The 105,109-nt window shown below is 45.5% G+C and overlaps 1 protein-coding gene across 1 annotated transcript; it reads left to right on the plus strand.

Moving 5' to 3' along the window:
• Positions 1–2,346: 2,346 nt before the first annotated feature.
• Positions 2,347–102,542, plus strand: KIAA2012 (the record flags this gene model as incomplete). The annotated part of the gene is given in 22 exon segments (XM_080671130.1): positions 2,347–2,451; positions 3,862–4,146; positions 16,346–16,472; positions 17,290–17,365; positions 17,367–17,397; positions 17,401–17,421; positions 19,530–19,713; positions 20,670–20,812; positions 23,534–23,702; positions 24,552–24,686; positions 27,161–27,331; positions 50,337–50,413; positions 66,166–66,303; positions 73,519–73,591; positions 85,371–85,461; positions 91,436–91,601; positions 93,384–93,498; positions 95,946–96,286; positions 98,565–98,767; positions 99,524–99,696; positions 100,520–100,739; positions 102,404–102,542. Coding segments are annotated over 22 exon segments (3,162 nt in total). The 5' UTR covers positions 2,347–2,367.
• Positions 102,543–105,109: the final 2,567 nt, after the last annotated feature.

Genomic DNA, 105,109 nt, shown 5'->3' on the forward strand with positions numbered 1-105,109 from the left:
CTTAGACTCAGAAAGGTCACTTCCTAGGGCTGGGTTCACCATGTATGGGTGAATTCACATTTCCAAATCAGGTGGTCTCAGAGAATGAATTTCCCCTGGAGATACTGGGAGAAATTCTTTTCCAGACTAAATAATATCCCATTAGCCCTAGCCAGTTTGGCTCAGTGGATAGAGCATTGGTCTGAGCACTGAAGGGTCCTAGGTTCAATTCTGGTCCAAGGCATATGCCCAGGTTGCAGGCTTGATCCTCAGTGTGGGGCATGCAAGAGGCACTGGATCAATAATTCTCTCTCATCATTGATGTTTCTATCTCTCTCGCTCCCTCTCTGAAATTAATAAAAAATATAAAATAATAATAATATTCAATTGTTTGTGTACATTGCATTTCATTCATGCATTCATCTGTTGTTGGACACCTGGATTGTTTTCACATGTGGGCTATTGTGAAGAATGCTGCTCTAAACATAGGTGTTCAAATATCTCTTTGAATCCCTGATTTCACTGCTTTTGGATTATATACCTAGAAGTGGAATTGTGAAGTGAAATTGCTGGATCATATAATAATTCTACGTTTGATTTTTTAAATGTGTTTTTATTGATTTTTCAGGGTGAGAGGGAGAGCGAGAGAGAAACATTGATGTGAGAAGCATTGATCAGTTGCCTCCCATCCGAGACCAAACCCCCAACCTGACTGGGAATGGAACGGCGACCTTTGAGTGCACAGGATGATGCTCAACCAACTGAGCCACCCCAGCCAGGCCTGTTTAACTTTTTGAGGACTTCCATACTATTTGTTTTTCATAGCAGTTACACCATTTTACATTCCCACCAACAGTGCACAAGGGTCCCAATTTCTCCCTGTCCTCACCAACACTTGTTCTTTTCTGTTGTTGGTTTTTTGGGTGTTTTCCTTTTGTGGGGGGGGGGGGGAGGGGTGTTTTTTTCCATAATAGCCATCCTAATGGATATTGAAATTGTATTTATTGTGGTTTTGACTAAATTCCACAATAAAGTTTTGAGCCTCTACATCCACTGTCTTGATTCCCGATGAGAAACCCAACCTAATTATACAGCATGACCTCCATTTCTTCCTCAGGAGGCTTGAGCCTGCGTCCTGGGAAAAGCTGAGCCACAGAGGGAGATCTAAAAGGTAACGGGGCCTGCGGCCTCTTAGACGTTTTCGTGCAGGTCAGCGGGGAACACTCCCACAGGCTGCCACGGAGGTTCAGCTGACAGATGACAGGCCAGAGCAGGGCCATAGATCACAGCAAAGGCATCTTTTTGTTCCCTGCCACTCCCGCCCCCGCCTCCTGTCCTCACAGTGTCAGCATCAAGGAGAGCTAAGCAGCCTAGGCCATAGCAGTGTCTCTCACAACGGATGCTACTGGCATTCAGAGTGGGACGATTCTCCGTTACGTGGGGCAGTCTCACACACCACAGAGCCTCAGCATCCCAGGCCCCTGCCTGCTCAATGCCAATATTGGCCTCCAGCCATTGTGGCCACCCAATGCCCCCCAGCTGTACCTCCCACGCAGCCCCTCTCTGGAGATGGCCTTCACCTAGGCGGTAAGCAGGTATGCAAAGCTCTCTGGAGAGTCCCAGTACCTCACACTCACTCGTGCAAAGCAGCCGCTACAGAAGGGGCCTCGTGTCCAGTGGGAGAGGTGCTGCAGCTCAGCCAAGGAAAACTTCACAGGCCGCTTTAGGCGACTCCTGTGAACGTTCATGGTGGGATGGCAGTGAAAGGCTCTCGCATCGGGAGAAGGAAGAAGACACTCAAAAACAAGAGGATTGCTGTGATAACAGGAAAAAGATCTCAGCATGCCCTCCCCGCTCCCCCAGTCAGGACTGGAAATCTGAGCCTGGCCCCTTCAATGCCCGTTTGACCCTCCCTCTCCCGGTGTGTGAACACTGCCCTGGGCAGTCTCCGCCTTGCCTGGGCTGGCTTAAGGGACTGCCTTTCCCTGTGCTGCCATAGCAACCGGGAAACAACCTCCACTGCCGTGAGAAGGATGGTGGTGTGGCCGGATCTGTAGGTGCGCCGGTAACAGAGCAACCGGACCAGGAACAACGAGGGCACAGGCAAAGGGGAGAGAGAGGTTGCCCGGAGAGTAGACAATCCGGGGCTTGAGGAGTTTGGGTTTGCAATTTATTTTTTCTCCCGACAAAGACACACACTGTCTAAACTGTGTGGCCGGTTGTTCCTAAGAAGCTGCTGTATGAGGGGGAAATGCACTTAATAAAAGGCCCAGTGTTTGTGGTCTTCTCGGGCGCCCTGCTGCGCTCAGGAAATCTTGAGGTGTGACCAGTTTTCAGCCTTCAAACCCAAGATGAACTGCCCTTGAGAAGGGTGGTCAGAGGGAAAACATGCTCCCGCTCTCTCCCCTGAGCCGGGGACATGGCAAGTGGGTCCAGAACAAACAGAAGGTAGAAGTCTATTTTGAACCAGAGGTGAGTTTTACAGCGGAATCAGGGCATATTTGGGGCGGGGGGGCGGGGGGAGCTGCGGGAGGAATGCTCTCTTTTTCCATCTGGAGCTGAGCCGTGCATATTTGCGTTTGTTTGGTTGGTGAGGTGGTGGGGGTCAGTGGCAGATCTTCCCTGCTTGGTGAAACTCAAGAAAATAAGGTGGTTTTCCTGACACCCCGAGGTTGCCCCGGGGACCCCCTTGCTTCCTCCTGCACACCGACCTACAGCTTCGTTTGCTTTAGGCTGATGGAGATTCCAGATTGTCTAGAATTCAGATGGTTTGGTTCAAGACCAGAATCTCCACCTGGGTTCTAGGCAAGCTGATGGCTCTCTGGTCTTTAGAGTTGTGCTCTGTGGCCGGAAGGCTGTGTGTGTTCTTGTCCTTTCAATGGCTTCCTTGAACTTTCTGGAATTCAACCCACAGGACTCATATTTAATACAGGCCAAAAAATTTTTTTTCATTTTAAAGTGGTGGCAAAATTCCCTTGTTGTACTGCAATTTTACTTCGTTGAATTCTGCCAAGAATAAAAAATCCATTGGAGGTATTTTGAAAAAGTTTGGCTCATACAGAGATTTCCATTGTCACGATATCTGACCTTTGCTGTATTAAAAGACAAATAGAGTTTCCAAGGACCTCTGTTGACAATGGCATTTACTTTCTTACAAGATATGTAACTACTTTACAGGCTCCAAAATAGCCAAATTAGATAGTTACAACACATCTGGAATGCATAGAAATTCTCCCTGTGTCCACCGGGAGTGATGGGTTGGAATGGCGTTCTCCTCTTTAAACTGCCAGATAGTCCAGGTCTAATTTCAAAGTTATCTGCTGCCCTTGATAATTCTGACAACTTACTTGCATACCAGGAAATTAACTGGCCTGTAACCTACACTCTACCCTATTTAAGCATCTAGGCACGAGTGGTTCTCCTGAACATTATGTGGAGTAAAAAAGGACCGTGCCCTGGGCCCTACTAATTCTGAGATGTGAAATCAGTTGCTCAGAAGAGTGACTGTGTTTTGTGCACCATGTGAGCAACTCAGAGAAAACCAGTCACCTAAAAAAATGTCCCACACCTTGCACAAGCAGTGTTTGCTATAAAAGTGCTGTCCAGCCCAGCCGGCGTGGCTCAGTGGTTGAACATCAACCTATGAACCAGGAGGTCATGGTTCGATTCTCGGTCGGGGCATGTGTCCGGGTTGCAGGCTCCATCCCGAGCAGGGGGCGTGCAGGAGGCAGCCGATCAATGATTCTCTGTCATTATTGCTGTTTCGATCTCCCTCTCCCTCTCCCTTCCTCTCCGGAAGCAATAAAAATATAAAAATTAAAAGCAATTTTTTTAATGTGCTGTCCACAGTGAATCGATCAAGGTGGTTTCTTTTTGTTGCAGGATTACTTGAACTGGAAGTCTCCAGAAGATTATGTCCTGGTCTGCAAACCGCAGGATAAGGGCGACCCCACCCAGCACACATGGAGCCTCTTACTCCCTAAAACTTTCAGCACCAGAAAGGGTGTCCTGATCCTCTACTCAGAGGGTCTAGCCCTATCAGCATGGATGCCCGGAGAGAGGCGAAGAGGCCCCTGCCGCCCCAAAGGCTACCGGAAAAGGCTGGGTCCTGCACGGCTCCCGCTTCGGGACCTCAGAGAAGCCGTCCTGGCTCACGAAAGGAGACAGGTAGGCAGAGCGCTGTCGCGGGGTCGGGGAAGGCACTGGCCTGCGTGGCTAGAAATCCATTGGTGGCTGTGGGTCCAAGTCCTCAGATCCCAGGGAAGGCAGGCAACCCTCAGCCTCCACTTCTTCACCTCTGTACCGGGACCGCATCCCGGCACTCTCTGCCACGCACAACTGTTCCGAGGCCTACACGAGGTGATGTAAGTGAAAGGGCTCTGAAAAGCATAAAGGATGACATTTTTCATCCTTTTGTGTTTTCCTTTCCGTCAGAGTAACACAAGTCCTTTTCAGCGTTCAGACAGGTCCAGGCCGGCCAACGTTCCCCCCAAATCCTTGAGGTCCTGCCTCAGAACCACAAGCAGCAGCATCGCCCCTCTGATGTGCTCGGCTTTGTAGAAATGGGAGAGAGAACATTGGGAATATTTACCTTGAGCCCTCCAGCGTCTGCAGGATAAGTTAAGGACGTTTTTCCACTCTGGGTTTAATATTAAGGAAAAGCCCCTGTGCTCATTCTCCTGATTCATACTTTCTCATGTCTTACGAGATGGACACATGGCCCCCTGCTCTATGTAGCTGCTGCATGCATGAGAGAGGCTGGGAACAGGTGTCACACTAAGAAATTCTAAGTTACAGATGATGCGTTACTCCGCCGTTTCAAAGCCTCTGCTGGCTTCTTGTTCCCCACAGAATTAAGTCATTGCTTAGCTTCTGACACCAGGCCCTTCACACGCTGACTTTTTCCTCCATTTTAGCCACATCTGCCACTTGTTCTTACCTCCACCTTGTCTATGGACCCCTCAAGGCCCCACCATGTGACTAGCTCACCATTCCCCAAACAAGTCACACGTGTTCGTGACTTTCCCCTGGTACCTTGCTTTTACAGCTGGACGACTGCTCATCCTTCAAAACACAACTCAGAGGTCATCTCCTCACTGAAGCCTTCTCCTCCCGCCTTAGGCAAAGCTATCCCAGTGCTCCCTCCTCAGTACACATCCCCGCACCGTCACGCACTTCCATTTATCTCTTTGCCCACCTGTGGCCATCTCCTTGAATGTGAGGACCATGTCTAAATCACTTCCAGAAAATAGTGAGGACCCACAAATGTTTGTGGAATGAAGGAAATGATCATGGGTGATACTTTCAATGGTCTTAGATCATCTCTCAGTGTCACTATTGGGCAATATATCACCTACCTGACCCTCGGCAGAACTTCCGGAAGGAAAAAGTCCTCTGTCCCTTTTCTTTCTCTCAATATATAGAGAACCTTAATGACCTTGACCAAATGCCCAATTGTCCTTTCTCTTAAAATTCTTCTTTTTTTTTCTTTTCTAAAAATGTTTTTTTTTTTCATTTTTAAATGCAGTTGATGTACAATATTATATTAGTTTCAGGTGGACAAGGCATTTATATAACTTCCTAAGTGATCACCCCAATAGTACCCATCTGACACCATGTGTAGTTACTACAATCATAAGTTCTTGAATGACAGGAAGTGAATTGTTGTTGAATGCTTACTATTATTTTTTAGCAATTATTTTATTTAATCTTTACAAAGGCCTCGTGAGATACAGTTTTTCTTGTCCCCGCTCCATCCCCCCGCTTTTGTAAATGAGGCTCTCAGACCTCCCTTAACTTAACTTCAACTTAATTAAGTTGGCCAAGGTTTCAGAGCTAGTAAATGACAAAGCCACTATTCAAACTCAGGACTGCCTAACCTCTCCAGGGCAAGCATGCTTTGCACTTGGCCCTATTATTTGTGGACTTGGAAGGGCCTCCAACAATCACCGTGGCTGGCCTCGGCCTCTTTGCGCTCACATCCAACCTTCACCCTTCCAGTACTCTGCTCTGCAGCACAGTTGGGTTGACTACAGACTACATATAATTCTACAGACAGCTGGGTCAACTGGCTTTTAACTGAATTTGCCAATGGAAGACATTGGCAGGAGATTGGAGAAGGAGAAGAGAAAAGCCAGGGTATTTCTCCCCTCCCGTTCTACCTGTGGTGGTGAGAAGCACCTGCATCACCTCTGTGGTCCAGCTCCCAACAGATAGGCCCACTGTGGCTCCAGGTGACCCCACCCGCTCTCCCTCTGTCCTTCAGTCTAAGGGTGGTGCTGGCTTCCTAATGTTACTAATCTCGGTGTTACCTCATCATCGTTTTGGCTTTTAATCATCTGGGTAACCAATTCCCAGAATTAAATTTCTTCTACATTTAAAGATTTACAGGGGTTTCTGTTTTCCTAGTTGGACACTAATATGTAGGTCAACTTACTGCCAGAGAAGAATCCCTTCCACAGCTTTCAGACGCTTGTCTATTTGGCTTAAATATTTTGGGCAACAAGTATCTTATTACTATCAAGGAGATGAGTCTTTTGGGGGACTGATTCATTTTTGGTTAGACTGGGCTCAATGAAAAAAAGAAAGTTCCTGTCTTCCTCTAGTATTTATCTACTAGATTTATAACACATACCTGACCCAAACAGAACACTATAGTCTAACTCCCAACGGGTAGGAGAGAAATGGTGTGAAGAAATCAGAAAGGAAAGGTTAGGAATAGTAACAGGGCAGGAGTTTATGATAAACTTCATAGATTAAAATTACAGAAGTAACTCAAAAGGGGCTTGAGATTTTTTAAAAATGAAAACCTCAGAAGAGAGCTTTGGAAACTATGGAGCACCATCTGACTATAAAAACTACAGACTAGCAAGAAAGTTTTGAAACCATAATATCCGGTGCTGGAAAGGTTGTGAGGAAATGAACCGTCTAATGCTTTGGGAACACAAATTCACATGACATATCTGGAAGGCATTTAGGCAAAAGCCTGAAAAAGGGCTGATATTCTTTGATTCATCATTCTGCTTTTAGTAATATGCCTTAGGAAATAACCAGAGATGCGCCCAGAAATTTATGCACAAGAATGTTTACTACAGGGTTACTTATTATTGTACAAAATATTGAAAATAATAAATGTCTGACAATGGGACATTGATTAAATAAATTAGGATACAGTCATAGAATGGCAATAAAGTCATGTATTAGTCATGAATAGCATGAGAAAATATTCACAGTGTGTTTTTTAAAAGCAGGTTATGAAATAATATTCACAAATAAAAATACCAAAGTTCATTAACATATTTGAGTATTTACTATGCTTCTGCCACTGTTCTAAGTCCTTTCCATGTATAATTCATGTATGCTTTCTATGAATACTGGGGGTACATACTATTATTATACCATTTTAGAGATGAGGATATTGAAGCACAGAAAATTTGAGTAATTCATTCAAGATTATGCATCTAGGTAGGTAATCACACCAGAACTCGAGAGTAGGTAAGTCAGGGAATTTTTAAAATAAAATAAAAATCTGTGACTTTGAAGGAGGCAGACAGTGAACGAGAGAGCAAGGTTGCCGCCGCAGAGCCAGGTGGGATCAGGAAGGGAAATGGACTAGAAACCACTGTAAACTGAGCCCTCCAATGACCACACCATCTGCTCTGTAGGGTTAGTATTTCTTTGTCCAAATAGCATAGCTCAAGAGTTAAAAACACCATGCTCAGAGTAAAAGAGCCAAAATGGGGAGAGGGAGAAGTGGGGGAGGGGGTAATGGATAAAGTAGTGCTGCTTACAGAAGAATCTATACTGGCTGAACCGTGAATCGGGAAACCTACAAAATGTAGGCTTCATTCAGAACTGTGAGAATCGAGGCTGTCACAGGGAGGTGCAATTAAATTTTTAAGGCTTCTTACATCACCTCCAGTTCTATATATGAATCTAATGAGATGTATGTGGCAATATGTCTGGGTTTTATAGCTCAACATACACCTACTCTTCAACTCTCTTGATGACCTAACTTCCTAATGAGCAAAGATAAATGCTAAGTCAAGAGATTAGATGTCAGAGTTCTCACACTTCTAAATACCAGGTACACACAGATACATTGCTTGGTTTTTTGTTGTTTTGTTTTCTTTTTTAACCGAAGGACATTGTTCAAACATTCCCAAAGTTAAAACCACTCTTCTTTTTATATATATATATAATTTTTATTGATTTCAGAGAGGAAGGAAGAGGGAGAGAGAGAGAAACATCAATGATAAGAGAGAATCATTGATCAGCTGCCTCCTGCACGCCCCCTACTGGGGATCCAGCCTACAACCTGGGCATGTGGCCCGATGGGAATTGAACTGTGACTTCCTGGTTCATAGGTCAACACACAACCACTGAGCCACACCTGCTGGGCTAGACTATATTTATTAATATGCTGGCAAAGTATAAAGAAAGTAGAGATTGTGATTGCTTCTTACTAGGAAAATCTAGAGTGGTGTCTTGGAGGAGGGAGAATTTGAGCTGAATCTGGTGGTAAAAATAGGTGGAAAGGGACCTTGTAGGCATAGGTGAGTGAAAGCTTAGAGGGGAAAGCAGGCAGAGGAGAGAAGGGTGATTAGAGAGGTGTAGTCTTAGCTGAAATTGTACCAGAAGTGGGTGGGGTCAAATGGTGGAGGGCTTTGCCTGCCAGCCCTGGGGTTTCTGGGGCTCTCTCTTCACCCCTCTGTCAACTAGTGCACACAAAGGCTGGCCACCCTCTGCGGTAAGATGCCAGCTGGCTGTCTGGGCCTTTCTTGGCTTCCTGGGGACTCTGGCACCTGCCACCCCATAGCTGCTGGGTGGGAGCGCAGCCTGCACCAGGTGCTTCCATCCTCTGGACACCTTGCCTGCCAGCACCAGGGTGGGTGACATGACAACCAGTTCAGGGGTGGGGACAGGTGCAGGGGGTCCTCTCTACCCCTCTACCTACGGAGGCCTGGTGGGCACCAGGAAGGTGACCAGCAGGAGCGAGTCCCTCATTAAAGGAAGCACTCCCCGTAGAGTAGGGATAAGAGGCCACGCCATGCCCACTAATTATTCACTTTAGAAGAAACCAGGAGCTGGGGTTGGTTGGCAAAGCCAAGGCAGGCCTGAGCGCTCTGAAGCCATCACAGCCAGCCTCCTGCTGTTGTTTATTTCTACATCCCAGGACCTCCCTTCCCGGCTCCCTTCTGTCTCCTTTTATGTTTTAGAGTAACTTTTGGATGGGTGGTTCGTGGTCCAAGCTGATGTTGGGGAAGGAATAGAAAAATATGTATGAGAAGATGGTGGGTGTAATGGAATAATTTTTAACATATTTTCCGCTTATAAATATAATCTAACCATATTACCGAAATGTTTTGTGTTATACAAAAAAGAAGAAAACTATCTATAATCTTATGTCCAACATCCTGATACCAATGTTCTTAGAATTTTAATGTATTCTCTTCCAATCTTTCCACCACAATTACTCATCTATAAAATAAACTTTTATGAGATTGTAATTGTACTATACGTTCTCTCTTCTATCTTGCTTTTTCTACTTGACATATTATTCTACACATTGGAAATGAGTGAATAGATTTAACCTGACTGGTCTTCTTGGTAGCCCTAAGCAGGCCTTGGTCTGCTCTCAGTGCTTGAGGTATCCAATGAGATTTGAAATTTATCAACCAACCTCACAGGCGTAATTTGAAAAACTACTAAGAGAAACCAGAAAAATAGAAAAAAATGTAAAGAAGCTGTGGTGGGCAGAATAATGCCCCTCAAAGATGTCTATGTCCTAATCTCTGGAACCTTTGGATATGTTAGGTTAAATGGCAAAGGGGAATTAAGGTTGCTAATCGGATGCTTAAAACAGGGAGATTTTCCCGGGTTATCTGGGAAGGCCCAGTGCAATCACAAGGCTCCTTAGAAATAGAAGAAGGACTCAAACGGGAGAGCCAGAGAGATGGCAGCATAAGGAGGACTCTGCCCAAAGTTGCTGACTGGAGGTGGAGGAAGGGGTTGCAGCCAAGGAATGCAGGCAGCCTCTGGAAACTGGAAAAAGCAGAGGGACAGAAATAACACAGCCCTGTCAACACCCTGATTTTAGCTCAGTGAGACCCATTTCAAACTCTGACCTCCAGAACTATAAGATAGCAAATGTGTATCGCATTGTGTGGTGATTTGTCTTAGCAGCAATAGGAAACTAATACAGAAGCCAAGATTCGCTTTCAAAGTCTAAGCAAAAATGACACCCAGATTCCAGGACAAAGGATTCTCTAACTCTTTGGGGCAGCTCCCAGCACCATTGAGCACACTACCCAGGAAAGCTCCAGAACCAAGCTGGGGCTTCAGAAATACCCACTAATGAGAAAAACAAGGGACTGTTGTCCAGATGGAACAGTGCGTCATGCCCTCCACACAGGGGCCACAGCATCGTAGAGGAGACTTGGGCTTGCTGCATTCACAGAAAAGTCATTTGAAGCAAAGATTTAGGAGGAAAGGAAGTTCCAGTTCACCCAGAAATGGCCTTGGGTCTAATGGTGCCATGATTCCAGGGCTCAGCACAGTGCCGGCCACATAGGAGATGCTCAACAAATAGTCATTGCATGACCAAAGGAGAAAACGGAGTGAGTGAAAGAACTTAAGTCATTTTGCTTGCACTGCTCTCCCTACAATCCCTTCTTTCTTATCCTCTGGAAAACGCCTCAAAATTTATGTGGGGCTGAATTTTTCAGGCTCTTATTGCACTTGAAGTACCTGCCACATAAACTGTCCAGACATCAAGGGCCAGTTGATGCTCTGTGTTTGGATTCCAAGAATTCATTTAATTTAAAAATTCCTAGAGTATAAAGCCAATTGGATAAGCCATGCTTTCTTTCATGTGTTACTTAATTTATTTATGAATCATCCATCTGTCTTATTCATCCATTTTTCCTCCAGTGCTTGGCACAGTGTTTGGTGCATTGCAGATCTTTGAGGAATGAATGAATGAACGAATGAACGAATGAATGAATGTCCTGGATACCTGTTTCTCTCTCCTCAGCAGAGGTATCTCCTCATCTTATGGACTTGGCTTCCCAGCCTTCTCTTGATCTGAAGAGTCTCTCTGGTGGTCCTGAATCCACAGCTACAGATGTGGGCTGACCTTCTGTGGCATTTCCATGTCCTAAACACTTCAAAATGGGAGCAAACCACAGCTTTGCTCAGCAGAACAAAGTCCCAAACCTCCTCTCCCCCACCAAGCAGGTTTTATATTTTCTTTAAACCATAAACCTTCCTTGGTGAATTCTGGCAGGATACGGCAAGGAAATTCAGGCCAGTGGCTTCTTGGCCTGAGTAATGACGATCTGGTGGGTGGGGCGACACTGACCAGAACATGGCATGAGATGATGAAAATGTTTTCTATTTCTGGGATGATGAAAACGTTTTATATTTTGTTTTGTGTGGTGGTGACAAAGGTGTATACAATCGTCAGGTTTTATTAAACGGAACATTTAAACTCTGTGCATGTTACTATATATAAATTACGCTTCCACTTTTGAAAAATGTTTAAAGAGAAGGATTCTGAGATCACAATCAGTTCATCAGTCAAGAATGCCATAATTAATCGGTGATGTCTGCCATGGACCAGGGGGTGGGGAGAGATGTCAACATAGCTATCACAAGTTTGCTATTCCTGTGCTTAACTGATCATCCTTAGAGAGTTGCTGCATCATTTAAGTGGTTATAATATTAACTCATCCACCTTACAGGATTATAATGAGGTAAAAGTTCTTGTGTCATAAAAATCCCTGGCCAAGTGTAAGATGTTACTATTCGTGCTGTCTTGCACGGGGGGACTGAATTTGGCAGAAAGTTCTCCCTGGCTGACATGGAAGTCAGCAGAGCCAGGTATGTTTTAAATGCCAGGCTCCCCGTGAACACGGACGTAGTTTGTCTCTCCCGTTATTCACGTTACAAACATTAAATGACAACGCTGATTTGTCAAGCTGGCTTTCCCATTGCTGCGCAGGGCCACTAAAATGATTTCCACAGGCTGACCTAAGTAATGTGTTTTCTTTTAAGGCTCTTTATCCTTTTCTGATGCTCAAGCTCAAGATGGGGTCTGGCATTTCTCATTTTTCCTTCTCCTTCCAACTGCAAGCCCGTAGGGGCCTTTTAGAGCTTTCCTCTGTGGGCTCTCGGTTTATGTCTGTTGGCAGAGGCATCTGTTTCTGGTGTCGCCGCCCCTTCAGGAGTCCCTGGATTACTGATGGGGGTTGTGCTAACCAGCCTGTGTCACTAGGAGGTTTGGGGCTCAGCAGCCATGCCATTTTCTGACTGGTGTCCCCACAGAGGGAGTAGGTCAGACCCGTGGCAACTGTACCTCTGCTTTCGAAGCCTCAAGGTCTCTTGCAGACATGGCCCCCTGGCACCATGTGCAGGCTCCAAAGTGCAGGTCAGTGGGTAAATGGGAGGAGGTGCACCTGAGCTGCCCCACCTCACACTCTGGTGTGAGAGAGAACTTTCCATCAAGGCTTCACACACCAGCATTTCAGGCCCAGTTTGTGTCAAAGCAAAGGTGCACAAGCTCAGTAGCATGCAAGCCTCTCCCATACCTGTCGCCCTTTATTCTTCCCCACATTTGCAGAGCGACATACGTGTGGGGAAGAAGGGAAGTCTCTCCTTCACTCTGCCTCCTCTCGGCAGCCCCATACTCCACGTCCCCAGTAGAACTTTCTTCCCAGCCTTCTCCACGCAGAGACTTCAGACCCCTCCGTTCAACCCCTCTCTTTTACAAGGTAAGGAAAATGAGGCCCCAGGGGCAAAGTAATTTGTCCAGGATTATTTAGCCAAAAGCAGAGCTGGGACCAGAAGCCAGATGCTCCCCACACCCCTGGCTCCACATTCTTCCCAACATTCCTTAGTTCCCCTTCCAAGGTGATCCCAGATCTTCCAGAAAGGGGAACTGTTAGGCCTCTTCCTCTGAAAGATGGCGGCTCTCCAGCACAATCCACTCAGGAGTGAGGCGGCCACCCTTCTGCTGAACAGAGATCCCTAAAGCACTCTGTAAATAAAGGCTTACAAGTGAAAACAGGAAACGGTTGGGGTTTAGAGAGAGCTGTCAGATTTAGTACACAGAGAGAGGGGGAATTAAACTTGCAATATTTGGTACATATTTCTACTAAAAAGTATTCATTGTTCATCGGAAATTCAAGTTTAACTGGACATCTCACATTTTATTTGGCAAATCTATTGGGATGAGAGGGATGGGCTGCAGGGTTTGCCAGTGCCCACGTGGCGGTTTGCCATTTCTTCTGCACCAACAAATAGACGGGACTAGAGGAAAACTGAACCTTCTTCATGCCTGATTGTGACGGTCTTTTCTCACAAACTCTGGTACTAGCCAAGGCCCTATTCTTTGTCCTTTAGTGCTACCCAGTTATCTTTTCCCATCTCCCTTAGCAACGGCAACTCCTGGATCAGGTATATGGCATCCGTTAGGGAAATCACTTGATCTCTTAGGTGTACAATGGTGATCCACCCCCAAAATGGAAATATTTCAGTCCATTGTTCAATGTTTTTACATCCTAGGTCATCAAAGTCTAAGAATATTAACTGAAGATAGTAGGGTTTTTTAAGAAAGAGGGCTTAAGGCAGTGGCAAAGTGGGGTGCCATCTGGGGAAGGGAAGAAGATCCAACACAGGAGCATTACCTGGGTGAGTTCGCCATTCCCAAGGCATGGATGGCCCAGAAACTCGATCTGTTCAGTGTCGTCGGTTGTGCCCCTGAATCAACCAGTCTCAGAGATGTTGACTCATAGTAACACAGTGCATAGAGACTGACGTATAGGCTAGAGTATTAGTTTACAAAGAGAAGTACAATTGCCTGACCAGCATATTTCCTGGAGATGAATTACATGGGGATCAGGTTATGACCAAATTCCCTGGTGCTGGAATCAAAACTCAAGGGAGATGTGCGGCAGGGATAGTTAATGGCACAGGCTCTGAGAACATGCCATTTTCTTCTCCACTCATTTGCTAGACTAGATTCTCAGCGTATCCAGAGCAGATCCTTTCCAAGGACAGGGATTGGTTAGGCACTACCATTGTGTGTGGACATTTTCTTTTTAGTTTCAGAAGCGTTAACTTTATGGTAGGCTTTTCTTCTTGCCTTGTCTTTTCTCACAAACGCTAGTACTAGCCAAGGCCTTATTCTTTGTCCATTAGTGCTACCCAGTTATCTTTTCCCATCTCCCTTAGCAAAGGCAACTTCTGGCTCTTTTAATACTTCAAGTTCTCAAGAATAATATTGACAAGTAAAATCTCTATAGTACTGACAGCTTACGGACAGCTCACAATAATTTTCAGTCCAGTCATGAGGTAAGTCTTATTATGTTCATTACCAAGATGAGCAAACAGAAGCTCAAAGAGGTTAAGTGACTTGCTCAAGATATACACCTAGCAAGAGGAAGAACAGTAATTGCAATAGAGGATTCTGCCTCCCAAGTCTGTACTTTTCCTTAGGATATTGCCACAAAACCACCAGATTAAGGAATGTTAGATGGAACAGACTTAAGAAATCATCTAAAATCTAGAGTCTAGACCTGCACTGTCCAATACAATAGCCATTAGCTAGCTGTGGCTATTTATATGTAAATTAGTTAAAATAAAATTTTAAAACTCAGTTTCACAGTTGCACTACCTACATTTCAAGTGCTCACTAGCCACATGCAACCAATGGTGACTATATTGGACAACACATATAGAATATTCTATCATTGCAGAAAGTATGGACAGTGCTGGTCTAGACTAACTAACACCCTCATTTTACAGATGAGGACAATGAAACCCAGAATCCCTAGACCTTATTCTGGGAAACTCCATTTCAAAATCCAAATATTTGAGACCATATAAAAAACATGTACCTTGCAGAATCCAAAATGGAGGGAAGACAGGCAGGAGATGGTACTTGGGGGTACACCTGAAAGGTCCTGTTGTGGCCTCAGATTCTTTGGTACGTTAAGGTGACTGTCTTTGAGCAGCACAGAATGCCTGACGTATCCTGAAGAGTAGTTATTGGTAGAAATAATGGTCACTCACTTAGAGGTCTTAGAGATAACAACACTAGTCTTGGGTTTGAACATTGCCCATTAAGAAGACACAATCATGCAGAAAACGAGACAACATAGAATGAGTGATTAAATACGTTGGCTATTAGAGCCAGATTCCAAGCCATGTGACCCCTCTGGGCCTCAGTTGTCCTCATGTATTAAATGGAGATGACCATTTCTGCCTTTACCTCACAGGATTAGATGTGGGCGTTAAAGGGGATAATGCATTATCTGGCACATGGTAAGTGCTCAAGAAATGTTATAGACCTCCCTAGCTTGTATTTTTAAAACATAGTTACTCATTAATTGCAATGCCCACTTGCCCATGATCACAGGACCAAAAGTCAATTTGTTGAGAAATAAGAACAGCTCAGTCTGTAACTTGAACCCTGACTGATGGTTTTATTGATTTTAACGTCATCTCCCCCTTGGCCTCCCTCTCTTTGCCAGATACTCTATTTGGAAAAGTAGCAAAAGTCCTGGCTACAAATCTCAGACCCCCCAACAATGTGATGTTGACTAAGTCATTTATGCTCCCTGCATTCTTAGTTTGCTCATCTGCAAAATGGGAACAACAGTATGTGCATTCCACCCTCTCTGGGTTGTTGTGAAAAATCCCAGGAGAGAATGGAGGTAAAAAAAGCTTTCTCAGAGCTCTAAATTGCTACCACAATTCACATTATTCGTGTAATCTGAATCCATATCTGAAATATAGAGAGACCAAGTTTTGTGGTCTCCTTTCAAAACTGAACCTTCTGATACTTTCCTTACAAACCTGTTTCTACTAAGCATAAACAAATGAGCCAGAGCTGATGTTTACTGAGAAGAATCTTGGTTTCCCTCACATAGATTGAGTCATATAATCAAAATCACCGGGGAGACAGCCAAAGGGAAGAATGCCTCTTTATATCCCCTGATCCACAATGTCCCCTCCCCCAACTTAGAGAGTCTGTCATAGGGGTGTAGCCATTTGGCCCAAGTTTTACTTCCTCTACCCTCAGAAATGTAGTTCTAGGTTAATCTGACCAGGAAGGATGGACTTGAGGAAATAAGTCCTTTGGGTTTAACCCCAAAGGATCATTGTGGAACACATAAAAAGGTCTTTAATGCCACACCCTGTAAGGAATTGAGGTCTTCTTGGGGGCAGGACTAATGTGGCCTTGGGCTTCCTCAGATTGAGGGGTCCCCAGGGCTCCTCAGGCTTCGCTGGGCCACAAAAACCTGAGTAGCCCCCTCTGACCCTGAGCCTGAGTCTGCATCTGTTCCACCAACACTCTCAGCATCAGCTCAGCCCCAACGTAGCCTTAGGAGTCAATGGGCAGAGGCAGGAGAGCTGTAGAGAGGGAGTAGCCCCACAAGTGGGCATGGGCTCTGGACCCAACAACAGCAAGGATGGGAATGACGAAAGTTGGAGAGGATAGAAGGAAGGTGAAGCTGGCTGGGAGCCTTCAGAAGTCCAGTGCTCCAACACACACAGAGATTCTGAAGGCTTCCAGAGTCCCCGGTTGAAAGACAACCCCACATTGTTCCACCCAGCTGCATGCGGAGAGTGGAGGTGTTACGAAAGCAGCTCCATACAAAGCTTTGCCAGACTGTTTCAGCAATAAATCTACTTTGAGTAAGTGATGAAAATAGCTGCAGGACCCTTTAAACCATCGATGAAAGATTCGTTAACCATACCGGAGTCATCTGTTGACTCAGATTCTTCCTGAGGGGTGTGCAGACAGGGTAAGTTCGGAGAGCTAAACAGCCAACCCACCACAGTGCTCTTGGCAGAGGTTTTTCCACAAGTAAACAACCAGCAGACAGCCAGGAAACCAAGGGCTTCAGACCCAGTGTCTCAACGACAACAGAGCAGGGCTGCAGGTCCCTCTACCATAATCACACCACTGTCATTCACTAGCCCCTCGCAGTTTACAGAGGGCGTGGTCACATTCATGATCTGATTTGAGCTCCATACAACTCTGCAAAGAAGTGAGGGCAAGAAATCAGTATCCTCATTATACAGAGGAGGAAACTGAGTCCAAGAAAGGAAGACTCAACCCTTGAGGAAGGGCAATTCTGTTCCTCAAACCTGGCTGGCACTAGCAGAAATGAGGCAGGAGCAACAAGGGCCTTGATCAACGCTTTTGCTCAGAAAAGCAAGAAGACAGGCAGCTAACAAGACTATGTCAATCCCCAGTGTTACAAAACTGACCTACAGTTCACCTTTGTAGGTCTGTAGGGCTCAATGAATGGGAAGCTGGGGCTGGTGGACCCAGGGACCAGGGCTCTGTTGCCAAGAACCACAGCCATCAGGGGACACTTGCCACCACTCAGGAAGCAGCCCTGGTAGGAAGATGAAACCCAGGCAGAGGTACCATTTCTGATGGACTCCCCTCTGTCATTGTTCTTCTTGACTTCAGAAGAATGGACCCTCCCTTCACCATTTTTGGGGGTCCTCCAGAGAAGAGTACTTTGAACCTATTGAACACTGTTTCCCAAAGTGCCACCTGTAGAGCCCTAGCATTGCCAGAAACTCCATGAAAAATAAAAAGGGTTTCATGGCCAAATACATTTGGGAAATGCTGCATACCATCTTCTCCTCGTGGAGAGGCACAGTGCACACTCAACTATGGACCATTTTTGAGAAGTTCTATAGGTAAAGCAGCCAGTTTACCTTTAACTCATGGGTTTCCAAACTTATTTAATCACGGATCTTCCCGAGACTTTCATCTCATCTAGCTGTAGTCTCTAGAAAAAACAAAAAAGAAAAAAAACAAAACTCTTGGACATAGAATTGGAAAAGTCTTGGTTCAAGTCCTATATCTTCCTAGTTGTGGTGAGCCTGTCCAGGAAATTTAATTAATTTTGAGCCTGAATGACCTATTCTGGGAAATGGAGCTGTCATCATACATATCTCACAAGGTTACTGAGAATTAAATGGGTTAAAATGTAAAAATGCTTTCTGAACTCTAAGGCGTGTGTGTGTGTGTGTGTGTGTGTGTGTGTGTGTGTGTGTGTACAAAATGACTGGTTCAGAGCAACATAGACAACACATGCACCTATCTTAAATAAATGTATTTGACTTAAATAAATGTGTCAGATGCCAATGAGAACAGGAAAGGGGGAGAATGCCACAAATGGAAGTGGAGAGGAAAGAGGAATTTCATGGTGGATAAAGTCAATGACACTACTGTTTCATTTTTATTTTTATTTACTTCTTTTTGCCCTGTTGGCATGCCCAACTTGTCCCCCCCACAAACATGGAGTCTTGTAGTCCAGGAGGATGCAGGTGGGGCTATTGGCCGTTCCCCTGCTGTGGCTTGCCCACACATCCTGCCCACACCAAGCTTTCCCCTGGTCTCACTCATGGAAATCGCCAGGCAAATTTTTTACATACAAGAGACTGTGCATCTTCTACCAAGACCCTGTGGGTATAGATGGAAATCCGAAGGTAGTTGTGCTTTTACATGGCTTCCCAACATGCTGTCACCCATCCTCACATGATTGATGAACTTCTTTGTATTTTCTCGAGGTCTCACTCCAGTCTTTGGGCCTCACACCAGCCCTCTGAGAGTGAGCTAGCTATGGGACATGTGGGCAGGGATACGCAACAATGATGGGATCTTAGTTAAACAGTCTCTTATAGTATATCAACCAGCAGAAGAAGTTTAGAAGATCCTGGGTGGGAGCTCTTGCCTCTATAACTGTTTCCATTCATTTTATCTGGATCCTTTGGATCTGGTGAATCCCTATCCCGAGTTTTTGGAGTTGTAACAGGAAAACGCTGCCATGGTCCAGTGTTTATTCTGGATGACCACATTAGCTGCTACCCACAGCTAGAGGATAACATGGGCTTCTTGAATGCATACATGGGCTTCCTTCTGAGCTGTGAAGAGTAGCTTCTCTGTATTTCCTCCCCTGCTCCCTTATCTGTTGTGTATTCCATTCAGGAAGAAATGCTCCAAAGAGGTCCTCACCACCAAATACTATCCTCTCACAAAAGTCCACCTGGCTCATATTGGTGAACAGCATACAGAAAAAGCCAGCAAATGCTACCACGAAGGGTCACCTAATAATCCACCTCCCATTCCTTTGACATCTCATCAAATATATAGACTTGCCTTTGTCTTTATGTTATTAGGAAATTCTGATGAGCACCACTACTCAGTGATGAAAAAAGACAGACATTATTATGCATAGAAAAGAAGAAGAAGGAGGAGACGAAGAAGAAGAAGAACGCTACATATATGTCAAATGTCAAGCATAGTTAAATGTCATTCTCTTATCCATAATAAAATGTCTTATTGTAATAAACAGCATTAGAGATCTTGCTTTTATAACCATGTTTTTCTTCCCCAGCTACAGGGGAGATTTCTTCCTTGGAACCACAAGTCTAGCCACAAGTTCTGACTGTTAAAGGAGCCTGCTCTGTTCCTTTACAAAGCCTGTTGACAGAAATGTGTGTCTGTCTTTCCCTAGGACACGTGGATAGAGAACCACCATTGTCTGCAGGTCTCAAAGGAAAACCACAATGAAAAAACACAGCAAACCTCCAGGAGGGCCTTTGGGCATGCCCACATTGATCACCCTTGGCTCATGAGTGACAAACTCCACATTACATTCTATGGCAACTCCTTCCCCAATAGGAAGGCAGATCTCAGCGGTAAGAAGCCAACTGTCTTGCTTGTAAACTGAGTGACCTAATCATGCAGAGTTCATCTGAGAACACTGAGGCCAGCTGAGTGTCACTTCCTCATGCCACTCACCTTAGAAAATAACAGTCAAAGGTCAGGGTAAAAGGGGTCAATGGGGGAAAAAGGGATAAATGTAATACTTTCAATAATAAAAAAATTAAAAAAAAAAATAACAGTCAAGCCCAGTCGATGTGGCTCAGTGGTTGAGCATCGACCTATGCACCAGGAGGTCACCAGTTCAATTCCTGGTCAGGGTACATGCCTGGGTTGCAGGCTTGATCCCCAGTGGGGGACATGCAGGAGCAGCCAATCAATGCTGATGATTCTCTCATTGATGTTTCTCTCTCTCTCTCCTTCTCCTTTCCTCTTTCTCTAAAATCAATAAAAACATATTTAATAATAATAATAACAGCCAAAGTTCCATTGGAGGTGGGAATGAGACTGACAGGCTCTTTGTCTAGAACTCAATGGCAAACATTCTGCAATCAGACTGCCTGAGTTCAAATTCCACCCCCCCCCCCTCTTTTCTAGCTATGATCTTGGGCATGTTATTTAATCCTGCTGAGGCTCAGTTTCCTCATCTGTAGATTGGGGATAATGATAATACCTCCATAAGTCTACTGTGGGGATTGAGTTAATGCATGTAAAATACTTTGCGCAATTCTTATTCCATATTTAGCACTCGATGTATATCAACTATTATTATTACTATTCTCTCTATCACCTCACTCAGCCAGCAAGACCCCAACCAGATTACGAGAGGAGGGCTCCCTGAACCCACCCCATCCAAAGCCATGGCTGTCTCAGTGCTCCAGCATTCTCTTTGCCTCTTCCCATTAACCCCAAAATGATAACAGTTGAAAGCCAACGTGTCCCTCCCCTTACCTGCAACTAATAAATTCTCGTTCCCATCCTGTTTCTACAGACAAACAAGGGAACATGAAACTCCACACGGGCAGCAGCAGCCACTTGTCACAGGAGCCTCCTGCTGAAAGATGTGTTTTCCCTCCTGTGGTCTCTGCCACTGACTCAGAAAAACACACACCTGGGGAAGTGAAGAAGAAAAAGGTTGTGTGTGTGCATGTGTGCATGTGTGCATGTGTGAGTGTGTGTGTGTGTGTGTGTGTGTGTGTGTACCCATGCAAGCATGCACTTAAAAGATTCATCTCCATTTAGGAACGAGGTGACTCAAAGGGATGTCTCAAACAGAGAACTGGTCTTACCCACTCTGACCTCACCATGTGGAGCTGGAAAAAAGCGGTAGTGATAAATGTTGAAAATAGGGAAGTCCAAGGAATTTCAGCTGCCCCTAATTCTACCTTAACGCATTTGATGTTACTGCACGCTCTAGTGGCAACAGAATCCTTTGTTCTACTAAGGGGCAGGAGGTTCCCTGTAAACGAGTAAGGGCAGAATTTGAGCCCAGCCAGCGTGGCTCAGTGGTTAAGCATCGACCTATGAACCAAGAGGTCACGGTTCAATTCCCGATCAGGGCACATATCTGGGTTGCAGGCTCGATCCCCAGTGTGGGGCATGCAGGAGGCAACCGATCAATGATTCTCTCTCATCATTGATGTTTCAATCTCTCTCTCTCCCTCTCCTTTCCTCTCTGAAATCAATAAAAATATTTTTTTTTTTTAAAAAGGACAGAATTTGAGTGTGTCAGCAATTGATCCACTTCAAACAGAAAATGCTACTAGAGATCTCGAATCCAGCAATGGTTTTGCCTAATGGAGGGTCTGTCACCTTTGAAAATGTAGAGTAAATTTACAGATTTATTAATCCCTTCAGGGGTCAAGGACACCTTCTTCCTTAGCAACGTTCTTCGCTGTCTCTGGCCTGATCCTGCCTTGCAATTCTATCTGGGTTTGGGGTAGTTTGGAGGCACCTATGCTGAGTGGGAACCCACAGGGGACCCAGAATGCTCTGCCCCAAAGCAGCTGTGTGAACTTAGCAGGTCGCTCCCCCTCTGAGCGAAAGTGACCTCGTCTGCATGATGGATAATATTGCCAACCTCATATGCCTGATGCAAGGAAGAAAGGACGTGATGTGTTTTGGTGCAAGTATCTTGTGTCCGACTGGGAAGGGCAGTTAATTGTGGAGACTCGTGTCATCTGAAGTGGCCCTGGAGGAACTATGGGCACTCCAGGTGGTTCTGGTGCCAATGAGGGAGGCTGTTTTCAGTCTATGCAGGATTTTCTCTGAGTTCCTGTGTCCTGACCTTAAGCTTTCCAACCACCCGAGCAGGGCTTCTGTCTTCCCAGGAGAAAGCAGCAGGCATGACCTGCAAGAGTCCCCGCAGGCCTGAGGCACGTCCCCAATCTCACACCAGGTCAGCCCAGAACTGAACCAGCCCCGCAGACAGGAGTCCCTTCCCTCAACCCACGCGCATGGTTTACAGAGGGGAGCAGTATTTTCCACTACATTAAAACTGTAAATTTTTAATTAGAATAAAGAAATTAAGGCTTGGCTTGTCAGCCCTACCTCACACAAATCATTTGAGTTTCCACGTAGATTTCTCAATGCAAACCTTGTCACACAGAATGCACAAGGTCAGTATTCAGAAAAGGGCAGTTGGTGGGCAGCTGGCACCGGGGCAGTGAAGTCTCCAGGAACATAAAGATCCTATGTGCGTGCGTGCGTGCATTCAGTCAATCATTTTCTTACTGTCTCCAAATTATAAATATTAACTCTGCATATATTGGGTTGAATTTCCTTCCTTATTCAACTCTAAACATGTAGGATCCTACGTGTGTTTCTGATCGTTTTTCTCTTTTTGAGCATTAAAAAGAGAGGAACGTTTTTATTTTTTCCTCCTGTGAAACTGAACTCCCTGAAACCCAGCACGCATATACATTTCACAGAGCCAAGTTCTCCTGTTAAAAGCTGCAACTAAAAGGAGAAATTTTCGGCAACTTCTGAATAATTGGAAACAGGAGACTCTAAGGACCACTCCTAGAGTTTCTATCTCTGGACACACACACACACACACACACACACACACACACACGCACACACACACACTATTTGGGGGGTTTTTTGGCCACAAAAACTGGGCTAAAGTTGTGGTGATTCTGACAGACAGTGATTCTTTTTAGCTATGCTCATATTACAGAAGAATAGAGATACATAGATTTTCTGCTAGTGGCGAGATGGAGTGTTAAACCCTAATGAGAGACAAGTCTACTCTCAAAGAAATATAGAAATGAACCCAGTTCCAAACACTGTTGTAACTACACATCACTAGCTCATTTAATCCTCGTGGCAATTTTTTGAGGTCGATAGTATGATTGCTTCCGTTTTACAGAGGAAGAAATTGAGGCTTAGAGAGGTTGTGTAAGGTAAGCAAACACAAATGTGTATTCCTCTTTTCTGCTCTTTCTTACCTAAATGGCTGCATAATTAATGTTCTGCTCCTTGATTTTCTCCCATCCTTGAGCTTTCTCCCTCTCCAAACACAGAAATCTCGGCTCTATCGTTTCAATCTGGCCCAGTTTCCCCAGCTGCAAGAGAAGGGAAGACTATCTTTCCTCTAAAGGCTCTTGAATTGATCACGTTTACACTTCTGAGAAGAGTCAGAGGCTGGATTAACGAGGGCAGAGCTGAGTTCCCGCTCTAGTCAGATACCCGGGTCCCAGGTTGGTTAGCTTTACTTCTCAGCCATGGGGACCCCCCCAGCAGCTCTTGGTGCTAGAGACCCAGTGAGATCAATGCCATTTGTCCCCTGCAGGCAGCCGGGTTTGAATGCCTGCCATATTGGTGTTTGTTTTGTTTCTTAATTTTCTCCAGGCTTCAAAGACCTTGAAATTACCTCCTATCTCCCAAGAGCCACCCGGAGTCCTGGACCCCCTGCGGAGTCGATTTAAAGCCAGAGAGCCCCCAGCAGAGCTCCTCATCTTCCCAGCGGAGATTCATTTCCACACCCAGCGCCCCTCAAAGGCGAAAGTGCACAGAAGAGGTAGGTCCCCTGTGGGTGGGTGCCCCTGAGGGAGCGCAGGCCGGTCGGGAACAAGTTTCAGAAACCTAACTCAAACTGTCTTAAGCAAAAAAGACATGTATTCGCTCATGGAGTTGGGTAGTGCCCGGATGAGCAAACTCCAGGCTCCGTTGGATCCAGGCCTCAGAAAGCGTCATCTGGGCGCTATTTGTCTAACTCTCATCTCTGTTAGCCTTCCCTCTGATGCAGGCTGTCCCCAGGTGGAGGTAAAGACGGCCTCCCCAATGCTATGCCAACCTCCTGCCTGTTATCCCCACTCCAAAGGAAGCTGATGTAGGACCATAGGTAGATCCAGACTGTACGATGTTGTCTTAGGGGATCTAGAGGAGAAACTGAAAGTGTTTTAGTCTTTCTCTAAAGTGTTGAGGCCTTTCTAATGTAGCTATTTTTCTTGTCTCTTTTCTACTTCAGTACATTTGGTGTGCTGGGTCAGTGGCTAGTACTGTACTGGCTCTGTGAAAACACTTTTACATCCCATTTCTTTCCTGATCTTACCAGATGCTACTATACTTGAATGGTTACTAAAACTGCACCGTGCCGTTTCAAATAAAAAAAAAAGTCTGTGCCTTAGCTCTTGCAAAAGTACTAGAATGGCCTCTGATTGCGTTCCGTGCCCACCCTGGACCCAGTCACTATGGCTAAGGCTGTGAGGTGCTCTCCTGACCAGGCTTCAGCCCCGTGCCCAGCCATGGACACAGCTCCACCCAAACCGCATGGTGCGAGCGGGGAAGAGATGGGTCCCTCCAGAAAGAGGCAGCTGGCAAAAACCACAGGCATTCACCACAACTTGGCTCTCTCCTCGTCTCCCAGGTGCTGCGCAGGCTGAGTCAGGACCAGAAACAGAAGAGCCCAGGCCTCCCCTGAAGCACGCGTCCTCGGAAAGGCTGGCCGAGTTGACAGCGCGTCTCCCAGGGGACGTGGGCACGGCCACACTCTCGCCTCAAGGTAGCTACTCCCACTGTCCAGCATCCCCAGGAATCTCAGCCCGGAGGGAAGGCAGGCAACACGTACCAGGGTCCCCAGCCATGGAGAAGGAGGCTGGATGGGAGGTGGCCACTTGACGATGGCTTGTGTTCGGCCAGCAGCTGCCTTAACCAACACGCAGCGGTAAAACCAGCCTGGTGCCTCGCTCATCACTCACACGTTAGATCATCCCCCTGCTGATACTTAATCATCTCTGGTCGCAGATGTACAACAGCGCCAAACTGACTAAAACTTTGCTGCATGCTCTATAGTTTATCCTATGATTTCACCAATACAATTTCATTTCTAATCTGTTTAGGAATATGTAGTTACTCATTAAAAAGTCCACGATATCAATAATAAAAACCTTCACTCCGATCTTTCAATACATCATATGAACATTTGGAATTACACACATGGGTGTGTATTTGCATGTGTTGGATAGGTGGGAAGTAACGGGCCATATTTAGAACGCCGCCCCCCCCCCCCCCGCCACCCCCATTCTCAGAAAACTGAGCCCCTTTCCAAAGAGCAAGTGCCTGATGACAGTACCACACAAGTGTCAGGTGATCTCCGACTAGTGGCCATCAGAAGTAGAGGGTGGGCATTAATATTTAAGGCATTCTGAATTCCTCTGTGCCAGGCGCTGTCCTTAATTTTTAACACGCAGTGTCTCATTTCCTCCTTACAGCAACCCTACCCTCCTTTCACAGATTAGAACCCTGGGGCCCTGAGAGATAAGCCATTTGTTTGGGGCCACACAACTCTAAGTGGCCCAGCTGGGATTGGAGCCTGGCCTTCTGGTGCCAGAACCTCCGTTCCTCTTACTCGTTCCACTGCACTCACTGCTTTCCAGAATAAATAAAACGACGGACCCGGGCCGGGGCCTCCTTGAGACATTTTGGTTTTGAGAACTTCCTTTCATTATTGGGGCAGGGGCTTGTTTATTCTATCTGTTAAGTGCGAGTTCATCATCCTAAAGACTATAAAGTTTTCTTTAAAAATAAAATCAAATATGGGCAAGGGCTGCTGTCTGCAAGCCGGTGTGAAAGGAGCTTTCCAGCGGCGGTGACTTGTGTCCTGGGGATGGCGCACCTCGCACCGCCCTCCGCTTGTTTTGAGCTGCCATGGCCAGCAGGACCGAGCGTCTCGAGCTTGTCCCTCCTCTGCCACCCTGCCAGGGGGGAGCTAGCCTAAGACGTCCCGAATACCTTGTTGCGTTTTCACCCAGAGCTTGGGGTTGTCTTCCAAGCCCACTGACATTGACATTTTTGAAGAGGATAGGCTGGTTGCTTTACAGAGTGGCCCTCAATTTAGATGTGTCTGTCTCCTGTGATTAGATTCTGATCCAACGTTTTTGGCAAGAATAGCAGGTGATGTGTCCTTCTCCGTGTATCACACCCAGGTACACAAAATATCCCTTTACATTTAATTCATTTGTATAGCTTGTCCCATTACAGGTGATGTTAAATTTCATTATTTGGTCGAAGGAGGCTAGATTTCTCCATTGCAAAGATGCCCTTTTTCCCTTTGTAATAAACAAGTAGCTTTTGATACTTGGAGACTGTGTGGGAAGCCAGCTTTTACCCACAAACAGCAGCAGCATGTTGAATATGAAATAAAGACCGCGCTCGCTGAATGAGATTAAGACAAGGTCCCGATAACTTAGGTTAGCTGGGCCCGGACCGGTGTGGCTCAGTTGTTGAGCATTATCCCATGCACTGGGAGGTTGCCGGTTTGATTCCTGGTCAGGGTACAAGCCCAGGTTGCAGGCTAGGGGACATGCAGAAGGCAGCCGATCGATGTTTCTCTCTCCCTCTCCCTCCCCTTCTCTAAAATCAGTAAAAATATTTTTAAAGACTTAGATTACTGCTCCCTAGAGCAGTCCCTGCTAGTTTTAAGAAAGAGTTAGAGAAAGAACAGAAGTGGGCCATTGTCATCAACCCCTTTGGCCTCTACCTACCCTCGGGAGGTCCTACTTTATACCCTAGGACCTGAGGAGCCATGTGAGCATTGGTTCTGCTCAGGGAAATTGCTTTGTGGTTGGACCTCGTAGCCAATGACCCCATGAGTTCCAAAGTGGGGCTTTCTCCAGGAAGAACCTGTGGACTCGGGGCTGGGAGGACCCTGCAGCCTCTCTGGTCTTTCCTGGGTACCAGGAGCCCATCAATAGAGCGAGAATAACAACCACCAGAGCTCAGATCCCCCCCGTTCCTGGAGGCTCCCCCAACTGAAGAAAGGCCGCTCTTCGAGCCAAGAGGAACTTCATCTTGGCCAGGAGAGTTACCTGGCCTCTTCGCCTTAGCAGGGCCGGAAGAGGGACAAACTCGAGAACAAGGGGAATAAACCAACCTGCACACTAGGGGCCACCAACCAAGTTAGAAAAGAGGTTGCCTCTCCTTCTTGCTGACTCAAAAGTTCTCTCGCTCATGCTTTTTCTCCTTTTGCTTTTGAAGATGGAGGTGCCACAGCACAGAAGGTAACCCCACCACTGTCCCTGATCGAGGGAAGAAAAAGTCCAGAGGGCCAGCGGGGCCCGGATGGCCTGAGGACGTCAGGCCACAGCAGCCCCGCAGGCCCCCCGAATGTGAGCCATACCAGGGGAGCACTCCCAGCAGAAGGACAAGGTAATCACCCCGGGGGTGCCTGGATGCCCCCAGCTTGGCTTGTCTGTGGCTTCAGGCTCATTTTAACCATCTTGCAGGACCACCAGGCAACCGTGATGTAAGCCGTCTGAACGCCACCCCATGGAAAGGGGGAATCGGACGTGTTTCCAAAATGTCAGTGGGATTCAGGTTCACCATGCATTTTCCTAAAGAGTCAGTTCGTGTTTAAGGGTTTGCTGCACCAGCACGAACTGCCAAACTGCCCTACACTCTCCTCATGCCTGGCGGCAGTGTGTGATGTCACAGCTCCCTGCACCCCTCAGGGAGACGCGCTACTGGGTCTACCAGACGGACTCAGCCCCAAGCCATAACCCCCCCGGGGGCCAGGGAGCCTGGTGATGCTGGCGAGGTGGGGGGGGCGCGGGGGAGGGGGGAGAGCCCCCGGGAGGAGGCAGCCTCCGCCCAGGGCAGAGCCGAGGCCTGTGCACACACAGAGGACTCCAATTTCTATTGAAGGGTGAGGCAGGCCAAGGCCACACCCTCTGTGACTTAGTTCTCACTCTTAAGAGCTGACAGTCTCAGAGACTAAGATGCTTATACAAGAGCAACAATGCAAAGACAGTACCAGCTTCCACAGGGCTTTGATCTAAAAGCGGCTCATAAAGCTAAAATTGCTTCGAGTCCAAATTGCCCCTGAAAATCCCGTTGGGAGGTGCCAGGCTGGAGACAGACAAGCCATTTTCTAGAAATTGCAGCCCAGCCAGCTCTCCCTCCCTCTTCGCAGCCTTGGGCTGCTTTCCCCGGTGGAGCACCAGACGAAGGAGGTGGTGTGCGCTTGGGCGGCAGACAATGTGAAAAAAGCATCTGTTAATCACACTCAGAGCTGCCGGAGACACTCTGGGGCACGTGGGGACTGAGAGCCACCAAGGAAACAACAGTCACCGCGTCTTGCATTCTCACCATTGTCAGCTCATGCTCGCCCAGAGACAGTGCCTCTATTTAACTCTCTCTCTCTCTCCCTCCCTCTCTCTCTCTCCCTCGCCCTGGCCCTCGTCCTCTCCCTCACCCTCTTCCTCTCTCTGTCTCCACACCCCTCCGAGCATGTATATTGACATCTTACAATCATGCATTAAGTACATAGGTCCATAATTAAACACATAACTCCACTGTGTTTACAGCTTCTCTGTTTAAGGCTGAAATGGGCAGAATTAAATCCCATTCTTCCCTGCAACTCTCTCCCGTTTCCCCCAAGACATGGTTGTCACTTACAAACCATTTCAGAGACAGAGCCCTTCTGTTGCAATCTCCTCCCTTTACACTCGCAGGCATTGGTGCTTTCTTAGTTTTGATACAAACGAGCCAAACACTGGCTACCACATGACAGCAGCAAGGGCACCCCTGGGAGGCTGTATAGCCCAGGACAAATCACACCACACACACACACACACACACACACACACACACACACACACAGGCACACACATGCACACACATGTACACACAGCACACACTCTCTCGTACCCGGCCATCCTTATAAAGGGCGAATCTCTAGAATGAATGCCAGAGCCATGACTATGACAAGAGTGCAGCCTGAAACCTCAGGTGTATAGGTTGGGTGTATATAAGTGAAGGTGTGTATGAGGGCACATGTATGAAGGCACATGGTAGGCATGCATGTCTGCAAACAAGGGGTATGCATTGAGGTGTATATCCTTTCCATGTGTGGTATACATATGTACGTGCATGCATACCTGCATGTGTGGGGTGTGCATGGTTGCTTTGTGGGTATGCCTATATACATGTATGTAAGTATGTGTGCACATCTCTGTATAAATATGTGTTTGTGTCTTCATTCATGCACGCGATGCCTCTGTGTATATATGTGTGTGCTTGTGTACTTGTAAATGTCTCCTTCGCTGGTGGCCAGCTCTACTCCTGACCCTTTGCCTTGGGGATGGGGAAGGTGAGGGTAAACAAGCACCTTCCATCTTTCTAAGCAACTGAGGGAATCCAGCTTCCTTCTCCCCTTGGCCTGAGCCCCTGGAGTCGCTGAGCGGCCCCAGCATTGGTCTGAGGCATAGCTGTACATGCTGGAGGAGAGGGAGCAGAAGCTGGAGTCACCAGCCCTGTGCCCAGGGCTGAGCTACACACGCAAGGTGCCCCTCGCCAGCCTCGCCTGGCCCCTGTGGGCTGCTTGAGCCCCAAGGGGTTGCCTTTTCCAGACTCACAAAATCATGGTATAAGCTAGTGGCAGCCCCGCTCTGGTCATCCCACCTTCACCTCCAGAGGACAGAACCAAACAAGGGTCCTGCCCTCCGAATCCCAGGCACAGGGCTGAGCTTGGACTCCGGCGGGCCCTGAGCACAGCAGCCTTTCCCACCAGATCCCGGCAGCACAGGCCAGGCTCAGCCGCCCTCCCTGCCCTGGGGCTGACGCTGCTCCTGCGTGGGCTTATTTTCAAGAGGAGTCCAGAGAGCCCTCGCTGGGACCCTTGTTGCCGGGTCCACGGAGGAGACGTCTGCCTGTCCCTCCCAGGGCCGACCCAAAGCGAGAGGCTCCTGTCGGGTGAAGGTAAGATGATAAATCCCAGGTCAGCCTCCTCTTCGCAGGGAAACGCTTTACCTGCAGCTTCCAAAACTTCCCGGCAGCAGAGACATCATTAAACACAGACGCGAGTCAGCCAGTTTCTCCCTCTCGCTGACACAGAGGCGCTTCTGTAGCTCAGACATAATAACCCAATGTTTGCACAACAAGTTTCCTCTTGCTGAGCATCTGGAGAGAGAAGGCCCGTGGAATGGCTCGGAGGAGGGCTAATGGGCCGTGCTGATGCCTTGATGAGAAAGATAAAGCCCTTTTGGTATTTGCCCAAACTAAACACCACCTTTTCTCTTCTTTCCAAGCACCTTCCAGAGGTGGAGGTGGCTAATTGGTAATCGGATCAGGCATCCTTGTGATGTGTGTTGGTTCATTGCTGTGAATCATCTGGCTCCTGACAGATAGCAAGGCCGTTTCCAGAATCCCTTCTGGCACGTTCCCTGTTTGGAAAAGAGATGCTGGCTCTGGGCAGCAGCCACTCGGCAAAGGGGGAGAAAAGTGAAGTCAGAGGGTGGTGAGTGTCGACCACCAGGAACCATCAGGGTGTACGTGCAGGAGTCGCGCAGCCAGCGGGCCTCTGGCTGGGGAGAGTGCAGTGTGCCCTCGTTTGGTGGGTTATGTCATGGCTGGCTTAGTCAGAAGAGCATGGATTCAGAGCCAAGAGATTTGAGCAGCCCTAGCTTGTCCCCTATGTCATCAGATGACTTTGGGTCGGTCCCTCGCTGTGTCCAAGTTCCTCATCCCCTCTGGAGCGAGAGGCCTGCCTCCTCCGCGGACAGCAGCTGGAACGTTCCCTGACGACGGCTGCATTTTTCACGTTGTGCCTGTTGTTGTTGTTGAACTGGCCACCTAGGACATGGTTTCCAGAAACTGGACTGCATTTGGGTCCAAGTTCAGTGCTCAAGAACTTCCATCACCGTGATAGGAGTCTAAAAATAACTTGGTTCTGACGTGGCGGGAGGCGGGAGTCAGACAGGTGGAGGCCGCTGTCATTGTGACACAGCTGGTGCAACAGCTGGAAAGCAAATGTGAGTCTGCTCACCTGCTGCACTTCTGTACTCTCGGTTCCAGGAGAAATCGCTCCCCTTTTGGCAAAGCAGAAGTCAGGAGCATGAGAGGAACTATTTAAGTTTGTTGTCACATTGTCCATAGGATGTTTCAGTCATTCCGGTATCCCTGGCCCCTACCTAGCACAGTGCCTGACACATACAGAGCAGGATCACAGTACGTGCTGGTGGAAAGCCTTTCAATAACTTTTCTACACAGAGCAAGGGAGAGAGAGGAATGGAACTTATGCTGAATAAATGGACACCTGCCTGCCATCTTGTCCCACCCCGTGAATATTAATCCAACTTGCCTTTCCAACCTTAAGGCGTTCACTGTGAGCTTGTTGAATGAACGAATCAGTCAGTCAGTCACTGAGTCAGTCACCGGCCTCTCTCTGGCCTTTCCTCCATATACAGTTGGTGAGTCTTTAGTCTTTTTTTAACGTTTATTTTTTTAAATATGTTTTTATTGATTTCAGAGAAAGGAAGGGAGAGGGAGAGAGAGATAGAAACATCAATGATGAGAGACAATCATTGATCGGCTGCCTCCTGCACACCCCACCCCTGGGGATCGAGCCTGCAACCCAGGCATGTGCCCTGATGGGAATTGAACCGTGACCTCTTGGTTCATAGGTCGACACTCAACCACTGAGCCACACAGGCTGGGCTTTTATTTTTTATTTAGGGGACGGGGGACTTTTAATCTTAATGGTGCTTGGATGGTGCCCTGGAAGGTGAAGTAGGACCTTAAACTCACATCTCCCTACAAGGTCCATAGAACAGATCTAGCTTTCTAAGAGTCTATTAATAGGAAAAGTTTGTTGTTTTCTCTTGTTTTGAGAAGCAGTTTACTGGAAAAAAATTTTATTTCTTGCAAAGGATTGGCTCCAACCACACCAAACTCTTTTCAGCTGGTTTGTTCAAATCCACCTTGATCACTATCCTCTCCCTACCCGTCCAATCTCAGCTCCAACTATACTCAGGCCTACCCTGGCAATCGAGCCCCAGACATTCAGTCTTTCTTCTCTTATCTCCCAGCCTCTGCCCAAATCCCCCCAAATAGAATATAATTTAAGTTCCAGGGGAAGTCTTATCTTTTCTGGGACATTTTCCTTCATAAATCCATCTCATCGCATAGAACTGCCTGGATGTAGCCTCACATCATTCCTCTCTCTCAATCCCACTTTTGTGACTATTGTATTTATCCTCATCTGTTTTCTGTTTAGCTCCCAAATGTATGAGTCCTAGAGAACCTCTTATTTTTATCATATGTTCAAGACATGCTTGCTGATCGACTGAATACCCCAGGTGCCACAAAGGAAAGTTCTTTGGGGATCATAGTTTGTTGTTTCATGATTATTGTTTTTTAATTAAAAAAAAAAACTTCAGTAAAAGAAATGAATATGATGTCTTGTCTTTCTGAGACTTTCAGACTTCGTCAACATCTATTTGGAAATAAATTCTTAGGCAATTAGGTCATGATATCTTGCTTTCAGACAGAATAGAGGGATGAATATAAACCTTCAGAAAAAGAAAAAAAAAATGTGAAGACTGGAGATGGAATTTGACCCTCTTGGTCATGTTGGGGTATTGCAACACTCAGAAAATTTCAGAGATTTAAAAAAAGAAAAGTTAACTTGGAAGGATACAAGTTAAAACATTGGATATGACCTCTAAATTGCTTAGTCTTGATTCAAATATATTTGAATCTATTCTCCTATTTGCAGCAGCAGCAATAGAAATTTTCTTTCAAAAGTTCTTTTGTTCAGAAGTTTTTTACTGCAGGAAGTTCAAGGATAGCTATGTTAATGATTTAGGACTTCAGGTCCCATGTAAATTTAAATTCCTGATCTCTTTCAGAATTTCCAATGAACACTTGTTCTTGTCCTAAATTGATTTTCACCTCCAAAACATGTCCTGTTTTCAGTAATTTAATTAGCATCCTTGTCTCTTGCAATTCTTGTTGGTGTGGTGGTTTTAAAATACCGGGGGTGGGCAAAAGTAGTTGTGAGTACACTAAACAGTCTATTCTCTGTATTATTATGTATTCATTAGTTATTGTGCTATTTGTTATTATTCTTAACCTGCTTTTGCCCATCCCCGTATGTCTATAAATCCTCTGACAGTTGTTTCTTGAAAGGGAGAGCCTAGCCCAGCTGATGTGGCTCAATGGTTGAGGGTCAATCTATAAACCAAGAGGTCACAGTTCAATGCCCGGTCAGGACACATGGCCGGTGTGGGGCATGCAGGAGGCAGCCAATCAATGATTCTCTCTCATCTTTGATGTTTCTCTCTCTCCCCCTCTCCCTTCCTCTCTGAAATCAATAAACACACATTTTTTAATAAAGCGAGAGAGCTTAATTCTCCCCCTCTTGAGAGTGGGCTGGACATAGCGGCCACTCCGGGTAAACATAGAACATAGCAGCTGTGATCGTGTGTGACTGCGCAGACTGCATCATAAAAGGCACTTCCGATTCCAAAATGGCAGCGGAGTAAGTGGAAGCTACGTTGACACGCTCGCAGAACCAAACTGGAATTATAACTGAAATACAGAAAAACCATCCTGAATAATCAACTGAGGTCTAGCTGGCGAGAACCCTGATACCTGAGGACGAGAAGCGGGGACTGCATAGAAACTGGTAGGAGGGGCAGAGGCCTGGCTGGGCCCCCACAGGCAGCAACTGAAGTCCCAGAGAGAAATATCTCAGCTCTGGGGGGTTGCCACTGAGAACTCTGGAGTCTAATCCCCAAGCTGGGCTCCCCAGCAGAGAGCACCAGAACTGAGACAGGTGCCCACATAACATCTGGCTGTGAAAAGCAGGGGGTTGCTATCTGCCAGGGAGAGACAGCGCGCACCCTCTTAAGGGGCCAACACATAAAATTTCATGTGCAGCCACTCAGCTTGGGCTCAGGCAGAGGGAGGGCAGAGTGGACTGGAGCTGTGTGAGCAGAAGCCAGGGTTGGGGGGTCTGGGGTTAGAGCTCAGAAGGCAGACACCCCAAGTTTCCTGTGCTGAGTCTTCCCTCGGGCAGTCAGTGGAGGACATCTTTTTCTTGCAGATCTTTACCATTGAGGCAGCTTCTGCCTTGGGGGAAGCAATTGCCCCACCCTGTTGGAAAACCTCTTGCCCCACCCTGTGGGAGAACATATTCAGCAATGATACATCTGATAAAGGGTTAATATCCAAAATATATAAGGAGCCCTAGCTGGTTTGGCTCAGTGGATAGAGAGTCAGCTTGCTGACTGAAGGATCCCAGGTTCCATTCTGGTCAAGGGTACATGCCCAGGTTGCAGGCTCAATCCCCAGTAGGGGGCATGCAGGAGACATCCAATTAATGATTCTCTCTCATCATTGATGTTTCTATAGCTCTCTCTCTCCCTTCCTCTCTGAAATCAATATATATATATATATATATATATATATATATATATATATATATATCAACTTAGCAAGTGGAAGACAAACAATCTAGTTTAAAAATGGGCAAAGGACTTAAATAGACACTTTTCCAAAGTGGACATAAAGATGGCTAAGAGACATATGAAAAAAATCTCAAAGTCACTGATCATCTGAGAGATGCATATTAAAAGGACAATGAGATATCACCTCAAACGTGTCAGAATGGCTACCATTAACAAATCATCAAATGACAAGTGCTGGTGAGGATGTGGAGAAAAGGAAACCCTAGCACAGTGGTCGGCAACTCATTAGTCAACAGAGTGGCAAACCGTGGCTCGCGAGCCACATGTGGCTCGCGAGCCGCAGTTTGCCGACCACTGCCCTAGCACATTGCTGGTGGGAATGCAGACTGGTGCAGACATTATGGAAAACAGTATGAAGTTTCCTCAAAATGGAACTGCTATTTGACCCAATGATCCCACTTCTAGAAATATATTCTATGAAACCTGAAACACCAATCAAAAAGAATGTGTACACTCCTATTTTCATAGCAGCACGATTTACAATAGCTAAGATCTGAAAACAGCCCAAGTGCCCATCAGTAGATGAGGGGATAAAAAAGCTGTGGTACATCTGTACCATGGAATACTATGCAGCAATAAAAAAGAAGGATCTCTTACCCTTTGAGACAGCATGGAAGGACCTGGAGAGTATCATGCTAAGTGAAGTAAGCCAGTCAGAGGAAGATAAATATCACATGATCTCACTCATATGTGGAATCTTATGAACGAAATAAACCAACAAAATAGATCCAGAGACATAGAAGCATGCAACAGATGATCAAATCTCATAGGGAAGGCGGGGGAGGGTGGGTGGGAGGTGATCAACCAAAGAACTTGTATGCATATATGCATAACCCATGGACATCGACAATAGGGTGGTGAAGGCCTGGGGTGGGGACATGGATGGGCTGGAAGGGGTCAATGAGGGGAAAAGGGGACATGTGTAATACTTTCAATAATAAAGATTTTAAAATATATAAAAAAGAAAAGGCACTTCCTCCTTGCTTTCCCTTTTGGAGTACTCATTCTGGGGAAAGCCAACCACCATGTCTGTCATGAGGCAGTGAAAGTGAGAGGTCCACATGGCAACAGCCAGAGTGAGCTCTGCAGGCTTGTGCGTGAGCCACTGTAGAAGGGATGCTCCCGCACCAGAAACCTCCAGATGAACGCATCCCGAGCTGACCGTGGGACTGCGGCCTCCTGGGAGACTTTATCCCAGAATCACACACCTAATCCGCTCCCAGATTCCCACAGGAACTGTGTGAGATATAATAAAAGTTTGTTGTTTTAAATCACTAGATTTAGGTAATGTGTTTTCAGTAATAGATAATATACGTGGTGTCATTTCCTGATGGTCTGCAATTTGGTAAACAAAAAGATAAAGGATCCAAGAATATCCCAGCTGGTCTCAAAACACTGATAATTTGGGGGCAAACATATGCTCACTGGTTGACTTCCTCTTTGTTCTCCCCATTTGTCATGTGTGGTAATGTTGGTGGTGGGGACCCATGGGTAAAAGGATCCTTCAGTGTTGGTGGGACAGTTGACAAAGTATGATTTTCCTGGGGTAGTTTTTCTCTTAGCAGTGACTGCCTTTGTGAAGATGCTTGACATTTAAAGGACAAGTCCTTTAGATGAGGCAGCATGAGGAAGAGGAAAGAACTCTAGACTAAAATTTCAAAGTCTTGACTCTACCACCATGATTTCTGTGATCATGGGCAAACAATTTCACTGCTTTGAAACTCCACTGCCCTCAAGAACCCCACAGTCCGTCTGAGGACAGATTCTCAAGCAACTAACGACTATGAGGCGGAATAAGATGAGTGCTGTAATAGACACCTAAATAACACAAGTCGGGGGTGTTCAAGGAAGGAGCGGTTCATTCTAATCTAGGGGACGAAGACGGATTTTTCCAGAGAACCTCCATTTGCACGGACTTTTGAGAAATAGTCGAAGTGCATAAAGAGAAGATGGAAAGGCATAACCAGCGGAGGCAACAGCATGAACAAAGGCAAAGAGATAGGAAAGCAGGGTATTCGTTCGTATGGGATGATGTGGGAGAAGGACGATGGGCAGAATGGACTGCGGAGGGGCTTCATGGTGGGGTCGAAGCTAAAAGACAGGCCAGGGCCAGACCAAAAAAGGCCTCCTATGCAATGATAGCGCTGAAATGCTGCTTCTTAGGCAACAAGGAATCATAGATGTTTGAGGAGGGATGTCATACAAGCCAACGTGTGTGCCAGCATGAAGAACAGGCAAGAGAAAAGGTTGTGAGCTTGAGCTACTGCAGAATCCTCCAGACAATAGCGGATGAGGACCGTGGACAGACACAGAAGGAAGGTCCCCAGGCCACCCACAGGATGTGGGACCTCCCCCAGCACCCTGCATCGGAGCAGCAGTGACAAGCCTGTTTGTGGAGCATCTTGACAAAATCAGCTACAATCCTTATCTCTTATTTTCTGCTCAAGTCACCTTTTTTTCTGTTTCCACTTTCAGTTGAGAGGATTAGTTTGGGGAGAGGGTGTGTGTGTGTGTGTGTGTGTGTGTGTGTGTGTGTCATGTATTTTAATTAAGATAAAGCAGCAATTAAGTCCCTGGAGCCTGAGTCACTCCCATGGGGCACAACCCTCTCCCGAGTGCCACTCAGCTCCGGCCGCCTCCCTCATTTTAAGTCAAACTCCCACCGGCACATAAAAAACAGATCCCAGTGTCACATGCCTCAAAGCCTGTCAGCAATGCAATGTGGCTGTTTTCTGGCTTGTGTGCTCTCGGGGAAGAGGCTGAGCTTCCTAGCAGAACACTGTGGTGAATAATGAGTGCTCAGGAAGACCCTGATGGCACATTTCTCGGGAGCTATGAGTGAGGCAAAGGGCAAGGCGGAAGCAGTGATGGAAAGTGTTTGTATAACCCGCCTGTCCCCTCTCCCCCGACACACACCGAGGTTTCTCTTTCATGATGGTCTTAGCCTCTTTTTCCCTCCCAACCACCGAGCACTCAATTCTTTGAGGGAAAATTAACATTCATTATGCAATTTATCTCTCTCCTTTTAATCCAGAGTGTCTGTCTCCAAGGTCCCTTCCTCAATAATTAATGTTTGTTCTCATTTCCCATTCTCCAGAGCATCTATTCTGGAACTGGAGGGTCAACAGTTAACACTAATTATGGCTTCTCCCTCTCTCCAGTGTTGGTTCTCAGAATCCCAAGCCGCCGCACTGAGCCTAAGTGTGTGTGTGCGTGGCTGTGTGTGTTTGTGTGTGCACACCAAGGTGGGAAAGCAACAAAGAGCAGCTTTTCCAAGCCCCACCTCACTGTAGCAAACCAATAACCCAGACATTCATTTCTGGCAACCTCTCTAGTATGGTTATCACCAGTAATGAGACAACGAAGCATAAATACATACGTACGTGTGTTTGGAAATTCATTTTAGTAGGTATTAGATAGATGATGTAGAAATCTTTTGCAGTTTGAATTTTCTATGATTTCCTGGACCTTTTCCTCCCTATTGCTATCTCCTTAATATCTCACCTCTCTCTCTCTCTCTCTCTCTCACACACACACACACACACACACAATTTCCTACTAAAAACCATTCTTTCATTTCCAATCCACTCATCTGATCTCTTTGCTATCTATCCTCCCCGCCCCCCCGCCCCCGCCACACACACACACACACACACACACACACACACACACAACTGTCTTTCTCTGGTCTGACATCCCAGTCCACCAGGGCCATTGATATGGCATTGTTTTAATTAATTTTCATGTGATTGACAAGGACAGCTAGGAGAATAATTCTCACCCATGGTGACTCTAAGAGATCACACACACAAAAATTCATCAGGCCTGTGCAACAGCCTGTCTCTTTGGCTGTAATCAGATGGGCTAGAATCCCTCATGTCTCCCCTGGCCCAACCCTTGTATTCACACTACAGCTGGAGACTGGGCGCCTCACGTGCGCCTGCGTCTGTCATCCCACCATTGCTATGTGCACAGGGCTCTGCGGCACATCTGCTGTGCAAATCTGGGCACCTCCGCGTAGCCTGTGTCAGGCGGTAACTGTTTCATGCTCTTGCTCTGTCAAGAGTTCCCCGCTCAGAAATTTGGCATCATGGTCCCTGCAGGGTTTCTCCCTTAAACATCCTAAATTAAAATATTACTTTCTTCAATGCTTTTAAGCCCTAAGTCCACCCTCGCTCCATGACAGCATCTAGGAATTTTCAAAGCCACCCCATTCACGGCGAGGCTTAAGCATCAAGGCATCCACTTTGTGTTTTCCCCTGTCTTGGGGTAAGGAAAATAGCTTTTTTCAAGACTTTTTCACACTCTTTAGGTAAAACTCTTATTGCGTTTCAGCCTACTGGTATGAATCTGTCAGTTCAAATTTCAGCCATGAAAATGAGGGGTCTAGTATTCAACATCTCCTATAAGTTTAGATTTTCCTCGAAAAGTCACCTGTACTTCTCGTCTGTGTCATTTGACTCACGTACATATTATTTCATACCTAGACCTCCAGAAATACGTGATTTCTTCCCCAATATAGCAATAAGCGGGAAAGAGGGCTCGCTTCATGAGTTACTCAGGGGCAGACCTGTGTATGCTGGTCTGAGTGTAAATATTGGGGGAGGAGAAGTCAGGTTGAACCAGTGCTTGTGCTCAGCTGGCCCAGGAAGGAGACTTTTCAGGGATGTCCTGAGGGTTCTGCAGGTCCGATGCTGCACAATTCTCATTATAATGAGATGCAATTGGCTCCTAGAATTGTGCACAGCTCAGCTTGCACAACCACAAACTGGGAAACTGTCGGAGAGAAAGACTCTCAGGCTTGTATTTTAAATGGAGGACTGAGCCCTGGCTGATTTGCTCGGTGGATAGACCATCGGCCTGCAGACTGAAGGGTCCCGGGTTCCATTCCAGTCAGGGGCACATGCTTGGGTTGCGGGCTCAATCCCCAGTGGGGGGCGTGCAAGAGGCAGCCGATCAATGATTCTCAATCATCATTGAGTTTCTATCTCTCTCTCCCTTCCCTTCCTCTCTGAAATCAATTTTTTTAAAAAATGGAGGATGGAGGCCAGTTCTGCCTCTTCCAGGCTTCCTTTCGTGTTTTGCTTCCCCCCTAGAGGACTAAGCAAAAACTAGGAGTATAGGTTCACTTTGTAGCTCAACCTCCACCCACAGCCACTGCTGCTTCTGCTGCAGACCAGCGGGAAAGGATGATTATGGAGAGACTTTCTCTCCTAAAAATAGTTTTTGATTAATAGCAAAGTGTGTGTGGTCTTCCTTTCTGCTTATTTGGGGATGAGCAGCAATGAATCCTGAGTGAGGGACCTGCTGAAGGAACAGGAAGCCAGGCCGTAGATGGAGGGCCGGAGCCAGAGCTCAGTGAAGGAAACTGTTTTTGCCAGAGGCTGCAAAACTAGAAGAAAAGAAAGGCACAGTCATAGGCTTGCCAATCTCAAAATCCGTCAGCAGAGAAATGCTCGGATGCCTGGTATTCTATATTAGCCTTCCTGCCCTCTCCTTGGGTGGAGAGGCTGGCCATGGTGGGAGGAGTTTCCGTGTCAGTTCAGCCCATTCTCGCTCATTGGTTGGAAATGGGTCAAAGTAGCTCTTAAATACTAGAAGCCTTCAGTAAAGGAGGGGCAGGAGGAGGAGAAGGAGGGGGATCATGATGATAACTACCATTGTTGTCTATCTTTGATATGCCAATCATTGCGCTGAGTGCTTTACACTCATTATTTCACTTCATCCTCACAGCCATGATGTAAGATAAATTCTATTATCTTTATTTTTCTTCTAGGACCATGTAGCTCAGAGAGGTTAAGTAACTTGCCCAAGGTCACACAGCTAATTGGTGAAGCTGAGATTTGAACCTTAAGAGCCTGCATTTTTTACCACTCCTCAGGGTTACTGGTGCTGTCAGTCTACATAGCACGTTTCCATCAGACAATATGTGAGACGTTAGGAAGTTCCTGACTTTAAAATGACCCGCACAAACAAATGACCTCTGTTGTTCTTTTCTGCTGCCAATTTCCCTTAACCAGCATCAGACCCCTTTGTGCGGATAACACTGAAAACGATTTGCAACTTTGAAAGATATGGGAGAAGGAAAGAAGCTGAAAAAAAAAGAATAAATTGTTCAGGAGAACCAAACTCTTGAGACAGATTTTCCAGCAAGATAGGCCTGTTTACAGGGTAGCTCTCCAGACCAAAAATATTCTTCCTAATATGACCAAAATGTTATAACGTCACTTCTACTGTTCTACTATTTAAATCTCACTAGTAATAGACTTATTTTGGATTCAGAAGTATTCTCTTAAAGTACTGATACTGAGAAGCTAATAGTCATTTACACTTTAGTGAAATTTTATTTATTTGCAACCTAGATGAGAACAGCTGTGACGAGGGACTACCATTTCTGATAGGGGTGGAAACAGAAGTGGGTAATTTTAGGGTAAGTAGGGTTTTAAGGGTTGAAACATGTCTGACTGGTATAGTGCCCCAGAGGGCTTAGATTAATAGAGAATATTAGCTATACAGGGAAGGAGGCAGAAGAAGGAGAAAAGTACAGAAAGGGAAATGGTAGAATGCCAACAACAAACTATTTCAGAATTGCCCCATAACAAGCTCTATGTCCAGGGAAAGGAAAGAAAACTTACTCCTGAGGAAGATGGCTGCCGACGGGAAGGCAGACTGCAAGATAGTGTGTGAGTGAGAAAAAAAAGGGAGAGTGTGTGGTCGCACGGGGAGTGTTTGTTGGTGAGGTGAGGGACAGCTATACTCCAGGAGACTGTGGGGGACTGCTGACTGGGCTCCCCTGACTGGGCAACCCCCACTGCTGTTGGGTTACCTCCCAGAGCGACTGGCTCGGACGTGGAGACTGCACCATCTTGAAGGGGAAAGTGGATGTTATTGGGAGCCTGAAAAGCCTGGGGAATCTACAACTACGGCACCCACCAAACAGCTGCGAACCCGAGAACACCACATCGGTCCCCAAGTGGCACAAGCACGCGGATTCAGAGGAGCTCTACACTCGCTCACGGGAAGGTCAGATTTCCCCTGGGTGAGGTCTGTGGTCCCAGCAGGAGAGAGAAACGTGCGCACGGCAGGAGCTGGAGGACCGGGGGAAGTCTGCGCCTAGAGAAATCAGTGGCTGTTGGGGCTGGCGTGAGCTGTGAATGTGGAAGGGGGTCTGCAGAGCTGCTAACAGAAGGGAACTCTAAAAAGCAACCCATTTTGATCTGGGCACAAAAGGACAGCCTAAAAATTTTAAAAGTGGGCCGACTGCTTAAACCCAAGGGGAAAAAAGACTGCACAGACGTGCGCGCAGCCCCGGAGTTCGCACACTTACTCTGATTCTTTTTTTTTTCCCCCTCTTTAAATCCTTGCTTCTGATTACTAAGCCCAATACATAGGATCACCCAATTGGGGACACCCTAAGAGACTACAGGGGAAAGTTGTTTTTCTGGAACCTGGGGATCAGAGCAGGGAATAACCATCAGAGAACCAGCTCTGGGGCAACCCACTCCCCGAAACCGGTATTAAGTGCCACAGGGAAAACAAAACCTAAACACTAGCTAGAGAGGACTTATAGACCCAGAGGTCAATCCAGAAACACTGCCACCCGGGTTGAATCACAAATTGACTCTTGTGTAAACACAAATAAAGGAATAGAAGAAATAAGGACGTACTGCCTGCTTAAAAATCAGGACTGGCTTACAACACTGAGGAGCAGTGGAACGCAGGGAACTTCAATAATGTCCTGACTAGGAAACAGGTGTGCCAAACGGAACAGTAGAGGAAGTGAATGACCTTCACTACTGCACATTTTTATTTTTATTTTTTTCATCTTTTACTTAAGAAACTAAATTTTTTTTCTTTTTTTCTCACTTGATTTTCTTTTTAATTATTACATTTTTATTTTCAATCAGTATTATTACTACTACTATTTTACCTTTTTTTTTAAAGTGTCATTTTATTTTCTCTTTATTTTATTTTGGGATTAGTGTTTTACATTCTATTTTCATCTTTCCTTTAGCATCATTTTACTCTATCGCAACTTTACCTCTATGCCATCACTCTCTTTCTCACTTTTCCCTTTTGTTGTCCTGTTTCTCTTACCCTATTCCTGCTTTAGATTTTCCCTATTCCTTCTTTTTACCCTCTGTTAAAATTTCACCCTACTTATATCTAATTTCCAATCCCCTGCTCCAAGTCCATACACACCTTTTCTTCTCTTTATTCACTATTCAAAATTCTTTTTTCTCTCTCTCCTTTTCTTGTTGTTTCCTTGATTGTTGATTATATCAATTTTTTATGCTTGTTTGTGAGATTGTTTTGCTTTTCTTTTTGTTTTTTTTGTTTTGTTTTTGTTTTTTGCTTCTGTTTTCCCTCACCTCACTCGATATTAGTTGTTGTTTGTAGTTTGTATTCATCTCCAGGTACTTGTTTCTGGCATGTGTTGGGATTAGGGCTGTTCTATTGGAGTTTTCTCCCCATATATATAGTTTGGGGAGACTTCTTCTTTCTTACTCTCTCTTTTCTCTCTTACTTTTTTTTCCTTTACCCAATTTCATTTTTGCACTCCTTTTTTATTTTTTTCTCTTCTCCTTTCTCTCCTATCCTCTAATTCGCCTTTCTCTGGTAGTCACCTTTATTTGGTGTTATTAATATCGTGAATACATTTGTGTTCAGTGCCTTGTGTGTTGTACCTTGTTGTGTTGTATTTTGTGCCTTTAAATCAACGCAGGAGAGAGAGAACTACATAACCAGACACCCGGAGAAGAGAGATCATGGGGAGACAAAGAAACAGCCCCCATATGAAAGAAAAGCAGGCATCACCAGAAAAGGAAGTAAACGAAATGGAGGCAAGTAACCTGTCAGAGAAAGAATTCAGAGAAATGGTCATAACTTGAATGAAAAGAATGGAAGACAAATTCGACAATATGTGTAAGAACCAAGAGGAAATGAAGAACCAAGAAGAAATGAAAAATGACATCGCCACTATAAAGAACTCAATAGAAAGCATCAAGAGTAGACTAGAAGAAGCAGAGGACCGCATCAGTGAGCTAGAAGACAAGATGGGAAAAATACCCAAGCAGAGCAGCTTCTAGAAAAAAAAAAATTAAAAAGCAGGAGGAGAGCATAAGGGAACTTTGGGACAACACGAAACAAAACAACATCCGCATTATAGGGGTTCCAGAAGAAGAGGAAACTGAGCAAGGAATAGAAAACCTGTTTGAAGAAATAATGACAGAAAACTTCCCGATATAGGAAAGAAAAAACCCACACAAATCCAAGAAGCTCACAGAGTCCCAAGCAAAATGAACCCCAAAAGACCGACGCCAAGGCACATTATAATTAAACTGGCAAACACCAACGACAAAGTAAGAATCTTAAAAGCGGCCAGAGAGAGACAGAAAGATACCTACAAAGGATCCCCCATCAGACTAGCAACTGATTTCTCAACAGAAACACATCAGGCCAGAAGGGAATGGAATGAAATATACAAAGTCATGCAAAGGAAGGGTCTGAATCCAAGAATACTGTATCCAGCAAGGCTATCAATCAAAATTGAAGGTGAAATCAGAAGCTTCACAGACAAAAAAGGACTAAGGGAGTTTAGTACCACCAAACCAGCGATGCAAGAAATGCTAAAGGGTCTGCTGTAAAAAAAAAAAAAAGAAAGAAAGAAAGAAAGAAATGGGAAGCAAAGAAGGAACACAGGGGTAAAGAATAAAAATTGTGACAAACAGTACCTATCAATAATAACTATAAATGTAAATGGATTTAATGCCCCAATCAAAAGACATAGGGTAACGGATTGGATAAGAAAACATGACCCATATATCTGCTGTCTACAAGAAACCCACCTCAGAAAAATTATTTTCATTGCTACTTCATAACTGTAATTTTGCTACTGTTATGAATCGTAATGTAAATATCTGTGTCACGACCCACAAGTTGAGAACCGCTGCTGTAGAGCCTAAGACCATTGAAAAACACAGATATTTGCATTACGATTCATTAACAGTAGCAAAATTAAGTTATGAAATAGCAACGAAAATAATTTTATGGTTGGGGGTCACCACAACATGAGGAACTGTATTAAAGGGCCACGGCATTAAAAAGGTTGAGAACCACTGCAAAAAAAAACTCATATCTCTTTGTGTTTAACATCCCCCATTTGTTTTTAGGAAAATGGATATAACACTACTCTGAAAATACTCAATATCCCCTGGAATTGAGTTCAAAGAGCAATTTAAAAACATCTATTCACTGGAATCACCTATAGAGTTTTCACAACTTTTTGTTTTCTTGTTGGTCATTTTGTTTTAATAAACAGTTTCAGGTAAAAAAAGATAGGATTCTAAAAAATCACATAGATGGTGGACATTGGTTATTTGTGGACTTGGAGATTGGTTTCAAATAACTGCAAATGACTTCAGAAGTCAGGAACACATGCAATTTGTCACTTTGCAGAAGCAAGAAGTCAAATCCTAGACATGATGAAGGTGGGAAACAGGAGACCATCACCAAGCTAGTGAGTGTACCCACCCAACCACCCAGCACCCCCATCTCAGTGTTGTGGTCTATATTCATTGTAACATCTGCAATAGCTTTTGTGAAGTTATCTTTTTTTAAAGAAGAACACTGATTTATATATTTTTTATCATTTTTTCTTTTTATATATATTTTTATTGATTTCAGAGAGAGGGAGAGACAGATAGAAACATCAATGATAGAGAGAATCATTGATCAGCTGCCTCCAGCACGCCCCCTATTGGGGATTGAGCCTGCAACCAAGGTATGTGCCCTTGACCGGAATCGAACCCGCAATCCTTCAGTCCACAGGCCGATGCTCTATCCACTGAGCACAACTGGCTAAGGCTATTGTTTTTTCTTAGTGGCCCTTTAAAGAAGGCCAATTGCTGGGGCTGGTGATGGAAGTAAGAGAAAGTGAAGTGGGTTTAACAATTTGATGAGTCTCTGACCCAAAAAAAAAATGCTTTTATAAATTACTCTAATCCTTTGTTTATAGACTCATTTATTTAAAGACTCATCAAGAGTCTAAAGAGTTCCCCTTCTTTTTTTCATTTCTACTTTAGTTTTATTGGGAATATGATATACAAGGGGTATTCACAAAGCTAAGGATCCCTGAAATTCTCAGAATGCGTCGCTCCCAAAGTCGTCAAGATCGGCGGTTTTTTAATGGATGAGATGCACGTGGAATCAGGGCCTTCCTCAAGCAGTGAAGTAGTGCTTGGCACAACACGTGTGAGGCTGACATGTGTGTATGTGTATCACTTACATTTCTCAGCCTGTGAAAGGTTTGGTACATTAATTTTTGTTCTGTCAAGTGATCAAAAAATTATACTTTTCATTAATAACCTATAAATACTGTTTTCTATTTTATCCCCCTCCAGATGTTTATCTTCTCATCAAAGAACCAGGAAGACGTAGAGAATCATGAGGCTTTTCCTCAGGATTTTTTCCTCCTAGTTTCTCTCTTGCTTCTTTCATACATCTCCCTGTGGCCTCAGCATTTCCACTTGCTATTGTCTTAGTTCTCTACCATTTGTCATTTTAAAATTAATGAAGACACCAGTATCAGAATATGTCCAACAGAAAGAATTAGCGAGTCTGTTTTTCAGAGCACATAAAGACTGCTTATTCATTCATTCAATCAATACTAATTGGCCACCTACTAATGCCAAATACAGTGCTAGGCACAAGAATACAGTTGAGAGACAAAGTCCATGCCTTAAAGTAGTGGAGTGTGCTTAGAGCTATGAATGAGCACAGACTGCCTCCAGCTGGAGGTTGAGAAGTGTTTTGGAAGGGGAGGACACTTAGGCAGAATTTCTAAGGATATCTGTAGGGAGTGGCCAAGTGCAGAAGAGGAAAGGAGGCTCCAGGGAAAGAGGCCATATGAAGGTTAGAAAAAAAACGACAGCATGGGAGAAGTGAGAGCAGATTGTCATGCCTGGACCCCACGGAACACGTAGGGGAGGAAGTGGTGAGAAACTCAGCTGGAGGGGTAAGCAAGAACTAAATTATAAAGGGCCATAGCCAGCAACTAAGCAATTTATCCCAAAGGCTTTGAGATCCTGTTTGCACAGGAATTGAATTAACCAGATTTTTATTTCAGAGAAATGATTCTCCCAGCTATGTAAAGAATGGATTGAAGGGGGAAAGACTAGAGGCTGGGAGACCAGATGTCTATACTTGTTTGAGAGCAAGTGAGCAAGAATAATATTTTCTGCACCATTAAGGCCACCACATGAATTAAACGGATTAGCCACTTTGTATGTAGCTCTACCTTCAACCTCTTTTTTAATTCCCTTCTTCCATACATTCTTCCACCAGAGGTATCCTTATTAATCTTATGATATATCTTGATTGGAGGGTTTCTCATGTAGCTGATTTTTTTTGTTATTGCTACACAAGTCAAATTTAAATTCCATCATCTAGTTTGCATTCCATTTGGGGCTTGGTAAAATGCCATGTACCACTGGGCCTCTCCATAAAAAATAATTTATGAACTTTTGAGAGAAGTTGGTGTTCCCAAAGCTAAAGCCAGACCCTTGAGACTGGCTAGCCTTGGTCTACGAAGACGTAAGTAAGTAAAAGAACTGTTATTCCAAATTGGAAGAAAAATATTACTCTTGCATTTATTGCATTTCCATATTTAAATTCAGAATGACTCATATCTTCTAGATCCGTCTAGTTGGCTCCTTTAATAGAGCTCCCTGGGGTATGTCTTTAGCCTGGAGACTTTCTCAGGTCTTGAGCAACTATTTGATATGCCCGTCTCACCCTCCTCATCATCCAGGAAGATTTAAAGAGAAAATGTGTAGCATTAGCAAGGTCTTAAATCTTATCCCAAGAATTTGATAATGACAATACCAAAAGGCCATCTTGGGTCCCAGTCTCCTACATTAAACAAGCAGACTTGAGATTTATTATAAAACAATAAACACCCTATAGGTCATAGACATCTTGAGTTATATCATATGAAATAAGTATTTTTAGATAGCAGTCTTAAGGAAAGGTCAGCTGGGCTATCTATATAAAGGGACCAGAATTATCCTTCCTTTTATGGTTTAGTAGTTTAAACTGGGAAGAATTTCTTTTTTAATAATCTGTAATTTGCATCTTCCATTTCGGACCAAAATAAAAACCATGAAGGTACAAAGGTTGACGTTTAGGCCTCCTCCTATTGGTTTCTGCTGTAAGTCCATGTGCAAAGCTCTGAGAAGGCCAAGTTGCTCCCTGAGATCCGTTTGGCAATGAATAGATCCCTCCTCAATGATGAACCACTGAAAGTGTGGGGGAAGTTCCATGACAGCAGGCTAATGATCAAAGGCTGCTCATGCCTCAGAAGGGTATGTGTGGGAAAAGACCCTAAACAGCTTTAAAGAGGCTCTGCCAGCACCTCCAAAAGCTACTGCCCTTGTGACCACAGAATGTTGGGCCACTTTGGAGCCTGTGGGTCTGAAGTTGTTTCCCAAGCCCTGACACGCATCTATGGAGGAGCCAGGTGGCCCACTTTGCCTGATAAGGTGACCCTTTGGAGTTCAGTTTCCACTCTGATGCCAGATGGGACCCGCCAGAGTAAATAGGACTATCTTTCATTTTTAACTAAAACAGTGAACAACAACTTGGCAATTAAACATAGTCAACATAGGTTTAAATAGAAGGAAATTTTAAGGCATCTTATTCCAGACTAGAATCAGATGCTCTTTCCTGCTATTCAAGTCTTGAGTGTTTGGTGAAGGATCCCATGACTTGAAGAAGGCAGAGGAGGCTTGGGCTGAGACCCCATCTAGGAAGGGTCATCTCTGAACTGCCCGGTTATCTGGTGGGAAGGCTATCTCCTTGCTAAAAGCCTGTGCTTAGATTAATGCGCGCATTTGAAAATCTGCTCAGGCCTGATGGTGGACAGCCAGGGAAGGAAAGTGTTTTCTGTTTATCTCTTTAGTGGCAGAAATGTTCATCCCAGAAAGACCCCGAGTTCCCAGTTTCAGGCCGGCCTGGAAGCTGTGCCACCGTATCTGTGATTGCACACATCGCCTCCGGCGTGATGAAAAAGAGCCGGGTCTGTGTTCACAGCCAGTTGTCTGCATTGGTCAATGAGTTAGTTTCTTCGGCTTGATAACAGGGGTGGATCGTCCCACATTGTTCAGAGAGAAAGCTTTACCAGCCCCATTGCTCTATCTCCCAGGAATGCGGTTTGAGTTGCGTCTCCTCCTCGACAGCTCAGACCTCAGTAAATTATCAGGGTCTTGACCCACGAGATGGCGAAGTCTTAAGCGATTTTTCAGCCTCCTATCTAAAAATGTGTTTACATTTCTTGAACTCTGGCTGACTGATTCATTCTCCTGGTGTTGCAAGAACTTTCCTTATGCGTTAGAATTTATAAGTTTCATTTCTAGGAGACCCATGGTTCCTTTCAAGCCACAGTGAAATGAACCTCATCGCAGCACAGTTCTGCTGGGGTGGGTCTGTCCAGAGGCCAAGCAGCTGGGATGTGGCAAGCTCAAGGGAGGCTAACAGAGGCAGTGCGATGGGGAGGGGAAAGTACACGATGCTAAATCAGGAGATCCGGTCTGGGGCTATTTCAAGGGATGGCCCTGAGCCAATCCCAGGAAACCACGCTCTGGGCCTCAGTTTCCCCAGCTGTTTTCAATTTGTAAACGTTTTAAGTCTGTACAGAAGCCATGTTCAAAGGAGACGGCAGAGGACAGCTGAGAAACAACAGAAAAGGGAAGGTCAGCCCACAAGGCATGGCGGGAGGCTTCAGGTCAAGGAGACAAAGAAGCGGAGTCACATGTGGCCACGGGCTCTTAAAAGAGCTACTTGTGAGCAGCAAGCAGGGAAAGAACTTTTCACTGGACACTCGTCCCCACACGAGAGGCTCAACTCCTTTGACAGAGGAGCCATGCGCCCAGCTAAATTTGTTCCTCACATAAACATCCTTTATAAACATTAAATTTACTTTCTAAGAGGAAGGAAGAAAGCTAAAATAAACCCTATCCCTCTGCAGCTTGGGGTTTAAATCAGGCAATCTTGGGTTAAAACCTCATCAGTGCCCAGCCAGTGGTTGACCTACGAACCAGGAGGTCCTGGTTCAAGACTCCATCGGAATGCTTGCCTGGGTTGCGGGCTCCATCCCCAGTAGGGGGCGTGCAGGAGGCAGCCGATCAATGATTCTCTCTCATCATTGATGTTTCTCTCTCTCTCTCTCCCTTCCTCTCTGAAATCAATAAAAACATGTTTTTTAAAAACACCTCATTAGTTATACAACCTTGAGTCGGTGACTTTACCTTTCGATCCTCAGTTTCCACACCTGTAGGGAGCAGAGATAGCACAACCGCAGAGGAGAGGCGTGTGGATTACACGCCAACACCATGTCTGTCTGTGGGGCACCTGCTCCTTGGGGGGCCCCACTTTGGCATCACACCCCCTCCTCTCCTGTTGCCCCTCCACACTGTGAGGGAAAGGGGACGTCTCTGAACTCTTGATCTGGAAGGTTGCAGAAGCATTTTCCTGCTTCTGTGAAGTGCTATCATACAAAATTTATATTCGGCAGCATCAGCAGATTTTTCCCATCAATATTTCCTTTTTAATTTCAGCTTTATCTGAATCTTAGTAGCACAAAGGATTTAATTTTTTCTTTTAAAGGTCAACCAAAACAAGAAAATAGAAATTTGAATATGTCTTAATGCTATACGTAACATGGTGTTTAGACTGCCTATAGAGGTTATGGGTATTATTTGTTGAGTAAATATGAATGCCATCTGTGTATGTATGTGTGTTTATAATCTTACACATATGAACTAGGTGTGCATGTATATGGCATGTATAAAAATTCATGAGACCTACATCTGACAACTTTGATTCTTTTCTAATTTCTACCACAGCAAACACTGAATCTGGAACCGATCTTCACATGGTCCTTAATGAAACCTCACCTTTGACCCAAAAGCCAGAGAAGCAGGTACAGTAGTGATTTTATTTATTTATTTATTTATTTATTTATTTATGAGACATTGTTGTTGTTTTCAGAGAGGCAGGGAGACGGAGAGAGAAACATCAATGATGAGAGAATCATTGATTGGCTGCCTCCTGCATGTCCCATACTGGGGATCGAGCCCACAACCTGGGCATGTGCCCTTGACTGGAATTGAACCCGGGACCCTTCAGTCCATAGGCCAATGCTCTAACCATTGAGATACCGGCTAGGGCTACAGCAGTGAGATGGGGAGTCAGAATGTTTGGGTTCTTGTCCTGGCTTGCTGTGTGTCCCTAATGAGATGCTTCACCTCTCTGGGCCTCATTTGCCTCATCAATAAAATGAGACAAATGAACTGTAAAATCACAGAGGTTCCTTAACTCATAGACTTGGAATGTTTTGTCTGGCTCTTCGCGTTCATGAATAAGCGGAATGGGCTTTTCCCTCAGTTCTGCCACACCAAAAAGGGAACAAAGAACAAAGAGAGGTGCCATCCATAGAGGCTGGAAGCACTAAGACTTCGTGGCGATGGGCCCATTTTTTCCACTCCAATTCTCATTCCTAATGTGGAGCGGGGGAAATAGAGCTATCAAGAAAAAAAATACAAGGATACCTTAAAGAAAGGAGAAAAGGGCTGCATCCGGATGGGTTAGGAATATCTACTAGTGATTCCCAGGCATATGTTCACAAATAGTTGCAATTTTGTTCCTTCGTTTGAAGCTTTGAGGCTGGAACTGTCTTCCAACTCTCTCTGGAGAGACAACTCAGGGGAATTCCTGCTGCTGCTCAGGGTTCCCAGGCCCTGACGCAGGAGCAGCCCAGCTCCCTCCTCGCAGGTCCGTCCCTGGTGTGACAGCCCGGGAGGCAAGGACGTCCCTGGTGTGACAGCCCGGGAGGCAAGGACGCTTGGTCTCTCTTCTCTCTATCTCCCACTCCCTGCCCCAGCCCGACTTTCGCCTCTTCCCTCACACTCATTAAAAAACAACCTTAAATATACATTTTAATAGACTTTTTTAAATCTGATAAAAGTCATTTTTGTTTTCATCTGTGCGACTAGCTGGCTCTGTGGAAGGACCTGAACTTTCCCTGTTAGACACCCAGGCCTGGGTCAGGCCTCTGCTGAGCCATCCCTTCCCACCACTGAGGAACCACAACCAACGTTTGCTTTTTTTTTTTTTTTTTTACATTCCCACTTTGAAGAAACTTTATACGGGATCGAGAAGCTTTTCTTTTTTAAGAGAATCTGTAACTATGGAAAAGATAACATGCTATATATTTTCTTAAAATCTATTTTTATTGATTTCAGAGCAGAAGGGAGAGGGAGAGAGATAGAAACATCAGTGATGAGAGAGAATCATTGATCGGCTGCCTCCTGCACACCCCCTACTGGAGATCGAGCCCACAACCCAGGCTTGTGCCCTTGACCGGAATCAAACCCGGGACCCTTCAGTCCGCAGGCCAATGCTCTATCCACTGAGCCAAACTAGCTAAGGCCATATGCTCTATTTTGGTAATTCCACAACTCCAAAGGCCCTGCAAATACCTCACATACCCTAAACCAGTGGTCGGCAAACTGCGGCTCGCGAGCCACATGCGGCTCTTTGGCCCCTTGAGTGTGGCTCTTCCACAAAATACCACGGCCTGGGCGAGTCTATTTTGAAGAAGTGGCGTTAGAAGAAGTTTAAGTTTAAAAAATTGGGCTCTCCAAAGAAATTTTCATTGTTGTACTGTTGCTGTGTGGCTCTGTTGACTAATGAGTTTGCCAACCACTGCCCTAAACACACTCCAAATTCACCCAGCCCCATGGCTGTGTTTCAGGAGAACTAACATCGCCTGCAATGAAAGAGGGGCTCAGTCCTGTCATATTAAGTCCTAGACTGCATTGTTAACCTTGAGTCAGAGGCACACCAGGCCGAGGGCCTGACACTCTAACCCTGGGGTGGCCCGTGAGGCTGAGGCAAAACCAGCTGCTCTGAGAACTTCACATGCCTCCTTCGTGAAAAGCGGGGGGTCGTTCCCCCCAGAGCCAGTTGCCTTCTTTCCTCTAGCAGCAGCCGCCAAAAGGAAAACCGCTTAAGGAAAAGTCTAGGGAGCCCCATCAGCCCTCAAACACAGAGAAGATGGAGGTGGAGTGGGGGTGGTATCCTCCCCGCCCCCCCTTACTTCTTGAGGCTAATGGCCCTTTATTAGATTAATCACTGACTTCGATTTTAACTACTTCCTCAGCCTACTCCATGTAAACGACTAATTTCGAGTTACTATAAAGCATCTGGAAAGGATTTAGAAACAAATTTCTGCCCAGCAGATTTCAGTTACGTACCTTGATGGATTCCGCTCACTGTCGCCTTCCACTCTGAAGCAGGCTAGGGGGGCTATCACACAAAATTGATCTTTATCAGCATCAGCAGTTTCTGCTCTTCCTTCCTTTCCTCGAATTCCCACTGACTCATCCTCCCCCTCCTTCACTAGGGTCTTCCCATATTAGGAGTTCAGTCACATAAAATGCTTTTACATTTGTATCACGGTGCTGGCTGCAAGGGGAGAAAAAACCCCACAGGTGGGATATGTTGGCATCCCCACGCTTTAGGGAGAAGTCACAGACCCAGAGCTGGGAAATAACTCCTGAGGGGTGGGTAGGAGAGAAAGCCAGCGGGTGCTTGGCAGACGTGACTGGGTTCATGGATGTACCCGTTCCGGAGGCTGCCTCCGGATGCCCCCTACTGGCTGGATTTATTTTATTTTTTTAAATATATTTTTATTGATTTCAGAGTGGAAGGGAGAGGGAGAAAGAGGTAGAAACATCAAGGATGAGAGAGAATCATCGATCAGCTGCCTCCTGCATACCTCACACTGGGGATGAGCCCACAACCCAGGCATGTGCCCTGACCTGGAATGGAACCGTGACCTCCTGATTCATAGGTCGATGCTCAGCCACTGAGCCACGCCGGCAGGGCGGTACTGCCTGGATTTAAATGCCTCTGCTGTGCGTTTCCTAAGTGGGGTCTGCGCTGGGAAGGTGGCAGCAAGATTTGGGGCTCCTGCCTCCAATACACGGGATGGCAAATCGTGGGCCTAGCTCCTGAGACACCCCTCCACACCTGGCGACGGACCAGGGCCTCGCAGGTACTTCCATAAATAGAAATGAGAGGAGCAACTGACATCAACCACTCCCTAGGAGTTGGAGGAGGGGGGGTTGAGCCGGGGGATGGAGGGGGCAGAAAACTACAAGGGGAAATGTGGAGATGAAAAGAGCAATGAAAAAAGGAAAAGGAGACAAGCAGACGTGTTTCAACTCCAAGCTCCCACTTCCTCTTTCAAATGAACGGCCTCCCCACTGCGAACAGAATCAAGTATTTATAAGGCATTTTTTGCATATTAATAATAGCTGCAGATGGAGCGTTGCCAGTTCTGAGGTCCTAAAGGTATGGTGCCCTTTTTTAATGCGGGTCCTTCAAGCTCCTCACGGAATGTGATAGTCTCCTTCACATTTATTCCCCTTCCTGCCTTGTGGCAGCTCCTAAGGCCTTTCATTTGATTAAGAAAAGTTTCGTGCCTGGGATATGGTCAGAGCCCAGTGCGGTTCCTACCTGGTGGCTGACATCAATCGCCAGCGACGGTCCCCCTTCCCCAGGGCCTCTCTGTGCAGAGGCTGCAGTGTGGGTGAGGTGACCAGCACCTAACAAGAGTATTGAAATTGTAAATGAAAATTCTAGGAGGAAACATTAACATACCTATGCTGTGGCGGGGGCGGGGGGGAGGATGAAAGTAAAACTTTTTAAGTTTAAAAATAATTGCATTCACTAAAACAGCATTATTTTCTACTAGAGGCCCGGTGCACGAAATTCATGTGGGGGGTTGGGGGGTGTCCTTCAGCTCAGCCTGCACCTTCTCCAATCTGGGACCCCTCAAGGGATGTCCGACTGCCCGTTTAGGCCCGATCCCAGTGGGGGCAGTTGTGGGCAATCAGGCCAGCAGGGGAGGGCAGTTGGGAGGGACCAGGCCTGCAAGGGAGGGCAGTTGGGGGCGATCAAGCCTGCTGGGGAGGGCAGTTAGGAGTGATCCGGCCGGCAAAGGAGGGAAGTTGGGGGTGACTAGGTCTGCAGGGAAGGGCAGTTGGGGGGGACCCGGGCCTGCAGGGGAGAGCAGTTGGGGGATCGGGCCTAAACGGGCAGTCAGACATCCCTCTCACAATCCAGGACTGCTGGCTCCCAACTGCTTGCCTGCTTGCCTTCCTGATTGCCCCTTACCGCTTCTGCCTGCCAGCCTGATCACCCCCTAACCACTCCCCTGCCAGCCTGATCGATGCCTAACTGCTCCCCTGCCAGCCTGTTTGCCCCTAACTGCCTTCCCCTGCAGGCCTGGTCACCCCTAACTGCCCTCCCCTGCATGCCTGGTACCCCCAACTGCTCTCCCCTGCAGGCCTGGGTCCCCCCCAGCTGCCCTTCCCTGCAGACCTAGTCACCCCCAACTTCCCTCCTCTGCTGGCCAGGTCACCCCTAACTGCCCTCCCCAGCAGGCTTGATTGCCCCCAACTGCCCTCCCTTGCAGGACTGGTCCCTCCCAACTGCCCTCCCCTGCTGGTCTGATCACCCACAACTGCCCTCCTTTGCAGGCCTGGTTCCTCCCAACTGCCCTCCCTTGCTGGCCATCTTGTGGTGGCCATCTTGTGTCCACATGGGGGCAGGATCTTTGACCACATGGGGGTAGCCATCTTGTGTGTTGGAATGATGGTTAATTTGCATATCACTCTTTTATTAGATAGGATACTCAGTAAAGATCATGTTCAATTTTAAAAGGAAAACATTGAGAACCCAGAAAAATAAGCAAAAGGCAAACAATGAAACAGTGATAGAAAGCAAGTATGGAAAAATATTCCTCCTGAGTGGCACTTTAAATGCAAATTGAGGCAAACTGGAGATCAGTGCTCTATTTGAGATGTGTGTGTCCTCTCGCTTTTTTAAAAGGCAACACCCAGTACTGCCAAGGTTTGGGTAAAACCTGCACCCTTCTGGTGGGGTGTGATTTGTTTCCATCCATGTGTAAAACAAAAAGGCAATATGACTTGTGAAAACCTAAAAAAATATTTATAGCGATTGATTCGGTGTTTCTGACTTCTGGGAATTTATCCTAAGGGAATAATCCAGCAGAAAAAAAGTGAGTGAAGATGTCTATTGCAGCATTATCTATAATAGAGAAAGATGAGAAACAGCCTACTAATAGGCCAACTTCGGAGAGTTAACTGTGACATACCCCTCTTATGAGGGGTTTAACTCAGGCATTAAAAAACAATGCTTGGCCCTAACCGGTTTGGCTCGGTGGATAGAGCGTTGGCCTGCGGACTGAAAGGTCCCAGGTTCGATTCCGGTCAAGGGCATGTACCTTGGTTGTGGGCACATCCCCAGTAGGAGGTGTGCAAGAGGCAGCTGATGTACCCCGCATTTTATGTGACTGAACTTTCTCTCTCATAGATGTGTCTAACTCTCTATCCCTTTTCCTTCTTCTCTGTTAGAAAAATCAATAATATATATATATATATATATATATATATATATATATATATATATATAACAACAATGCTTGTTCCAACTAGAAATTGTGATTTAATACTAATGGTATGAAACAGGGTTTCTTAACCTCAACACCACTGGCATGTGGGGCCAGTCTTTGTTGCTTGGATTTCCCTGTACATTGTAGGTTATTGAGCAGCATAGCATCCCTTGCCTCTACTCACTAAATGCCAGTAACACACTCCCAGTTGTGACCATCAAAAGATGTCTCCAGACCTCGCCACATGTCCCCTGGAGGGCACATCACAGCCAGTTGAGAACTACCAATTTGATTTTAAAAACGGAAGTCAAAGTGATATCAACCATGACTGCTGCAATATGTTTTAAAACTGTATGTATAGCCCGGCCAGCGTGGCTCAGTGGTTGAGCATAAACCCATGAACCAGGAGGTCGCTGTTTGATTCCCGGCCAGGGCACATGCCCAGGTTTTGGGCTGGATCCTCAGTAGGGGGCGTGCAGGAGGCAGCGATCAATGATGCCCTGTCATCATTGATGTTTCTGTCTCTCTCTCTCTCCCTTCCTCTCTGAAATCAATAAAAATATATATCTTTAAAATGAATCTATAAGGAAAAGACTTGCATATAACACATCCAAAAAAAGTGCAGTCATGCTAATTTGAAATTAGGGATGTGTTGGGTTGAGGTTTTTTTTTAGTCTGTCTGCCTGTTTTTCATTTTTTCAAAATTCTCCCTGTAAGAAGGAAAAATAGACCATGAGGACACCTGGTTTTAAGTCTGGCTTACCATGACCGAGGGGTCACAGAAAACAAGTGTACAGAAAACTAAATAAGGGTCAACACCATAGCGCCATTATTTTTTAACTTCTGTTAGTTAAAATTATTTAACATTCATTAGGCTTTATTAGATTGTTGGATAGGGCTATCAGAATTCTCCTTTTAAGGATCTCAATCCCTTTCAGCATTTTATGCCTCTGATCCTAGGCCTTGGGAACAATGAACTTGCCTCTTTTTCTGAAAAGTTTGCATCTCAAAGTGTAAAACTCTCTTGTCCGTCCAGATCTCTCTATGTAATCCTGGGGCGGGAGGGGCCCTGAGCCCACTGGTTTATAGAGCTGTTAGGTCAGAGAGGTTCAGTAAAGAGTATTAAAGAACAAGCTCAAACCCTAGTTAGCTTACCCAAGAATCGCTGCATCTCTTTGTTTAAAATAAGAAAGAAACCTCACCAGATTTCAGAGTCCGTTTTCTCTGTGTTAGAGAGAGCAAACATCCTTTCTCACAGGCTTTATCTTGGGTTTGGTTTTGTTGCTTTGTAGGGATTAGAACTTTGGTAGTGTCCTAAAAACCCTGTTACACTGGACTCGTGTCCCTTTCCCCATTTCACAAAGCCACTTCTATTTCCACCCAGATTACCTCTTGACCTCAGGTTTCACGAGTTTACAACAGTAGAAATTCATATTTGATCTTATGTGGTCTAAATTTACCTCTTTTGGCTTTCAAAGAGCATCCTGTAATTCTAGTGCACTGGGATTTAGGTTGAATAAACCTATGTTTACCCCATCTGTTTCCTCGGTGGTTTCACAGATGGTGTTCATATCGCCTTTCAGCCTTCCTCTTTCAGGACAAAGAAAACACACACACACACACACACACACACACCTGTAGACACACTAAGTTTTTGTACAAAGGTACAAAGATAGCCTTTTCAGTGTCCTTCTGACACCCTACCTTCTGTTGAACTTTTTGACTAATATCTAAAAGAATAGGCTATACTCTCTGTAAAGACAGACTTTCTTTCTAAATTGCCTACTCACCTTTGTAACCCATGTGTTTAGCGTTTAGCACAGTTCCTGGCACATGGTAGCTATGGGGTGGGATAGATAAATCTTTTGTTGACTATAAGGTCCATGTCCCGGGTAGAAAAAGCCCCTAATCTTCTAAATTGGATTTGGAGATTGTGCTTGTTTTATTTCCAGGGATAATGATTTGGAAATTCAGATGACATTTCTCTAACAATCCCACAATTGCCAGATACTTCCTTCTGTTGGTCCCCACAGTTTGGTATTTCACCCTCTGGAAAACCTTTGGGTTGTGTGCAGATTGAGGCTGATAGGTAAGACTGGGCTGATCTGTAGGAGAATTAACTGTCTGCGTTTCCCCGTCTAGAGAAGTATGCTGTATTTTCCACCCCGTGTTCCTCATTTCTAAAGACCTGGTACAGCATTTCCCCAAGTCCCATGCCCCTTCCCCCTCCCTCTGCCTCTGGTTTCCTAAATAGCTTTCGTTGTAAAACTTGGCAAAGGTTTTTCTGAAGATCTGAGCAAACTTCATCTTTTGGTTCAACCACAGGATTACTTTGTCAAAAACCTCACTGACAATTCAAGGATAATTTATGGAGAGGAATTTGTTTCTAATGACAAAATCAAGGCTTTCATTTGTTGAATTTTTACTTAGACTATTATTTATTCCAGTAAGTCTTTGTTTATTGATTTGCTGGCTGCTGGTTCCAACCAGACACATAATATGTGCCTAGTTATTTCTTTTTCTTTTGTATTTTTATTATGGAAAATGTGAAGCATATGCAAAAGTAGAGAGAACAGTGTAATGAATCTCCATGTACCTGTCATGAGCTTCAACAGCTGCCTCCCCATTGTCTGGAGAGGATACTTTTTTTTTTTTTTTTAATATATTTTATTGATATCTTACAGAGAGGAAGGGAGAGGGATAGAGAGCTAGAAACATCGATGAGAGAGAAACATCGATCAGCTGCCTCCTGCACACCTCCCACTGGGGATGTGCCCGCAACCAAGGTACATGCCCTTGACCGGAATCGAACCCGGGACCCCTCAGTCCGCAGGCCGACGCTCCATCCACTGAGCCACACCGGTTTCGGCTGGAGAGGATACTTTTAAGTGGTCATAACAGCCAGTGGTTTGAGGTTAACTATGTGAAGGGTTTAGCATTGTCTCCCTTAACCTTTACAGCATCCCTAGGAGGTAGATCCAGTTATTATCCCCATTTTTGCAGATGAGAAGACATGTCACAACAGACAGGGCCCAGTTCAGCATGTGGCCTGTGCTACCAAGAGGCCTACTGGTTTGGGAACCCTATCAAGCGGCACTGAGATCCCAGCTTCTTCTGTACTGTCCTTCGGGTGGCAGGCGGGTTATTTAATGCTCTGAGGCTCGATTTCCTCATCTGTAAAGGATAATATTTCCTTTATGGGGTCATGATGAGGATTAGATGAAACAACATATGGAGCGGGATTAGCACAATGCTTGTCACTAAGCAATCCCAATAAATTACAATAGTAACTATCACTCTGTCCCCCGCCCTCTGCCTTGAAAGCCATTCTAAAACAGAGCTTGGAGCTTGTGTACCATCGAAGGATTCGGAAATGGAAAGAGAGAAGCTTGAAAGGCAGGACTCTGAGCCAATCCACCAACTGTTTCCCCCAAGCCCTACCCCCAACCCCTCCAGGATCCTCCATGCTGTCTGGAATTTTGTTTCACTGCTTACAGTTCTGCCTCTTCGAGACTCCTCTGGGTTTCTCATATCTCACTGTAAACCTTCTTTTAATCATTTTCTGCTCTGCACCTAAGGGCGGGGGGGGGGGGGGGCGGGGGCGGGGCAGGGAATTTGAGAGCTGGAAGCACTGCATCCAGCAGGGCCCCAGCACCCCCACCCCCACAGCATGGGCTGATGAGAAAAAGTTAGAGGCCAGAGGACAGCAGGGGCGGGGGGGTGGGGGGGGTGGGGAGGTGGGGGTGGGCTGGGGGCGTCAGTGGAGGGGAGGGGGCAGGAAAGAGAGGAAAAGGACATCTTTCTTCCTTTCCTCCCAGCCTCCTCAGTCCCAGCATTACCGGGGCTCGTTCAGCAGCTTGTCCAGTAAATTATGGCTTAGATAAGCTTTTAAGGGCCAGTGTGGGAATACAAATACCACGGGTAACATTTCTTTTTCTAGTGAAAATCAACTGATTCTAAATGACCTTTTCAGAGTGGGATTGGTTTGCAAGTTGAGATTCCCTATCTCTCGGTTGTCAGATTGGAAAAGTCACGCCAGAGCCAACATAACAAGGAAGGCCCACAAATTGGGGTTAAAGTAAAGTTGGGGCTTAGAAGGAGCTAGGGAATTGCTCCAGTTTCCCACCCTGTACCCACCACCTCCTACTCCCCACCTCCCGCCTCCCAGGCTAAAAGAGGGTGCGTCATCTCCAAACCAGGCCAAGTCCCAGCCTGAATGCAGCCAGACGCCCCCTCACAGCAAAAGCTCCTTTCTACCTCCCCTGGGGCAGGAGAGATCACTATTTTGGCTTAAAAATTTTCTCCTCCATCTCCTGCTAAGCCAGATAAACAATGATTCTGTTGTGTCAACAAAGCACTTAATTAAACTGAGAACCATATCAATTAGAATTCGAAGATAAGACTTCTTTCCAGATAGTGGAAGCCCTGGAATTAAAGTGTCCTGGGTTTCATGATTCAAAAACTCCCTGAGGAGAACAGTGAGGTAGGGAAACTGAGGCGCGGAAAGCTGAACAACTTGGCAAAAGTTACCCCGTGAGTCCCTCACAAAAGCTGAGGCTGGAGGCTGCAGCCTTTCTCTTCCTGGTCTAGCCTAATGTTTGCTAGCTATTCTGCTAACGTGCTAAACACTCAGGATGTAAATCCCCTTCCTTAGACTCAAGGCGTACAAAAGTGGATGGACACCAACATTCGTGACAGGGAGGAGCAAGAAAGCTCTTCTCTGGCTTCCAAACAAACTGTATCTCCTGAAGTTGTCCTAAAGCTGTCACTCAGCCATTTCACCAGCACCAAATTGCCCTTCGAAGATGAAAAGTAGGCCAGGATGGCAGGTGGCTAAGAGGAGCATGCGGAGCCCAGGGGGCTGGCACAGGAACCACTGAGCAGACTTCTGCCGAGTGGATCCACACTGTGGTTTGGAGTCCCTTTTGCTCCTCATAAAGAAGCCGTGCAGAGAGGCAAGGAAACCCAGACATGAGGTCTCAGAGTAGGACCTAGGCGTGGCCAGGGTGGCCGGCCTTGCACAAGCAAGGTCCCCTCCAAGTGGATAGAATAGAAGAAGCCACTAGTCCACTCAGATCCCTCCAGGAAGCCCAGTCGTAGGAGCCCAAAAGAGTTCCATGCCCCCCTCAACCCCACCTGTGACCCCATCCCTACTGCCCACCTACAGGCCCACAGGCTGCCATGGGCAGGAAATAACAGCCTGAGAAGGCCAAGCACAGGGTCGCTTGCACAGCTCCTGGCAGGAGTGGCTCTTTCCAGGATTTGGTCCCCACCACCCATCAGGGGACATGGCCAAGGGGAAGCTCAGAATCCCAGCTCCCTGTCCCCACCAAGTCCCAATAACTAAATCTCTCAGATCTATTCGTCCCCACTGGGATTCAGAGCCTCTCCTCCCCCGTCCACCCAGGAAAGTGGAAAGACAGACTCTCAGCCAGGTAGGGGGCCCAGTGGTCCTAAGGAGAGACTGGCTCTGCTCCTTTTGTTCGCTCACAGGAGGGGGACACACGCCCTGTGTGCACAGAGGTTTCATCTGACAACTTGATCGACCACATAAGGCTTTCGGCAAAGGCCCCCCGCCCCTGCCCTCCATGCATGAAGATAATGGTGAGGTGTGTGCCCTGGCACATTTCAGATCTTGGCTCCAAGGCCCTCCTGCCTTCTGTTTTCCCAAAGGCTCCCAGGGACTCTTGGCAGCTTGCTCCCAGGAGAATGAAGTTGTGCTCTGCGTGGGAGGCAGTTAGACAGCGAGAGTGTTGCAGCCTCGTTAATGAGAGACAATAGCTCTTCTTGGAGCCATTAAGCTGCAGCTTCAGAGATGGGGAACCCCCAATTAGAAAGGAGTGAGGGAAGAGGAAGGCCTGAGAGACGCCTTTAGGACAGATCCGTATCTTTGGTGGCTCTGTGGGACCCCTGGGTGGAGATCTAGCCGGTTGGGTTTAGCATCTCCTTTCCTCCTTATGGTAAGATACCCCAATGACTGTAGAGCCGGCCCACGGTCGTGACCCTTCAAAATACACACGTTGACGGAGGAGGAAAAATTGTTGGAGAGAAGAAGCATTTCTCCTTGAGTCCGTAGCTCAGATATTATAATCCAAGAGTAAGAAAGGAAATGGTAGTTATTTAATTTGAGGACGTCCTCTGTAAGTTTGGCTGCATTATATGTGTGTGTGCATATGGATATTGGTACACAGCTGATGGCTCTCTTTTGTTCTGGCTTTCAACTGAATCACATCATGTTTACAGCAAGATAATAATCCTGGATTTTCCATGGCTCGGTCTCTCGGAGTGTTAGATCTTGAATTCATTAGCAGTCATCTCCCTTTAAATGTCAGATAACGTTTTAAATGCCAAGAACTTACGCAACACCTTCTGTGCAATTCAGATCAACTTTACCCCATTAGCTCATTAATCTTTATTGTTTCGTTTACTGAAGGGAACGGCTTCCAGGTGTCTTTAGCAGGACATAAAAATATTAAAGTTTGTACAGGTGAAGGAAGAGGTTTTGACTTTCTGCTCAACATTTCACCCTTCCCTCCGTGTTGTGATCATCCCCACTACGGCATGCACATAAAAGAAACAAAAAAGCTCCAGGCATCTCTGATTTCTTCTACTTCCCCCATCTTCACCCTTCGGTCTAACTTTGTGTTTTCTTCTCCCTTCTACACCTTCAGAGATCTTGACTTCTGTTCACTACTTATTCTGCAGTCTTTGCTCTCAAAATAGCCCAAGAGCTGCAAGTGTCCATTATGATGGCTCAGAAAACAGAGGGGTGCCTCACATGGTCAGGAATGGGGCCCAGGAGGCTGGGGCAGAACAGGCAGACATCAGGAATTCTACTTTCCTTTTCAAAGAATCCCTGCTTGGTTTTACCTCTGAATAATCAGACACTCTGACTGCTAAAGATAGATCCTTCCAGGAATGGCTCCTAATTGTCACCCAGCTCTCTGCTCAAATGTCACCTCCTCAGAGAGGTCTTTCCTGATCACCCAAAGGCAAGTCCCACCCCTTCCCCATCAACCTCCATCCTGTCATCATTTCATTGTCTCCTTAGATTTATCACTCCCTAAAATCCTGCTTATTTATGTGTTTGTTTGTCTGACACATACACTATCACTCATTAAATATCAATTTAATGAATCAATGAAAAACCACCCCTCAGTGGTTGAGCGTCGACCTATGAACTAGGAGGTCACAGTTCAATTCCCGGTCAGGGCACAATATCCAGTGTGGGGTGTGCAGGAGGCAGCAGATCAACGATTCCCTCTTATCATTGATGTTTCTATCTCTCTGTCTCCTCTCCCTTCCTCTCTGAAATCAATAAAAATATATTTCTTAAAAATAAACAGCCCCAAAGCATAGCTTTCTTTCCTGGTTCCAATTTTCTGACTTTTTCTCCTCTTCTCACTACCTCTCAGAATCCTCTTTATATAGTTCATCTTTCTTTTCCTCCCATCTCCCAAACCCCCTTTCACTCTCATTTATTTGTTAGAACTCTTGAACATAATAAGCAAACAGTACTTCACAATCCAGTGACGACAGAGCCTTCTCTGAAAACATTCCATTAAGCTAGAATTGATGGCCCCTAGATGTTAGAGAGATGAGCCATATAGTCAAGAGAATTGTTTTATCAAAAGATTTATAGGCCAAGTGCTTTGAAGGGACTTTCTCAAAGCCTCCCAACTCCCCACTCTTCAATCTGAACCCCACATGAGGAGCTACAGTAATCCCAGCCGTTGGAACTGGTCTTGGCTATGCTGTTTGTCCTCCAGCCCAACACAAAATTGTCTCTTGGAGATAATGGAGAAATTTCCCTTAAATCAATATTGTCGGGTTTCTATTATTCCACCCAGTGATTCATGAATGATTTTGGAAGCTAAGAAGCTTGAAATGCTTTGCTGATTCTAGCTTGGACAAAATGCGTTCATTTGATCTAGAAACGAGGGAAGGGCTATCTCACTCGGAGAAGCTAATCAGATATATGGCTGAGATGTCAAAAAAAAAAAAAAAAAGTGGATATGTGTTTGTCCGGAAAACTCTTTAACTCTAGCCATATTTCAAAACAAAGGAAAAGGGTGTGGATGTTCATTGGAATGATGGCTGTTTGTGGGGACCCACTAACCGTTAATTCATCATTAAGACTTAAAAGTAATATAAATGCTATGGGAGGGGATGTTTCTGACAGCCCGGAGAAACAGACTTCTGAGAGTGAGTCTCCTAGAAAATATGGAAATGATCAAATCCACACCCCGGGTGATCTCATGACACACTAATGTATGCAACCCCAGCAAGTCAGCCCTGAACAAGCACTTTCCTCTTGGGGCTGAGGAGCCAGAGCCGCCAGAGGAGAGGCCTCTGGAGGTGGGCACACCCTTCCTGTAAAGGTGTCTCCGCTGGCCCTTTGCATTTGAACTGAGTTGGGCCATAACATGTATCAGGTGTCCTCAAACTATGGCCCGCAGGCCACATGCGGCCCGCTGAGGACATTTATCCGGCCCGCCCGGTGCTGCTGCCTGTCCTGCTTAGCAGCCGATTCGTCCCGGGCCCACAGTGCACATAGGAATTTGTTCATAGTTTTTTTTTTAAACTATAGTCCGGCCCTCCAACGGTCTGAGGGACAGTGAACTGGCCCCCTGTTTAAAAAGTTTGAGGACCCCTGAATTGTAGCTTGTCCCCAATGCGATAGTTACTCTTTCATCCAGCAAATATGTATCAAGTGGCCCTGGCTGGTTGCTCAGTGGTTAGAGCGTCCGCCTGCGAAATGAAGGGTCTCGGGTTCGATTCCGGTCAAGGGCACGTGCCTCGGTTGCAGCCTCAGTTCCCCGTCCTGGTCAGACACTGGCGGGAGTGCTCAGTGCCCTGGGATGTCATGAGCAGCACAGATGAGCCAGACCTGAAGGATGAGAAGGAACCGGAAGGGAGGAAGGAGTATGTTCCCAGGAGAAGGCAGGGCATGCTTGATGGCCTTGTCCAGGAACTGAACGGCCAGCATTGAGGGGAGCCCTTTGAACTTGCTGTTTCCGCAGGGAGGTAAGCACTTCCGTCAGAGAGACCCTTCCTTCGCCTTCTGCAGAGCTCAAACATGGCTTTCTTGTAGGACCTTCCCTGGCAACCCTGCTTAAAACTGCAGCCTCCACTCCATTCCCAGATACTCCTCGCTCCCCTCTTTGCTTTATTTTTCTTTATATCACGAATCGCCTTCAGACAGAACCTATGGTCTACTTGCTTTCTATCTCCTCCCTCTCGGTGGAATGCATGTGCAGTTTCATAGGATGGCGCCTTCTGTCTGCTTCTTGCGCTGCGTATCTGCTCTGCCGGGCGTAGGAAAGTCGCTCAATAAATATCAGTTGAATGACTAAATGAGGCAGGAAGGGTCTTGTAAACCTTTTTAGCCGGTTGGCCTTTATCCTGGGGGCAAAGACCTTTGAAGGTCTAGAGCAGAGGAGGGACACTGGTTCGCATCTCGGAACGATCACCCATGATGCTGTAAAGGCTTGGGCTGGAAAGCAACTTCAGATCCAGCTGGGTTGTGCATTGAAACAGGGCACCATTTGCATGTTGTGGTGACAGGAGAAGGCAGGGCCCCAAGACTTCGGAGCCCCTGGGACCTCCCAGACTCCTCTATTGGCCCATTCTTCCTTCCCTCTGCTCGATTTGTTCAAATGACTCTTCCTAACACGGCAAACATGTTTTATATTTGGAAATAAACCAGAACCTTGCTATAACTCTATTTGCTGCAAGACAGATTTAATAACCATCCAAGGAAGCTATAGAAGTATCAAAACCATCTCATTAAGAAAGGAGTCTTGGGAAGATGGGATTTCAACTGTGTGGCTTTGGGCAAGTTACTTAACCTCCTGGAGCCTCTGGTTCCTCATCTGTGAAATGGGAATAAGAGTATCTGCCTCACAGGGTTGTTGTGAGGATTAAGTAAAGTGATTACAACCCCGGAACATGGTAAGGTGCCTTTCTCCACTTTCCCCTAACACCAGCTCCGGGTATGAATTAATAACCAGTCGCGGGTTATTCTGTGTACATATGGTCCCCTGTGTCTTCCCTGGTAAAAATAGGTGTTACTATTAGTGTTCCAACGATGAAAAATCACTTTCTATAAATATTTGGGGATTTAGACTCACTCTGGTCGCACTGTATATCATTCCTCTGAAAGGTGGGCTTTCTGCTTCTCTTCACAGGCAGCCCCGCAGACCTTGGAGGCAGCAGCTCAGAAGGCAGGAGAGCCTCAAAGTTGTATAAATAAAGGGCTGATATGTTCAAACAGAAAGGAATTTTACACGCGCAAGCTGCACATCGACATGACACCGTTCCTGAAGGTGATCTCACACTGAGAGGACGAGGGGTTTCATAGACACACACACAGGCGTTCCGGTTAATACACTTCTGCATGGTACAAAACAGCTTCAGAAGTCCCTCAGAGTTCCTGCTTTATCAGAAGGGACAGAAAATAGGCAGTTTGTAGCAGATGAAGAAAGAACAAATTAGGACAGTAATCGCAGCCAGCCGCCAGGGACAAATCAGTTGGGTATCTGGTTGGGATGGTGGGGGACAGGGAACAGAGAGGAGAAAGGATAACCTTGAACTTGAACCACCTCATAATAAAACAGGCAAAGATAATTCACTTTATCTTAAGAGCAGTTCAAATAATGGTTACCGTTTTACCACTGTAACTCGGTAGACCTGATATTCCTACCGTAGAGAAGACTAGTTCTTGGGTTAGCTGTTTAGAAGTCAACTGCAAATCCTATTCCGGATGTCTCATCTTGTTTCCTATTCTCCCAAGCTCAGCTTCACACCTAGTTTAGGGTACTGAGTGCCTCTTGTAGAGCTGCCATTTGTCCACCTTTGTAATACTCCTTTCTGCCCAATTTAACACCGCACCTGGCACATGGGAGGTGGCCAATACATGCCCCATACATTGATCCCCCTTTTCATCCCACAGCCCTCTGGTTTAGGGTCTTCTTCCTACCCATTCTTGCCCACCTCAGAGCTCGATGGACTGGAAATAAATGACCATGGAGTAAAAGAAAGTCATCAGGAGCCAAGCAAGGCTTGGGATGGAAGAGTCTCAGGTCCTTCATGCTACCCTCTAGAGAGGACAAAATCCCCGCCCTTTGATAAGAAGTGACTAGGAAAGACAGAAACCAAATACACACGTTGTGGCTTTTAGCCAGTGCTGTAGACTGTCAGAGACTTTGCAGAGTCTTACCTCAGCTAATCCAGGGTTCCTAACCTCAGCTAATCCAGGTTTCTCATGTTACATCTTCTCTGGTCAACTCCCGTCTCAGCTCTGCAAGGCGGGGCTTTGGTTCAGAGTCCTGTATTTGCCCCAGATCTCTTCTCTGCATGGCTGGGCTCTGCTTTCCTGTTTCCTCTTAGATGGTCTCTTCCCTGCGGTGGCAAGATGACCACCGGCTTCTCTTTTCTAGATCATTCTAGAAATGAATCTCATCTATCCGACTTGGGTCACATGTCCATGCCCAAATGAATCAACATGGCCAGGGGAATGAAATACATTGATTGGCCCAGCCTGGAACCACAGGGATGAGGGGTGGGGAGGGGAGAAGTATCTCAAAAAGGAAAACAGGATCTTTAAAATCTGAATAAGAGAGAATGATTTGGGGCAACAAAAGATATTTGCTACAAGCATTCAAAATAATTGCCTTGATTTAGTATTTATTATATTAGCTTGGCAGGGCTACTATAACAACGTGCCATAGACTGAGCAGCTTAAACAACAGAAATTTATTTTCTCACACTTGTGGAGGCTGGAAGTCCAAGATCAAGGTGTTGTTAGCAGGTCTGATTTCTTCTGAGGGCTTTCATTGGCTTGCAGATAGCCTCCATGTATCTTCCCACGATCTTCCCTTTGGGGTTGTCGGTGTCCTTATCTCATGGTGAGGTAGGGCCCACTCTGATGATCTCATTTCACCACTTTAACAACGCTGCCTCCAAATGCAATGGACTTTAACATGTGAATTTTGTAGGAACATCATTCAGCCCAAAACACTGATATTAATGTAACCGGCCTTTTTTTTTCTTGGCAAGTTTAGTTCTCCCCTTAGGGCTTGAAGAATTGTGGTTGGTACTTTCTGGGATGAGGTAACATCGTCATTGTCACTGTTCATTCGTTCAGCCCATAGTGAGCATCTTCTGCCTAGTATGTGTCTGCGCTTGCTGGGCATTCGGAATACATCATCAGCAAACAAAACAGACTGAGATCCTTATCCTGCTCCAGGCAGTGTGTACAGTATGTTGAAAGGTGATTATTGCTATGAAAGTGAGGTAAGGAGATATTTATGGAGCATCTAGAAACCGCAGAATTCAGAGTGAGGAATTTTACAATAATTTCTTGTGTAGTGTCCACACGGCTTTTGTGTTGCACTTTTCGCTCAGCAATTTTGGCATCATATTATCATTACACACTCTATTATATACCATGAGCCATATATATACACTAAACATACTATACACCATATTACAGAGAGAAAGGCACTGCCGTTCTGAAGGCCCCCTTTCCAGTCCACCCTTTCCAAGATACAGAAGCTGTAACTCAGCCTGCTTCTATTGGGGACTCATGGAGCACACGCTAAGCTCTGTGACCCCCAGGCCAGTCCTTGCTCACAAGACCATAACTAAGGGGGAGATAAAGAGAAACAAATGCTACCCAGTACAGTGCTGTGCAAAGGCGGGCCCAGGCCGTGATGGAGAGACTCATTCTTTTCTTAGTTGTTAGTGGGGAATCCTCCTCAAATTTAAGAACCTCCTTATAACACTGAAGGCAACACTATTAGCCCATTTTATAAGATAATCTTTTCAGGGTTAGATTTGGGAAAACATGATTGAGCCAGAGTAATCTGGGTTCACATAAAAATTGAAGCATGTTTTTAAATCTATTTTTGAAAAAGAAATGGTAATTGATGAATAAACTATAACAGATTTCCCCCCTCCCCCAAGAACTTTAATAAATTATCAGGGTTAGGGAGTGGGGGGAAAAATAGCAATAACACCCATTAATACTAGATATAGAACTGAATATGCTTATACTCCACATTGACATCAAAGGATAGGTACGTTATACCCAGAAGATGTGAAGAATCAAGAAGAGCTCCACCTTGCAGTCATCACACAGACAGGTATCGCTTGGTGCCCTCAAACTTGAGGTAAAGGAGGAACCTGCCTGAAATCAGGCACAAGACTTTGAGCAGCATTCCCCAACACCCCAGACCCCCTGTCTGGGGCCAGCCCCAGGTTTTACTTATGCAGGCACTGTGGGCACATCCCCCCAGGCAGAGGGAGACCGCCCCTGCCACTGTGGTCATGTTGGGGGGGACAGCATGGTTTCAGTGAGTGGAAGTAACAGGGAAATAATGTTTGGCTTCCAACATTGCTCAGAGACGGAGGCGGCCCCTCAGGAAAGAAGTTTCGGTGCCTGAAGTCCTTTAAACGTGCTTCCTTGGCCACTGACAGAACAGCTATAGAGGGATAACAAGCTAGTTTTGAAATGCAATGGTTCCAGGTCACTGGAACAATAATATTGCAAGGAGAGCTATTCTGGCCATTGGGTCTATTCCATTTCCTGAAGAAATAGGCCCAGTAGACTCATATCTATATTAAAGGATCAGACCAGGAGCGACCCTGAGGGACCTTGTAACGTTTCTGGGACTCCACTTTCTCTTTAGGAAAATAAAGATAATAATACTGGGATCTCCATACCTGCCTCTCAACAGTGAGGCAAGAATTATATGAAATAATCATTTTCAAAGAATGATTCACATCTATAATGGATTCAATGTATAGAGGAGAAAGGAACGTTGATTGATCCCTGCTAAGAGCCAGGCCCCACACATACTGAACCTTATTTCATTTTCCCCACCTCCCTCTTGGTAAGTGTGCAGAACTCCACTGTAGATGAGGAAACTGAGGATTGGTGAGATGAGATGATGACTCAAAAGGCTGACAGCAAAGGAAACTAGGGTTCAAAGCCACAAAACCTACAATACCTGAACTGAGGAGGTCTACCTAGTCTGTACCTGTGAAGAACTTAATTGTATCCCTTTGTTCCGGCTTCAGAACCTGGGAGAGGAGGGGGGATTTAATATATTTTAATCTTTTTAAAATATATTTTTATTGATTTCAGAGAGGAAGGGAGAAGGAGAGAGACAGAAACGTCAATGATGAGACAGAACCATTGATCAGCTGCCTCCTGCACGCCCTGACCGGGAATTGAACCATGACCTCCTGGTTCATAGGTTGATGCTCAATCACTGAGCCACACCAGCTGGGCAATATATTTTAATCTTATTCACAAGATACCTTATAATTTTTCATAAACCAGTTTTCTTTTTTAAAGAAAAAGCATGGGTTCTTTATAATATCCATAAAAAGTTGTACTAACTTGAAGTTGAAATTTTCAAATGAGATACTGATTTTCTTCCATCATTAAGAAGGTATTGAAATTAGTCTCTTAGGTGCATTGTTACATGGTGTTACACAGAATTTCCTAATGTATTTTCCTACTTAAGCCTTTTAAGAAATCTGTACAATATTTATCACCACTCCCATTTCACAGATGGAAAGGCTGAGTTCAACAATAGGTCACAGAGCTGGCTCACAGTCAACCAGAGCCCCATGTCTGACTCCTGCACCCCATGCTCCTCCATCCTTCCCACAATTCCTTACGAAAGCCTGCTATGGGCCTAGAAGTACCATGCTCAGATGGGGTGGTATGCGTGAGGGTAGATGGCAGGTGTAAGGTTCTCCGAGGACAGATGAGAACTTAAGGTCACCTGGCCCACCCCTGTCATTTGAAGAAACTAAGGCTCAGAGGTTAAATAACTTGCATGATCTGTGAGGCAAGAAGTGCAGGTGGGAGTCAGGCCTTCAGCCCAGGCAGTCGGACCCTCAGATCCGCACCCCAACTGTCTTTCTGGGTTCAGGGCTGCAGTTTGTGCTTACAAAGTGTTTGTTTCCATCCCCACCCAGTCTGCCCCCTCCCCAGCCCTACAATACCACACTGCTGCCTGTGCACTTTTTAAGTTCAGCTTAGTCATAACCCTGGTTTGCTTGAGATTCCTCACCACGTCCCCATTAGCCTTCCTATTAAATCCCAGCATCAAAGGTGTATTTCTTTTATAAATAGAAAAACATAACAAATGCAGGGGTTTGTTTTTTTTAACTCCAGACTGCACCACCTAAGATCTGGCCCGTGTCTGAGCCCCACTGTCCGTGCACTGCAGACACATCAAACCACCCCCAAACCAGCAGGCAGCTTCCTCTGCAGGAACTGCCCTGCCTGCCCTTCTCTGCAGGACTGAGTGCCAGCTCCACTGGTGACAAACCTTCCCCGGCCCAATTTAGCTTCACCTCTTGAGGTCCTGCAGAAATCTGTCACAACATTGACCACACTGCATTGCAGCGGTTGAGATTTCTTGTCGTGTCTCCGTTAAGTCAGTGAGCTTCTTACAGATAGGTCTTTCAGTTTGGTACCCCCGATGCCTAGCACAGTGCCTGGCACACAACACACACTCAGTTAATGTTCCTGAGCTGAATGAGCAAATGACTTGGCCGGAATAGCAGAGCTAGGATTTGAATTTCCTGACCAAGAATCAAACCGGCAACCTTTTGGTGCATGGGACAACACTCAACCAACTGAGCCACACCAGCCAGGGCAAGACTGTTTCTTTTTCTAACTGGGACTCACCAAAATATTCTTTCCAAATCCCTGGCTCTCTTCCTCCATCTTCCCATCTGTGAAATGAGGAGAATATTTCTTGCCCCAGAAGGCTTGTAGCTGCATATTGTTAAGATTCAAGGTTTATCCTCTTGGCTTCAAAATTCTTCCAAAGGGGGATGCTTATTTCTCCTTTTTAACCCAATTTCCTGTTAGATGAAAAGGATTTACTAGTATAAACAAGAATTTTTTTTAATTTAGCTTCTTTCTAGTCTTCTACCTTAGCACTTTAGTATGACTGAGGCAGGTTTTTCCTGCAATAATTTTTTTAAAAACCTTTCCATGTTCCAGGCGTGAATTTTTTACTGCATTAGGCCAAATCTGCTTTGTCTCCACAAGCAGAAGTGCAAAAGAAAGAAAATTACTTAACTGCTTCAGCTTTTTTATGTTTGACTATCTCATAGCTACAAACACTACAAGTGAGAAACACGATGGGTAAAGAGCCCTCCAGTAAGGAGAGAATGTCAAACAAATTAGCAGAAAATGAATTGTCTCTTCCCAAAGCAGCCTGGGTATTTGATAATAAACTGAAAAACCGATTGTCCCTAAAGGGGCTTCCAGGAGAGACTTCCAGGGTCCTCCACACCAGATTCCTTCCCTGTAGCTGGAATGAAGCTGTGGACTAATCAGAGATCCAGGGGACGAAGGCCAAGGGCTGGTTCCTCAGACACAGGGGGCTTCCCTGGGGTCACTGGCTCTACCTGCCACATCTCTTCGGCCACTAAAGAGCCACCCTTCCAACACTTCAGAGAAGATTCGTGATTCTCAACCCTGGCTGCGTATTAGAATCAGCCAAGAAGCCTTAAAAATGCCCGAGCCGCAGGAAGTCTGATTTTAATGTTTGAGGCTAGGTCCTGGGAATCGTCCTTTTTAAAGCTCTGTGAAGAGTTCTAACATGCAGCCAGGATTGAGAGCCACGGTCAGGGAGATCTGCGGTGGGATTGCAAGCAGCTTATGCGACTCGGAGAAAGAAGGAAGAGGGAATTAAATGTGATAAGGAACCAATCCGTGATAATCCTGGACACGCCACAAAAGGCCAATCTCACCCTTTTGCTCCCTCCCTGACTTTAAACCCTCAGTGTCTTCCATTTGTTCCCAAGATAAAAACCAAAGTCCTTACCCTTCCATCAAGGCCTGGGAGGTCTGACTCCTCCCCACCCTTCCCACTTCTCTCAGTCTCTGCTCTCATCACACTGGTCCTCCCTCACATCCTTGGAGGCACCCCGCTTCCTTCCACCAGCTGGCCTTAGCCTATGACCGTGGTCAGCAAACCACGGCTCTCGAGCCACATGCGGCTCTTTGGCCCCTTGAGTGTGGCTCTTCCACAAAATACCACGGCCTGGGCGAGTCTATTTTGAAGAAGTGGCGTTAGAAGAGGTTTAAGTTTAAAAAATTGGGCTCTCCAAAGAAATTTCCATCGTTGTACTGTTGACATTTGGCTCTGTTGACTAATGAGTTTGCCGACCACTGGCCTATGACATTCTTCTCCCTGCCACCCCACCTCCACCCCGTTTACACCTGTGAATGCCAGGCATTGAGCCCTGCACAGGTGAAGGGGATGAGCCTCCCAAAGAGGGTAACGAACCTAAATTGCTCAGCGCTGTGGCTAAGCCACCCGGCTTTTCAGGGCCGTTCACACTGGCAGCAGACTTCCTGGACGCTTAAGTTAAAATAAGACGGCGTAAAAAGAGAAGAAACAACTAAGAACATTGGCTTCCTTTTTACCAAAAGGCATGGACTGCTGGAGTATTGGCACTTACCTGGTCTTCTGTGCTTTTGTTGTGTGTTAACTGAATAGGGAAGTGAAGATGAACTGGACTATCATGAAGAAGCAGGAGGACCCCTCAGAGAGGATCATCCAGACACCCAAGGTAGAGACACAGCTGGGCTGGGCTTTAGAATCTCACCACAGTAACTGCCCGATGGCGTTCGCCCTGCTCACAGACGCTAGTGGGGAATGACCCTTCCATTTCCTCCCAGGTCATGGGTGGGAGTCAGAATGCAGACCCAAGTGCTCAGTCTGACTCTGAAGGGTTCTTAGTGCATCACAAGCCAACTGGTTGGTAATAACATGCTTTTACTTACTGAACGATTTCTTTCCTGCCAGTGGCTGCAGATGCATGGAAGAGAGTGGAGACTTGGCCCGGGGTCGGGGGGAGGGGGGGGGGCTGGCATTACAAAAAGGCCCCGCAGGCACCTCCACCTCTGTGTTTCCTGCTTTCAGGGGGGCTTGGACATGCAGGTGAGGGAGCTTCGGTTCCCGACCTGGAGGGATAATATCCCATCATCCGATGGGGAACAGCACCTGTAGAGACCCAGAGCTGCTTGAGGGTGGCCTCCTCCCAAAACGATGCTCCATTTCATAATGATGATGATTCTAGGAAATACCGGGCCCAGAACTGGGCTTTTTGGCGTAGTTCATATTCCCAGTCCCTGAGTGAGACACTAAGCTCTTCCTGGGGGTACCTGGGCGTGCTGCTGGGGGACGCTGCGCTGGCTAGGCTCAGGTAGCAGAGCTGTTCTCTCTCCTCCTTGCTTCTTGCAGGAGTGAAAGCACGCCTGAATGCAGGGTGGGCCCGCCCGGTTCTGCTTGTAGTTTGCTGTACAAAGGCATCCAGCAGAGGGAGCAAGTGCGAGCTGAAATCCTGCACTGCCCACTAAGCTGTGCACCCAGGCCTGGGTGCGCCCACTCAGAGGGGCTCCTTTGCCCACGTGGCCCTCGTACTGGGGCGCCCCTCCCTAATTCACATCAGATGCTCTGTTTAGGCTACAGCAGCGCTCTGGGCAGCTGAGTGGAGAGCATGGGCTCTGGAGTAGGGCTACCTCCACCTCAACCTCTCTGCCTCAGTGCCCGCTACTGAGGCTGAAACCACAAGGTTGCCTGAGGAATCAATGAAGTAATTCGTGTACCACAGTCCTTTAGTGAATCTTCATCTGGAGTTGGAGATCACAATGATTGCCGATCTGAAATGACACCACTGGCTCTCCCTGGGGCATCTGGACCCCCATGGGTGAGAGAGACCAGAGGAGCTTACTGGAGATGAATGTGCCGTCATGGATTTGGGGTTTCACCCTAAACTTGATCTCTTTCTCTTTACACCTTTTGCTGTTACTTTCACTTGACATTCTAGACAACAATAATTTTCATACTCATTTAACAAGGTTTCACTGCTCTGGATATGAGACAATACAGTATTATGGTAGCCCAATCCCTGGGTTTGATGGAGCTTTTAAGCAAGGTTTCTGCTAACACAAGTTTCCTGCCGCCTCCGTTTTCACAGCTGAGTGACAACAGCCAGGGAAACTCGCTCCAGGCCTCAGATCTTCCGTATCATAAGTCCATGTGCGGAATGTGAACACTGACAAGGCTCCCAGGTCCCCGCCAAGGGCAGTAGAGGTTAAACAACGCAGAACATGGCCAAAACCGGTTTGGCTCAGTGGATAGAGCGTCAGCCTGTGGACTGGGGGGTCCCAGGTTCGATTCCAGTCAAGGGCACGTGACTTGGCTGCGGGCGCATCCCCAGTAGGGGGTGTGCAGGAGGCAGCTGATCGATGTTTCTCTCTCATGGATGTTTCTGACTCTCTATCCCTCTTCCTTCCTCTCTGTAAAAAATCAATAAAATAAAAAAAATATATTAAAACAATGCAGAACATGGCCAAATCTAAGCAACAACCAAGTCAGTCAAACACATTACCTGCCTCATGACAGCAGGCAGGCTGCGGCTGAGCTCCATAAAGGTCATTCACACAGTCCTTAATGCAGCAAAATATCACCGCAGGACATTAAAGAAGGCATTTGCCTGTCAGGAACGATAAAAGCTAATGTTTCAAAAGAATTTCCAATCTTTTAAAAATAGTGGGTGTGGAAGGGTTGGAGGGTACTGTTTAGGCAGCATTATGGTGATCACCAGCATGGATTATCGAGCCTGGTTCCCTGGGTTCAAATCCTAGCTCCACCACTTACTGTGTGGCCTTGAGTAAGTTACTGAACTTCTCTGGGCTTTTTCCCCCCATCATCTGTAAAATGGGGACACTGACACTACTTATCTCATGGGGTGGTTGTGACATAAAGGAGTTAATGTGTCATGTGCTTATAAGAATGCCTGATGCAGAATAAGGACTCACGAATGATTAGCTATCAATCTATTTCTTTAAGACTTTAATTTTAGGAGCCATGAATTGCACTTTGTCAGGAGGGACTTGCTCTAAGTTAGTAACATGATGATTTTTTTAAATATATATTTTTATTGATTTCAGAGAGGAAGGGAGAGGGGAAGAGAGAGATAGAAACATCAATGATGAGAGAGACTCACTGATCAACTGCCTCCTGCACACCCCCTACTGGGGATGGAGCCCGAAACCCAGGCATGTGCCCTTGACCTGAATTGAACCTGGGACCCTTCAGTCCGAAGGCCGACACTCTATCCACTGAGCCAAACCAGCCAGGACCATGATGATTTCTTTCATTTCCAAATCAGTCTCAGTGGGGTGGGGATTGCTCTGGGGGGACTGATTGAGTCCTCTGTGTAAGTCCTTTTTTGCTTAAATCCAGGTGTGGGTAGCAGATCCAACCCAAGCAAAGCAGCCTTACCAGCCTCTGCATTCTGTGAAAGGTTATGTACTAGTTTATCTGATATGTAATAGTTTATCTGATTTTAGCCTCTCTGTAACCTTATGAGATAAAGTACATTATCCCTGTTTCACAGATAATGAGGCTCAGAGAGGTTAGGCAACCTGCCCAGAGTAACAGCCAGTAAATGGAGGAGCTGAGGTATGAACCCAGGTTCCTATGACTTCAAGCCGTTGACTTTTTAAAAGAGCTGTAACTACATCCGTGTGTTTCTGATTAGGAAATAGGTACAAAGTCAGAAACGTCACAAAATTATGGCAGCAATTTTTTAAGCCAGCATGAATCTGGGAGATTATTTAACATCTCTAGAAATCATTTTATATTGCAGATAAATGAAGTTGAGGTCTCGAGGTCAAGACAATTATGCAAATTGCAGCTAATTATTAAAACGAAGGCAATCCAAGTCTCTGCTCAGGGTTTGTGGGTGTTTAGTTCAATTTAGTTTCGTTTTCATGGGCTTTGCTCAGGGGCAGTTTCTGCCCCCAGGAGTAAACAGCTCCAGAAGACACAAGTGTACAGACTGTCCAACCTGTGCAAAGAATTGAGGGGTTGCCAGTGTTGCCAAGGTTTCTCTTAAAGCTGTGGAGAAAACAGAGACCAGAAGTGTGTGCTCAGAGGCAGTGGCCCTGCCCCTAGAATCTGCAGCCTGGAAGGTGAGACCACCGCCATGTCACCTCATGATGTTGATCGGGGCTCCTCAATCCCTGGACTGCTCCGTGCAAGGCCTGCGCAGCCACTGGACACGGCCAGGCTCTGCTCTCCGGAGCCCTGGTACTGGGTTCAAAGAGCCTGCTCATTCTCAACAACCCAGATGACCTACATGCTCCGTTGCTGCTTTATTTTTCCTTCTAGAAAGTTCTCTTCCAGAGCAGGAAGTGATGCCTCCTTAAGAATGTTTCTGGCCCTAGCTGATTTGGCTCAGTGGACAGAGTGTCTGCCTGCAGACTGAAGGGCCCCAGGTTCAATTCTGGTCAAGGGCACATGCCCAGGTTGCAGGCTCAATCCCCAGTAGGGGGCATCAATGATTCTCCCTCATCATTGATGTTTCTATCTCTCCCTTCCTCTCTGAAATCAATATATATATATATATATATATATATATATATATATATATATATATATATATACTTTTAAATAGAATGTCTCTGGCTCGCTCCATCAGCCCAGGATGAGAACCCCAGGACACAGCTATTGCCTTTGATCCTGAAAATTCTCTTCACCTTCCAGGAAGTAAAGCTCACTTCTAATTTGACACCAAATTATTCAAAACCAAACAAGGACAATATAAAAAAGGAAACTTATAGACCAATCTTACTTATGATCAAAGAAGTAAAACTCCTATAAAATATTAGCCAATTAAATCCTTAAGCATATAGATAGATAAAAATAGATAAATATATAGATATAATGACTGAATTCATTTTATCCCAGGAATTCAGAAAAGATGATCTACATTTGAAAATATGTTTATGTAATTCACATCAAGAGGTGAAAGGGGAGCCCTAGCTGGTTTGGCTCAGTGGATAGAGCGTCAGCCTGCAGACTGAAGGGTCCCAGGTTCGATTCCAGTCAAGGGTACATGCTCGGGTTGCGGGCTCGATCCCAGTAGGGGGCATGCAGGAGGCAGCCAATCAATGATTCCCTCTCCTCACTGATGTTTCTATCTCTCTCTTCCTTCCTATCTGAAATCAATAAAAATATATTTTTTAAAAAAAAGAGGTGAAAGGGGAAAAACCTTAGGGTCACCTCAATAGTTGCAAAAGGAAAAATAAATTTATAAAACGCACCTATTATCGTACTAGGACTAGAAGAAGATCCTGATTTTGACAGAGTATCTACCGCCTGGCTGGTATAGCTCAGTGGTTGAGCGACAACTTATGAACCAAGAGGTCAAGGTTGATTCCTGGTCCGGGCACAAGCTCAGGTTGCAGGCTTGATCCCCAGTAGGGGGCGTGCAGGAGGTAGCTGATCAATGATTCTCTCTCATCATTGATGTTTTTATCTCTCTCCCTCTCCTTTCCTCTCTGAAATCAATAAAAAAATATTTTTTTAAAAAAAAAATTATTTACAAAAAACTTGCAGTAAACATCACACTTCAATGGTAGAACTTTAGAAGTATTCTTTGTAGAAACAGGACTAGGATAAGGATGCCCTTGCTCATTGTTTCTATTTCAACACTGTACCAGCACAATAGGGAAAGGGAAAGGAAAGGGATGAAAAGAAGGAAGTAACACTGTCATCATTCCCAATAGTATTACTTACATGGGAAATCCGAGGGCCTCTACAGAGATAAGCTCTTAAAAGACAAACCATTAAAAGACCCCAAAATTCAGCAAGATTACTAAATGTAGATCAATAAATAAAAATCATTGGTGGGAAAAAGTGTTTTAAAACAGGAATCATGATTCATAATGCAGTTTTGAAATAATTGTTATTATGGAAAACCCCAAACATGCACAAAAGTAAACAGAACAGTACAATGAATCCCATGTCCCCATCTCCTGGCCAATATTGTTCACCTACATCCCCAACTCCTTCCTCCTTTCCATGTTATTTCTAAGCCAATTCCAGGCTCATATCCTTTTACCCATATACACTTGAGTATGTATCTCTAAAAGATCAGAAAAGACTCTTTTGACATAACCATAGCAATACAATATCACTATTGCATCTAAGAATTAGAATTATTCTTTTTTCTTTTTTTAAAAAATATATTTTATTGATTTTTTACAGAGAGGAATAGAGAGTTAGAAACATCGATGAGAGAGAAACATCGATCAGCTGCCTCCTGCACATCCCCAACTGGGGATGTGCCCGCAACCAAGGTACATGCCCTTGACGGGAATCGAACCTGGGACCTTTCAGTCCACAGGCCAACGCTCTATCCACTGAGCCAAACCAGTTAGGGCTAGAATTATTCTTTAATGTACTTGAATATTCAATCAGTTTTTTCCATGTTCTAATTGTTTCACAATTGTTACAATTGTTTTAGAATTCATTTGCAATGGGTTGTATGACCTTTAAGTCTCATTTAATTCATAGGTTCCCCTCCGTTCCTGCCCGCCCCCCTTTTAGTTTATTTTTAGGAAATTGAGTCACTTGTTCTGTAGAGTTCCCCTCAGTTTAGATGTTGCTGATTGCATCCTCGTGGTGTAGTTTCACAGGTTTCTCTGTCTTCTGTGTTTCCTTTAAGTTAGTACTTAGATCGAGAGACGTGATCACAGACAGGTTTGGTTTTTCCTGTTGCAAGTCCACTTCATGGAGGGCGTTGTGTTCTTCCATCAGGAGACTTAATGTCTGCTTGTCTCTTCATGATGCCAGCCGTTACCTATCCTTTTATCCATGAGGGGTTGCAAAATAGTGATGGTGAAATTCTGTCATTCTTTCTTCACTTATTATTTGGGAAACTCTTACAAAAAGAAACTTCCCTCTTCTACTGTTTAGTTATCCAGTGGTATAGTTTATGTAGGAAGGCAGGAAAAATGTAATTTTTAAATATAATGCTATATATATACATATATGTGTGTATATATATATATATATATATATCCTATCAATAAATCTAAAAAAGGGCATGTCATTTTCATGAATGATAAAAATGTATTAAATTAAATAAAAATAGATCTGAATACATACAATTTTCTATATAATGCTGTATATAATATTCATAGATAGGAAGATCACTATCATAAAGATGACAATTCTCCCGAAATTAATCCATAAATTCATTGTAATTCCCATTTTTTAAATATTTTTTATTGATTTCAGAGAGGAAGGGAGAGGGAGAAAAAGATAGAAACATCGAAAATGAGAGAGAATCATTGATTGGCTGCCTCCTGCACACCCCACACTGGAGACTGAGCCTGCGATCTGGGCATGTGCCCTGACCAGGAACCGAACCGTGACCTCCTGGTTCATAGGTCAATGCTCAACCACTGAGCCACAAAATTGGCGGGGCACAATTCCAATTTTTAAAATGCCCCAATAGGGTTTTTGGTGGAACATGGTAAGTTGATCCCGAAAGTCATAAGGAGGGGTCAAAAATGCCAATATGATGTTGAAGAAAAGCAAAGTGGAAGAGTTTGCTCAGCAAAACATTAAGATTTACTTTAAAGCTAAATGATATTGCTTAGAGACGGACAGAAGAGTATAGAGAATCGGGGCGGGGGGGCGGGCAGGGATGCACTCACATATGGCAAAAATGGCATTATAACACAGTGGGGAGAGAAAGGCTGTCTCCAGGAATCAGGATGCTCCTTTCCTAAAGGGAGGCCCCTCACCTGACCTGCTTCAGGGAGAACAGGGAGGTGAGAGTCCTTTCTGTACCCGCTGTTTCTCAGGGTCCTTCAGCTTAAAATATTCAGCTTGACATATTTTGGAATAGCATGTTTTGAACCCTGTCAACTGGTAAGTACCAAGTTTAAGAGAATGATTACGTCTGGGAGAGAGAGTGAGGGAAGTGACATCGTATGTGATAGCATGAAGTCTTGGACTATTTATTTATTTATTTGGGGAAAATGGGAATAAAATATGGCAAAATGTTAAGATTTCACAAAGTTAGGTGCTGAGTACCTGGGTAATCATGATGCAGTATTTTTTTCTATACTCTGCATTCTTAAAATATTTTACAGATTTAAAAAAAAAAAACAGTGAAAAGTTGTAAATATAATTCAAAATATTGCCTTGGTTTATTTCAGAACTTCCTAAATATCAGGTTATTTTACTAGAGAGAGAAAAAAAATCACCTTGCTGTGGTTCCCATCCCAGAACGGACAGAGTTTCAATTCTAATCAAAATGGTGAGATGACGCCAGTGTAGAACCTCAGCTCTTGGTCAATACAAACGCGCCCTCTGCTGGTCCTATCATGCCCTGTTCAAAATAGCTGGGGGGTGGGGAGGGAGGGCAGTGGATGTCCAATGACACAGCTTTTTCTGAGCCAGCCATGCTAAACAAAGACACCCTCACAGAATTCCCCTTATCACGAAAATACTATAATAAGCTCTCATGCTCCGTTAATATTACATGCTATTCAAGACTAATTCCAAGATACCACTTCAGTCAACTTCTCAGTTTCCTCAACGACCTTGTGCATTAAGTTTGTCCCCACTCCAAAGCCTGGAGGTTGGTGTCTGTGCCACCCTTAATGTGTGGGAATGGCAGAAGGAAGTCCAAGTTGAAACGAGGCTCTAGGGTGGGGGGCACTGGGACAACAATTGAACACGGAAAGATGGATTAACTGTATGATTAAGAGAATGATGCTGGCAGGGTGAACTTTTTCTTTTCAAATCTTTTTTTAAATTATAATACCTTTAAATAAAATCGAGAAGAAATAAATTAATTTGTGCAAGCATCTATTGCTCAGAGAATGAAAAAAAAAAACACACAGAGATTGAATATTAGGGTCTGTTCTTCAAAAAGGTTTTTAGTTTTAGTTTCGTTTTGTTTGCTGTTAACATCCATCTTCCCCACCAGACCTTAAGTTCCCTGAGACCAGGGTGTGTGTCTGTCCTACTCACCACTGTATTCCCAGCACCTAACACAATGCCAGCATGTAGTAAGTATTTCACAGACAAGTGATAAATGAAGGAATGAATGACCATTTCGATGGACTATAAATTGGTACAAATTCTCTGGGGAACAATTTGGCAGTAGTCGTTGTTCCTTAAAGACTGTACATCCTTTAATACTCATAGATGTGGACAAAAAAGTAAGCCTTGTAATAATCAAAAACATTCCTCTCAAGGATATGCTATGCAAAGTTCTTCATAGTTATAACAAACTAGAGGCCCGGTGCATGAAAATTCATGCACTGGAGTGAGGGTCCCTCAGCCGCCCGGCCTGCTCCCTCTCATAGTCGGGAGCCCTCAGGGGTGGGAGGCGACCCAGCAATCAGGGGAAGGCGATGCCTCGTCACACCTCTGCTGCTGCCACTGCCAGCAGCGCAAGCCTTGGCCGGCCCTGGTTACCTGAGCCTCGGGCGGCCCTGGGCGGCTGGGCAGCCACCATCTGAGGCTTGCCTGTGCCTCGGGCCAGCCCTGGGCAGCTGGGCAGCCACCATCTGAGGCTTGCCTGTGCCTCGGGCCAGCCCTGGGTGGCTGGGGAGCTGAGGAGACTGGGGGACTCCGGAGGCTGGCGCGCAGAGCAGCCAGGCCTGCCTGGGGACGGGCCCGGCCTTGCTGCACACCTGCCACCCCGGCGGGGCTGAAGGGACTGGGCACTGCCATCTTGTGGCTGTGGGCACTGCCATATTTGAGGGTGTGGCAGTCAATTAGCATATTCCCTCCTTATTGGCTGTTGGCACCACCAACTTTTGCAACAGCATGAGGGTCAATTAGCATATTCCCTCTTTATTAGATAGGATGTGAAACAATCTGAATTTCAAAAATTACATGTTTGGTTTTAGTCATTTATAGTACATCCATATGATGAAATGCTGTGCTGCTATTAAAATCATTTTTAAGAATATTTATGATACAGAAAAGTACATTAAAATTATATATACACTATTTTATCAATTCTATTAAAATATTAGTGTATAATTCGTATATGTACGTGAAAGTAAATATGCCAAAATCTCTGCAGTAGTTGTATAAAGGCAGAGTGATCAAGGGTGGTGTTGTTTATTTTTACCAGGTGCCAGCACTGTTTTAAGCACTTTATTGTGTTAATATATATTTTGTTAGGCTTTTAGCAGCTTTAACCAGGGATGATTAACATACATAAATGGAACCTATTTAAATTGTACAATTAGATAGGCTTTGTTGTGTTAAATATTACGATTTTTTTTTTCTGCAAAGATTTTAATGCACAATGGGGGAAAAGGGAGACATATGTAACACGACAATAAAGATTTTTTTTTAAGATTTTAATGCAGCCAACTTTGCTTATCCTTAAATTTTAATTGTGTATAATTACAAAATTGTCTATCATTGAAACCTTAAACATTGCTTTGATTTTGAGTTTTTCCCAGTTTTGTAAGGATATAGACATATAACACTGTATTCGTTTAAGGTGAATAACATAATGATTTGATATATGAATATATTGCAAAATGATTACCACAATAAGTTTAGTTAGCATACATCAGCTCATATAGTTAACAATTTTTTTTCTTGTGAGGAGAACTTTTGAGATTTACTATATAAGTTTTGATATATGTATACACCCATGAAACCACCCAGCACAATCAAGATAAAACATTTATCACTCCCAAACATTGCCTCATGCCCACCCCCTCCAGCCTCCCTCATCCCCAGACAATCACTGATCTGCCTTCTGTTGCTATAGATTCATTTACTTTTCTAGAATTTTATGCAAATGGATCATACCATATGCACTCTTTTTTGTCTGGTTTCTTTCACCACATAATTCTTTTGAGATTCATCCATGTTGTTGAGTGCATCACTACTGTATTCCTTCTTACTGCTGAGGAGTATTGCATTGTATATACATACCAGTTTGTTCATCATTCCTCTGTTGATGGACATAGGGGCTGTTTCAAGTTTTCAATTATTACAAATGAACTATTACTATGCACATTTGTGTACAAGTCTTTGTATGAACATAGGCTTTCATTTCTGTTGGATAAAATACCTGGAAGTATCATGGGTAGATGACATGATATATATAATATTTAATTTCTTAAGAAACTGTCAAACTATTTTCCTAAGTGGTTGTACCATTTTACATTCCAACCAGCAGTGTGTGAGGGTTCCAGTTCCTCCATCTCCTTGTCAACTCTGTGTAGTCGGTCTTTTTCATTTTAGTCATTCTCATAATTATGTGTGTTGGGAGGGTTCTTCTTTATGCTTTTTCGTGCTTTCCTAATTTTTTGCAATAAAATATATCTTCCATCATTTAAAAATTGTTTACAGTAACTAAAATAAAAGCTAGCCGATAGTCCAATATGAAGTCTTAGTCTAGATCAGTAGTTCTCAACCTTCTAATGCCGCGACCCTTTAATACAGCTCCTCATGTTGTAGTGACCCCCAACCATAAAATTATTTTCGTTGCTACTTCATAACTGTAATTTTGCTACTGTTAATGAATCGTAATGTAAATATCTGAGAACCCTGCTAGCGGTTCTCAACCTGTGGGTCATGACTGCTGCTATAGAGCCTAAGACCATCGGAAAACACAGATATTTACATTACGATTCATTAACAGTAGCAAAATTACAGTTATGAAGTAGCAACGAAAATAATTTTATGGTTGGGGGTCACCACAACATGAGGAGCTGTATTAAAGGGTCGCGACATTAGAAAGGTTGAGAACCACTGGTCTAGAGATTCTTCTCATTTTAAAAGAGCTACACAGTATGGCCTTTGGCATCCCCAGCAAAGAGTACCAGCTGTGTGACCTGCATGAGCCTTCCTTCTGCAACAACATTTGTGGGGTTTTTTAATCAATTTTCTTTTCAATGTTATCACCACACAGGGTTTTAAGAAAAATATAAGTACACATAAACCTTCCAATCTATTTTTTCTATTTTCTCCTCCACACCTTATTTATCTACATACATATTTTACAGGATTCTAACATACTATAGTTTATATTTTTTGTCATTGTATTATATATCTTCCATACTGCTCATTTATTTTGCAACCATAATTTTAAATGTCAAATTAATACATCATAAGTTACTTCCCTAATCTCCCATTGTTGAGCTGTTTTTAATTTTTTACTATTAATAATAAAGTTGTAATAAATAAGTTGGCACAAAAGGCTAGCTATTTCTTCCTTTGAATTATTTCCTTATGATAAATACCCAGGAGTGAGATTCCTAACCAAAGACCAGCCATTTCTCTGGTTCTTGATACATACTTTCCCAAAGGGTTTTACTAATTTTAATGTCATGTGCCAGCACTGATTTCTGCAGTGTTTGCTAATGTCCTGGGTATAACTTCTCTCACTGCTCTAATTTGCATGCTGTCGACTTCTTACCAGGTAGACATTTTCCCATGTTTGGGATCACTGACGGTTGTCCTTTGCTGATGAAGGGTGCTCTCTGTTTTCACAGACCCAGAGCCAAGGAGCGTGACCCTGGACCCTCGCAGTGCTTCCTGGGCTGAAAACATCCAGAGGCCTAAGGCAGACACTGTCCAAAAGGCGTAAGTGTTCAAAGTTGGAATGACGTGGACTTCTCTGCTTTTATTTTGTTTTTAATATATATTTTATTGATTCCAGAGAGGAAGGGAGAGGGAGAGAGAGACAGAAATATCAACAATGAGAGAAAATCATTGATCAGCTGCCTCCTGCACGCTCCACACTGGGGATGGAGCCTGCAACCCTGGGCATGTGCCCTGACTTGGAATCGAACCGTGACCTCCTGGTTCATAGGTTGACACTCAACCACTGACCCACACTGGCTGGGCTTGGGTTTTTTTCTTAATTCACTTCGTTTCTGTTTCTTCTAAAGATCCTCAGCTGATAGCATACTCTGACAGCCAGAATTAAACTGCTGTCTAAAAAAAAAACAAAGATTCTTGGGAGGACTGTATGGTGATGTGTTTCCTATTTAAACCATACTCTTTGGGCGGTGGGTGACGAGTGACATTTCACTCTAACAGTGTGGAAGCAGCTTTCTCCATTTGTCCCTTTAACTGAGATCTCCAGATATGCCTAGGAAGCTGAGGTCTGTCCATCCACCCGGGTTTCTCCTCTCAGCATGCACTCAGCTCTGGGTAAAGTAAATAACACTGGTAATACTAAATACTAACACTAAATGCTAGCATATATTAAGTGCTTCCTCTGTCTCCACCTCCCTCTGGAACTGGAACCTACTGTGGCTTCTCCTGAGCCTCCGGGACTTGAGAACCTGCCTCCCCTGCCTCGTGGGGTAGGCATTCCCTCCTGAGTCAAAAAGGCTTTGTGGGAGAACAACCAAGATGGCGGCATAGGTAAACACCTGTACTTGCTGCCTCTCACAACCACATTAAAACTACAACTAAAAAACAAAACAAATATCACCCAGAAACATGGGAAAGCTGGCTGAGTGGAAGTTCTACAACTAGAAGGAAAGAAAAAGCGCATTGAGACCGGGTAGGAGGTGCAGAGGTGTGGAGGCGCGCACAAAACGGGCTGGCAACTGGGTGCGCTATTGGTTTTTTTCTATCGGGAGGGAGATACAAGCTCCCGATTGCCCTGAACTCCAGTTCCGGGCGAGACTCTGGGGACCCAGACCCATACAGGGAGAAACTGGACTGTCTGGCATCAGGCCAGAACACGAGGGCGACTTTCTCTCAGAGGTGCTCGCAGCGATCATTGTTCCTGCTCGGGGCTGCGGGACACAGAGACCCTGGGACCTCTCCGGGGCAGGGCTGACTGGCAGCCATTGCTGTTTGCTCAGCCCTGGTGATTCCCTGAGACCCCGCCCCACCCAGTTTACAAACCCACCCAAGCTGTGCACAGCAGCTTTTGCATATGAATGGCCTGTCCTTTTGCAACCTAAAACCTAACAGACTGCAGCTGGGTCAGAGAGCTCCAAAGCTTCCAAAAGGCCTAAGGCCTGGCAGCAGCAGCCTGCATTGCTTCACAGCTGGGCCTCATCTGGGCACTTCCAAACCCCAAACAAAGAAGAGGAATCTGCAGATCTCTCTGTAGCTCCTGCTGGGTGGCCTCAGGCAGTGGCTGACTTTGCACCTCCTTGGAGATCCAAGAGCCAGTGTACCCAATGGTCAGAGTGAGACCATCCAGATTACAACTCCTCACATCCATAAGAGACACACTCAGGGGCAGACTCAGTGAGCGCCAAAACCCCACTAAAGCAAGTCTTGCCCCATAAGTGTGTCTCCAGCACAGCAGTTCTCCCACTGTAGACACAGCTGGTCCTCATAGCCAATTGGCCCGGGGGTCAATTCCTCCCAGTGATACCAACAGCAATCAAGGTTTAACTACAGCAAGACTGTGCACACAGCCCACAAACAGGTGCACTAAGAGTGTCCACCTCAGGTAACTGGGTAGGCTGAGCCACTGGGCCCTATAGGACACCTAGCACACAAAGCCACTCTATCAACACAGGAAAGCAGCCAAAATGCAGAGACAAAGAAACAGGTCACAAATGACAGAAATGGAGGAAAGCAAATGACTGGGTATAGAGTTCAAAACCACGGATATAAGGTTATTCAAGAATCTTCTAGAAACTTCTGAGAAATTAGTGAGACCCTCAAGGATATGAAAAAGGACCAATCAGAAATTAAGCATACACTGACTGAAATAAAGAATAATATACAGAAACCAAGATGGCGGCATAAGGTAAACACCTCTACGTGCTGCCTCTCACAACCACACCAAAACTACAACTAAAAGACAAAACGTCCATCACCCAGAACCACGGGAAAGCTGGCTGAGTAGAAGTTCTACAACTAGAAGGAAAGAGAAAAGAGAATTGAGAACGGGTAGGACGTGCACAGGCACAGAAAAGCAGAAGTATGGAGGCGCACAAATCGGGCTGATGGCTGGCGACTGGGTGCGCTGTTTTTTTCAACCCCAAGGGAGACACAAGCTCCCGACTGCCCTGAACTCCAGTTTCCGGCGAGACTCTGGGGACCCAGACTCCTACGGGGAGAAGCTGGACTATCTGCCATCGGGTCAGAAAGTGAGGGTGGCTTTCTTGCAGAGGTGAGTGCAGGAATCATTGTTTACTGCACTGGGGCGCGGGACACGGGGACGCAGAAACGCGGGGATGCGGAAACGCAGAGACACAGAGACAGCTGACTGGCAGCCATCACTGTTTGCCATGCCCTAATGATTCCCTAAGACCCCGCCCCGCCCAGTTTACAAACCCACCCAAACTGTGCACAGCGGCTTTTGCATATAAATGGCCTGCCCTATCACAGCTTAACCTAACAAACTGAAGCTCTGGTCAGACAGCTCCAAAACTTCCAAACCCCAAGCAAAGAGGAGAAATCTGCAGATCTCGCTGAGGCTCCTGCTGAGTGGCCTCAGACAGTAGCTGACCTGGACCCCATTGGAAATCCAGAAGCCAGTGTACCTAGTGGTCAGTGTGAGACACCAGATTTCAACTACTCACATCCATAAGTGACACATTCAAGAGGCAGACTCAGTGAGCACCAAAGCCACACTAAAACAAGTCCTGCCCTATAAGGATGTCTCCAGCACAGCAGTTCTTCCGTTATAGACACAGCGGGTCCTCACAGCCAATTGGCCTGAGGGTCAGTTCCTCCCAATGTACCAACAGCAATCAAGGCTTAACTACCACAAGACTGTGCACACAGCCCACAAAGGGGTGCACCAAGAGTATCCACCTCAGGTGATTAGGGTGGCTGAACCACTGGGCCCTATAGGTCACCTACCATAGAAAACCACTCCATCAACACAGGGAAGCAGCTAAAATGCGGAGACAAAGAAACATGTCACGAATGAAAGAAATGGAGGAAAGCAAACTATTGGACATAGAGTTCAAAACCACAGTTATAAGGTTACTCAAGAATCTTCTAAAAACCTCTGAGGAATTTAGTGAGACCTTTAAGGATCTTAATGAGAATGCCAAAAAAAAAAAATAAATAAAAAAGGACCAGTCAGAAATTAAGCATACACTGACTGAAATAAAGATTATATAGAAATTCAACAGTAGACCAAAGGACCCCAAGAATCAAACCAAAGATTTGAAATATGAGAAAACAAAAAACAACCAACCAGAAAAAACAAAAAGAAAAAAGAATCCAAAAAATATGAAGATAGTGTAAGGAGACTCTGGGACAACTTCAAGCGTACCAACATCAGAATTATGGGGGTGCCAGAAGAAGAGAGAGAGCAAGATACTGAAAACCTACTTGAAGAAATAATGACTGAAAACTTCCCCTACCTGATGAAAGAAATAGACTTATAAGTCCAGGAAGTGCAGAGAACCCCAAACAAGAGGAATCCAAAGAGGACCACACCAAGACACATCATAATTAAAATGCCAAAGGCAAAAGACAAAGAGAGAATAGTAAAAGCAGCAAGAGAAAAACAGTTAGTTACCTACAAGGGAGCACCCATACGACTGTCAGCTGATTTCTCAACAGAAACTATGCAGGCCAGACGGGAAATATTCAAAGTGATGAGCAGCAAGAACCTACAACCAAGATTACTCTACCCAGCAAAGCTATCATTTAGAATTGAAGGTCAGATAAAGAGCTTCACAGATAAGAAAAAGCTAAAGGAGTTCATCACCACCAAACCAGGATTACATGAAATGCTGAAAGGTATTCTTTAAGAAGAGGAAGAAGAAGAAAAAGGTAAAGATAAAAATTATGAACAACAAAGTGACAACAAATACATATCTATCAACAAGTGAACCTAAAAATCAAGTGAATAAAAAATCTAATGAACAGAATGGACTGGTGAATATAATAGAATCAGGGGCATAGAAAGGGAGTGGACTGACAATTCTCAGGGAGAAGGGGGTGTGGGAGTGTGGGAAGAGATTGGACAAAAATCTTACACCTATGGATGAGGACAGTGTGTATGGGGGGTAAGGGCAGAGGGTGGGGTGGGAACCAGGTGGAGGGGAGCTATGGGGGGGAAAACGAGGAACAACTGTAATAATCTGAACAATAAAGATTTATTTTTTTTAAAAAAAGGCTTTGTGTTCCCTAGCAACAAAGGGAGAAGGGCACTTGGATGGAGAGGCAGCTCTCTGAAGAATTCCGGTTTTTTACTTTTATATCTCATCTTTTTCCAAAATGGATTTAAACTGCTTCCAACAACAATCCATCACCAGAGAGAGAGAGAGAGAGAGAGAGAGAGAAAAAGAGAGAGATCAAAAAAATTGTTTAATCAGGAGGAAAAGAAAAAAGAACACCAACACTCCACAAAAGTCATTATAGACAGTGTGATTAAAGAACAGACTTTCAGGCTTGATACAGAGATTCCTGAATGTGGAAGGGAAAAAAACAACACGGTCAGGTTTGTGGTTCTCATTTACAGCATACCTGTTCCTCAGGGGAAATAAATGTTTTCCCAGCCCTAAATTCTAAAAGATACCTCTGTGGGTTTTTATAGAGTGACATTGAATGATTTAAAGACTCATATATTTACAGGAAAATTCCATTTACCTCATTTGACAAATATTTCTGAAGTTTCTATAGTAAGGCCCTATGCTGGCACAGCACAATAAATATAATACCGATGTAGCTAAAAAATGAAGTGCCCAGAACCAGGCCTGGCACACAGTAGCTGTAGCTGCGCTGTTCCTGAAATCCATGTGGCTGTTTCTAATGACCTTTTTACCCAGAGAAAATAAGTCAGTTGTCCACCAGCCACACTGTCAGTGACAACAATTCTATTGGGGCTCAAACTAACACAGCACTTGACCTTTTAGCGGCTGAATTTGACCAAGAATAGAATTCCAAGGGCAGAAAGGAATGGATGGGTAGTTGCATCTTCTTATGCAATCTTTCTTAAAAGTCACCTTATTTTTCAGCTATGCCTTTGGTAGAAGAAATTTCAGTTAGATAATCCTATGTCATTCAAGTGAAGGTGTAAACATGCAATCCCAAAGAGGCAAACTATTTTTCCTGCTACCTAAGTTTTAGAATTGAGCCTGAGACAACCCCAAAAGGGAAGACCAAACTTTCTCATCTTCTTATTCAGAAAAAGAGGGGTGACTAAGTGTGTGAAATGCCCACCAAGTGTATGAAACGGTCAGGTGTGTGAAATGGTCAGGTGTGTGAAATGGCCAGGTGTGTAAAATGGCCAGGTGTGTGAAATGGTCAAGTGTGTGAAACGGCCAGGTGTGTGAAATGGTCAGGTGTGTGAAATGGTCAGGTGTGTGAAATGGCCAGGTGTGTGAAACGGCCAGGTGTGCGAAACGGTCAGGTGTGTGAAACGGCCAGGTGTGTGAAATGGTCAGGTGTGTGAAATGGCCAGGTGTGTGAAACGGCCAGGTGTGCGAAACGGTCAGGTGTGTGAAACGGCCAGGTGTGCGAAACGGTCAGGTGTGTGAAATGATCAGGTGTGTGAAATGGTCAGGTGTGTGAAATGACAGAGAACAGGTGCTCAGTCAGTGTTCACACTCTCTCTTCCTTGTCCGCCAGAGTTTTCTCTTTAGTTTGATCCTGTTGGTTTGCTTTTTCAAAGGGGCAGAGATTATGGCGTATTCCATCTGCACAGAAGACTCGCAGAACCTGGGCCCGAGTCCCCAGAGAGGCTGGGTCCTGTCGACACACCTCTTCTTCCAAAAGAAAAAGAAGGGAAGACTAGACCAAGATTGTCCAAGCAGCAAACACCAGCCAGCATCGGTCGTGTGAGTGTAAAGAGGAGCTTGGTCAAAAAGCCCCCCTGGCTCATGCTCCCAGCAGGGCCCCACTGTAGCTAGCTGTGTAGATCGCTCACTGTATAAAGACACCTGACAAAGCGAGCGAACCGGAGCTGAAACCCAGTCTTTGGCCTGCTCACCAGGTCCTGCCCCCCAGCACTGAAGGACAGGGTGCCTGTTTCTAATTCCTACAAAGGTACTAAAAGGAAACTTCCGTTTCCCTGCACTTACACCAAATGTGTGGGGGTTCTCCCCACAACAACCAATTCTCCAACTCTCTAGGACAGCGGTCGGCAAACCGTGGTTCGCGAGCCACATGCGGCTCTTTGGCCCCTTGAGTGTGGCTCTTTCACAAAATACCACGGCCTGGGCGAGTCTATTTTGAAGAAGTGGTGTTAGAAGAAGTTTAAGTTTAAAAAATTTGGCTCTCAGAAGAAATTTCAATTGTTGTACTGTTGATATTTGGCTCTGTTGACTAAGGAGTTTGCCGACCACTGCTCTAGGACACCAACTGGGTGTCCTACACTTCAATTCTGACACTAACTACCTGCAGTTTGTGCAGGCCCAGCATATTCAGGGCTCAGTCCTACAGATGCCCCCACTTCAGATGTCAGTCACCAGTCTCAGGTTGTTGCCTATGCTTCTGACCAACAAGCTTTAAATAGGGGATTCTCACCCCCCACTCCCAAAGGTTTGATAATTTGCTAGAATGGCTCACAAAACTCAGGGGAACATTTACTTTTGCTATTACTGATTTATTACAAAGGTTATGATAAAGGACACAAATGAATAGTCAGATGAAGAAATACATAGGGCGAAGTCCAGCATGGTCCCAACTGCGGGAGCTTCTTCCCCATGGAGTTTGGGGTCTGCCCCCCTCCCAGCATGTGGATGTGTCCACAACCCAGCAGCTCTCTGAACTCCTTTGGTTTGGATTTTTATGGAGGTTCATTACACAGGCATGGTTGATTACATCATTGGCGAAGAGCGATTAACTCTACCGCCAGCCCTTCCCTCCCCTCTGCGGTTGGGGGTGTGGGGCTAAAAGGTCCAACCCTCTAATCACCTGGTTGCTTCCCTTGGCAACCAGTTCCCCCTCCTTAGGGACTTTCCAAAAGTTTCCTCGTTTACATAATCTCAGGTGTTGTTGAAAGGAGCCCGGTAGGAATAACAAGACGTATTCCCTTTATGCTCCAGAAATTACAGGTTTTAGGAGCTTTGTGCCAGGGACTGAGAACGCAAGGCCAAATGTATATTTCTTTTTATGTCACAATATCATAGGTACTGAGTGGGTGGCTATGACCCTGCTCTGGCATCCTCTCTTAGAAGGAACCTCCATGTTGTTCCAGCCTACAGGGCTTCCTGAAAGTGAGCAAATGATGCAGCAGTGAATAAAGCTGGCTTTGATTTAAACCACTTAGCCAGTAATCGTGGCAACAGCCGTCTATCAAAGGTGAAAACTGCTTCACTTTGATCCTGCTCTGTAGACCATGATTTAGCATCAAAAAAAAGGGGGCAGATCATAAAATATACTCTATTCCTCTTTTCTCCTGTGAAATTATACCTCGTAGTTGAAAATCAAAGGCTGTACCTTAGGCTCCACACTCTCCAAGACCTGCTCTTCTGCTTCATCTGGAACCCACACATATTCCGTTCAAAGCCATTCTGTCTTGTTCAACATAATCTTCCTTTGATTTTTTTTCCCCGTTTCCTACATGTATCATGGCCCCTGAATCATAGTCCCGTTCTTTACATGTTCACCTTCAGGAGGAGATGGAGTTGATTGACAACGTCAGGAGAAAGAAAAGAACTAAGACAGACAAGTCTAAGGTGCCCAACGGGGAGAGAGAAGGAAAGGTCCACATAGAACCGAAGGCTGTTGTTGGTAAGCGAGTGTGCTGGGGGCTGGGAGTTGTCATTGAGAATCAGTGTGGATCCTATGGAACAAATTCTGTTTTGAGTCTCCTACCAGTAGACCACCAGATGTCATGTCATTATCTCAGTAGACAGGGACAGAGGAAACTGGCCTTGCCTAGAGACTTGTGATCACTGAGAGAGAATGATAATAATATTAGCACCTCTTTACTGAATACCCACTGTATTAGGAGCTCTGCATACATGATATCATACAACCCCCACATCTTGATAAAAATAATATATATAGCCCTAACCGGTTTGGCTCAGTGGATAGAGCGTCGGCCTGCAGACTGAAGGGTCCCAGGTTCGATTCCAGTCAAGGGTATGTACCTTGGTTGCCGGCTCATCCTCAGTAGGAGGTGTGCAGGAGGCAGCTGATTGATGTTTCTCTCTCATCGATGTTTCTAACTCTCTATCCCTTTCCCTTCCGCTCTGTAAAAAATCAATAAAATATATTTTTAAAAATAATGATAGTATATATATACATATATATACTATCATTATTTTAAAATATATATATATATATATATATATATATATATATATATATACTATTCACATATAGAATAACTACTATTATATCATGTGTTAGTTGAAGCTGAGAGAGGTTGGGTGACTTGCATAAGATCAAACAAACAGATCCAACAGTGTCATGGTGGACCCAGGGCCTGACCCTGCCATTTGATTCCAAACACATGCCATTACCACGGCCTCATGACCTAATAACTACATCATCATCTGAGAAGTGGGCAGGAAGAGCATTTGAGAAGGGAAAGGATGCAACCAGCTCGGAGTGATTACCCCAGCAACCATTTTTCTTACAAGGAATTCACATTCCTGTGCTTCCAGAGACTTTTTTTTTTTAAAGCCTAAAAACTACTCCTGTTCTTCTCTGGCCACCTGATTCAGAATACCCTCCAAACAAATCAAAGAATATAAGAAAGGATAACATTAAATCATCACCTGGGCCAGATTTATTTTCAAGATTTGCTTTTTTAAAGTCTTGCTGAGTCCGTGTTGTTGTAGCCCATGGCTGGATGGCAGTGACAGGATTGGAAGAAGGAAATACTTGTGGGCCCCAGAGGTGAACTGAGGAAGAGTCTTCAACTTTGCCAGGTTACAAAGCTGCCACCTCAAGCCAAACTCTGGAGGTGTGACCACCCAGCTGTGTCCACAGGTCTCCCCTCTGGAGGTCTTGCCCCCACCATTGATCAGAGTGAAACAGAACATTTTTAGTAGCAAGAATGCTGAACTACAGTTGATCCAAGTAGAATAAGGCAGTTTCTCCAAGGGTGGCCTGTGCACTACCCTTCTTAAAACACTTGGCGTGGTTGTTAGAATGCAGATCCCTACCAAATCAGACTCTAGGAGTGGGAATCGGGAATCTGAGATTCCATTGCACACTGGAGTGAAAAGTTACTGGAGGCTTGGTTGGTGTGGCTCAGTGGTTGAGCATTGACCTATGAACCAGGAGGTCACGGTTCGATTCTCAGTCAGAGCACATGCCCGGGTTGTGGGCTCCATCCCCAATGTGGAGCATGCAGGAGGCAGCCAATTAACGATTCTCTCTCATCATTGATGTTTCTATCTCTCTCCCTCTCACTTCCTCTCTGAAAAAAAATATATATATACATCCTATCTAATAAAGAGGGAATACACACATCCTATCTAATAAAGAGGGAATATGCTAATTGACCTCATGCCATCGCAAAGATGGTGGTGCCCACGGCCAATAAGGAGGGAATATGCTAATTGACTACCACACCGTCAAAGATGGAGGTGCCCACAGCCACAAGATGGTGGCACCCAGTCCCCTCAGCCCCACCGGGGCGGCAGGCGCACGGCTCCGCACACCTATCTCCGGAGTCCCCCAGTCTCCTCAGCCCCCCAGACACCTAGGGCCGGCCCAAGGCACAGGCAAGCCTTGGATGTGGCTGCCCAGCTGATGCCCGAGGCGCAGGGAAGCCTCAGATGGCGGCTGCCCAGCCGCCCAGGGCCGCCCGAGGCTCAGGTAACCAGGGCTGGACGAGGCTTGTGCTACCAGCAGTGGCAGCAGCAGAGGTGTGATGGGGCGTCGCCCTCCCCTGATCCTTGGGTCGCCTCTCGCCCCTGAGGGCTCCCGGACTATGAGAGGGGGCAGGCCATGCTGAGGGACGCCCCCCCTCCAGTGCATGAATTTTCATGCACCGGGCATCTAATATACATATCTTTTGTGCTTGCTTCAGCAGCACATATACTTAAATTGGAACGATACAGAGAAGATTAGCATGGCCCCTGCACAAGGATGACACGCAAATTTGTGAAGCATTCCATATTAAATATTAGTGTGTATATTTACATTTTAAGTTACTGAAAAGGATGCATAGAGATCACATTTACTTAGCCATACCTCTGTCCCTGACTGTTCTCACCCAGGCAAGTCAAAGGACTCAAAGGCGAAAAAGAAACCAGAGCTAATTCCCAAAGGAAAACAATCAGGAGTCAAAAGGAAAAGGACACAGAAGGAAAGGAGCCGGGAAACAGCAGCGGAGCTGAGGGGGCCTGATGTCTTCAGCTCTCAGGGAACAGAAGAAGGCACCCCAGACAGAGGTTCCCTTCCTTCGGGCCTTGATGTAGAGGAGCCGTGGCTTTCTCCCAGAGCTGATGCTCAGGAGAGCCAGGTTTCAATAGATGGAAGATCGCCGCCCACCCCGACTGTGACTGTCACGGGAAACATGGAATCCGAAGAAGACAGAAGCCACGGGGATCCTCCGAAGGTAGGCCCCAATGTTCTTGCTCCAGCCAGAGGGACCTCTTTCCTCACTGGTGCAAGGGAGAGGTGGGGGAACGGCCCACATTCCACTGCCGGTACAGAAACGGCTCTCCTGCAGAACGGTTTTACTCACTAGGCTTTGGTACCTACTGACTTTTTTTTTTAATATATATTTTATTGATTTTTTACAGAGAGGAAGGGAGAGGGATAGAGAGCTAGAAACATCGATGAGAGAGAAACATCGATCAGCTGCCTCCTGCACACCCCCCACTGGGGATGTGCCCGCAACCAAGGTACATGCCCTTGACCAGAATCGAACCCGGGACCCTTCAGTCCGCAGGCTGATGCTCTATCCACTGAGCCAAACCGGTTTTGGCCCTACTGACTTTTTGAAGAAGCCAGACCTGGTCCAAGTCATAGGGTGGCAAAGGACCTCTGCAATGATGCACTCTGAGGCTCCCCAACTTCCAGGGCACGTATCCCCCTCTTAAAGAGCAGGAAGTTGGCACAGGAGCCATCTGTGAGGGGTACAGGCCTCACAGTTACAAGGAAAGGTGGATTCAGGCCGTCAGAGCCGAGCACATAGCCTTGACTTGGCCTGAAGCTCATGCCTTTCTTGCCTCCAAAGGCGACAGCGATACCTCCCTTCCAGTATGCGTTTCCGTGGCCCACAGCGGGCCCACAGGCGGCTTACACACACCTGCCTTCACGGGTGCTTTTGCATGTAAGAGCCACTTTGTTCCAGGGGCCTTGATTCCAATGCCAAGTATTTAAGAGAAAAACTAAGTGAGTATAAGGAAAATGACCCTTGAAAATCCCTGCGTTGAACCAAAAATAATACCTTACAGGTACATCTCTCAAAAAGACCAAAACAGCCAATTTTTCCTCAGCTATTTCTTCCACTGAGGTGAAAGTGCTGAACTACATTTAAAAATATTGTACAAAAAAAAAAAAGTATCTTTAAACTCTACAAAAACACCCAGTTGAACCACTGTGGTTAAACTTGCCTACGTTCCATGCATATGGTACAACTCCGCTGACTCTCATTTGATCCTTACAGCCACACTTTTAGGTATGATTCGTTCCACTTTACAGACCTAGAAACTGAGGCTTAAAGGACCTAAACGTCTGTTGCCAGGATCATACAACCATTGAGTGGTAGAACCAAGACGTAAACCCGGTCTTTTGATTCCAAAATCAGAACCCTTGTCACCATTTTAAATTATCTACAATAATAAAAGGGTAATATGCTAATTAGACTGGATGTCCTTCCAGAGGAAGCCGGCCCGGAGCAAAGCCGGGCCTGGAGTGAAGCCCAGGTCCCGGGTGCCAGAGGGAAGCGGGTGCTGGCAGCCGGGGGAAGGAAGGCCTCCTCTTGCACAGATTTTCGTGCATCGGGCCTCTAGTTATGTATAAGGATTTCAGAAAGGTGTTTGCTTTATAGGTCTCAGTCCTCCCAGCTGCCTAGGTTACAGAATTCTGCTCTACACAGCAGACGGAAACTTCAAACTGTGTGCAGAGCTTCTCTGAGCCTGCTAGATTATCAGACTTTCTTAGATTTTTCTGTCAACCCATAGTGCCATGCTGCCTCTGCAAAGGCTAAAAAGCAAGGAAGTTTCACCCCAAGTTGGATACACATGGAAGAGTTGCCTTTCAGGCTTCCCCTCATGGGCATATTTCTGACTGACAAAGAGGCAGCAGGGAAAAAAGAGAACCTTTCATGGAAAAAGTGGGTTTGTCTGGAATTAAATGTGAGTCTGACCTAAGACTGCCCCTGGTAAATAGCCTTTACCTACAACCTGGGGTACCTAGCCCTGGCTTCATCAGAGATGCTTTTTAAAACCCTAGCTGCCTCCCACCTAAATATGATCATTTCATTGAATTGGGTGGGGGCTTGGTCTCAAGTAATTTTTCAAAGCTCCTCAGGTGATTCCATAGTGCAGCTTGGGGTGAGAATGCCAGACATACAAACATTCTGTGCCAAACGTTATGTTGACACTTTCACCATCCAGTTAATCCCAGTACTAGCCCCAAGAGAAAGATGGTATCAGAGAAACGAAGCTGCGGTCTCCAAATCTTGAAGCAAGTAAGAGAGAGACTTGCACCCAGGTCAGTCAGATCCCAGAGCCCACGCTGGTGGCAGCTGCTTATGCGGCTGAGGTCAGAGTGTGGACACAACTTAATGATTCCATCTCAGAACAACCTCATCTGGGGGAGAGGGGGCTCGCTGCTGAAACCAGCTCCCCGTAGTCCTTCACATTAAGAACTCTCTGGTTCCTTAGGATCTCCTGGCCAAGAGGGAGCAGGAGAAAGCTCTCTGGGACAGGCAGCGAGCAGAAAGGGCCGAGATGAGACGGCTGGAGGTGGAGAGGAAGAGGAGGGAGCAGGAGGAGCAGAGGCGGCTCCGGCAGGAGCAGCTGGAGAGGGCAGAGAAGATGAAGGAGGAGCTGGAGCTGGAGCAGCGCCGCCGCGCAGAGGAGATCCGGTGGGTCCATCCGCAGCCCGAGGCCATGGCCATGTAGGAACAGAAGGAAAAGGCCACGTTAAGGGTTGAAGTTGGTTCTGCAGCTCATGCCCCGAAGTAAAGCAGCATGTCTCATTTTGCTCTAGCCCAGGGGTGGGCAAACTTTTTGACTCGAGGGCCACAATGGGTTCTTAAACTGGACCGGAGGGCCGGAACAAAAGCATGGATGGAGTGTTTGTGTGAACTAATATAAATTCAAAGTAAAGGAGCGGAGGGGAGAGCAAGAGAACCGGATAGAACAGCCGGATCCGGCCCGTGGGCCGTAGTTTGCCCAAGGCTGCTCTAGCCTCAGCTATACTAGGAAAAACCTGGACCAGAGAAAATACGGTCATTAGGGGTTACTGCAGGTTCACGGGGCCTTCCAGGCAGGGCCTTGCGATTCGGTCAAGAAAACATTTGGTGAGCCCTGCCCACGTTGTCTGCTTTACACTAGACCTGTTCATGGGCCTTGACTCATTTCATTCGATCTGCATGGCATCCCTGTGAGATGGGAGTTTTAAAAGCCATGTTATGGAAGTGCGAAAGGAAGTTGTGGGGACTTAAGGCCCCCACCCCAGAGCACGAAGCTGTGCTGAAACAGCTGGGCTCCTGGTTCCAGGCGCGTTCCAGGTGTTCCTGCCTTTGCTTCCACTGAGTGGGATGTTCCCTGTGGCCTGCAAAGCCTACAAGGATGCCCGTTTTTCCTACCATTTCCCTGATCATCTTGTGTTTCCTCAGCTTGGGGAAACAGAAACAAGAGGAAGAGCGGCAGCGGCAGGAGGAGGAGGAGAGAAAGCAGTGGCTCCAGCGGCAAGCGGCCCAGGAGAGAGCCCGGCAGCAGCAGGAGGAGTTGCAGAGGAGACTGCAGGCGCTGCAGAGGAAGCAGCAGCAGGAGGAAGCCGCGCGAGCTGGTGAGGGGGTTCTGGAGCTCTCTGCCCTTCCTGTCCATCTGGGCAGAAGCATCTTTCTCCCACTTCGGGAGTTCATTTGAACCTCCCAGGAGCTATTCCTATCCTGGCTCTTAGTGTGTGAAGCACTGTAAATGTATGAGCTTTTTTTTTTTTTTTCAAGATAACTGTAATATGTGACTATTGTGAGTTGAAAGAGATTTTTTTTTTTTTAAACTCACTTGTGGAAACGACTCTTGGCTCCTGCTCTGAATTCAGGAATCCCCTGAACAGAGCCCTGGCCCTTCCCATTGCCCTTTGCATCATGTTGCTCAGGAGCTGCCTGAATTAGAGACAGACAGAGCCCTGCTCCCAGCTTCCTTCCCCAGCAGATGGAAACACTCAAACCTCTGGATAGCTTCAGGGCAGCCTTTCAGGTGCTGATGTGGGCAATCTCTACAGCCTCACTTTTGAGAAGAGAAAGAAACTGCTGCATCTGGCACTCTTTGGACTGGACAGTCCAGCTGAGTAAGCACCAAGTTTCTCCAGACCCTGACCTGATCCCCTCTCCTCAACACATCTGCATACCACCTCAGGAGACCACTAGGCTCTGGCAAATTCTCCCCCAAGGTTTTGTGCTCATTGCACAGTGTACTGCACATAGTAGGTGCTTGATAACATACTCTCAGTCAATTCACCCCAAGGGCAGCCCCACAGAGGATCTGGCAGGCTGCTGGCAGGCAAGCTGCCGCACCTCTCCCGGGGAATCACAGGCTGGAGGTGGATCTGAGAACTGTGTTCTCCCAGAGAGACCCCTGATGAGACCGGCCCCTTTTCTATTCGGCAGAGGCAGAGAAGCAAAGGCAGCAGGAACTGGAAATGAAGCTGGCCGAGGAACACAGACGCCTGGTGGAAATGGCTGAAGAAGAGCGGCTAGAGTACCAGCGGCAGAAACAGGAGGCAGAAGAGAAGGCTCGGCTGGGAGCAGAGGAGAGGAGGCAAAAGGAAGAGGAAGCAGCGAGGCTGGCTCTGGAGAAAGCCATGAAACAAGCCCAGGAACGAGCCAGGTACTGGGTGTGTGGGCCACAGGGACCGTCTGGGCATTGTCCGCGGGCTTCACTGCCGTGTGCTGGTGCTCGCGCCGCCCTCGGGCAAGTGAAGTTTTCCCTCTCTCCCGAGCACAGTTTGAAAAATGTGAAATACAGTCTTTTGCTACAATGTCACAGAATTTCTTCATGGCTTACACAACTTGTATTGAAGCTGGGAGTTTAGAGCAGATCTCAGTCCTCTGGTTTACAGGTGAGAAAAACAAGTCCCAAAGACAGGAAAGATCTTGATCAGGGCCAGAGGGTGAGTTAGAGGCAGTACCAGGACCAGATCAAAGACACGCCCCTTCCTCCTCCCACCCCCCCACCCCCGGAGTCTGAACCACCTGCCTTTCTCAAGAAGTATTTATTGAGGACAGAAACACTGTTCTGGACACTGGGAATTCAGGAGTAAGGAAGAGCTGTCTCTTCTACCATGCCGTTTACCTGCTAGGGGAGGGGGTTGGCAACATACCCTAAGCAAATCTATTTGTAATTTAGCTGGCAATAAATGCTTTACAGAAAAAAATTAAACCTCTGATAGGATTGCAGGAGGCTTAGTTTAGATTGGTTGGCCAGGGCAAGACCTCTCAGACATATAAGGTGAAATCTGAATGACATGGACTTAGCCACATAAACATCTAGGAGAAAAATATTTCAGCAGGTAAACAGAAAGGGCAAAGAGCCAAAGAAAGGAATGAGACTGGCATGTTAGAAGAATCAAAGAAAGTCAGCGTGGCTGGAACGAAGTGAACAAAGCACAAAGAATACCTCCAGAGGAGGTTGGAGAGAGAGACTCAAACCAGATCTCACAAGGGCCTGGTTAGGAGAAAAGGCACAGAACCAGTCATCAGGGGCCAGCGGCATTCCCCCCTTTACTCTGACAATAGTAATGATCATTGCATCTTTCTGACAATAGGATCTCTCGGGTAATAGGATTTTAATCGGCTCTCTAAGCTGCATCTAAGCTAATGCTCTTTAGGGAACCAGAGAGAGAAGGCAGCCAGAATTCTATTTCAAGGTTTCCCACCTAACCTTGAGTTGTTCCTCTCTTGGACTTGCCTCATCTGTTATGTGAAGTACAAAATGGATCTTTAGTGAAATCTTGATTCCATTTCAAAATTATGTATTCCACATGTCATAGCAGTAGGGTTGGATTCCTAAGTATTGAGACCAAAAGCAAGCTATTGGAGTTCCAATTTTGCACAAAAAGAAAACTGACAGGTCATCTGAGAAGTTGAGCAGTTTTCTAAGGCTTAGTGCAAATAGCTGAAAACAGAAAACCAAGCAATAAAGGGATGTGTGAGTCGAGCCTCACTCCAGGGTTAGAATTTAATGCCAATTGGCTATATTTCCTCTTCATTGTGTGATACTGGCCCAGGTACTTTAATTTCTCTGGCCTGTGTTTCCCTCTAAAATAAGGGAGTCCCTTCCAGCAATAAAGTTTAAGAACTGAGAATTATGCCTTTCCTTTTACTTTCCCAGTAGGAAGCTCATGATACTATAAACCTCATATGTAACTAAATGAACAGAGGATGATGCAAGATAATTGATCACTAAAATCCAAAGTTCTTCTCCTAGCTTATAAGGACCATTTCCAGGATGTTTAATCAGTATTGGGATTTTGGGTGGGGTTGTCTCCTTAGGCAAAAGTCTGCTTTGAGGAAACATCTTCGTTTCTATCAAGAACTCCACAAGGAAGCCAATGGCCTGCAGTGGGCACACAACATTTCCAGACCATGGGTCTACTCTTACTTCCAGTTCCTACAAATACCCAGACCATAAGGATAGAAGAAAACTAAAAAGTAAGTTGGGAGGTGGTAAAAGAAAAAGAGAAACTTCCTTCTACAATGATGTTCCATATTGAGCCCAGTTAGTTCGATCTTGTCTTGTTCACCTCAACCCACACCTAACTTCATTCCATTCCCAACAATCCTCCCTGCCACGAATACATTACTCAACCCAGTTAAACTCTTCACTCATCTAAACCCTTTAGCTGAAACCAGTTTGGCTCAGTGGATAGAGCGTCGGCCTGCGGACTCAAGGGTCCCGGGTTCGATTCCGGTCAAGGGCATGTACCTTGGTTGCAGGCACATCCCCAGTAGGGGGTGTGCAGGAGGCAGCTGATCGATGTCTCTCTCTCATCGATGTTTCTAACTCTCTATCCCTCTCCCTTCCTCTCTGTAAAAAATCAATAAAATATATTTTCAAAAAAATAATAATAATAAACCCTTTACCCTCTCTAGCATCACCATCAATTCAATTCAGAAGCTTTGGTGCCTAAAATTGACCCAAATTTTCATCATTTGTTTTAATTTCAATAAATTTCAGTTAGTAAGGCACAAACATAATCTTAGGCTAGTCCATTTTCATTAATGTGTCTGAAAGAGTTGCAAGTAAATGGAAATTTTGTAATGCAAATTCTGATTTAGCCAAGAGGAGCTCATTCATATAGTAAGAATTTTATTATATTGTCTTTATAAAGCAAAACCACATCCAGTTCATCCTAAGAATCTAAAATCTAGTGTCTATTTAAAACGAGATAATCAATTGATAAATGTTCATTTGAGCAATATGAGCTGTTTTGTGAGAGTAATCTCACACCCTCAAAGTATAGATTCTAGAACTGCACTGTCCAATAAGCCATATGTCCCTATTTAAATGTAAGTTAAAACACTCAATTCTCCAGTCACACTAGCCACAACTCAAGTGCTCAAAAACCACTTGTGGCTTACTGGCTACCTTACTGAACAGCACAAATACAGAACATTTTCATCATCACAGAAAATTCTATTGGACAGCACTATTTTAGAACCCTGAAGATTAACAGATTTTAAGGTTTTGCTCCCAACTGTGATTTGAAGAACAAACCAAACACATAATTGTCCCATTTTTTAAAATCACACTATCAGTATCTAGGATCGATCATGGGATGATTATTAAAGGGGATGAGAGAGCCTCAACAAAGATCTACAAAAGGATACCAAAGCAAGCATTATCTGAACCTGAACTTTCCTTTGCCCTATGCCAGTGGTTGGCAAACGGCGGCTCGCAAGCCACATGCGGCTCTTTGGCCCTTCGAGTGTGGCTCTTTCACAAAATACCACGGCCTGGGCGAGTCTATTTTGAAGAAGTGGCGTTAGAGGAAGTTTAAAAAACTTGGCTCTCCAAAGAAATTTCCATCGTTCTGTTGCTATTGGGCTCTGCTGACCAATGAGTGTGCCGACCACTGCCCTGGGCTATACTCCATGTCCACGGCTGAAAAACCTAGTTTTTGCAGGTGATTCCCTCAAATCTCCCACTGATGCCTGTAAGGTGCTTGCTTTCTGCAGGAACTGCGCTTCTACAATCCAGAAGTCAAGCATAATTTTGATTCTGTATTGCTATGTTACTGAATTATTATTAGACTTGATGCTTAATTTTTAACTGTTTTATGTAAATTAGCAATAAAATGACCCAAACATTGGCTATTAGTCATTGCGAATGTCAGGCACTTTTTCTCAACTTTGTTGACCCTACTTACACATTTACTCATTCATTCGTTCATTCGTTAATACTTTATCAGATGAAAAAGGAGCATCTCAAATAATTCAACCAAGAACAGAAGAAAGAACACTCAAGGAAAACATCCCTGTCGTGGAAATTACCATTACTGACTTTTATTTTCTCCCTTCTTTTACAAATTTAGGATGTTGCAGTCAAGCACTATGTAGAGTGGCTACACTAAATGTTCTTCAGGCTCCTGTCCAAATCTGATATGCTATTAAATTATTGCTGTGAAAGGCCTATTTTATCAACACTACAAGCACATTTTAACCATAGCAGAATGCAATGCATTTGGAAGAATCCAATTAACTGCAAACAAAAAAGTTATTTCCTAGTAGCTAAGCTCTACTACCTAAGTGCTGAGATCCTTCAGAGATGCAAACAAAATTAAGATACCAAACTACATATTCATGTATTCTGGATAGCTCCAATAGCCTATCAGGCTTGTTATTCAGGCCTGATACAAACATGCAACTCAATGAGTATTTTCTACAAATGGGCCTAATTTCTAATCACTGATGAATATACAGTAATGTAATAAATGTCAGGTGACGATCTAAAAGCTCTAATTTACCTAGACTATACATGTATAATACAAATAATTTTTCAGGTAGGGCCAGATATAGGTTTATAAGGCAAGCCAATTATTTTTCAACAGGTTGACCTGGTTAGAGAATTTATAACCATTTATAAAATGCATTAGAGATAGGTTTTATTTGCTCCTCTCAAATGTTCAGATGGCATTCTACTTGGGATAACATGAAACTGAATTATGTGTTTTCACAGATATACTAAATTCTGTGATT

Source organism: Plecotus auritus (genome assembly GCF_963455305.1).
Source record: "Plecotus auritus genome assembly, chromosome: 5".
Classification (NCBI taxonomy): Eukaryota; Metazoa; Chordata; class Mammalia; order Chiroptera; family Vespertilionidae; genus Plecotus; species Plecotus auritus.